Genomic DNA, 144,179 nt, shown 5'->3' with positions numbered 1-144,179 from the left:
GTTGAATATGAATGTAACCCATTCTGAATTAAACACAAATAGTGTACTGCTTAGTATTAATTTTAACAATTGTACAAGTGATCGACAAACTGAATTAAATTAGTTATATAAACACGCTGAAATATTTACTGGTACAATTTGTAAAATGCAATAAATATCTGATTTGTTAAATCTCCTTAAACTTTCAGGAAAAAAGTACTTAAATAATTGCAAAATAAATAGTTTTCACTAACAAACTTGTATTTTGTAAATATTAATAAATGTAAAATGTAATGCCTGCAACAAACTCAAAAATTTGGGATGTTTAGCACTCAGCTTTCTTATTACTGACACTTTTTAATCAAACACACACTGAACAGCAGACAGACAAAACTTTTTCGGTGTGTGTATGTTACCTTGCTCTACTGCTTTCTCGTAGCTGCTAAACAAAGTGTGAAGTCTTGCACAATTATACATAACGAATACTCCACCTCTGGGTCCCTTTGTGGACACCCCCCCTTCACGCTGCGTATCCAGAGTCACCTGAAACCAGATTCATTCATGATAAAAATGTTTACACATGTACAGGCAACTACAAACATACACACATACATAAACACAGCATGAATTTAAAAAAGTGATTCATACAATCAGAACTGACTTAAAGCGGGTGTGTATGCCATATGCAGGGCACCAGTAGCAACTAAATGGGTGCTTAAGCTGTAGAAATTAATCAAAAAATAAAACCAATACTAAGCAACAAAACCAATTTGCTCAAATAAAAATGTTGCTTACCAGCTGACTCACTAGCAGCACTTGACCACTACATGCCACACTAATTGTATCCCAAGCCCCTACTACGAAAATTCAATCCAAATTAGGAGACAGGATTGAAAATTGATAAGCTTGTGCAGCAACAGCAAGCTAAACACACATAGCAGGGAGGTCAGGGAATACCCAGTTAATGAACCATGAATACACGCTTGAACAAACTCACGGGGCTTGTGTGTGCAGTCGACAGCAGATCAAATCGAACCGTAGCACAGGTCATGATTCTGATGATGTCGTCCCATGTCTGTCCTACATAGTAATAATAACAGTTCAATTAAAGTGCTTTACAGAAAAAAAGAAAAAATATAAGAATCAGATAAAATATTGATAGATTAATACAAATAGATAAACATATACAGTGTATCACAAAAGTGAGTACACCCCTCTCATTTCTGCAGATATTTAAGTATATCTTTTCATGGGACAACACTGACAAAATGACACTTTGACACAATGAAAAGTAGTCTGTGTGCAGCTTATATAACAGTGTAAATTTATTCTTCCCTCAAAATAACTCAATATACAGCCATTAATGTCTAAACCACCGGCAACAAAAGTGAGTACACCCCTAAGAGACTACACCCCTAAATGTCCAAATTGAGCACTGCTTGTCATTTTCCCTCCAAAATGTCATGTGATTTGTTAGTGTTACTAGGTCTCAGGTGTGCATAGGGAGCAGGTGTGTTCAATTTAGTAGTACAGCTCTCACACTCTCTCATACTGGTCACTGAAAGTTCCAACATGGCACCTCATGGCAAAGAACTCTCTGAGGATCTTAAAAGACGAATTGTTGCGCTACATGAAGATGGCCAAGGCTACAAGAAGATTGCCAACACCCTGAAACTGAGCTGCAGCACAGTGACCAAGATCATCCAGCGTTTTAAAAGAGCAGGGTCCACTCAGAACAGACCTCGCGTTGGTCGTCCAAAGAAGCTGAGTGCACGTGCTCAGCGTCACATCCAACTGCTGTCTTTGAAAGATAGGCGCAGGAGTGCTGTCAGCATTGCTGCAGAGATTGAAAAGGTGGGGGGTCAGCCTGTCAGTGCTCAGACCATACGCCGCACACTACATCAAATTGGTCTGCATGGCTGTCACCCCAGAAGGAAGCCTCTTCTGAAGTCTCTACACAAGAAAGCCCGCAAACAGTTTGCTGAAGACATGTCAACAAAGGACATGGATTACTGGAACCATGTCCTATGGTCTGATGAGACCAAGATTAATTTGTTTGGTTCAGATGGTCTCAAGCATGTGTGGCGGCAATCAGGTGAGGAGTACAAAGATAAGTGTGTCATGCCTACAGTCAAGCATGGTGGTGGGAATGCCATGGTCTGGGGCTGCATGAGTGCAGCAGGTGTTGGGGAGTTACATTTCATTGAGGGACACATTAACTCCAATATGTACTGTGAAATACTGAAGCAGAGCATGATCCCCTCCCTCCGGAAACTGGGTCGCAGGGCAGTGTTCCAGCATGATAATGACCCCAAACACACCTCTAAGACGACCACTGCTTTATTGAAGAGGCTGAGGGTAAAGGTGATGGACTGGCCAAGCATGTCTCCAGACCTAAACCCAATAGAACATCTTTGGGGCATCCTCAAGCGGAAGGTGGAGGAGCGCAAAGTCTCGAATATCCGCCAGCTCCGTGATGTCGTCATGGAGGAGTGGAAAAGCATTCCAGTGGCAACCTGTGAAGCTCTGGTAAACTCCATGCCCAGGAGTGTTAAGGCAGTTCTGGGAAATAATTGTGGCCACACAAAATATTGACACTTCAGGAACTTTCACTAAGGGGTGTACTCACTTTTGTTGCCGGTGGTTTAGACATTAATGGCTGTATATTGAGTTATTTTGAGGGAAGAACAAATTTACACTGTTATATAAGCTGCACACAGACTACTTTTCATTGTGTCAAAGTGTCATTTTGTCAGTGTTGTCCCATGAAAAGATATACTTAAATATCTGCAGAAATGTGAGGGGTGTACTCACTTTTGTGATACACTGTATATCAAAACATCGGCATGTCACTGACTGCCCTAGGACTTGATTTTATTCATGTCATTCTAGGATTGAAACCTTTAGGTATATGTCAGAAAAATGCTAACTTCAAATAAAAAAAAATAAAAAAAAATAAAAAGTAGAACACATGGCGCTTGGATGGTGCAGCAGTAAAACACGTTGGCACACCAGAGCTGACAACTCAAATTGAAACGAGTTTGAATCTCAGCTCTGCTACCAACAGACTGGAAGTGCTGGAAGGAAAATCCTCCTAAGTGCTGCAATTATGACCTTTGCTGGCTGGTCAATGGCGCTTGCACAGAAATAATGAATAATGGCGATTGGTGCCTGGGACATGTGTTAAGTCATGACTCTCCTCAGTCAGAAGTGGAGGTCAGCAGCAGTAGAAGAAGTAAAATATGATTGGATAGGTAATGCAAAATGCAATAAGTAATTAGATACAAGTAGGTTAAGAGGTAAAGTTCGAGGGGGGTGAATTGTGAATGCTAATTAAAAATTATGAAAATGTTCATTTAAAAAGGTAGGTACAGTGTATCACAAAAGTGAGTACACCCCTCACATTTCTGCAGATATTTAAGTATATCTTTTCATGGGACAACACTGACAAAATGACACTTTGACACAATGAAAAGTAGTCTGTGTGCAGCTTATATAACAGTGTAAATTTATTCTTCCCTCAAAATAACTCAATATACAGCCATTAATGTCTAAACCACCGGCAACAAAAGTGAGTACACCCCTTAGTGAAAGTTTCTGAAGTGTCAATATTTTGTGTGGCCACCATTATTTCCCAGAACTGCCTTAACTCTCCTGGTCATGGAGTTTACCAGAGCTTCACAGGTTGCCACTGGAATGCTTTTCCACTCCTCCATGACGACATCACGGAGCATATTCATATTCGAGACTTTGCGCTCCTCCACCTTCCGCTTGAGGATGCCCCAAAGATGTTCTATTGGGTTTAGGTCTGGAGACATGCTTGGCCAGTCCATCACCTTTACCCTCAGCCTCTTCAATAAAGCAGTGGTCGTCTTAGAGGTGTGTTTGAGGTCATTATCATGCTGGAACACTGCCCTGCGACCCAGTTTCCGGAGGGAGGGGATCATGCTCTGCTCAGTATTTCACAGTACATATTGGAGTTCATGTGTCCCTCAATGAAATGTAACTCCCCAACACCTGCTGCACTCATGCAGCCCCAGACCATGGCATTCCCACCACCATGCTTGACTGTAGGCATGACACACTTATCTTTGTACTCCTCACCTGATTGCCGCCACACATGCTTGAGACCATCTGAACCAAACAAATTAATCTTGGTCTCATCAGACCATAGGACATGGTTCCAGTAATCCATGTCCTTTGTTGACATGTCTTTAGCAAACTGTTTGCGGGCTTTCTTGTGTAGAGACTTCAGAAGAGGCTTCCTTCTGGGGTGACAGCCATGCAGACCAATTTGATGTAGTGTGCGGCGTATGGTCTGAGCACTGACAGGCTGACCCCCCACCTTTTCAATCTCTGCAGCAATGCTGACAGCACTCCTGCGCCTATCTTTCAAAGACAGCAGTTGGATGTGACGCTGAGCACGTGCACTCAGCTTCTTTGGACGACCAACGCGAGGTCTGTTCTGAGTGGACCCTGCTCTTTTAAAACGCTGGATGATCTTGGCCACTGTGCTGCAGCTCAGTTTCAGGGTGTTGGCAATCTTCTTGTAGCCTTGGCCATCTTCATGTAGCGCAACAATTCGTCTTTTAAGATCCTCAGAGAGTTCTTTGCCATGAGGTGCCATGTTGGAACTTTCAGTGACCAGTATGAGAGAGTGTGAGAGCTGTACTACTAAATTGAACACACCTGCTCCCTATGCACACCTGAGACCTAGTAACACTAACAAATCACATGACATTTTGGAGGGAAAATGACAAGCAGTGCTCAATTTGGACATTTAGGGGTGTAGTCTCTTAGGGGTGTACTCACTTTTGTTGCCGGTGGTTTAGACATTAATGGCTGTATATTGAGTTATTTTAAGGGAAGAATAAATTTACACTGTTATATAAGCTGCACACAGACTACTTTTCATTGTGTCAATGTGTCATTTTGTCAGTGTTGTCCCATGAAAAGATATACTTAAATATCTGCAGAAATGTGAGGGGTGTACTCACTTTTGTGATACACTGTATGTACAGGCATGTACAAGTTTCTCACTATCAGCAGGAGATAAAATGTCCCACAGATTTGAGATATTGTGAAATTGAAAATATGTAGTTTTGCAGATCTCTCATCAAAAAAACACCCAGATTTTTTGACACATTGTTTGGCCTCCAAATTTCTAGGTTCTAGATAAGTCTGTATGACCTTCCATTGTTCCTCACTTCCAATAATAAGAACCTCAGTCTTTTCTCTGTTTAACTGCAGAAGATTGTTATACATCCACATTTCGATATCACCTATGTAGTTTAACAGTGAGCTGATAGAATTGCAAGCATTTGGTGCTAGGTATATAAAAAAGCTGCATATCATCTGCATTGGTGATAACCAAATGGTATGCAGCAGGAAGCGTGTACAGCAGGAAGTGGAAGCATTTACAGGTTAAAAACCAAAGGTTCCAAAATTAATCAAAACCTGTTTAATACTTTGCCTGTGAGGCCCACCCAGTTTTACAGCTGCACAAGTAAAATTTTATGATCAACTGTACCAAAGGCAGCACTTAAATCTATCAGAACTAAAACTGAGATTACCCATGATGAGCTTAAAACCTATTTGAATTAGTGAGTAGGTAAAATATCAAAAATACAAGTTAAAGGCTTTAGTGAAGAAACTACATCTAAAAGTGTTTTCAGACCAACAGATTTGAACCAGGACATACTGCAATTATTAGAGCTGTTATTTGGAGAATATCAAAACAATTTAAATAATAGCACATCACAGATTTGCTTCCTAATGTACACATACACTGGAAAAAGTGTAATGTCTTTACACGAACCTTCCACCTGATCCCCATATTTCATTTCTGAAGCTTCTTTCATCTGAGCTCTTCTTAACCTAAAAAAACACAATCACAACCTGTACAAGGTTGACCTGTACATGACCTGTACAAGTCATGCACAAATCCTGTACAAGTCATGCACAAATCCTATAATATTTGTGCTTATATATTTGTATACAATAGAAAAGTATATTTACATGAAATATAAAAGATGTGTTATGTATATTTGAACAGTGTGAGCTTGTATACAAGACTGTCTAACTTACTGAAGATACTGAGCCGAGCTTATCTGAGTGCCAGGCGTCTTTACTGGACCACATACAACCACCCTCTGTAATAGAAAAATAGACAAATAGACAGTAACAAAAAAATGAACATTGTGATCAGTACAAATCTCAGCAATCTGACATATTCATTTTCGATCTGGACCATTTTACTCAAATCAAATCATTACTAATCTACAGAAATCACCTAAAAGATTCAGTGTTTTACTGCTCTGAATATTACAAGTGCCTGTGATTTTACAGTAGCACCAGCATTGCGAGCAACTTCAAAAGAAGAATGTTGGAAATATGTTACTTTATTTAACTACTTTACTCAGAACTCTCAAAAGGCTTCATATCACTGGGCAGATCAGTGCCTTGGAAACCAGACACTTTTCCAAAGCTCATGTTTGTTTGTTTGTAGTGATATTCACGGCACGTGCAGTATTTTATATTTTACTAGGGTGTGTCTTATATTTGTGTGTTTAGTCTTATATTAGGAAGAAATCTGGAAATCCTGATTGAGGGTAAATGTAATGTAATGTTTGTCTTTCTCTGTTATATGATGTGCATTAATGAGAATATGCTTTATAGTAATGGGTATCTGACAGGCTTCACATAGTGTAGGATTTTCCAAAGCTCATGAGATCAATGGCTGGTGTAGCATGATTAATGAAAAGACAAGAATGCAACTGTTTCCCATTAACAAATATCCAAATAGTATATATAGAAATAGCTGCCTAAGTAGAGAGGGTTCTAATAAGACATTGACTTATTAAGACTCAGACAGCGATTACCACGATTATGTCACCACAGTTTTCACTTACTGAGTTCAAACCAATGGGCTGAGGCGGCACAACCTGCTAGCATGCCAGCTAACATCTCCCTCCATGTACCAAAAATGGTTAAACTGTCACTGACGATCCAGAATTTGCAAATAAGTGACACTTGTAAACCTTTAAACAAATTAAAAATCAATGAGAATTTATTATTACTTTGTTCGTTCCTCCGCATTCGTTAATTTGTTATTTTTTGTGAGAAAAGTAGTGCCCCACTGAATGCTGGAATTGCCTTCACCACTAAGGAAGCAACAGATGCTCCCTCATTATTCAGGCAATTTATCGCTTCAAAATAAGGCACCTCATAAGGCAGCATTTTAAGGAATCTAAGAATTCAGACAGCCTTCTTCTCGGGAGTGTGCGTAGGATGACAAAGTACTGTCTTTGTAAAGAGCTCAAACAGACCCTTAAATATTTATTTTATTTCTAAAAATGCTTACGAGAAATTTTTTGTGATTTCCCACTGGGATTAAATCTCAAGTGCACATAGACACTGATTAATCTAGGACAGTGTTTCTCAACCTTTTTTCAGTCATGGCACCCTTTAAAAGTATGCAAAATCTCAAGTCACCCCAGTCTAAAATGTATTAAAAAACTTACACTCTGCATCCCTCGGACTGCTAACACACACGCACACACACCATAAGGTGTCATTTAGGGAGGGAGGGGTAAATGTGACTTATTTTTAATGGGAAACCTGAGCCTGGGATGATGCACACAATCGCCCTATTCTGGCAGGGATGGATGAGAGGCAGACCTCCAGAGCCCTCAGTCACTCCCTGTACTTGTTCTTGATGTAAGTTACGCTCGAAAAGCTCAGTTCGCGCCATGAACGAATCAGATTTAACATAATTAAACAAGTTTATAGTTTATTTCTCAATTATTTGTCATTATACTAAGAGCACTGCTTCTTTTCTGCATGTTCTCTCTGTAGCTCGGTTACAGCTCTCTCAACTCAAACTCAAAAGAAGCTTTATTGGCATGACAAATAAGGACATTCGTATTGCCAAAGCAAGTTAGAGAGAAATAATAAGAAATAACACTAGGAAAGAACAAATATATACAAAACAGTTACATGTGCAAAAAAATATAAAATAGAATAAAATATTAATAAAAACCGTGCAAAATGTGTGTGTGTGTGTGTTTGGCTTGCTCGCCGCTCTCCGTTTTCGGATTTGAATTTCGACAATAAACAGCTCTTATTATGACTCATTGATTCCCTCTACTGATGGAAGCGGAATGGGTGGATTACAGTCTGAACTGCGCAGAAATAAAAATATACATAGCGGCTCCCAGAGGCGCGACTCGGTTCCTTTTGTTTATTTTAAAGAGCCGTTCAATAGAATCGTGTGAACACAGCTAAATTTGTGAGAGACCAGATTACCAAGCTTATGAGTGTGTGTGAGTGTTATAGAGAAACCAGTTGTGTGGAAAGTGACTGGTGATATTAGGTCGGTAGGGCAGCACCACTTCCTCTTTGCTTAATTGCCCTTCACTGTGACTGTGTGTGTCTGTGTCAGAAACCTGTGTTGCCATAGCACCGCTGGCTCTCCACAGCATGACTGTCTGCTGTTGGCGGAACTCGTCCTGACAGGAAGTGACATGCAACACTGTCAGTGTAGACGCCTGCAGGACAAACAAACACACGTGTATCATTAATAAATTAGCTAAGCAACAATAATAATAATAAAATAATAATACATTTTATTTATAGGCGCCTTTCAGGACTCTCAAGGTCACCGTACATAAATGAATAAACATACAAACAGCATAAAACAGCAATAAAAACAGGGAAAGAATTTTAAATATATATATAGTCAAGAGAACAGGCTAAAGACTGTATGCTGTCCTAAACAGGTGAGTTTTGAGGCGTGATTTAAAAATGTCTAGAGAGTCAATATTACGAATGTCTTGTGGGAGGGAGTTCCAGAGACGGGGGGCCGAACGGCTAAAAGCTCTAGACCCCATGGTAATCAAACGGGCTGGAGGGACAGTAAGACTAATGGATAAGGAAGATCTAAGGGTCCGGCTGGGTCTATTTATGTGATGGAGCTTGGTGAGATATGGAGGAGCAAGATGATGGATAGCCTTAAAAGTAAGCAGTATAAGTTCATAGTCGATGCGAAATTTAACAGGGAGCCAGTGGAGCTGTTGAAGAACGGGGGTGATGTGATGAATGGATGGGGTTCTAGAAATGATACGGGCAGCAGCATTCTGAACTAGTTGTAGCTTATGGAGGGACTTGAGGGGGAGACCAAACAGAAGAGAATTGCAATAGTCCAAACGGGATGTGACCAGAAGTGAGGGGAGATGGTTGGGATGTAAATGTCTTTAATTGAATAAACTGAGTGAGGTCAGAGAGATATGAGGTGAACCAGTCCAGAGGTATGTTGGAAAAACCAATGGCTGATAGTCTATGGAGGAGAATAGAATGGGAGATGGTATCAAATGCTGCACTCAGATCAAGGAGAATGAGTATGGATAAAAAACCTGAGTCTGCTGCAGTCAAGAGGTCATTTGTTATTTTGAGGAGAGCTGTTTCTGTACTATGATAGGGACGAAAACCAGATTGAAACTGCTCGTAAAGGTGATTATTGGAGAGGTGAGAATATACCTGAGAAGCAACTGTCTTCTCAAGGATTTTTGAAAGAAAAGGCAGATTGGAGATGGGACAAAGGTTATTAAAGTTGTTAGGATCTAGACCGGGTTTCTTTAAAATAGGGGTGACTGAGGCAGACTTTAATGACAAAGGGACAGATCCAGAGGTGAGGGAGGAGTGAATAATGGCAGTTATCAGAGGCAATATAGCGGGTAAACTTGCTTTGACCAGGGGTGTTGGGAGAGGATCAAGTTGAGAAGTGGAAGATTTTGATTTCTGGATGAGATTAGATATATCAGAGATAGTGGGAAGGTGAAAAGTAGTAAATGGATGAATAAGAGGGACCGACACTGGGGAAAATACGGTACAAGAAGTAACAGGAAGCAATTGCTGGTGTATCAAAACAATAATAATAAGAGAGCACAGATGAGATAAAACATTAGGATCAGTCCTCACAAATGTGCATGGCGATGGCTATTGTGTAACAATTGTGCATGTGATGATCAGGAATAAATTAAATCTTGGGCTAATGGTAGTTACTGTAGTACATGTGTAGAATGCAGCAGATTTGGGCAGCATGAAGACCTGAGAGACTTTCATAAGGGCCAAACTGTTATGACCAAAGACTGGGTTGAAGTATTTTCAAAAAAGCAAGGGGTGCTTACAAGTGGCCAAGGCGAGCACTCACCAGTGGTGGTTCGAGGAGAGACGAACCAAAACCCAGTTACATCAGTTTTAATACTGAAGATGAGGTGAATGTGTCACAACACACAGTGCATTCACACAAACACAACTGGCCATGTTTGAGAAAGGAAATATCAGACAGGCTCTTTCAGCCACAATATGTGATCTCTGGGACTGATCTGTGTGCCTATGTGAGGGAGGTGTTGGATGACATGGAGCCTACCGCGGCTCTCTGTATGCAATACAGCTCTGTGTGATAAGAAGCGCTTTGACACGTGTCAGATAGGACGGGTGGTGATCCGACTATCCTTGATCAGATCAGGGTTGTGCCAGCAACAGCGGATTCACAATCAAGAACTAGAAATGACTAGAGATAAAGTGAAAAATCCAATAAAAATTGCATGTTCTCTGGTAGTGTACTGTCATGACCCTGACCAGAATAAAGCAGTTAGTATAAATAAATAAACAGGTTTGGTTTGGCAACAATTTATCACATGAATTGTTATACCTAATGGTTAGCCTGTCTTTATTACTTTTTAAATTTAAAAATTATCTACAAAAATGAGTCAAAAAATAAGTGGTGCACATTTTTATCTGAGAATTAGCACTAGATCTGAATTCTAAATATCTGAAGAAATAATCCTGACGTGACACTTACTGGATACTCTTCTGCTGCTCTGTCCAGCTGAACTAGATGACACAAAGCCTCTCTGTGCACTACAGAAGAAAAAAAGACGGTTTAAGAGAGAAAAAAATAAAAAGTGAGAGATTTTTTACACAAAAACATTTATAGTAGCTAACATAACGGATCCACAGTATAACAGTTGTCCCCAACCACCGGGCCACGGACTGGGTCATTTATTACCGGGCCGCACAGGAAGATATAAATCATTTGTTTTTTTCTGTTTTATTGACAATTACACCCTGAAAGATGTTTTATTTTGAAAAAACGGATTCTCTTTTAATAGCATCTGTCTGTTCCTCTTCGACATGGGATGTTCTGCAGTGATGGCAACCAAAACAAAGTTACGGAGTAGACTGGACATAAGGAACACACTTCAGGTGGGTTTCCACTGATTTTCCATCCCAGACTGCTCCTCCCAGGACTTGACCCAGGACCTTCTTGCTGTGAGGCGAGAGTGCTACCCATCAAGCCACTGTGCCGCCCTCATTACAAAGGTGTTTGATAGGGTTTAGGTCAGGGTTCTTTGCTACTGTAGTTCCTTAACCCTACACCATAATCCAACCATGTCTTTATATCTAAAACATGTTTTGTAGAGGCACAAGACAGTCACACTTTGTGCACAAGGGCACAGACATGCTGGAAAAACTAGGGTTCTTTTCCAAAATGTTACCACAAACTTGGAGGCCCACACATACACACACATATATTAGCATTGTGAGGAACTGAATCACTTGACTCAATCATTAAAAACAGTGTTCACATACTTCATGCCATATAGTGCACCATGCCTACCAGTGCCTCACCTGTGCAGATACCAAGAGTGGGGTCAAACCCCTGCAGTTGTGCATCCTCCATCACTTGTTTAAGATTTATCCTGATCTCCTCGGTCCTCCCTGCATCACATTCATCCATCCCCTCTTCTTTATTTTGCCTCTTTCCGCTCTCCTCATCTTTCTCCTGGTAGGTACTGTTCTTCAGAGTGTTTTTCAGCTTTTCCTCTCTCTCCTCACTGGTCCAACTAGCAGAAGTCGTCGGCCAATCAATGCATAGAGTTCGGAGGAATTGGATGATGTCACTCTCCACAGGCAGAGTAGGACAGAAGGACACTGTGTAACTGGGAAATGGATTAGTACACACACAAATTACACACTAGAGTCGGTAATAATTAGTCACTTAATAATTCTACTTTATTTTTATTCAGGGATGTCAATGTACAGCTTTTTGAGAATTCTTTATAATCTCAAAGAATTCACATTATTATTTTTCTACGTAGTTTTTATTTTCAGCATAACACTTTCCAGACACAGCATGGGCTTAATCTATCAACATGTGATCTTCTGTATTCATATTAAAACATCAAATTCATTCACATAAAACATCAAATAGAATTATATATAAATCTAAACATTATACCCACCCTTGTCTCATGAGCAGTGCTCTTAAATGATCAGCAATAAGAACAGCGCGAAGCTGCCCCAAAGCCAAACTGTCCGGATTAAGAGGGGCTGATTTGGCATGCAGGGCAGGACAGTTGATTAGGACATGTTCCTGTCTCTGAGCGACGGGCCTCAAGTAGGTGTTCTCTGCAGAAAGTACAGTTCGAAATGCTGCACAGCGGTCCACTGTTACACGGAGCCCTTCTGCCGTGACATCACATCCTGCTACTGGTAACACCCCGTCCCCACGAAGAGACTGGATACGGCTTAGAATGTCTGGAGGAACCTGGACACATTCACACATCATGTATAATGTGGAAAACTTAGTATCATTAAATATACATATTTACTATACAATAAAATGTCACTGTTTATATGCACTTTTTACACATAAAGCATTGTGACTTCGTAATTAGAAATATAAAAACCAACAAAATACACCAGAAAAAAAAGGATTCACACACCACAAAATAACAGTTGAATAAATTCATACTGAGTTGCAAAATCAATGTTAAAAATTACAACCTTAAGTTTTTCTTTAGTTTTAGGGTTTTCTTAATCTCCAGATTTGGTTTCTTGACTAAAAACAATAAACTGTCCTCCAGTATGTCCCATGACTCTATATTCATATTTTTTTTATTATATGTATTGCCCCAGTACTGTTTACAAAGAAGATGCCCCATATAATGATGCTCTCACTTACATACTTGACTGCCATACTTCATTCTTGGAATCATAGGTACTACTCTACTGTTCACAAACATGAACAGCTGACATATTGCCAAAAAGTGTTTAGTATTTGTAGAAATCTCTGTTAAATGAGTTAATTTGCTGCATGACAGACACTGGCTTCTGGAAAATAACGACTTTTCATTAGCCATAAATCAAATGTATTTTGTAAACATGCTCACCAACTTTAAGCAGAGAGAGATGTGGTGTTATGTTTCCAGAAAAAATACAAGAAACAACACAAGCATGAGGGAGATCCCTGAATAATTAGCCCAAGATAATGGTATGCTTTAAGAAACTACAAATTATTATTTCATAAATATTTATGTGCCAAAAATCCCATAGTATTGTTTTTTTTTTCCAAAATATCCCACAATTTCAGCGAGCTGCTGGGCAATGTTGGCCTGGATCTATAAACAGTCAATAGAGACTAACATCCCCTCTGGAACCAAATGCTTGGTCAATAACAGTAATGTCAACTGTCTAGTGTAATTACTCTCCCCACAACAGCTTATTTTGTGACATTAATTCAATGTCAGATACAATGTACACTCACTGAGTCTGGTATTTACATTCATTATTTTATAAGGTACACCTACCATACAGTTAAACTTGTGGGTATACAATTACTGACTGTAGCTGAACTGTTGCTCTGAACAGTCTGCCCCCCACACCCCAGTTGTCAATTAAAAGGGACCCCTATAGGACCCCCACTGACCTGACAGCAAAAACATTAATTCATTCATACCACAGCTTTATTCTATTTATGGTGGTGGTCGGTGCAGTTCACTGGGCGAAAGGTAGGAAACACCCCAAACAGGTCGCCAGTGCATTACAGGGCACACACTCACATTCACCCACACACACATTCACACCTAAGGGCAATTTTAACTAGCTCCAATTAACCTAAGAATATTCTGGAGCAGTGACCTGGAGCAGTGACGTGGAGCATTTCTTGTCTCTCAGTCGTAAACGAATGCTGAATATTACATTAGCGTTACAAAAGTGAACTGATATAAATAATCCCAGTGCAGTTCTGACATACTGTTTAGTACGCTAGACTAGTACGCAATATAGTATGCGTACGCTAGTATGCAGTATAGAACTGAACACCACATGCCTGTACAAACCTACCTGTGAGTCCGGGTACAGTGTAGCCAGAACTGTGTTCGGCACCAGGAAATCTCTGTTCCTCAGGTTTTTAACGCTGCTTTCCTTAAACCAGAGCTTCTCTCTGTCACAGCAGCTCCTTTTACCGCTGTTGGTTTGTACAGACTCGACTTCATGCTCGACTTCTCCCCGCAGAGCACAGCGCAGCGCCCGCACAGTCGAGTCGATGCGGAACGGTGCAGTTTCCTCAGCCTCCATCCTTCAACTCTTTACATTATAAACATTATAACCGATCAGCTAAACCCGTGCCGAAATAAAATATAAATCTACCACGTTTAATAGACGGGTGTGCGCTTTCCTTTACTCAGACATCCATGGTGTGCTGGTGTTACTGACGGACTCGGAATTTCGGTGTGTAGAAAACGTTTCTGGAACGACACATTTCGCTGTTACACAAATGCTTCGGAAAGACGCCATCTTGAGTGTGTCATTTTCAGGTTGAACCCATTAACTACACACACTAACGGTGGAGTAGCAATTTGGCAAATGGATAATTCTTTAAAAAGTGTTAATTAATTAATTCCAAACACATTTGACAGTTGGGTTAAATTTCACTGGCCACAGCCGCTCAGGTGGCGCAGCGGTAAAGTACGCTAGCTCACCAGAGTTGGGGATTCGAATACATCGTATCGAATCTCAGCTCTGTCTTTCCGACTGGGCTGGGCGGCTGCATGAACAACGATTGGCTGTTGTTCAAGGTTAGAGGGTAAGAAAGTCGGATCATGGGTCCTCATAACTGGTGCGACTGCGGCCCCTGCTGGCTGACTGATGGCGCCTGCACAGGGCTGAGGAATAATGCTGATGGGGGTGTGGCCCTCCGTACACAGTGCTCGTCAAGTGTATGAACTCGACTCGTGCAGGTGAAAAATGCACTATCTGTACTGACTGTGCGTACCGGAGGGGGCGCATGTCAGTTGAGAGGCGTCCTCAGTCAGCGTTGAAGGGTTGAATCAGTATAGAGGAAGCAATCAGGGTAATTGGACACGACTAGACTGAGGGATCAAAATTTGGGAAAAAAGAGGGGGAAAATATAAATAAAAAAATAAAAAAAATTCACTTGCCACACTCAGGCGTGATTATTGCCAGACCTGTTGAATCTAAACATCACCTAGATGACGATGATGATTGTTATTATTATTACTATACATACCTAGCTATTACAATTCCTATGCTTATTATTATTATTTATTATTATGTATATATTACTATGTACTGTATATAGACCTACTACCATATATGTAAATAGTTAAACTTATAATTATAATATTAAACATAGATATATAAGTTTACTGATACTGTCTGTTTTTTGCACAGTGCTACTATTTGTGCTTCTGGTACATGCTAACTGCATTTTGTTGCCTTGTACCTGTACTGAGCAATGACAATAAATCTGTTTGTCTGTCTATCTATCTAAACAAATAGAACTAGTCTGGCAATATGAAGCAGACTAAAATGGCTTAAAAAGCAGCACATGATGCCACACTCTAAAGAGTAGCAAATACGGATGCCAAACAAAGTCACTGCCATTGCTAAGGCTTTTGGACTCCAGCGAACCTTGGTGAGACTAATTTTTAAAGTAGAAGATGAAAGTGCTTGCATGGCCTCACCAAATCTGAAATGACTTGAGAATTTATGAATGGTTTTGAAATTGCAAGTCCATCAGAAAACCCATTCCAATGTTATGAAATTGAATACAAGTTGCTAGGAGGAATGGGTGAAGATTTAACCACAATGCATCAATAAGCAAAATGTTCCCAACCACAGACGTCTCAAAGCTGTAACTGCTTTCTGATGCCCTAATTCTTCCCCATTAAGTTGATTTTTTACTTAAGTTTATGAATGCTTACACAATTTTGTATATGTATATGTATTAGGACAAAGTTGAGAGACATTATGTGTATAAATACCAAATACATGCTTTCAGATCAAACTCATTTAATTGAACTTCAAGGGTAAAACATTTGACATTCATCCACTGTCAAAAAAACAAAAAAAATTAACCAAAAGTATTAATCCCTGCTGGTGATAATTGTTCTTGCGCAACAGATGAATGAATGATTGGAATAACAAATACTCCAACGGTTTTCAATTTAAGCTCTATCAGTCACATCTGTTATGCATGGCCAGTTATCACCGGTGATAACTGGCATGCATAACAGCATGTGACCTGACTAGAGCTTAAATCTGAAAAAACCGTTGGACGTACTTTGTATATTCAATCATTCATTATCTCTTGCCATTTTTGCAATTATCACTGAGGGGGTTGTTGGCTATTTTTGCTGTGGGGAGCATTTAGCTGACATGGTATGTGTCCATTTTTGAGCTAATTATCAATATCATGGAACTGTGGAACTAATTTTGATAATAGAAATCTCTATTAAGATAACATGAAGGGTAAGAGCTCTAATGAGCTGTTTTTTTTTAAAGCTGGGACATTTTGCAAACTTCAGTCAAAAAGAGAAGCATTTTTTGATTTAACTTGAAAAAGTACCAAGAAAACATTTCTAATGTTTACCTTATCAGTTACCTTTTAGTGATAACAGTCTGGATTGTCTTATTCATCTTTGGTGTATAGAAGTCACCTTTTTTTCCCCCCAAAATCAAGCTAAAACTCAGGACAACAGTAAACGTTTCCACTTTTGGTCTTTTGGTCCATCTGAGATGAGCCCAAAATACTTGGCAGTGTACAGAATTGATGTATGGATTACTCTTTGTGTAACAGAGTTTCAGGTTATATTTCCTGATGCAGTGACAGACTGTGTTAAGTGACAATGGTTTTCTGAAGCAATCCTTGAGCCATGTATGCGATATGAATCACAGTAGCATGAAGGTTTCTCATGTAATGTCATCTAATGTTCTCAAAAGTCACACATATTTAACATTAGCTTCTGGCCTTGCCCTACACTGTCTAAGATCTCTCCAGATTCCCTGAATTATTACATGATATTATGTACAGTAGATGGTACAAGATTTAAATTATTTGCTATTTTAAATTAAGAAATATCCTTTCTCACTCTCTCTTGATAAATTTACAGTTCTGGCACAACACTCACTGACCAACATAATACACGTGACTTCCCTTAACCATATTTTCTAAAGGGATTTTAAATATCACATTTCTGTTGATTATAGTGTACAATTTACATTTGTGTTGAATAAACTTGTCCAATATGTAAAATCACATATGTTAAATATTTAAACATTAAAAACCTTAGAAGTTTGTTTTTGCACACATATTTTCTGTTCAATGTGTCACTGCTATGTACAGTTGCAATCTTGTTGACACAGTTGAACTCTACTGTTTATTATTTAAACATTTAAAGAGAAAGTGATGGCACAACATGATATGACATTACAGAACTTTTAATACTAAATTAGTAATCATTATTGCTGTATATTATTATTTTTAGAAAACCACAGTACACTTATGTTTCATTCAGACACACAAGAACTGTTGCAAAATCGGTGAAATATTTCACACTATGTTGACATAATTGTTCTTTACAAGTGTAGTGTGGTTCCCAGTCTCTGTTTTTAAGCTATATTCTGATCAGATGGTTATTGCTAGAGCAATGATACATGTGTTTATGACAGGAAGAGACACAAAGAACAAATTGTTTTTGAATATTTATTGAATAACAAAAGTATAATAAATAACAGGTTGGTGTTGTCAGAGACTTGACATTTTTGCGAAAGGTGAAAGTAGTGCATAGAAGGTCAAATACATAACCACACACACACACACACACACACACACACACACACACACACACAATGCAAATGCATAATTACATTTTTGTCATGATCCCAAGTAAAACTGCAAACTCAAGTGACTGCTCATGCTTAAACTCCAAGACGTACACCTCTACTGAACCAAAAGTTGGCTCTAGTATGCTCAAAACTATATAAATAAGCCACAGCAGTCTTGGGACTCTGGAACTTTTCAGGCCTATGAATCAGCAGTATGTTTGAAAGAGGAAGAGACCCTACACTGAAAAGAGCACCCTGCCTACAGTAAAGCATGGCGGTGGTTCAGTGATGCTCTGGGGCTGCTTTGCTTCCTCTGGCATTGGAAACTTGCAGCGTGTGGAGGGCAAGATGAATTTAATCAAGTATCAGAAAATCCTAGAATAAAATGTCATGCCTTCTGTGAGGAAGCTGAAGCTTTGGCATCATTTGACTTTCTAACAGGACAATGATCCCAAGCATACTTTAAAATGCAGCAAGGCTTGGTTTTAGAAGATGTCCTGAAGGATTATAGAGTGGCCATCACAGTCACTTGAAAAAGGCGGTTGCAGCACGCAAACTCAAGAATATTGGTGAACTGGAGGTCATTGCCCATGAGAAATGAGCTAAGATTCCTCAGGAACGCTGCCAAAAAGTGGTGTTTGGCTATGCATCACGTTTGCAGCAGCTCATAACAGCAAAAGTGTACTCTACTAAGTACTAAAGATGCCTGACATGAAGTGGTTGAATATTTCTAAGACTAAAAGTGGCATTATTTTGTTAAATTTGGTGAAACCACTTGCTATATTAGTTGTGATGAGCTATTTAAATTGTTTATTGCAAACCGCTGAAAATGTGTACATTTTGCTAATACACAAGTTGCAATGGGGTTGAATACTTTTAATTGCAACTGTATGCGGTTTAGGATACAGCGAGAAAAGTTTAATAGAATTATTATCAACTGCAGTATTTTTTTCAGTTGCAGCTAAATTAACCTGTTTGTCTTTTTGCTAGAAGATAACTATTTCACTCTTTTAATTTATAAAACTAATAGGGATAAACTTGTTACCTGACTCTTCTCCTGTCGATTCCTTACTGTTCACATTATTTTGGCAACAGTGAGGCTGTTCTACTGCAAACTAGTTTACAATTTACATTTAATTTTAATTGACAGTATCCACTTTCCCCAGTGTACAATATTATCAAACGGTAGCATGAAGGAAGGCAGTTGTCAAAGACAAATTGTCAAGGTCAAATGATCTTTAAATCAAACTTAAAGCCATGAGAACAAAGTGTTTCTTTTTTTTAAAAGTACACTTATACAGTGTCAAGCTAAAGAGTGCTCAAATGAAGTACTGCATTTAAGTATGATAAAAAAGGACTTTGCCATTTCTAATGAACAAGGTAGATACAGTCTTTCCACTACTTCAGTGTACTTTAATTCATTCGACAACAGATACTGTAAGTTTGGCTGGTTAAAGATTTGAGTTGGTTGATTTGATGTCACTTTTGGCTGACACGAAGTTCCCGGTGGCGATAATCATGTCTGGCAATCCGGGAGAAAACGTGTCATTCTGCAGCAACATCACAAAACTTTCTTCTTATTAGAGTATCATTATAAATATCAATATCAATAGTAAAAGACAGTATCGAATTAAATTAAAGGTACAGTAAGTAACCTTGGCTTGTACTGGCTTGTTGTGAATATTTAAATAGATAGAAATCTGGCCAGTGACTGCACTTTATCCTATGTTACTTCTGACATTGTCTTGTATTAATGGTACTTTAATGACAATTACTACAATTACTGCTAGACAATTACTACTAGTAGTAAACTAGTGGTTACTCATTTCACCTATTCCGTTCATCTTAACCTAATCCTTTACCCCTTTGGAGAAGGGTGACGTAATTGCAAGATAGGTGGGAAACGGAATCCACATGAAGCTGTTGAGCAAACCATCAGCTGCATTATGGGTTCCGTTATTCACCTAGCCGCTGCATGAAATTCACAGTCAGCAAAGATTGATGTAACATTCACATGATTGTGACTGGTACATAAATGTGTTAGTATGCACATCTTATTAATTAATTGAATGTTTTACAACCACTTTATCCTGGTTTACTGGGTGAAAGGTAAGAAACAGACAGGTCCCTCACAAAGCAGACACGCACACATTCAGGAAAATTTTTAGTAGCTCTAAATGGCCTGACTTCATGTACTTGGATTTTTGTGAGGAAACCAGAGCAACCGGATGAAACCCACATATACACAGGGAAAACATGCAAACGTCACACTGTGCATGCCCAAGCCCTTCTAGCTGTGATGAAACAGTGTTACTACCAACAGTGCCACCGTGCTGCCCTGATGTACATTTCTTTAGTATTATTAATAAACTACAGCACCCCATATAACACATATTAACTATTGATGAAACTAAACAAAATAATAAAATATAATAATAACAGATAATACATACAGCTTCAAAAAGTACTAATTCTACTAAGATTTAATGTTTTGGAAACATTATCATTTTCATATTTAAGTTCAGTTAGTTTTGTCAGCTAGCTTATATATAAACCAACAGCAGATTTAAAATACTGCCAATACTTATTATGGAACATAAAAACTACATCTTAAAAATATGAATAGCTATCTGTAAAATGAAACCTTCATAGATAATACAGTGAAATACAACATCATGTTAGTGATTCACTAAATTATAAAGCTGTGGACACTAGATATAAAAATAAATGAAGACAAAACATTGACAGTAATCCAGACATTTGATTGTGATGCTCACAAACTATTCAGACAGTTTTATCAGTGACTGGCGTCATGTCTTGCTGGAAGAAGCATAAACCTGTTTTTTATCTTGTTTTATCTAAAGTCAGGTGGCTTGAAAAACCTGTTTCACTATCAAAAGACTGTGGCCACACACACACACACACACACACACACACACACACACTCACACAGACAGGCTGTTTACCACACAGATTCAAAAAAAATAGGGAAGAAGGAAATTCAAGAAAAAGTCAGGAGTTTCATTTGTTGCAATCTGCATCGTCTGCTATATCATATGTATATGCTATACTATATATCATGTATATATCATATACTATAGCATCTTATACTGTAAGTATGTGATTTTCTGCACATTTTAAATAAAAATCACTCATTGTCAGTAAACCTTTCTAACTTTTTCAACAACATATATTGTCTGTGTTGCTTTTGAAATGAAAAAAGCAGAAGAGCGAAAAATTATACAGCAACGAGCGTAGGCGTGAAGAACTGAAAGAGAAACACTCACCCTTGCAGAACCAAAAAAGCAGCAGGACAAAACCCTTAAAGCAAACAAAAAAATCAAGAATGAACTGTTGAGCAAATTTCTATACAGTATATGTATGTATTAAATATGCAAGGATGAAAATAAAGGCAGGAGACAGCTTACATGATCTAATGCCAACCATACCTGTCCTGACATTCTTACTTCTCTCTCTGACCTGTGCTGCTGAGCTCTGTGTGTGCATGTGATTAAATACGAGAATTTATAAGTGGTTACTTCCTCTTAAGAAATCTGAGACACATTTTCACTTTCACTTCTTCAATAGGCTGCCCACAGACACTCCCACCATATCTCCTCCCCTCCCTCTGTCCCCCAGCCCCTCTGCTCCTTTGTCATCCTTCATATCATGTCACAGAAGTGTCCAGCAATACTGACATATTATAATGTAAGACTAGCTTTGACCTTGTGCAATACATTACTGGTCAGGTCACTTGGTTTGTGGATCAGTGGTTGTCATTTAGAGTGCCATGAAAATAGTTTGCTTATTTGTCAATTAGATGGTTTTAGGTCAGTGTGTAAAATGCAATATAAAACAAACAACATGTTAAATTATCAATTCATTTATTGAAGTGAAAATGTTATGCAACACATACTGTATATCACTTTATGTAAAAAAAGGAATTGTCCTCTGAACACTTGTCCTAGCAAAAATAGCAACCTTTAGCATCAACAGCTACAATTATATCATTCTAAAAACTGGAAATCAGTTTCTTCTCTGCAGAATTGCTTTAATTTAGCCACATGAGCATGAAGGTCCGGCAATGGTGTTTTAATTTAATCTTAATCAAGACTTGTAAACTTACTCTTGAACATCAGTTTGTGGTCTTGTTGTGCTTTTTCTTTAGATCCCTGATGACTGAACATTCCCCTTCCCTTCCCCTTTCCTGTATGGATTTTACAAACAATTGTAGTATTCTGGTAAGGGTCACAAATCCTTTCAAATATTTCTAAGACTGATCAGTCTTTTTGTGTAATAAGGTCTTTGAGTTTTAGGTTTTATTTCTTGATGCAGCAGCGGACTGTGTTAAGTGACAATGGTTTAGCGAAGTACTCCCAAGCCCAACTGGCTATATTTATCACAGTAGCATGATGGTTTCTCTTAAAAATAGGTCACGCATTCAAAGTGGTTTCTGGCTTTGCCGTACACTGACTCAGATCTCTCCAGTAATATTATGATGGTGAAAAGACAAAATGATTTGCAATCGTGCATTGAGAAATGTTCTTTTTAAACTGATTGGCAATTCTCTCCTGAAGTCTGGCATGAGCCACGACCCATTATCGCTTGTACTGATCTTTTGGTGGATCTTTCTTTTATACTAAGATACAGTATTTGGAGCATGTAGAAAGCATCAAATTCTAAATGTGTCTCTATTTACAAAATAAAACAAAGGTGATCAGTGAAAACATGGGAAATCGTTTCTTTCTACATTCGTCAGTTAAAAAAAGATTAAAGAAAATCAATAAATTTTATATTCTTTTTTACTGCTTTTTTCAGAAATGGGAATGGTATATGTGTAATTTAAATGCTGCATAAATCTTTTTGTCTGGTATTTATGTTTCCACATGTTCTCCTTGACTTAAATTTTGTATGAGGATCTGAAACCATTTAGTGACAAATGCAAAAATTCAGGAAATCAGATGAAGGCAAATACTTTCTATGACACTGAACCACAGGTAGAGTGCAAACAGGAATGTGTAAAAAATGTTAGCCAGACAAACTTGTGGTTATTTTACATTTCTGTATTAAGAGTGTTCCATTCACACTAGTGCTTGTAATTAATGGCACTATAGTCTCTTTCCCCGTGTCTGCGTGGGTTTCCTCCGGGAGCTCCGGTTTCCAAAACATGCAAGTGAGGTGAATTGGAGACATAAATTGTCCATGACTGTGTTCGATATAACCTTGTGAACTGATGAACCTTGTGTAATGTGTAACTACCATTCCTGTCATGAATGTAACCAAAGTGTAAAACATGACGTTAAAATCCTAATAAACAAACAAACAAATAGTCTTTTTTTACAGAATAGGTTATCAAATTGCTCAAATTCTGCAGTAAATACTTAATTTACATGTACATTTAGATGTGAAACTTAATAACCTAATTGTTCTGCTGTTGTAAAAATCTAGTGACACCAGTAATAAGTTAAATGGGATAAAAATAACTTGTATTCACAAAATTATATTAAATTTATACATAACCAGTAATGGCTATTGAAATAAGTGACAGAAAAAAATGCAGTTGTTTCCTTAACACCTTTGCCAACAGTATAAAAAATTGGGAAATTAAAGGACTGCACCCCTGTGCACAAAAGCAATCAGACAATAATGATTATAATAATTGCACATAAAAAACATTGGTTTGGTGTGGAGGTGTTTTACTGATTTGCACAGAACAGTCACTTCATTTCCACTAAACACATTTGAGCTGGAACACTGTAAGACAAGCTTTCTTGTCCAACATTAGTGCCCGGCCATAGAAATAACTATTTGACTGAATGGGCACAAATTTCTCTCAGACACCAACATACCAACACCAACAAGTTATTTTTTCCCATATACAGTGGGGCCAAAAAGTATTTAGTCAGCCACTGATTGTGCAGGTTCTCCTACTTAGAAAGATGAGAGAGGTCTGTAATTTTCATCATAGGTACACTTCAACTTATTTTGAATTTATTTGTAAATTATGGTGGAAAATAAGTATTTGGTCACCCACAAACAAGCAAGATTTCTGGCTCTCACAGACCTGTAACTTCTTCTTTAAGAAGCTCTTCTGTCCTCCACTCGTTACCTGTATTAATGGCACCTGTTTGACCTCGTTATCTGTATAAAAGACACCTGTCCACAGCCTCAAACAGTCAGACTCCAAACTCAACCATGGCCAAGACCAAAGAGCTGTCGAAGGACACCAGGAAGAAAATTGTAGACCTGCACCAGGCTGGGAAGAGATAATCTACAGTACAATAGGCAAGCAGGTTGGAGTGAATAAATCAACTGTGGGAGCAATTGTAAGAAAATGGAAGACATACAAGACCATTGATAATCTCCCTCGATCTGGGGCCCCACGCAAGATCTCATCCGTGGGGTCAAAATGATCATGAGAACGGTGAGCAAAAATCCCAGAACTACACAGAGGGACCTGATGAATGACCTGCAGAGAGCTGGGACCAAAGTAACAAAGGCTACCATCAGTAACACACTACGCCGAGAGGGACTCAAATCCTGCAGTGCCAGGCGTGTCCCCCTGCTTAAGCCAGTACATGTCCAGGCCCGTCTGAAGTTTGCCAGAGAGCATATGGATGATCCAGAAGAGGATTGGGAGAATTTCATGTGGTCAGATGAAACCAAAATGGAACTTTTTGGTAAAAACTCAACTCGTCGTGTTTGGAGGAAGAAGAATGCTGAGTTGCATCCCAAGAACACCATACCTACTGTGAAGCATGTGGGTGGAAACATCATGCTTTGGGGCTGTTTTTCTGCAAAGGGGACAGGACGACTGATCCGTGTTAAGAGAAGAATGAACAGGGCCATGTATCATGAGATTTTAAGCCAAAACCTGCTTCCATCAGTGAGAGCATTGAAGATGGAACGTGGCTGGGTCTTCCAGCATGACAATGATCCCAAACACACCGCTCGGGCAACGAAGGAGTGGCTCCGTAAAAAGCATTTCAAGGTCCTGGAGTGGCCTAGCCAGTCTCCAGACCTCAACCCCATAGAAAATTTGTGGAGGGAGTTGAAAGTCCGTGTTGCCCAGCGACAGCCCCAAAACATCACTGCTCTAGAGGAGATCTGCATGGAGGAATGGGCCAAAATACCAGCTACAGTGTGTGCAAACCTGGTGAAGACTTACAGGAAACGTTTGACCTCTGTCATTGCCAACAAAAGTTATGTTACAAAGTATTGAGTTGAACTTTTGTTATTGACCAAATACTTATTTTCCACCATAATTTACAAATAAATTCTTTAAAAATCCTACAATGTGATTTCCTGGATTTTGTTTTCTCATTTTGTCTCTCATAGTTGAAGTGTACCTATGATGAAAATTACAGACCTCTCTCATCTTTCTAAGTAGGAGAACTTGCACAATCAGTGGCTGACTAAATACTTTTTGGCCCCACTGTAGTCTGTGTTAAGATAGGATTAATGTATCCCAGACCACACACAAGGTAATAAATGTGTATTTACTAGTGTATAACCATGTTGATCGATGTATTAGTGCGAAACTTTCTTGAAATAAACCAAAACATTCATCCTGGCCTTCAAAACAGCATACAGCTGTACTGAAAATACAGTATACAACACTATGCATTACAGAGTATGCAATTTAATATTTTAACATCATGTCTTACAAACTTTTGTTACATTCATGACAGGACTTGCATGACTTTGGACTGTGGAAGGTAACCCACGCAAACACGGGGAGAACATGCAAACACAGAAAGAACCCGGAGTGCTCTACTTGGGAATCAAACCCAGGACCTTCTTGTTGTAAGGTGACAGTGCTACCCACTGAACCACCACCCATGCAGTTTAAAAAATAACCAAATTAGCTACTAGTTGCTAGTACACAGTAGACAATAGTTTTAAAAATGTTTTGATTAATTTATTTTTACCAACAACTTGAGCCTATACATGATTGAGGTGTATCTGCCATCACCTGAAAACCGTCCATGTATTAACTGTTCCCAGCTGATGTCAAAAGCTGTTATAGTAGGAACAAATACAGGACAGACAACACACTGCCATTAACACAGTAAAGATCTTAGTATGCAATTTGGTGTAGCTATTTCATCATCTGCATGTTTTTGGAAATGGGAGGAAAACAGAGTAGTACAGTGACCAAAGAAAGAATTAAACCTAAAACTCTGTGTGCTGTGTGGCACCCACTTTACCAGTAACACCATTTCAGCCAGGGGAAATTAAGACAAAAATTTTTAAAATTGATCGTCAGTTGCACGGCACAAAAATATGAGTGTTTGTGTTTACCAAACCACTCTTTAAAGACCATGTGCTCAGATCTTCCTGCTGCTCGACTTAGAACTTGATTCTACCTTTAAAAAAGACTTGACCCTTTAAAGGTGACATAAACCCTTTTAGTCTAAATTCTTGGGTAAAACTAAACTGTATTTATATAATCTTGTTTGGGCCGTATCTACTCATTGGTTTACGTGTTAAACTCTTCTAATCTATATGTCAACTTGAAGCTAGCAGCTGAAAAATTATCTATGACAGTTGCATCATTTTTGTGATCATCTCAACTGTTATGTAGAGGCTCATTAAAAAAATACATGTGCACTAGTAAAAAATATTATTTGCTGTTGTTGGTATAGTCCCAAGAAACTAGGAAATGCAAATAAATAATTTTTAAACATTATTTTCTTGGTGAGACCAAGGTTAATGTTTTTAATACATTTATTTTCACCAATCGCTTCTGCCTGGTCAGGGTTTCAGAAGATCTAGTGCCACCTAAACACACTAGGCCTACTCAGGGTGTCAATTTATTGCAGGGGGGCACACAGCAAACCATATAATCACTCCCTGCATGTATTGCAGAGGTAGTTTGTTAGGATTTTAACATCATGTTTTACACTTTGGTTTATTCATGACAGGAACGGTAGTTACTCATTACACAAGATTCATCAGTATATCGAACACAGTCTTGGACAATTTAGTATCTCCAATTTACCTCACTTGCATGTCTTTGGACTGTGGGAGGAAACCAGAGCTCCCGGAGCAAACCCACGCAGACATGGGAAGAACATGCAAACTCCACACAGAAAGGACCCGGACCGCCCCACCTGGGGATCGAACCCAGGACCTTCTTGCTGTGAGGTGACAGTGCTACCCACTTAGCCACCGTGCCGCCCTATTGCAGAGGTAGAACCAAAAATATTGTTGCCTGTTTGCTGTGTGGCACTTTGCCAGCTGCACCACCATGATGCCTAAAAATCCCATTTTAACGGAACACAAAATGAACAGGACATAATTATCCATCACTTTTCCCAAAGGCTTGTGAGATCTGCTGGTTAATTGGTCATGTCCAAAATCAGTTAAATATTCGATTTCACTAAATAACACCTGAGGTGCTTGACACAACCTGTCCAGGGCTGTCTGTGTCCTTCCAAAGGAGAGAGTGTGTGTAAATGTGTGCGTGTGGAGCTTGGATCTGGAAAGTCCGGTAGTTTTGGAGGTGCAGACCGGTTCCCTTGAGACTTAGTAGGGAAATGAGGAAGAGTGCACTGCCAAAAAAATCCAGCATGGTTGAAATCTAAAATGTAAAGATTTAGTATGTGGATTCATTTACACTTATTGTACCAGAACAAACTGTATTACAGAAATGTTTAGAAACGGCTTTAAATAATGTATTCGAGCGATTTTATTCAGGTTTAACAAATATGAGAAGTGCCAGCTTCTCTGAATGGTGCTGCAGCGAAGATCAACCACAGAAGCTACTTCCTGTTTTCCGACTGTAGAATTCCTCAAATTAAGGTTCTCAGGCTTTCATGATTTCTAGTAGTTAAAGATTTATAGGTGTATTTGAGAGGAATATGGTTTGTTAGGACATGTATTTAAAAAAAATCCAGGAACAAAACATTTAGTTGAGAAAAATGTATTTAAAAATGAACACTTTTAAATGTAAGTAATCACAATACATTTCCAGCAGTTTAAGTTTCGGACAAACATTCACCATCTTTCATAATATAACATACAGACACATGCACAGTTGCTTTCCTTATGCTAGGAGGCCTGGAAGACGAGAAAGGGGAAGCAGAGGTTTCGAATCGGGCATGCTGCATCGACGTGTCTGCTTCTGCGTAAACAAGCTTGTGCGTCCGTGTTTGTGTTCGATTCGGTGGTGGGTTTGCATACGGGCATTAGTCTGATTGTGTATATGATTGAGACAGTGTTAGTTCTACTGTGTACAGCTTGTAGGCATTAGTAGTCGTCTTTAGAAGAGCCGCTTCTCATAGCTGGAAGACAGAATAAAAACTCAGTGTAAATAATAGAATTGTGCACTTCTGTAAACAAATGAAAACGTTATTATCGCTAAGCACCAATCTGCATGACAGACACAAACTACTACAGTCATTTTTTTATTTAGGAGGGCCAGAGAGCCACAGTCGAATCATTGCAATGCTCCTTTACACCCTCTATCTTCAATATACAGTGAGAGGAAGGTCCGTGTACCTTTGGTAATTCGTTTTTCACTTTAAATCCCAAAGTTGAAAAACAAGAAAAGGGGTCGTTTTTCGTTTCAAAAACCAATAATGAAAAACGGGGCGTTATTCGTTTTAAGATAAAAAATCAAATAACAAATAAGCAGAAATTGAAAAACGGGTCATATTTTAATTTTCCAAAATCAACATTTTTTATCAGTTCAACCAGAAATAAAAGTGCGAGCGCGTGCACGTGCTGACGTGCGTATACATGCTTCATATAAACTGTAAATCAGGTACAAGTGTTGAGAAGACGGAACGAAAAGTTATAATAACGTTACGACGCGTCCCCTGTTCTGACTTTTGTGTCTGCCGTACTTTTTTCTGCCCTTGTAATTCACACAAGAACTATTTGTTCTAATAAAAAATAGGGGGCTATTCTAAGAAAAAAGAATGCTGCATTATTTTTTACATTATTATTATTACCGTATAGGACTCAATTCTGTAATACAGGCATAACTAATCGTACGTGTCACATAGTGGTGGTAAATTCGGTTCATTTAATGGACTCGGGTTAGTCTGAGTCACTCAGTGATGTGATTCGGTTCACTTGAGTCACTTGTACTGACATCTTGATTGCGATTGATTTACTGCATGAAAATGCATCCAAATATCACCTGTCTTCCATGCACTCAGAGCCAGTGCCAATCAGAGGACTCGTAGGATCCGGGTTAATTGAGCTCTCGGACTCGTGATTCCTGATTCAGTACGAAGATTCGAATGTTCTCAGCCAATAAACATCCAAAAATTAATAAAATTGCACGAACTAACTCTGCAGTAAACAAAGAGCAACAACAATCAAACATACAGTGCCTTGCAAAAGTATTCAGCCCCCTTAAACTTTTTCAACCTTTTGCCACATTTCAGGCTTCAAACATAACGATATGAAATTGTAATTTTTTGTGAAGAATCAACAACAAGTGGGACACAATCGTGAAGTGGAACGAAATTTATTGGATATTTTAAACTTTTTTTAGAAATAAAAAACTGAAAAGTGGGGCGTGCAATATTATTCAGCCCCCTTGCGTTAATACTTTGTAGCGCCTCCTTTTGCTGCGATTACAGCTGCAAGTCGCTTGGGGTATGTCTCTATCAGTTTTGCACATCGAGAGACAGAAATTTTTGCCCATTCTTCCTTGCAAAACAGCTCGAGCTCAGTGAGGTTGGATGGAGAGCGTTTGTGAACAGCAGTTTTCAGCTCTTTCCACAGATTCTCGATGGGATTCAGGTCTGGACTTTGACTTGGCCATTCTAACACCTGGATACGTTTATTTGTGAACCATTCCATTGTAGATTTTGCTTTATGTTTTGGATCATTGTCTTGTTGGAAGATAAATCTCCGTCCCAGTCTCAGGTCTTTTGCAGACTGCAACAGGTTTTCTTCCAGAATGGTCCTGTATTTGGCTCCATCCATCTTCCCATCAATTTTAACCATCTTCCCTGTCCCTGCTGAAGAAAAGCAGGCCCAAACCATGATGCTGCCACCACCATGTTTGACAGTGGGGATGGTGTGTTCAGGGTGATGAGCTGTGTTGCTTTTACGCCAAACATAACGTTTTGCATTGTGGCCAAAAAGTTCGATTTTGGTTTCATCTGACCAGAGCACCTTCTTCCACATGTTTGGTGTGTCTCCCAGGTGGCTTGTGGCAAACTTTAAACGAGACTTTTTATGGATATCTTTGAGAAATGGCTTTCTTCTTGCCACTCTTCCATAAAGGCCAGATTTGTGCAGTGTACGACTGATTGTGTCCTATGGACAGAGTCTCCCACCTCAGCTGTAGATCTCTGCAGTTCATTCAGAGTGATCATGGGCCTCTTGGCTGCATCTCTGATCAGTCTTCTCCTTGTTTGAGCTGAAAGTTTAGAGGGACGGCCGGGTCTTGGTAGATTTGCAGTGGTCTGATACTCCTTCCATTTCAATATGATCGCTTGCACAGTGCTCCTTGAGATGTTTAAAGCTTGGGAAATATTTTTGTATCCAAATCCGGCTTTAAACTTCTCCACAACAGTATCTCGGACCTGCCTGGTGTGTTCCTTGGTCTTCATGATGCTCTCTGCGCTTTAAACAGAACTCTGAGACTGTCACAGAGCAGGTGCATTTATACGGAGACTTGATTACACACAGGTGGATTCTATTTATCACCATCAGTCATTTAGGTCAACATTGGATCATTCAGAGATCCTCACTGAACTTCTGGAGTGAGTTGGGCTGAATAATATTGCACGCCCCACTTTTTAGTTTTTTATTTCTAAAAAAAGTTTAAAATATCCAATAAATTTCGTTCCACTTCACGATTGTGTCCCACTTGTTGTTGATTCTTCACAAAAAATTACAATTTCATATCGTTATGTTTGAAGCCTGAAATGTGGCAAAAGGTTGAAAAGTTCAAGGGGGCTGAATACTTTTGCAAGGCACTGTATTTTAAAAAGTTATTTGGTAAATAATAAGCAGAACACTGATTAAAAAGAAGCATTAGATGTTGTAATAGTTTCACCGTGACATGTACGATTAGTTATGCCTGTATTACAATATTGAGTTCTATAGGGTAATATAACAGGGGACGCGGCGTAACGTTATTATAACTTTTTGTTCCATCTTCTCAACACTTGTACCTGATTTACAGTTTATATGAAGCATGTATACGCACGTCAGCACGTGCACGCACTTTTATTTCTGGTTGAACTGATAAAAAATGTTGATTTTGGAAAATTAAAATACGACCCGTTTTTCAATTTCTGCTTATTTGTTATTTGATTTTTGATCTTAAAACGAAAAACTAATAACGCCCCGTTTTCCCATTTTTCAATATTGGTTTTTGAAACGAAAAACGAAAAACGACTCGTTTTCTTGTATTTACTTTGTGATTTAAAGTGAAAAACGAATTACCAAAGGTACACGGACCGAGGAAGTCTTCAACCACTTCTGTTTATTTAATATCCTAGCAGTAAAAATACACACTTTAAATATACAAACACTGCCTAGTAACTTCATCCTTAAATAACAAAGAATATACATTTATTTAGGATTTTAAATACTGTACATTAATAAAATGAATAATCAGACATTAAAAACTGACCCATTATTTTCTAGCAATTTTTTAATTGCCCAAGGTTATGAGGGGATTTTCATGTGCACTCGCAAATTTAAAATCCTTTTTAATTAATAAATTAAATAGAAATCAGGTCCATTAAAGGTGAGTTTTTTTTGGCATTATGTTTGATGTTGTCTGGTTAAAACAGTCAGCTCTGTGACGTTATAAACTTTCTACTTGTAGTTTATGCATTTTCCCCAAATTTTCCTCCCAATCTAGTCATATCCAATTACCCAATTATATTTCGCCTCTACTGCTGCAGACCGCCACTCCTGATTGAAAAGACCCATGATTATCACATGCCCCATGAACATGTGTGTAGTAGCCAACTGCTTCTCATCACCCGCTTAAGGCGGGTTCATATGGAGACTCATATTGCGGACGGAGAGTCACGCAGCAATCTCCAATATCCCCCATCTCTGTTCAGACACCATCGATTAGCCAGAAGAGGTCGAACTGAAGCAGTTATGAGGAATTCCTCATATGCACCCGTCGAGCTAAGAGGCTTCCTTACTTTTACCATTATTATAAAACAGGTGTAATGAGCACATTTTTAAAATAAAATCGTTGTAAAGTGTATTTTTACAATGTAATATGCATTGGAATATTTTACCAATGTTTATGCTTAAAAATACATGCTTGTATTCATTACTTTTTATATATGCAAGTCTTATTGCATATGTGCACTCGAATTATATGAAGTAAAGTGGTTGAATAATTGTTTCTCCACCCCTGCATCAGATGTGAAAATTATCAACTAAATATTTGCTTGCAATGTTTGAGGTTTTTGTAAATCATTAAATTATTTTAGGTACTTGGGTGGTGCAGCAGTGTCTATTACACTATCCTACCACCACTGAGACTCTAGTACCAAGCCAAATTGTTCGGTCATAAATTAAACTGTGTTTCTAAAAAGCTGTTTTCTAATCTAAAGCCTCAATAACTTAGGTACAATAAGGTTTCCTAGCCCAAAAAATGGTCAGTTAGAGTGTGTGAGTACCTGTGTAGACCATGCACTCCTCCCTCCACTTGAGCAGATATGGTCCTTTTCTCAAATTTCAAATCCCCAGAGTACATCATCGCCCTGAGAGCATGAGAAAGATGGAGAGGAAGACAAAGAAAAGCAATAAAAACGTTCATGTCATCTAAGCATGTATGTGTTTTTATTAGTGCATGTGTATCAGGGATGAACATGAGTAAGCGAACACCAGAATTACATAGAGGTGCCATCAACGATTAATCATGGCAACAAATAAAGTACATTGAACATTAAACACTACATACTTTATACATAAACACCACATACGTTTTGGATGGCGCAGCAGTAAATTAAATTAGCTCACTACTGCTGGAATCAAAGGGTTTAAATACACAGCAGTGCTATCTGCCTTCTGGATGTCTACATATAGACATGATTGGCAAGTTAGAAGTTGAGTGATTGGGCCCCCCATTAGTGGATTGGTGTCCTCTTCAGGGTGTTACCGCATTGCTGCAATGTTATATTGCTTTCCAGCAGCTAATGCTTGATCTGTAAGTCATACTGAGACCAAAGCTGTGTTCATTTCCGACTCACTCAGTGCTCAGCGCTAAGACTCCAATTGTGTTTACAGTCGTACATGGAGTGCTGCATTACAACCCAAACAGGGGAACCTTTTGTATTTGTAGATAAATAATGATAAGAAATGATAAGAGCAATAAAAACAAAAAACAAAGAGACCAATCAAATGTTACACTTATATATACCATATGGATACTAATCATAAAATAAATGTATATAATACACTGATGTTAAGAAAAGCTTTTAGATAACGGCTGCATCTCTATTATTTGATGAGAATGTTTTGTTAACACTTCAAATAAACATTCACAATTGAATGAGCAGAACCAGTTCAACCTTCAGAATGTGGATTTTGAACAGTGTTTATGTTCATCTTACTGTTCTATATTACTGCCACTTTTGCTTTGTAACACTTTTTTTTAAATAAACGCACAGTTGTTGTGTTTAAATTTGGATGGGATGCTTGATGCTTGTCGGTTAACTGTTATGCAATGACTAATCCCTAGTTAAAACCTCTCTAAATGAATGTTCTCAATACTTCCCCAAATTTACCACCATTACCCCCAACTTCAACTCCCTCTCAGACCTCGACAAACAGACAGAGCTGCACACTAGCAACACTATTCCTGCCACTAGGTGAGGGACAGTGGGTGACAATGTCTCTCTCACACACACACTTACTTTTACTCTTATTACTGATTACATTTACAGTTATTACTGTCACTATTAATATATATATATATATATCTGTATATTACTACTTAATATTCAAATATTTTTCTTAAAATTGTCTATGTATATCTGTAACTTTTTTCTTATACTGTATATTTTCAATTGTTATTGTTTTCTTTTAATGATTTATTAATTAAAAATTCAATATAATGATTTATTAATTCCTAAATATGCAACTAAACTTTGGTAATACGAATGTCCAATACAACTACGCTTAAGTCTAAGTTGAGTTCCACTGATGTGTACCTAACAAACAGTAACGTACTGTGTGTTGCAGGGTGATAATCTTACAAAGTGTGCCAAACATTTAAGCTCACTTTGCAACTGATTTTCAAATGCTTGCCATTAATTGCCACATATATGCGCACACCCTTGTAAACATCAGTTGGCAATAAAATAGCACCTTAAAAGTTCTATTTTAAAAAGTAAAATGTGTGTGTGTGTTGTGTGTACCCATGTTATGGGTACGCCTAAGGTGAGTGTACTATGTTCATATCTAAACTGATTGTACTGTGTGTATACTCAGCCTCAGTGTGTTGAGCGTGGACCTGAATTGTTTGTTTATTGTGTGCGTGTACCTGAGTTGTGTGAGGCTTTTGGCTCCTATATCCTGGCAGGAGTGCTGGATTCCAGCATGAAGGTAAGGAACAAACTTATGGATGGTTCCTTTGTCCTGTACTGCTCCGGATACACCCTGAGCTACCTTGATCTTATCACACTCACTGAAATAGGGGGAAAAAAGAGTAAGAATCATTAATGGCATACAAGTGAAAAGTTTACATATACTTATAAGTAGGGCTGTCGTTAATCGTGTTAATTAACGCGATTAACGCGTTAAAACTTTAATCGCGATAAAAAAAAAAAATTTGAGATAATTTTTAATCGAACTATTTTTATTTGGCTGTTTGTGCCACATACATGTGTGTCTCTGTGGTAATTAACTGTATTTCAGATGAATTAGGATGTAAAGCGCATGAACTGTCCGATAAACTACTTTTAGCGGTTTTCACTTTTTTATGTGTTGCTGAAAAGATGAATAAAATCACACAAGCTTTGTAACGAGTATTTCCATTGGCTGCTAGAGCTGTCCATCAAAACAGTGTAGCTCCGCCTCCTTCCCTCCGGTAAAAAGTGAAACTGCGTGATGTTTCATCTCTACAGCTTATTCTATCACATGGTTATATACATGATTTATATTTGTGATGTTTGTAGGTTTTTAAAAACACATTTGTATCTGAAATTTATATGGACTAAGCGTTTACATGGACTGTTTTAATTAACACTTTTTTTATAGCTACAGTCAAATACTTATAGATAATGTCTGCTAACTTGACTGTTTCAGGTATTTATAGATGTTTGAATGGTAATTTAGAACAGTATTTCCCAGTATTCTTTCTGCACAAACACAGTATTAAAGGGTTTCCTTAATAGATCTATGAAATAATCATATCTGTGTTTTGATGCTTTATTGATGCCTTATATTAGATCAAAACATTATGGTTGGTGCACCTGTTTTCAGTGTCAGGGCCATGAACAGGAAAAAGATCCTCACTTTTGTCCGATAATGTGCTTTCTAAAATGAATTTAGATTTAATAATTCTATCATATTTTATGAATGTTTTATTGGTAAACACGTTCTTGCAATAACAATGTGCATAACTGTTAAAATTTTGCTTAATTATTAGTTTGCGATTAATTGAGATTAATCACGATTAATTTTGTTCTTTAATCGCGAATAATCTCGATTAAAAAAATGTATTGCGTGACAGCCCTACTTATAAGTCATTTATTCTAAAATATGTATGATATTTATGAAATATTTCTGCCTGATTAGCTGTGTAGCAATAAACATGGAGTCAGATTCCATACTGACGCTAAAAAGCTTTCGTTTGTGATTTAATGTTTAACAGTTCCAGGGGTTATTACTTAAATAAACTAAGTGCAGGAAAAAAGGTTTTCTGTTTGAATTAAAAATGTACAAATGATCTGTAGACAGAGCTGACACTGAGCACCGAGAATAAATCCGGGTGTGTTTCAAATTTCTCTGTACAGGCTGTAACTGTACTCTTTAACTAAAATACATTTCAATGACACTGATGACATTTTAACCTGCCAGTTTTTACCGCAGTTGCTTTTATGTAATGTGTTTCATTTAATGATAGTGTGCCAAAAAAAAAAGAGGCCACTGGAGAAGTCTAGTACTTTCACACCACTGTAAACACTCCACACATATTTCAGTGAATGTGTTTGTTACCTAAAGTATCTGGTCTGAGAACCCAAATTCTTGTCCATGGCATCAAGTGAGCCCATTCCTCTGTATTTCTTCAGTCTGATGCCGTCTGAGAAGAAATATTCACCCGGAGCCTCACTGGTGGCTGCCAGCAATGAGCCCATCATCACTAAAAGAGGAAGAAAGTGAGAAGCAGAATTAAATAACTACATTTTTTACGTAAATAAATGACTCAGTAATTTTTTTTAATAAAAAGTTTTCATTTTTATAAAAATAAATAATTAAATAAATAACCCAAAAACATTTCATTTCCTTTCCCAGTCAACGAGTTGAGACATTTTCAGGGTCCAACTTAAGACTTGTACTGATGTAGGAAATAATTAATGCAAATCTAACCTACCAAAATCTTTTATGGACAGCACAATGGCTCTTTTTGACTAAATACACAACAGTCTAGGTTGATCTGTTTGGGCTGTAGAACATTTGCGAATTGAGAGTATATACTGCTTGCTGGATAAGGTGCCTAGTGCAGAAATGTTAGTTATGAGTAGAATTTTGCACTATGTTATGGACTATTCCACCACTGTACACACATATTACACCAGATCATTAGAATTTTGGGTGAATCAGGACAAATAGTATATAGGGAAGGATGATCTAGCCAAAATCCCAAGAACAGAACTCTCTCATTTTTGAATCAGCGCTCATGTTATCTGCCCTTTTTAAAGTATTCTATTTATGCATATTCCCCCAATTTACTCTCTGTCTGGTCGTAGCTAATTACCCAATCTCAACTTATCTCTACTGCTCTAGACCTCCACTCATAACCGTCACACACCCCCTCTGACATGTGTGCAGTACCCATCGTTTCACCTGCACAAGGTGGGTTCATATGGGGATCCGTTTCACAGACGAAGAGCCAAACACAGATCCCCATTAACCCTGGTTTCATTGCGCAGATGCCATTGATCAGCCAACAGAGGTTATAATTGCAGCAGTTATGACGGGAACCCTGTTTGGTCGCTGTCCCGGCCTTTAAAGACACACAACCAATCGTGTGTAAGCACCGCGCCGTCTGATAGCATAGCTGAGATTTAAACTCGAGAGCTTGAGATCTCAGTACTGGTGGGATAGCATGTTTTACCACTGCGCCACCTGAGCGCTCCTTTATTATTTAATCCTAATTATATATAAAAAAAGATAAAAATCTTATGCTTACCTGTGGATGCCCCCAGTGCCAGGGCTTTAGCAACGTGGCCCACAGTCTGAATGCCTCCGTCTGCGATGACCGGCACTCCAAAACGTCGTGCGTACTCGGACACCTTGTACACAGCTGTAGCCTGCGGCCGACCACATGCCAGCACTGACGGAGAGAGTAAAAAAAAAAGTCATTAATGCTGTTCATAAAACTCACTTACACACTCACCTTCAAAACTGTACTACACAAGTGCACATGCTCAGTAAAAGAAAACTGAACACAGTGGCTGTTTTCCCAGCATGCACTCAGGATCAAAATGTATTCAGTGCAGATTAATCACTCGCTAGTGATCAGTTCACTCATTTACATTTTCACTCTCTGGTATTAAATAAGCAGGAGGCTGGAATTGGGTATTTAGTTATGGATTATGTAAGTACAGAGAGTTTGTGACATCACACCCTGGTTGGTCCTATATACAGTTAGTACAGAAATAAATGTGTTATCAAATACCCAAGCTGAGCTTACGTCACTGTGGCATCAACAAAGTTAAGATTTACAACACGCATTAACACAAGTATATTTATTTATTCACCTGGCATCTTTCATCTAATCTATTAACATGACCCCACTGCAACATTCATTTCCAAACCCTCCCAGCGACATAGATAGTCTCTGGTAACCATTTAAAATGCTGTTACCCATGCGGCGCAGGAGGATAATCCGCTAGCATCAGCGCTGGGATTCTGATTTCTCAAGCTTGAACCTCAGCTCTGCTTTAGCAGGCACAATTGACAATGCCTGCAGCAGACAGAATAGGCCATTAAAGTCTGCTGGGTGGGAAAAGACCAGACTGAAAAGGGGACGGGGTCTTCGATGCTGTGTGAGGACTCTGGTTAGCAGCCTGAGGCGCGTGTACAGAAAGTGGAGGAGCACGGAGATCAAGACTTATGCGCGAATTCACCAAATGTGCAGGCGAATAAAAAGGGGTCGGTAAACTGCGCACGCAAAATTATTTGACAACCGTCCACTTTAAATGTGAACTGGATTCACAAATGTAATTTAAAATCACACTAATATAATGATTTATGAGTTATGTAAGGAAGGTTGCCAAAGACCCTGACCAACAGGTTAGTCCGACACCAGTTCCAGAGGGCAGCAGCACTACAGAATTGGTCATCTGATTAACATAAAACAAAATTATAATAATGTCCTAACCAGCTAACTGTGACAACTGTGGTGCAGAGTCCCTCCAGAGCTGCAATCTGACAACCCTGAAAGTCATCAAGCATCCAAAACCCCAAAACCTCCAACACAGCAACATCTACTATTACTACTACTACTGATGCAGAGCAATTAGCCAATCAGTGCAGCAGGCTGTGAAAGGTGGTAGGTGTGCAAGGGTAGTAATGAGCCCTATGTAGGGGTCTAGCGAGGGACTTACTGCAGTATCCCTTTACAGTGGATGGGGCTTTGGGGCTGTGGAGCTTTATATCAGGAGGAATACTAAGAGGAGCTAGAAAAACATAAGCACATAAAGAAAGTAGAAAAAAACACAGGCAGATAAATAAGAAAAATAAGGCGTAGGGTAAAGAGACGAATTGTATGGAAAAGTTGAACATAGCAGGTGAGAACAATAAAAACACAGTTGAGTGGAACAAAAAAACATTAAACAAGAAGACAACAGGTTGAAACAAATGTGAGGGTAATAAAGCAGAAGTAAAAAAGAGATGCCCAAGGAACTCATGAAAGGCAAATTCCGAAATTTACACACTAATCTTTTGTCTCAGAGAGGTCAGTGCAACTGCAACCAATAAACTGTAATAAACAGAATGTCTAATTAGTGCACTAGCAAGTCTTTAGACGTGATGTGAAAGTCTCTGGCCGGTAAAACAAAGTGGTCGGTGGGTACACAAAGATTCGGGATGACATTTAATAATTTTATTAGGATTTTAATGTCATGTTTTACACACTTTGGTTACATTCGTGACAGGACAGGTAGTAACTCGGTACAGGTAGAACAAGATTCATCAGTTCATGTTTAATGTCAAACAGTCAGGGACAATTTTGTATCTCCAATTCACCTCACTTGCATGTCTTTGGACTGTGGGAGGAAACCAGAGCTCCTGGAGGAAACCCACACAGACACGGGGAGAACACGTAAACGCCACTTAGAAAGGACCTGGACTTCTCCACCTAGGAATCAGACCCAGAACCTTCTTGCTGTGACGTGACAGTGCTACCCACCGAGCCACTGTGCCACCCTTGATGGAGTATAAATGAAGTCACACACAGATCACAATTTCCCTAGTCATTAATCACCATTTGAAGAATTAAAGAACACACACAAATAAAAGAACAGACAGCAGTCTGATGTTCTATCCCACCAATTCAGAACCCAAGTTCAAGCCTCATTGTTGTCACCTGTCTGTTTGGCAGCTTAGACACTATTGTCCATGTCTTAGAGAGAAAAGTCGGGAATGGGACAGAAGTTTGCTTGTGTTTGAGGAATACAGAGGAAAAAGCATGTTTCTCCATACAGGTAAAGGCTTGAAACAATCTACCACTGGCTTTGGGAATATAAATGGTCGGTGGCTTCATGCGTTGGAAGAAAGCTTTGCCCTTCACACAGCATGAGCATAGTGTGCATAGCAAAAAAATTGCAACAGCACACTGAAAATGACTAGGACATTGGGGTCATTCAGAGTGAACTGACTTTTAAAAAAAAATTATTATACACCTGAGCGTTATATTCACTGGTAAAGCTGTGACCTGCTACCTCAGACGTGCACCTGAGAGCAGCCTAGAAGGAACGTTGGAAAGCACCGAGCTTTCAGAGTAGGAGGTTTTTAGCAGTTCGTTAAACAAGAGGGCAGGTAGTAAAAAGTAAAAACAATAGTATGTAAAAGCACACCTTCTGTGAGATATTTCACAAAATCATAATGACCCTGCTGTACCAAAACCATGAGCTATAGATAACTTACAGAATTTCACACAAACGTTTTTAATCGTTCGCATCAAACAGCCATAATGGGATGCTAAAATGCATATGAAGAGAATCCTGTTGCAGCATTAGCAGATTACTAGATTGGGAGAAAAATGGAGCTGCTAGGGTGATCATTAAAATTTACAGAAAGTTACAGCATTTGAGGTAGCTAGTCTAGTTTCTATAGGCAGAACTCAATGTGAGTTTGGCATAAAAGGTTTGCTTGTGCACTAAAAAACTACCACTATTAAGTATACGGATCTGGGGTGCTTTGTTCGGCTGCATAGCATCAAGGACTCCCTGAGGTACCTGGAGATTTTAAATGAATCTACTGCCTTTGCCAAAAAACCTAAACTGAAATAGTGGCTGGATCTTTTAGCAAAACAATGACCAACCAAACAAAAGAAAATAAAGAAATACAAATGTACTTTTTTCCCTATTCTTAACCAAAGGGCACCAATAATTATGGAGCTGACTTTATACTTTAGAGATGATTTTCTAAAAGAGCTAGGAAGGTTTATGCTATTTAAAGATATAAATAATATGCAGCTTATCATTTAAGACAATGTTTTTTCTGCCTTAGTTTACATAATTAATAATTAAGCTTCGACTCTATCAACCCTTAATGTAAACTAATCAGTCATAATATGCAGGCTGTTATATAGCACACTGCTGCACTCGACACTCTGTGCTTTAAAACAGAAAGTTAAATACAGAACCCAGTAACACAGTTACTACACGAAGAGTATTTATTTTGTAATTTTAGTACTTTAATGATGCAGTGCAGACACATATTCTACACAAGCGCTATCTTTCATTCAAACCCCATACAAATCCAGCAATCACCTCAAACTGAGCGGCCGAATGGCCGAATAACAGATGGACAAATTGATACCACACTGATAAATAAAAGACGTTTACCCAGGTAGATCTTGGTAGGCTAGACACTGCTGATTGGTCAATGGCTGGGATTTCAGGACTTGGCTGAAAGAAATGCAGTAATGTGCATGATAGGTGAACTCACCTTCTTGAGTGATACAGATGGAGCCACTGCCCATGCCTACTCTCAGAGCATCAACACCAGCATCGATCAGATTCTTCGCCTGTGCTGCTGTCACCACTATGACAAACAAAGAACAAATTAGTTTAAAAGGAGAGATGCTATACTTTCTAAAGTTCATAAATTTGAGCTTTGTTTAAATGAACCACTTATTTATATGTTCTTAGTATTAATCTCTTAACTTTCAGGTCTATTTTGTATATTTTCCAACTGAAGGACATTCATAAAGCACATATAATAGAAGAAAATAACAGTTTACCCAAAACCCCTTAACGCACCTCCAGGGCAAAATAATCTGGATTTTCTGAAATTAAAACTTAAAATTTGACTCTATAAAACCTTGATAGAAAGGACTTGAGGTAAACACACACACTGCTGTATTATTACAGTTTCAGAAAATCTCTTAACATGGTAATATATTACCATGCTCAAATAATAAAAAATTCCCCAAATCTTAAGCGATTTGTAGGTGATACATGTTTATGGTGAAGTCTGTACCATCTGTACCTCATTTCTGACCTCTAGTAGTTCGCCTATGAAATTGCACATAGAAAAATCTCCCTCAGGATTTAAATTCAAGTACCACATTGACAGTGGGAAATTTGTGGAACTGTAAAATCATTGTGGAATCCTGGATACTTAATCAACAATGTCAACCTGCACCGTATACTGCAAAAAAGTCATAAGCCACTGGTTCAAATCTTTCGAAATGGTTAATTCACTGTGTAAAGCAAAACTGCGAATAAAAATAAGAGCAAAATATTGACACTGAACGTGTTTGATATTACACTGAAGCAAAAATAATTTAGCACAATTACACGCCTATTTTGCTAATTGGGTTATTTGGACTGTTTAAGTTCAGTGTCAAACACAGTCATGGGCAATTTTGAATCTCCAATTCACCCAGAGGAAACTAACGCAGACACGGGGAGAACATGCAAAGACCACACAGAAAGGACCCAAATTGCTCTACCTGGGAATCAAACCCCGGACTTTCTCTCTGTGCATTATTATTTTTCTCTGTAACTGAGCTTTGGCAATACAAATGTCCTTATTTGTCATGCCAATAAAGCTTTTTTTCAGTTTGAGTTATTGTACAAGTGCGACCTCTGCTGTCTGGTTGGACACCTGCACTAGGGATGAGTTCATAGCATGTCTCTCTGTGCATGGTAGGACACTCCGCCACTGGCATGTAAAAAGATGTGGCTGATGACATGTGATAGCCTAAGCCAGTACTGGGTGGTACAAGCAATAATAGAATTGCACTAAAATTGGAATGGCCAGTGATAAAACTGGGAGAAAATATACATTTAGTTTTTACTCTGTATGTAACACCTGGGCATTGTACGGCCCCTGGGCCACATTTGGCCCTTTAGCTGTATCCAACCAGCCCGCATGAGGTCAGTGGTAATTAGAAATAATTAGAAATTTATTTACGTTTGTGCGTGTGAGTGTACCCAGCTTTACTGTAATGTGTTGGTTAACAGAAATGTGAGTGCGATTGATACTAAGTGGAGTAAAGTTTTTAACAAGATATAGACATCTACGTATGAAGTCGGATGTAAAGCTATGTGTTTAATCTGTGGAGAACAAACTGCTGCGTTCAAGAACTTAAACGATGCAGAGCGCTCACATCTGATGTTTTGCTAGTTAAACGGCGAAAGCAACAAGGAAGTTTTACACATGCAGCTTTGTGATATCCAAAAAGAATATCCAACAAGAACAAAGGACCTAAAAACAAAATAGCAATAGCAGTTTGTGATAAGTTAATTCAAAACCTGCACATTTTGTTTAGTCATTTGTCATTTTGCTTACCTGATTGTAACATATACTCTTATACACAATAACAGCTTATCAGAACTGTACAATGTACTACTTTTTATAAAGAGATACAACTAATATTGAGCAGAATTAATTTCACCCTACTGGTCCGGCCCTCCACAACAGTCCCAATTTTTCATGTGGCCCCTTGCTAAATGTAATTACCCGCCTATGCTGTATGTAGGATTTTTAACCTAAATCTGGAATTAAACATAAAGACGCGTGACGCAGAAAACTATTACATACTAAGCATGCTGCATAGCAGAGTAAGTGAGTGTGTGTGTGCTGAAGATACACCCACCGTTGCCTCCTATGACCTGTAGGTTGGGGTGTTTCTCTTTTATGTACTTGATCATGTTGATCTGGAAGATTGAGTTTCCCTGGGAGGAGTCCTATTGCAGTCCAGAAAAGAAAAAGCAAATTAGATCAATAATACACGAGGACGCGCACATGAGCGTTTGAATGTGGATCCACTCACCAGTACAACCACGTCCACTCCAGCCTGCACGAGCAGGTCCAGTCTGTATTTGTCGTCGTTGTGCGTTCCTATTGCAGCGCCACACAGCAGCTGTTTGCGAGAGTCTTTGGAGGCCAGAGGAAAATCTCGGTTCTTTTTTAGATCTGTGCGAGCAATTATGGACACCAGGCAGCCCTCTTCATTCACAATGGGCAGCTTACCTGAGAAACAAACCAAGTAAATGTGTTAATCCAGACAACCCTGCTGCACCACTCTTCCCTATGAGTAAGGCACTTCCTAATTCCCTACATAATTGCTCTACATAAGGTGGTGAAGACTGATCAATGCATCATTCGTACACAGCTCCCTACCATTGGAAACCGCAGAGCAGAGCACACAGCATAATCAGGGACCCCTACCACCCCAGCCACACATTTATTATCATTCGCACCTGCACTTTATACAAACTGTCATACATATCTGCACAATCATTTATCCACATATGTATAGTCATTTAGCAGTATCTTTATATACTTTTGGTTGTATAGTTATTTATTTTACACATCTTTATTGTTACTATTATTATTATTATAATACATACCTAGCTAATTCCATTCCTATTCTTATACTTGTTATTATTGTTGTTACTATTATGTATATAGTACTATTTATATAGACCTAATACCATATATGTAAATAGCTATAGTTATAATTATTATATTAATCATAGATATATAAATGTACTGATATCTCTGTTTTCTTGCACAGTGCTACTATTTGCACTTCTGGTAGATGCTAACTGCATTTCGCTCCCTTGTGCTGGTACTAAGCAATGACAAGCAAAGTGTAAAGCAGCTAAAACACTACTCAGGTACCTGAGTTTTGAAAACTCCCAACCAATTCTGTGGACGCAGAAAGGGGGTGTCAAAACACGGACGAGTATTTTCTCGCACCATCGCTGGACGTTCTAGGTTTTCATTCAACCATTAAAATAAGCTACACTATGACTCGTGAAATGTGGCACTTTTTTTCAAAACTCTGTGAAATCTGTGATTTTTAAGAAAACGAGGTCTGTGAAACTAAGCACATTTTCCCCATGAATTTAGGAGGGCCCTACCTATAAGATCTCAGCATTTTCTGAACACTCAGCATAATGATTCGTTCTGCGGTCCTAATAAAGTGTTACGTCTTATTATTAGCACTTTTCCAATCTTAACTGTTTCCTCAGCTGTAATAGTCACGAAAATGATCTGGCTACCTTTTTTACTTCTCTGAAGGATTTCATTAGCCTCCTTTAGCGTCACACCAGCAGGAGCTACAACAAGATCCTCCCTTTTAGTCATCACCTGAAAAAGAAACAAAGCAAATCGGATCATTAAAAAATGTGTGTGACTGAAGCTTTACTGGAATGCTCTGTAGCTGACCTGCAGAAAAAAAAACAGTTATTCCATTTCCTGGGACCCAACTTTCCCAAAAAGTGCCTGTAAAATCATACATAGTTTAGATTCCATTAGTTCTCTCATTTTCATTGGAGGAGTTCCTCCTACCTCACTGAGTAGCAGGTCGTGCTCCTCTTCTTTCAAGAAGTCGATGTCTCGAGATGAGATGATGCCCACGAGACGGCCTCCCATCTGACCGTTGTCTGTGATGGGAATGCCGCAGAAGCCGTGACGCGCTTTGGCCTGGAACACGTCTCGTACGTGCTCGTTGGGGCTCATTACTACAGGATCTGTAATAAACCCCTGTTCGTACCTCTACACAGATGAATTTGGGACCCGGTTGGAGAGTGGATTATAGGGAAACAGGAACAGGAATAGGATACATTAAGGGAGGGGAATGACTACATGGAATCACTAAGTCTACACGTTCGTGCATAAAATCTAGGGTAGGTGGTCACTACAGATAAAAAAAAAAAACGAAATTAAAAAAGCATAAACAGCAGCATACCTAGCAGTGTAAAATTAGGTATAAAAATAGTGAATTACCTTGACCTTCCTCACTTCGTTTGCCTGGAATTCTGGTGTGCAGTTATGGTGAATGAAGCCGATCCCACCAGTCAGCTAAACAAGACCACCATTGACATGGTTATTATATCACGGTAAGATCATTCCCTCATCACACTTTTAATTTCAATTACTTAAAAGTATCTAGTCTGATATTTATTTATTTATTAGGATTTTAACGTCATGTTTTATACACGTTGGTTACATTCAAGACAGAAATGGTAGTTACTCGTTACAAAAGATTTATCAGTTAGTCAAACACAGTCATGGACAATTTTCTATCTCCAATTCACCTCACTTGCATGTCTTTGGACTGTGGAAGAAACCCACGTGTGCCACTGAGCCACCGTGCCGCCCCTCTAGTCTGATATCATTTGTACTTGGTGTCAATAAGCATGCAAATACGCCATCATGTCACATCAACCAGTGCTTTGGGGAAGTTGACACAAAATCAGGCCCTCTGCTAAAAGGTTTGTTAGTTTAATTCTTAACACCATGTCAGCTGCTATGGCTATTATCATGGCTAGCTAATAGATTAAAGTGGTGAGCCAATTTACGTTCTTTACTTGTGCTTATGGTGGTTAGTGTTTGTGTAACTATGAGGGTGTAGAGCTTTAATAGTTTTTTCCTAACTTATACGGCGTTTATAAGTGCAATTGCTTCCAAGAATTTAAGCAGTTTTTTGGGAGATACTGAGGTAAAAATTTCCTTGTAGCTGTTCATATTGAAGAATTTTGTTCTGATGGTGTTCATCTGTTGGCATGAATAGAGGATGTGTTTAATAGAATTCTTGGTCCACAGAGGGGGCACGTGGGGGCCTGGTCTCCTTTTAGCAAGTAGGTATGGGTCAATTTGGTGTGTTCTATGCGACAACTTGTGTATACACATTGTTCCGATCATTTTATGGGGTATTGAACTCTATCTGTTTTTATGGTAGAGTGGATCTCGTACAGTTTGCTGGTGGTACAAGTTTCCCCATTCTTTTTGCCAAATTGCTGTGATGATCGGATGGCGGGTAGGGGCATTGTTGGATCAGGGATGTTACGAATTGCTTTGCTGTCATGTCTGCTTGTTAATTTCCTTTAAGGCCACAGTGTCCTGGGATCCAGCAGAACTTTATGTCATGGCCATGGCTTTTTAGTTGCTTTAGTTTTGTGGGTTATGATTGCTATTGAGTGTCTGCTAAAAGGTGGCAACAAGAAGATGCTTAAATAAGACAATTTGAAAAGCAAAAAAGATCTGTCTGTCTATCTATCTATCTTTTAACGTTGTGTTTACTCTTGTGAGTTACATTCATGGCAGGAAAGGTTTATGTGGGTGTTTTGTATCCGTTAGGTAGTCTCTGATATTATATGTGTATTCCTAATTTAGTGATTGTAATGAAGTTTAAAAGTTTTGTTGCTTTTCCAAGGTTAAAAATGTATTTTATTGTTCCAGCTATTGAGAATGTATTTCCCTTTGTCTTTCCCTTTGGTATTTAGGGCATTTAGTTAGTATGTGTTTAATCGTGATGGGTAATTGGCAGAATTCACATTGCGGGGCATCCTCCCCCTTTATCAAGAAGGAATGTGTAAGTCTGGTGTGTCCAATGCGAGTAGATAACCTGATCTTTATGTTTTCCTGGGTATATTTCATAAAGCTTGTTCTGTGTTAATGTGTTCCATTCTGTTTGCATTTTGGTTGCAAACTGTCCCGTAAAATACGGAATCGTTCCTATGTTGCGTTCCGTATTAAACTGAAACGGGGCTGCATGTCAGTGTGAAGATGTATTATGTAAAAATATTGTTTGCACTATTGAGAAAAAATGTTACATGATGTTCTTTATGTTGTTTTGCCTAAAATATGGTTTTGATGTATTATTATAAAGAATGAAAATAATAAATGTTAAACAGCCTAAATAAAACATTTTGACAATGTTCCTCTGGCGGTGTAAGACCCGTTATATTTTTTATAGGTGCAACCCTAACTGCTAATTAGTCCTAATCTAAATCATAACAATCTAGCTCAGGGATGTCCAAACTACTACCCGAGGGTCATTTGCGGCCTGTTACCATTTTTGAAACGGCTTGTGAGGTATTTTACAAATAAAATAAAAGTTGGCCCGCTGTTAAGAAGGTTTAAAAACTGCTTAAACTGTTTAAACTCTGGGTGTCGCTATCGCATAAAACAAACCTAAAACGAGCCCCAAATTTTCCCCAACGACAACTTACATTAATGTTCTCGAGTTTTCTGATAAACATGGCGGCTCCAAAAAAACGAAGACTAGACAGCTAACTCTAAATTTTTATACTCGCTGGCAAAATGAACACTTATAGAGGAAAGAGTACATTTAATTTAAATAAGGATAATAATCTACCTATTAGGATTATAAACTGTTGAGTGAAATTGGCAAAACCTTAGCTTACACAACACTGTCAGAGATAATTAGCCACTTAAATAAAAAAACAGTGTAATTGTTAGTAATCAAGTAAGTCTATTATATTTTCATTTAGCCTGTGGCCTGTGTTTGCATATTTTTCCTCCATCTAGCCCCCAACAAGAAGTTTGGGTACCCTTGATCTAGGCAATTTTACACCCTGTTGTATTTGAATTTTTGTGTGGTATGCAGTCTCTCAGGTTTTACGTACAGCCATGGCGATTGCCATTCCTGACTCTGTGACTGTGTCCATGGGTGAGGAGACAAGCGGAGTCTTCAAGGTGATCTGTTTGGTCAGGGCTGAGGTCAGGTCCTGCAGAGAGAATCAAACCCTGTTACTACACAAGCACAAACTACTGACTGACCTAATAAGTCTACCAGGGAAAAACAGCCTGTCGTGTTATGACGACAGTAAATACAATTTATAAACTCATTATCTAAAATGGGTAGTGGTATCTGAAGGTTGCCAGATAAAGCTTTACCACTGACAAGTTGCCACTGTTGGGCCCCTGAGCAAGGCCATTAACCTTTAAATTGTATTAACAATTGTACTTCTCTTTGGATAAAAAAAACAGTTATCCAGGGCGCCCAGGTGGCACAGCGGAAAAGCACGCTAGCCCACAAGTGCTAACTTTCAGCTTACGAGTTCAAATCTCAGCTCTGCTAATGGCAGGTCTACACAGACAATAACTGGCTGGTCTGAGGGAGGTAAGCTGTACTAATTCTTCATAATTGTTGCAATTAAGACATCTGATGGCTACACAATGAGATGTGGGATAAGGGGGATCGGTGTGCGACTCTCCGTACACTATATGGATCCCCATATAAACTTGCTTCATGCAGGTGAAAAGAAGCGGTCAACTACTGTACACGTAGCGGAGGGGGCATGTGTTAGTTACAGCCCTTCTCGGTCAGGAGTGGAGGTCTGCAACAGTGGAGTCAAAAGAGAACCATCCAAGAACAATTGTGTCCTTCCTATATTTTCATGAAACACATTTTACTCTAGTCTATTATGAGGTGTATACATGAACTCTTTATTTAGCTGAGGTTACATATATCAGCTATTCTTTAACTTACAGGATGAGTTGGTTCTGCAGAATGGAAACTCTTGGATGGAATTACCATTGCTCCAAGTTTTCTTAACTTAAATATTACTCTCAGTTTGGTTCAATGGAGTCCTTGAGTCTTAGACACTTTCTTTTTTACACTTACTGTAATACCTTCTTTTCTCAGCTTTTCTGAAATGCTGTAGTTTATGAATTGTGTTAGTTTACCGACACCAGTAAAACCCTGGCCTGCAGCAGACTGATTATATAACAAAGATTCTCAGGAAAAAAAGGCCTGCGATGCCAAAAAATGGCATCCTTCATGCATGATGAGTCAATATGTTCCAAGCTTGTAAAAAAAAACTTCAACACGCCTTTGAGATTATAGAGGCAGTGTTATGGCATTAAAAAAACGTGTTCATGGTCTGGATTGTCCATGGCTGGGTAAAAGAATGTGGTGTTCAAAGTAAGCGCAAGGTAATATATTAAGTACAGGATGTATACTAACTGCTATTTCAGGTGAATGAAAAGGTACGTGTTGTCTTTTAGTGGATTGGCACCTTGTCCAGGGTTTTTCTTTAATGTTGTGTGCTGTCAGAGCCATCTTAACTAAGTCCAGGATTTAGCAGTTAGAAAAAATAAAAGTTAAATAAAAAGAATGTCAGAAGTCAGAAAGAGAGTCAGGTAATTGCTTACTATCGTGAGCAGGTACAGTCTTGTGTAAAAATTCAGACACCACTGGGCAAATTCCGAATTTTGTTGATTTTCTTAATAAAAATAATAAGAATACACCCTTTACATTAAACAAACCTAGAATTACTAAATTACTTGCTACATTTAAATATGAGAAAAATACAACACATTACATGTGCCATTAATTCTGCACATGCTACATTTTATGCTGATTCCACCCACCATGTGCATTAACATCAGCAGACAAATACTCCCTTACATGAAAAAACAAAACATAGGAAATTAAAAGGGGTGTCACACATCACTATTTAAGATGTGTATTTGTTCAGATATCAATGGGCGTGATCTGCAGTGCGTCTATTGGCCAAGTTTACATAACTTTTTTACATTTTGCAATCATAACCAAATAATTTTAGGCACTGCAACAGTAGTACTCACGTTGTATTATCTGGTTGCACTGACTTGTGCACATCTCTTGAAAAACCCATGAACAAACCAATTCATTATCTACTTACCACTTGGTCTGATGTGAAGTCAATATAGCCTGGGAGAATCAGGAAGTCACTGAGGAGAAAAGGAATTGGAGGAAGGGTTTAACAGCTACACAGGGGGCATCTCGCAGTCAAGCAATTCATCCAAAATACTTTTTATATGAAGCTTTACTACAACTCACAGAAATTCTGACCATTTGTTAAAACAAAAGCATGCACCCTGTACATAACTGTTAAATAAAGCTGGCTTTTATTTTATATTTATTCATTTATTTATTAGGATTTTAACTTCATTTTTACACTCTTTCGTTACATTCATGACAGTACAAGTACAGTAGTTACTGGTTACACAAGATTCATCAGTTCTAGTAAAACAGTCATGGACAATTTAGTATCTCCAATTAACCTGACTGCATGTCTTTGGACTGTGGGAGGAAACCGAAGCTCTCGGAGGAAACACATGCAAACTTTCCACAGAAAGGACCCGGATTGCTCCACCTGGGAATCTAACCCAGGACTTCTTGCTGTGAGGCGACAGTGTTGCCCTTTGAGAAACTTTCCACATAAAAGTGTTATTGTGAATATTTCATTGGATCGCTATAAACTTGGTTACCTGTTTAAAAAAGTGGCAAAATTTGAATCCCCTCATATAATAATGCCCAAGGTGTTGAAATGGGATGTCCAACAAGCATACAGCCATGTGTCCACCTTCTGTCTATATAGTAATCTAAAGTTTTAGGGATCAACAATTTCAAATGGTTTTTAATTTAATAAGGGGGATCGGTGTGTGACTCTCCGTACACGATATGGATCCCCATATGAACCCGCTTAATGCAGGTGAATAGAAGCGGTCAACTACTGCACACAGGGGGATCATGTGTTAGTTACAGCCCTTCTCGGTCAGGAGTGGAGGTCTGCAACAGTGGAGTCAAATAAGAACCATCCAAGAACAATTGTCTCCTTCGCATATTATCATGATTGGTCATGAGTCCTTGAGTCTTAGACACTTTCTTTTTTACACTAATCTTCTTTTGCTGTAGTTTGTGAATAGTGTTAGTTTACCGACACCAGTAAAACTCTGGCCTGCAGCAGACTAATTCTATAACAAAGATTCTCCGATAATAGGCCTGCGATGCCAAAAATGACATCATTCAAGCATGATAAGTCAATATGTTCCAGTCTTGTGAAAAAAACTACAACACGCCTTTGAGATTATAGAGGCAGTGTTATGGCATTAAAAAACGTGTTCATGGTCTGGATTGTCCATGGCTGAGTAAAAGAATGTGGTGTTCAAAGTAAGTGCAAGGTAATATATTAAGTACAGGATGTATACTAACTGCTATTTCAGGTGAATGAAAAGGTACGTGTTGTCTTTTAGTGAACTGGCACAATTTAGTTGATCAACAATTTCAAATGGTTTTTAATTTAATAAAAGTAACAAACTTTAAGAATGTCTATCAATGTCCAAAGCGCCACATAAATCATATATGTGGGGACAGCGGTAGCCTAGTGGGTAGAGCCTTGGGTTTTCAATTGAAAGGTTGACAGTTTGAATCCCAGCTCTGCATTGCAGCCACGGTTGGGCCCTTGAGCAAGTCCCTTAACCCTCTCTGCTACAGGGGTGCTGTGCAATGGCTGACACTGCGCTCTGACCACAGCTTCCAAACAAGCTGGGATATGCGAAGAAAAAATTGTATTGTATTGTACACCTGTATATGTAAATATGACAAATAACAGCATTTTAATTCTAATATAGTAATTTAAATCTAGCTAAAAAATAAATCTGGGACTTACAAATTAGCAACATTTATTTTTTCTCTTCATGAATACCAAATAGGATTTTTAGACATGACCCAACACTGAAGCTCCAGATCTCCTGCTTGAATTTAAAACCTCTCCCTATGTTTGTGGATATGAGACAAATACATGCCAGTATGTTCTCCATTATAGGACCTAGCCATCCTAAACTGTAAATTGTAAACATAAGTAAATACTGCGTCATGACTGACAACACTATTCTAGTTCCAAGTGTCAGGGTTGTAAAATTCCAGTCTACTGTCAGCCTAAGACAGACGACACTGTTTGTTGCTCTTACTGGAATGAACCGACCACTGCTGGAATGTGTAACATAAACCAGTAGTGTTGCTCTGCAGTGAAGTAACTTACTATTTTGACAAACAAGCAGTTCCGCTGAAACATGTCTTCTGTGTAACTAACTAACTGCTTAACCTGTTTTATCATGACTATCCTTATAGTAAACGAGTTGAAATTACTAATTACTAACATGAACCCAAATCAAAATAAAGATGATTAACTATTAATAAAGTTTGGATAAGGTGTCTGTCATACTGCCAAACATACAGTACTTAATAACAGGTTTATATCAGGAGAGTCCAACAAAAAACAGATTCTCCTTATAGCTCTTTTCAAATAAATAAACTCTGGCTTTCTTTTAAGTGCATTAGTAAGATATTTGGGTGAGAGTGAATGAGAAGACATTGATGATGACACAAAGTGGAAGTTTTTGTCTTAAAGTAATTAGTTTTACAACATATTGCATGGACGGGGCGCCCAGGTGTCACAGCGGAATATTCTGCTAGCACACCAGCGCTGGTGTTCTGAATTCGAATCTCAGCTCTGCTACTGGTCAGTTGGGCGGGGCGCCCAACTGACCAGTAGCAGAGCTGAGATTCGAAGTTTAGACTTTAGTGGCCAATTTTTGTCGGCTTCAGGCACTGCCAGTTGTGCCTGCTAGGGGGCCTAGCAGGCACAACTGGCAGTGCCTGAAGCCGACAAAAATTGGCCACTAAAGTCTGCTAGGTGAGAGAAGAGCGAACTAAAAAAAGGGGTTGGGTCTTAATAGCCAAGGCGCTTGTACAGAAGCATAGAAAATGAAAGCAAAAAGTGATAGTTGATAAAGCCCCACCCAATCGAGGGTGCAACTAAAGTTTGTACAGAGAAACGGCGCCAATTTGAAACACATCTGACCCACTTTCAGTTGCGCATGTGCCAGCTATGTGTACAGCTATGCCGGAGATGATTTGAAGTTCGTGTATTTATACAAGTGAAATAATGAACGACGAAACTATTACGCAATAAAATAACAGAGCTGTTTAGGGTCAGTACAGAATCTGACTACATGCTGCACATGCTGATCTGTGTGTCACTATTTGGCCAGTTAAAATTGAAGTTGATTTGAAAAATTGAAGTTGATTTGAAAAATTGAAGATGATTTGAAGTTCGTCTATTTATACCATTGAAATAATGAACAAAAACTATCACGCAATAAAATAACCGAGCTGTTTAGGGTCAGTACAGAATCTGACTGCATGTTGCACATGCTGATCTGTGTGAAACTTCTTTTAAAACAAAAATGATTTGAATATTTGGCATATGTGCCTTCTAATAATGCACTACACTGATAATGTCAAAAACGTTTTAAATACCGACTGCATCATTATTAATTATGATAAACATGTTTAGTTAGTGCTTGTAATGACCTGTTCGCTACAGACTATAATATTTACACTTGTGATGTTGAAATAGTTTTACTCTTGGTCTCTTGGTTTATGTTCATCTTAATGTTCTACATTACTGCCATGTTCAATATTTATGTTAATATGAAAATTGATTGAGTTTCATACTTTGATTGGACATATGAAAAAAAAGAATAAAGGAATTTGGTGCAAGATTTACATACCTTACCATTGATTTGCATACTATTGTAGAGGTGGCAAATTTGAACAGAGACAGCATATACATATATATACGTATATACACACACATATATTTATACATATATACACACACACACACACACACACACACACACACACACATATATATATATACACATACTCACACAGTCTGTTTCTGTTCAAATCCCATATTTGGCAGTGGAAAATTTGCATCCTCCACAAAAGTCTAATTTCTTAACATGACGATGGAAAATGACTTAACTTATTGAATGTACATCTTGTATTATATATTTGCATATTGAGATATAATGCGACATGTGCAACAGTTAAGGCAAATTTCTATTTTTCGCATTGCTTTGTGTAAGATATTGGGCTGTATAAAGTCTTGGACAAAATATCTGAAATCGTTATTCGTTTATTTATTAGGATTTTAACGTCATGTTTACACACTTACATGACATTACGTTACACTCATGACAGGACAGGTAGAGTTCCACGTTACATAAGATTAATCAGTTCACAAGTTTAATGTCAAACACAGTCATGGACAATTTAGTATCTCCAGTTCACCTCACTCGCATGTCTCACTCGCATGTCTCACTCGCATGTCTCACTCGCATGTCTTGTGCTACCCACAGAGCCGCCCTATTCTTGTTTGAAATATTCTGATACAATCAATACCACTCACACTGCATGTACTTAATAAGCTGATCAGACAACATACTTGTAAGTGAGGCCGTCTCCACAGCCGAACAGCTGCTGACCGGTCAGTCCATCTTCAGGAACATAGCCGGTCTGTCCGCTGATAAGGTAATCGGCCATGTCGCTGGAGTAGCAGGTAAACTCTGGTAGCTTTAGCGGGAAATGTGAGTGTGAGACAGTATAGGTTATCAGTGTTGCTGCAGTCCCACACACGGGTCTTGCTTAGTCGTTGTTGTTGTTTTCGTCCGAACCACCCGGTTAGATAACTTAAAGCTCCCCCGTGCCCCGGTTTGTATTCCGGCCCGGCTCCGTATCGGCAACTACAACAACACGTGTCTGTCTGAAGAACGACCTTGCCAGAGCGGTAGAGGGAACCGTTGGAAAGGGGGCGGGACATATTTTCTGTGCAGCTTCCGGGTTGTGGAGCTCTGAATAGTTCCAAATGTCCCATAGAGCCCCATTCATTTTTAGCTGTTTGTTGCTTTGTTTTAAAAAAATAATGAATTTAATGTCATTAATATACTTAATACTGTTATTGTTTAGCATTTGCTCAGCACTAAATGTTACATGTTTATCTTAATTAATAGGTATAAATGAATTTAGCTTAGTCAGCTAAGCTAAATTATTGACACGAGTCTTTTCACCTAAAATTGATTAATTAAAAGTTGATTAATCAAGAGTCTTGTTACAGAAATGATAATAAAACATAAGAGCCATAATAAATCATGCTACTTTTACTTTCATACTTAAGTACATTTGAAGGTAAATTTAGTTTAGTACTTTAGTGGAGGTATTTTTACTTTTACTACTACTTTTACTGGAGTAATATTTTACCTTGGATATCTCTACTTCAACTCAGCTACATGGTTTGTGTACCTTGTCCACCACATACATTATGAAACAAAATGAACTAGTGCATATTAATTATGAATTAATTCATGTATTACATGTAGAAATAAATTATTACTTACTCATGAAATAAGAGATGAATGAAGCTATTTCATGTACCTGCACTATAATGTTAAAGGTGCGGTAGTGTGTTTATGAACCTGTTCATTTAGTGCAGGTAAACCTTATGAATCCAGCCACATGGCTTAGTGTTTAGCCAAAATGATTATTATTATGAATCCTCAGGAAAGTGAAGGGAGATTAGTTTATGTAAAAAACAAAACATAAAAAACTGTTTAAACTACTTAATGATATCGCATTATGTAATGTATGCTAATATAATGTAGTGTGTTAACAAGAACGACCTATTAAGTCATTATAAACATCAATCTTCCACTTCATATACCAAATTGACATTAAAGCAGATGCAGTAAATGTAAAGGCAGGTGAAAATACCCAGAAATTGTACAAATGTTTATTATTTACTGTTTAATATTTCATTTACTGCTGCCTGTCCCATATGAGAACATGACAGCGCGGGTTTGTTTGGAACTATCGGAGGGTTACATGAACCACGTGACCGCGTGGCGGCGAGATCAAGGAGTGTCGCAACTCTCTCTATCTACGGCTCTGGACCTGCGTTCCTAAATAAACTACTGCTCTGCGTCACTTCTGGTTCAGACCACGCTGCGATTTCGAAACACTGGCTTTGTTCTAAATTACGCTCTTCGTCTATTTCCCTACCTTTTCCTTACAAAGAACAAAATGCTTCATATACATTTACCTACGTAAAACTGAAATTAATGTACATATGCATTATTATGGGATACTATAAATGGTCAACATTCGGCTTTTTTATATGACTTAAAATGGACAAATCTCCCTAGCTAGTGCACTAAATAGGGAACACGAAGTGGTTTTGGACGTACAGCAAGCCTGTATACTAAATGGGCTACCACGTACTAAACCAGTAAGTGTATTGCAGTACGTACTGTTCCTAAAGATAGTGTGCAGTGTACCACTATTTGGCCAGTTAAAATGTTCATATTCTTATTTTTTATTTATAGACAGTTCTATTAGTTTACAGTAAAAATAAGAAAAACTTCAATTTTAAAATATAAGTGCAACATACAATATGAAGTGAACAGCTTTATCAGCATTAAAGCTGCAGTATTTATTTTACAAATTAGGGTAGTATTGCAGGACTCATATGGGTCGTGATCCTTATTTCAGTGGTAAGAAGTAACCACTTCTTGGGTCCATGTGGAAGGCTTTCTACAAGATTTTAGAGTGTGTCTGTGGGAATTTTTGCTTAATTATCCAGAAGAGCATTTGTAAGGTCAGACAGTGATGTTGGATAAGAGGGTCTGGGTCGCAATCTACATTCTAGTTCATCCCAAAAGTGTTTGATGGTGGTGTGTTCAGGGCTCTCACCTCTCAAGTTCTTCCACACCAAATTCACCTAACCATGACTTTATGGACCTTGCATTGTGCACTGGGGCACAGACATGCTGGAACAGAAAGCGCCTCCCCCAAACCGTTCCCACAAAGCATATAATTGTCCAAAATGTTTTGTTATGCTGAAGCAATAAGATTTTCCTTCACCTGGACTAAGGGGTCTAGGATAACCCCAGAAAAACAATCCCACACTTTTATCCAAAGCAACTTACAGTTATGACCGAATAGCATGCAAGTGATGATGGTGGGGATTGAACAAGCAACCTTCTGATTGCTAGTCCAGTACCCTTAACCACAGTTAATCCGATGCCTAACAGGACAGCTACCTTAATTTCTGAAACACAAGTTTTCTCTACTAATTTAAGTATCTGATGTCTGGCTCAATTGGCTCTACGACTCATTTACAGTCATTAAAATCCATCAAGAAGAAACTTTACTTTTGCTATAGTTTCACTGATAACAGATCCATAAAGACTACTGAATACTTTTTGAAGATGTGTTGACTTTACAACTGCAACGTTCATATTAATCCACACTTTCGTTACGATTTAACGAACAAGATAAGTGTCCACACCCCTAAAATTACATTCTGCAGCTTTAAAAAAGGTAGTTTTTGGTAGTCTACAACAACTGCTGCTACTGTTGTTTTTTTCAGCACTTTACTGGGTTTTACTGTAAAAAAAATATCTGCAATTAATTATGGGACTTAAAAATAGCTGGGAATGGCACGGGTAATATTTCTTCTGAACAGGGGCAACAGTAAAAACATTGGTCACTGAGTTTATGGCACTGCCTAGTCACCCTTTTTCTGGACAAAATCCATTCTAGCACTCACTTGTCAATGCTGCATGTAAATATTGCAAATGAAATATTTTTGGCACAGAACTAACTCGATATCAATGATTCACTATGTATAGTATATATAGTTATGTAGTGCTGGGCGTAGTCAATGTCTGTCTATCTTTTGGATGCACATGTAACACGCCCATCTCGTGAGTTAATTTTATCTTGTGTACTCAGCTCTGGCTATATTTGGTGTGACCTGAAAGTACAGTGTGACCCAGTGCTGCTCTCTGTGTAGTCCCCCTCTTGCAAAAAAACAAACATGTGAATACACTATACCGAAAGTAAAAGAAAGGGACGGACATGTATGGGCTAAAAGCTGCAACATTTAACAACTCTATTTACAACTATATATGTTTAGGTTTACATTAAATACCTAAACTCAGTAATTAGAGTTGGGTGCCCCATAGTTTTATTAAAAATACAAGTAGAAGAGTCTTAAATAAGAATTCGTGGGCATAACAATTACTAGGCATAGGAACAAGGTTTATAATTAATCCCATTTTACTCTTGAAACATAGAACATCAAACGTATACAAGCCCCTTTTCAATAAAACTTAATATTTAAAACTATATGTACATACACTGATCAGCCATAACATTATAAACCACCTCCTTGTTTCTACACACACTGTCCATTTTATCAGCTCCACTTACCATATAAAAACAGTTTGTACTTTTACAAGTACTGACTGTAGTCCATCAGTTTCTCTACATACTTTTCACCCTGTTCAGGACTCTCCCAAGACCACTACAGAGCAGGTATTATTTAGGTGGTGGATCATTCTCAGCACTGCTGTGACACTGACATGGTGGTGGTGTGTTAGTGTGTGTTGTGCTGGTATGAGTGGATCAGACACCTCACTGTCACTGCTAGACTGAGAATAGTCCACCAACCAAAATATCCAGCCAACAGCGCCCTGTGACCACTAATGAAGGTCTAGAAGATAACTAACTCAAACAGCAGCAATAGATGAGCGATCGTCTCTGACTTTACATTTACAAGCTGGACCAACTAGGTAGGAGTGTCTAATAGAGTGGACAGTGAGTGAAGACGATATTTAAAAACTCAGCAACACTGCTGTGTATGATCCACTCATACCAGCACACTAACACACCACCACGTCATTGTCACTGCAGTGCTGAGAAAACTCCACCACCTAAATAACACCTGCTTTGTGGTGGCCCTTGCCATTGAAGAACAGGACGAAAGCAGACTAAAAAAAAGCATGCAGAGAAACAGATGGACTACAATCAGTAATTGTAGAACTACAAAGTGCTTCTATATGGTAAGTGGAGCTGATAAAATGGACAATGTGTGTAGAAACAAGGAGGTGGTTTTAATGTTATGGCTGATCGGTGTATGTATTAAGAGCCACATGTGTCTAACAACACTTAAATCTGATCAAACTTTACCAATTCTGTCCAGCAGAGTGGTTTTCAGTTTAGCAGTTGTTGATGGCTATTTCAAGGGGCTAATAAAGACTGAAACATAAAGCCAAATTGTAAGTGTGCTACTTCTATATTTTTAAACCATCAGATGTTTTATCTTATTAAAAAAGAAAACTCTGAATAAACTTATGTGAAGTTTTTGTACAAGTATTAAGGATTTCTATCATTGAGTCACTCAAAATACACAGTTACTTAACAAAAGTGGGTTAACATTGTTTTGACTTTATTTGTAAATGATTAAAAACTATCACGTGGAACGTGCATGTGTAAGGAACACAGGACCCAGCATTTGGTTTAAAAATCTTCTCAGTAACTCTATTTCTGTATTAATGTACAACCATTGAAAATTACAGCATTTTTAGTTTTAAACAAGCTAACTATCAACAGCAATTTTCCAGAAAAAAGAATTCAAAGTAGAGACAAATGAAAGAAAGAAAAGAAAGAAATAGAATGATTACTGGGGAAGAAAAAGCAGCAGTTAATCCTAGTTTCAAAGGAGTGTTTTTAAACTGCATGTGTAAAGCCCCTTTCACAATCAAAATATGTTTAAATACCAAGTTACGTTTACCAGTAATGACATAACTGTGCCAGTTATACAACCCAAATTCACTGAGACGTATAACCATCCTACACACACTGGATTGGGTGAAAATGTTTAAAATGCTTTCATTAGTTATCAGATGTGTCTTTACCCTGCATAACAGCACACTAACAAACTGACTCAATCCTGATTTATTTATTAATGACTTATCACTAGCACTGTCACCTCACAGCAAGAAGGTCCTGGGTTCGATCCCCAGGCAGGGCGGTCCGGGTCCTTTCTGTGCGGAGTTTGCATGTTCTCCCCATGTCTGCATGGGTTTCCTCCCACTGTCTAAAAACATGCAGTCAGAATAAGTGGAAACATTAAATTGCCCTATAGGTGAATGGGTGTGTGTATGTGTGTGTCTGCCCTGCTATGGACTGGCGCCCGTCCAGGGTGTTACTGTGTGCCTTGCGCCCATTGAAAAGCTGCGATAGGTTCCAGCAGCCCCCCGCGACCCTAATTGGATAAGCAGTTAAGAAAGTGAGTGAGTGAGTGATTTATCACTACAAATCCTTACTGAGTCGCTGCCAACTTTATATTTCCTAATCATTTTAATTTAGAGATATTTCTCCTGTTCAGGATTTGTTTATGAGTGGGTAAACATATTATTAGAGTAACTTCATGATTTTAATTTTATTTCATACATAGATTAAGAAAAAGTGTTTGACATATCTGAGAGGATTACCATTACTGCATCGTTTTGTTAAACAAGCTGTAAAATAAATCACAGGTAAGACATAAGGACATAGTGTAATGTCTTCAACAAACAAAACCTGGCTGATTTTAAAACAGGGGATTAAAATTAAAAAGCCATTTCAGGAGTAAATTCTGTTTCTACAAAGTTAAGTTGTAACTGCATGTCGTGTCTGTATTGTCCAGCTTAACGTGGTGCAGTGTCATAATTATTACAAACACCCAGCTGTAACAATACTGTAAAAATAATAAGCAGATACACATCAGTGAAACTTACTCCTCCCAAAAAATGATTTTAATATGTCATCCTGCTGTCTCATTACTGTGTTTCAATCAATCCTGTTAGTATTTATTCTACCTGGTGATCTACTGACGGTATTTATCCGGCAATTGTATTTAATATCTTAGATTCAGGGTGCTTTCACACAAATATCATACAGAATACACTGCCTGCTAATACCAGTAGCTGTGCATTTGTGAAAGAGGCTTGTGGTGTGTGTGATGTCAGCTGAAATGAAGATTTAAGAGTCATGTGTGAGCCAGGATTTGATAGTGCTACTCTGAAATCCTGCAGCTGAGAAACAGATAAGGAAAAAAAAGAATGCAAAGTAATCGGATAAGCAAAAAGGGGGCAAACACTGGTGAAAATGCATCTGACTGATGCAGAAAAAGAGATAGATGTGAAGAGATAAGAAACAGCACAAAAGAACCAGTCAGTGAAGGGTGGGGCAAGGGGATCTTTGGATAGAGGGACGGATGCAGAGAGACTTAGGGATGACGAGAGAGAAAAGAAACTGCTGCCGATGAGTCGGATGGATGTTCAGGTGTCGTGAAAATCCTTCAGCAGTGTGCGTCTCTTCTGCTCAGCGATGTGCATTTGATTTTCCAAATCCTGAAAAACAGAGTCAAAGTTATTTCTAACACAAAAGCAAAGAAATCTAAATAAAAACTACTAAAAACAGGAAAAAAAACAAACAAAATAAAAAAAACACTGAAGCGATTTATATTTGACACAGATTGTCTTGCACTGGCACCACTGATTACTCCCAGTACATACTCAGAACAAGGCATGTCCAAAACAAACAAGGGATGTTTAGGACATTTCAGCTGTGGACAGGAGTACAGCAACACATTCAACCAGAAAAAAGATTGAGACCAGGCATTTCCCAATAACAAATGTTTAGCTAACAAGTGTTATACGAATAACTGGGATGAACAATTTGTCTCTGGTTCTTGAACTGGTTCCGTTCAGGCTTCTTCTAACCTTGGAGCTTTTTAGAGAACCGGCCTGCATTTCCACCAGTTTTTGGGAGCTGAGCATGCGTCATCAACGTTGGGCACTGCACAACGGAAGTAAAGAGTAGTAACAAGGTGACGGAGCGATAGATTGTGCTTTTGTTACAGATGTTCGTTTTTATGCAAAAAGCATTGATCAAATACTGGTTATAAGAAGCCGTAGAAGGCGACTCCGATCCTTGGGTTTGTCGCCACTCTTACTTTCTCTTGTGCATTCACATGAGAAGCATTTTGCGCTTTGCTCACTGAGAGCCTCGACACAAATTATCGCTTTGCTCAGTGCTCATCACCGCACGAACAATCATTAGTGTAAAATAGTCATCAATAACAAATCCACTCTAAACACATTCACATGTATCTGTGTTTAGTGTATTTTCCTTACTGTGTGGTGGTTTTATTTTTAAACTTTTGTTATGCAGCTCGAGGTTCTGAGAAACGCTGAGAACCGGCTTTACTGTGTTACAGTTACTTCATTTATTATAAACACAAGATACAAACAAGACATTCTGCACCTCAGACATGTTAAAAATGACATTTTCTTAAACACACAAAACCTATTATTAAAATACAAGTCGTAATATACTGTACTTTGATGAGGTGGTCCAATATTGCATCAAAAGAAGCCTAGCACTAATCAATAACCAGTGTTTTATGCATGTGATGTACATGGGCCTGACATGACAAATATTCTCACACTTCCTCTGCTTTATGTGATCTTACCCCTCTGTCGGTGGCATTGAGCTCTCCCTCGCCTCTTTCATAGCTGTCTGCCCTTTCCACCTTCCATGATAGGTTCTCGATCTCTGCTTCCAGCTGTGCTTGCTGGTACTCAAACTGCACACACATTGACAAAGAGACTGCATGTTAAAACACTGCCTATTTGCCTTGTCATGGTCACAGTAAATTTAAATGAACTATTTGTTTAAGTGATGAATACTAAGCCTGTGGATAGTTATCTCACTGACCAGTTTTTTGCGGGGTCCAGACTCCATGTAGTAGGCGTAGGGGTAAGTATACTGCAGTGTGTAGCGGCACTAAGGAGAGAAAAATCACAAAAACACAGTTATAGTGTGCGTATGGAAATGTAGACACGTGTATGTTCCAAAGACCTTGTCTTTTTTAATACAAGCGATTTGACATATATTGTTTGTGTACGTCACACGTGGACTGAATGCCTTACAGAGAGAAAATCAATGTGAAGAGCCCTCAGGTGGTGCAATGGTAAAACACACTAGCCCACCAGTGCTAAAGGGGCGGCACGGTGGCTTAGTGGGTAGCACTGTCGCCTCACAGCAAGAAGGTCCTGGGTTCGATCCCCAGGTGGGGCGGTCCGGGTCCTTTCTGTGTGGAGTTTGCATGTTCTCCCTGTGTCTGCGTGGGTTTACTCCGGATGCTCCGGTTTCCTCCCACAGTCCAAAGACATGCAAGTGAGGTGAATTGAAGATACTAAATTGTACAAGACTGTGCTTGATATAAACTTGTGAATTGATAAACCTTGTGTAATGAATAACTACCGTTCCTGTCATGAATGTAACCAAAAGTGTAAAAACATGACGTTAAAATCCTAATAAACAAACAACAAACAAACCAGTGCTTAAGCTCGAGTTCGAATCTCGGAGCCTACACACAGACTCATGATTGGCTATGGTTCTGTAGGGGGAGGGACAATGGCTGAAACAGGGATTCTGATCGCTGGTACAAGTGCAGCCTCTGCTGTCCGGTCAAGGCACCAGCACAAGGGCAGCTGACCATGTGGGGGGGGTGTGACATCATCGGTCCCCTCTATCTGAGGTAGGGGTGGCAGAAGCAACGAGAGAGGGTCCAATTGGCCACGACTAGATTAGGGTGCAAAAAGAGGAAAAAAGAAAATCACAGTGAGTGTACCTTGGCCAGTAGCTTGGCAGCATTCTGCATGTACTGCCAGTCGATCCATGTACCCAGGTTGTTCATTACTCTCTCGTGAATCTTCTCCTGGATGCGCTGATACGTCTGAGCCTCCAGCTGCAAACTCTTATTGTGGTTTTCCCACTAAGAACAGTAACACACAGACACATCAACAATTTAGTGGCTGTTCTCTTGCAGGTTGCAACAACTAGACTGCTAAAGGCCTTTAAACTCATGTGAACTGTGCCTCTGTGTAAAATAACACAGGTAAGAGATGAGCTTCCAGAAGCTCCAGCTTCTGACCCTTAGCTATATGCCATTGAAATTTATATTGTGTGAAAAGGGGTTCTTAACTGCATATATCCAGGTTAGACAAACACATCTGTGCATATCCAATTGCGTGACAGGTCTCATTCATGGTTGGAATACTCAAGTCTGTCCCTGGATCAGTTCAGGGCTCGTTTGTGTAATGTATGATCTTCCAAAAATCATTATAACAGTATATGCTGTATGGCATTTTGCAATTAGTTTAATGCCACTGAATGAATCGGCCTACTTCTTTAGTGACTATTTATTCTTTATTCCCTTTTCACCCAGTCCAATTGGAGCTTATCTCTCTATGTTGGGTATATAATGCCCAGCCCCAAGGCAGCTCTATAGTTCCAGCATTTATGAACCAAGACCTGCTCATGAACACCCAGTTTAAGAGCATGGCATTTAAACCTGACTAATACTGTTTGAGTTTGCCTTATTCGAGGTCACATCCTTAGTGAGACAGTCAGTAAATATTCAGGTTCGGAAAAAAAATGCTGAAAAATAAATAATAATAAAAAAAATATTTACAGTGCTCATTAAAAAGTTTCAGTTGGACGCTTGGGTGGCACAGTGGTCCAATACGTTATCCAACCACTTTCAGTGTTAGCACTCTCAAGCTGGAGTATAGGCCGGACACTGAGCAGACATAATTGGCCATTACTGCAAGGTGGCAAGCATGAGCAGTGGGTGTACACAGATGCCATAGCATGATTCTCTGTTTGCGATACAGCTCTTTGTGAGAATTCACCACTGGCTGAAGAAAAAAAAAAAATATATAAAATAAATAAAATAAAAAGCAGCCGTCAATTTTGCACCCGTCAATTTTGCACCCGTCATGAGGGACAGGTACTAGTCTGCAGCTCTACTCGGCTAGTGCCAGGGTGGTGTAAACAGCAGAGAAACTGCAAAAGGAAATTAGTATTAGCTAGACTGATAAAAAAAAAGGACATTGATTTTCAAGATCCACTCTACCCGGTGCATCAGCATTTGTACTTAATGTGTGTATGAATTTGTACGTCTCACCCTTTCAAAGTAGAAGAGGTATTTTTTCAGGGCCTCTCGAGCCTGCGCTTGTTGGCTCTGGTTGACGATGTCGGGATTCTCTTTATAGCGACTGCATTCGTAATACTCGCTGCCGTGTGTTTTCCAGTCTCCCAAACACATCCAACAGAAATCTATACACATATACAGACATGCATTTTATTCAGAGTAGGTAGAGAACTGCTGATGTGAATTAGTGCTGTATTTATTTGATTACGTAATCTTGCATGGCCAGCAGTAAGCCAGCTCTTACCGTGTTTACACTTGGAACATTGCTGTGAAAAGTTAAGGAAGAAAAAAGAAAGTCAAAAACACTGTAAAACATACTTAATTTATTTTAGAGTTCAAAATTAAAGCTTTATATACAAAACTTAATACATTATTTGAACTGTTTCTAAATTTGTCATTTAATCCCATTAAAAAGTCTACAATTCCAGATTTAAATTCTGTAAATTCGGCATTTGGATTAATTCCAAGAGACAATTCCATTGGTTTAGAGGATTTAAAACAACAGCTACAATGAAAAAGCTTCCTTAGATTCTCAGGTACTCAAAAATACTGAACAAAGCAAAAACCTTAAATTTCCCTCTTCGTACAACTGGTTTTCTGCCAGCATAAGCAATTAATCTGCACAACAATCCTCTTTGCTCCTAAAGCACATGTGGACCACTGTTTCATAGGTTTGTTTGTTTGATTCTTAATGCCATGTCAGCTGCTATGGATATTTTAAAAAGTCAATGTGGGGGAAAATATATTTCTTCATAGCAATTCATGAAGAGACTTTATATGGATTAGGGTGTTGTTTGACTAACTGTTAGGGTTTAGTGATTTTTTTCCACTGGGGGGGCTGGTGTTATTCAATCGATGGTATGCATATAGAATTGCTCCACAGACCCAGTTTGGTGTGATAAATGACTTTGTCTGTCTGTTTTTAGAGTAAGAAGGATCTGTAGAGTTTGTTGGTGGTAAACGTTTCACATACTTTTTCTGTTTCATAAGTAAAAGCAGTAAAATGCATGTCTACAATTTGGAAAGAAGCATTTAGAAAAGTATAGCTTGCCAAATTGTACCAGGACATTAGAGTCATATAGAAAAACATCTTAAAAAACATTTTAATCTCATCTTTAAAAAAAACCTTGGCTTTCCTATGTTTGATGTTTTCACTTGCTAAGAGAAGGTTTGATCCGGATGCTGTGTTGGAAGTTTGAAGTCATCAGTGCTACTGTTATATACGTTTTTGAGCCATCTTGGATGGCTTGGGTAACTATTCTTAATATAAAGGTATTTTAGCTGATAATACACTGGGTGGGTTTGTGTTATTAGGTTTTCTGTCAGTTTGCGATTGATCTTTGATTTTCTAAGGTCCAATTGAGGGATGGCATAGTGGTGGGTTTTGGTTAAAATGACTTGCTGGATGAACAGGTTCTCAAGTAGTTGGAGGGTCCTTTGTCTAAAGGGTCTAATATGTTTGGTCTTGGCTTCATATAAGAGTGCATACTGTGGGTTGAATACACAGGAGTAAACTGGGCTTTGGGTATTTGCTTCAAGTTTGATAAAGTATTGCAGGGCAAGCTTTTGATGTCTAATGTTTAATGGTGGTTAATTGACTTCTACATATAGGTTTTGGTCTGGGGATGTTCTAAAAACATGTTCTCTGGCTGTTATCAGTCCTTGGTGATGTATGGTGTTTGTACATAGGACTTTCTAGCCACACCACAGAACAGCCAATATGTCTAATTTAAACACTGCAGAATTATTTAAATCAAACAGATGGACGGCACAAGACGTACCATGTGGTTGCAGCCCCCATTTTTCTCAATGCAGATATTGCATTTTGGACACTGCAAAACAACAAGAATAGAGAGAGGATAAAAAGTCAACAACAAGCTTTGATAAACATTCCTTTTGCTCTAAATAACTGGTTAAAAGATCAATCGGTGCATCAAAAGCTGCTGGCGTTAAGTGTACTCACATCTTTAGTGTGTGCGCTGATGTAGTTGGCTGTTTCTGAATCATCGGCACATTTAGTGAGCCACTTGCGTATGGTAGCGCAGTCTGTGGGGGCGTGGTACATCTGTCTGCATTTAAAACTAAATAAACAAACAAAGAATAAATTATTGCAATATAACATATAATGACTTACTGAAACAGAATTGAACAAATGAGTACTTTAAACAAGTATATAATGTATCTGACAAATATCTTTTGGTTTATTTATAACTGATTATAATTGACCATTTAGTTCTAACACATGTAGCACAGCAAAGCTGGCAAAAAGGGCTGCAGACTAGCACATGCATGGCATATGTAAATCCACTGGCTGTATCTTTTTTACCAGCAATAGTCCGGTGGAAAAAACAAATATTTTATTGACTCAAAATACCTTTTGAGTAGACACTCTTACCAACATCATATTATACCTTATTCCAGAGTGCTACAAAATACATAAGTTTATAAAGGCAAACACATAAATTATTCACATAATGAAAGACAAATGATACAGCATATGATTGGCTACAATTAAACATAGCAACACCTACTATACTTTAGCTAATTTGGTTTGCATCATGTATCAGTTTTTGTCCTTCCATTATGGCCACTATCACCCAAGTTTTATCATACCCATACAGCCCTGACCACCCAAATCATGGCCTCGGCCACCGAACAGATACTTAGTGAGTGGGAGTTAAGAGAACGTGCAAACCTTGACTCTTTACCTATGCACGTAAATCGTTGGCTACACTGTTCTTTGTACACCATGAGCTCTGACAGATTTCTCTAAAATGTAAATGACATTCATGCACACACACACATCTCTTTTTAACTCTGTGGAAAGCAATATTACAAGTTTGATTATTAATAATGGTAATATGTGCACGTTTGTGTGTTTGTGAACGGCTTCATTTCACTAGTCATTCAATATTCCATAGACACTTGTTTTTAACAAACTCAGAAATCTTGCCACAGTGGATCATTAGTCTGCTTATTCGATTTGGCACAGATTTTAATGCCAGATGCCCTTCCTGACGCAACCCTGCTAATGATCTGAACTTGGAACCAGCACCATATTAGTGTTGTAGCTGCAGGAACCTCAGTGACATGTATGATTCATTACCTGCAAAAGTGTGTGTGACCTTCAGTGTGCTTAATGATGGATTCAAAAGCTTTTATGTAAAAAGATATGCGTTGACAGAGTAACAATCAAAGTGGCATAATAAAAATAGTATAGTAAAGTGTAATGTGTATTTACCAAAATACTTCATTGCAGCGACTGCATTTAACTCTGCGAGCTCGGGGCTCTTGCACCTTTATCACTATGGGACAATCTGCACCAGGACACAGCTGCAGCTGGAAGTGACTCTACACACAAAAACAGAAAGAAAAATAACTGATGAGCAAAAACAACCAAAATCAAAACTGTACATGATAATTCCTGTTCAGCAGTGTCAGCGTTATAACTGGACATAACTGGACAGCTAAAAGCAATAAGGACAGCTGGGCATATCTGCGCCATGTCCTTGGGCAAGAGATGTATAATAGGACAATATACACTTCGCAACATACATTGTATTCAGACCCCTTGAACTTTTGCTCACTTGTGTTGTGGATTAGATTTGGAAATTATATAATCAGCATTTTTACCCACCAATTTACACAAATCACCCGTAATGAAGTGAAAACACATTTTTAGAGTAGATTAAAAACTAAAATCTCTTATTTACAAAGTTATTCAGACTCTTTGCTGTGGCACTTCACATTAACATCAAGTTTATCCTGTTTACTTTAATTGTCCTTGAGATGTTTCTAGAACACCTGTTGATTGACTGGACACTGCTTAAAAAGGTACACACCAGGGCCTGTACGAGTCTACAACTTAGTGCTCTATAAGAACAAAACCCAGGTCATAACAAGAAGCTTGATACAACACGCATCCTTCCTTTTAATTGGCCTTTCAGCCAAGCTGGACTCTGGGCACTGCACATCTCTTGGTTACTAGCATCCACTGATGTCAGTAACACGTTACTTAGTAACGCGTTACTCTAATCTGACCACATTTTTTCAGTAACAAGTAATCTAACGAGTTACTATTTCCAATCCAGTAATCAGATTAAAGTTACTTATCCAAGTTACTGTGCGTTACTATTTTTGTCATTTTCCTTAGTAAAATTTTCCTTCTTCTTGCGTCTCGGAGAGTGACGTCTGGCCTATGCGACAATTAAGTCACGAGCTGCGTCCGAAATCGCATACTTACAGAGTACGTACTAGATTGGAGGAAGTATGCACTACTCGGCCAGTAAAAAAGTACATACTTTCAGTACAAAAGTATGCAGTATGCACACAACACCGCTACGTACTACATCCGCCATCTTACCAACGTGAAGTGATGACGTAAGGACGTGATGACGTAATATCACCATAGTTACAGACTCATTACAAACCCCACTCACCAAAATGTTGGATATTTATCGTCTTTTTGTTATTTATTTGTCTTTAAAAATTTTTATTTTATTTATCTTACTTATACTTGTGAACAGAGGATGCCGTTTTCCACTATCTTTCTTGTTTCTTATTATTTTATTTTTTATAAAAACAATTATTTATGTTAAGTTAATTCAAGAGAAACTGTCTATTTTATTTTTATAAAAACATGTATTTTTTTCAGGAAATAGTTTTTCAGTTCAACTTTAAATGTCAGGAGATACATTGTTACTGTTAAAAATGCACTTCCAATAAAGTGAGTATTGGCAAAACTGGTTGTCATTTTTATGTTGAGGCGGTGGGGGGTGTTGTCGGCAGCTGCTGAATGTAACTAATAAAGTAACTTGGAATCTAACTTAGTTACTTTTAAAATCAAATAATTAATAAAGTAACTAAGTTACTTTTTAAAGGAGTAATCAGTATCAGAAATCAGATTACCTTTTCAAGGTAACTATGCCATCACTGCTAGCATCCCTACCCTGAAACATGGAGGTGTCTGCCTCATGCTATGGGTATGCTTCACAGTGGCAGGGCAAACTCAGTTCACCTTTCGACACAAGTTTTTGTATCATACTTTAACAACATTACCAAGGCCTGAATGTTCCCTGAATCTGTACTGACTTGCCACCGATTAGACTAATCCATGCAGAGGGAGGTGTGCACAGACTTTTCAATATGCATTTTTTTCCCCGATTTGGTTAAAGGGACCAGTACCCTGAAAGCTGCATCCTGCAGTTTTTTACATTTTATTAATACAATATGCATGCCATGTTTTATTATAAATCATAATAACCCCCCCCCCCCCCACACACACACACACACCCACACACACCCACAAATACCTCTACATAGTCCCTGAAGAGGTAGCGTCTGTATTTATCCTTCAGTTCCTCACTGGTAAGCAGAGGCAGAACAAAATCTTCAGGCACCTGAAGAGAACAGTCCTGTGCCATGCATGAGATACCTAAACACATACACACACATGCATTTGCAAAACAACTTTCTAAAATGTTGGGACAGTAGGTAAAATGATAATACAAATTAAAAGCAGTCTTGCTGTTACACAAGTATTTAACCCTATAATGCCAAGTGTATCATATTTGATACATCATCACTATGTATAATGTTTTTTCTGAAAAACTTGATCAAATATGATACAAAACAAAACTTTATGGAGATCAAATATGATACAAAACTTATAAATGCAAAACTTATTTATTTATTTGTATTTTACAGAAGGTCAAATAAACACTACATTATTACTTCATTCAGATCACAAGTTTCCATCTATTAAGCTCTACAATAAAGTAATAATTGGCATGATTGGCATAATTACTGTTGTTAATAAACTAATGTTCAAAGATCAAAGATTTTGTGCTTTTGTCCTACTGTTACTGTTTACACCCTATACATAAATCAATCGTTCCATGTGGTGTGAAAGTAAGACTTTACATTAAGCTTTTATTTTATGGGTGAGTGTTTAGTATGTCTGGAAATTAGCACTTGTAATTATAAAATCTTTTTGTGCTGCTGGAGCAAACAAAATAACTAAAAATACAATACAAATCCAGAGAGCAACCTCATACAAACACACTACAAATACAAACTTTATGGCCTTCGTATTCCTAAAGCACAGAAATCCAGGTCAGCTTGTTCTTTTTTTTTTTTTTTTTTTAGTTTTACGACACTTTTTTCCTTGTTTGTATTTGTACATTTATATTCCTGCCAGGAAGTTTAGGATCGCTCTTGTGTTTTCTTGGTTGAGGGTTTGTTCAGCTTGTTAGCTGCATCATTATACCCAAACTAACTGCTTCCTGTCCACCCCTTTTCCTAAAATACTTGTTTTTCTTACTACACACTTTTCATTTCAGCTGTGTGTTTGGTCACTTTTCACCCTATTCCATTCCCATTTTTTCCCCCACACTAACTAGCCTACATGCTGCCACATCTGACCTGGCTGAGGTACCACACACCTTTTATCACTCCTTGAACATGAGTATATGCTCACTTACCCACTCCTGTGCCATCTTTGACTAGCACAGTGCAGTGCTGCTCCCAGCAAGATTTGCAGAAGGAGTGCTGACATGCTAGGGAAAGCAACGCATCTCTTCGAACAAACTGCAGACACACACCGCACTGCAACGATGTTCCAACCTAAATATTAAACACATGGTAAGAGACGATCAGGCAACACACAAGCTATGCTTGTAATAATGACTTTTGCTGTAAGATGCAAAGTAAATGTCAGGAAACTTCTAATGGAACAGCTAAACTTTTTATGGGGTTAATCAGTCACTTCAATTTATATGTATTTATTTATTAGGATTTTAATGTTATGTTTTACACACTTTGGTTACATTCATGACAGAAACGGTAGTTACTCGTTACACAAGATTCATCAGTTCACAAGTTTAATGTCAAACAGTCATGGACAATTTTGTGTCTCCAATTCACCTCACTTGCGAAAACTGGAGCTCCCAGGGGAAACTCCACACAGAAAGGACCCGAACCGTTCCACCTGGGAATCGAACCTAGAACCTTCTTGCTGTGAGGTGACAGTGCTACCCACTGAGCCATTATGCTGCCCAATTGATGGTAGGCACTGACTTCTATTTAACATGAGTTTGAATGTGATTGGTTAATTTTGAACGACAACGATAAAAAATGCCTATGTGACAAGTGGGATATCCAACAAGCTAATGGTCAAACCATATAGTGTATAATGTTAGTTTTATTTACCAAATTTAATTATTTATTTTATTAGGATTTTACATCATGTTATACACACTTTGGTTGGTTACATTCATGACTGAAACGGTAGTTCCTTGTTACACAAGATTCATCAGTGCACAAATTTAATGTCAAACACAGTCATGGACAATTTTATATCTCCAATTCACCTCACTTGCATGTCTTTGGACTGTGGGAGGAAATATGAGCTCCCGGAGGAAACCCATGCAGACAAGGGGAGAACATGCAAACTCCACACAGAAAGGACCCGGACCGCCCCACCTGGGGATCGAACCCAGGACCTTCTTGCAGTGAGACGTCAGTGCTTCCCACCGAGCCACTGTGCCACACTGAAAATTCAAAGAAACACAAACATTATAAAACTGACACTTACTGTATTAGATCGGCAGGTGCTTGTAGGCTGGACATGGGCCTCACAAAGCAACTGAGTAGAGTTGGATTTATGTCTGCAGCAAACAGAAGAGATCAAAACAACATTTTAATTACAGCTTAAAAGTTTTCCAAACGTCGCTTGCTTTAATGAATTAAAATTTGTGTTTCAGCTCACCTGTCCAGTATTTGTGAGACTTGCCAGTGAAAATGTACAAGGACCAGCTTGGCTACAGCCGGTGACAACTAGAGACAAGGAGAGAGCAAAAAAGAAGAAAAAAAGATTGTTTTAATGTTATGCCTCCTAGTACAAATCTGTACTCAATCAGGTTTGTTACTTAGAAATATTCAAGACACATTTTAAACATTGCAATACTTATTGTTAACAGACAGAATAAAAAGTGCCCTGATTTATGCTTTCATTTAAACAGGCTCAAGGAGTATTTAGGCAGTTGAAAAATCCATCTAAAAGCATGCAAAGACATTTAAAAAAAATCTCTTTTTAAATCAGATGCCTCAAAACCAGCTGTTCTAAATTGCAATGTCTGGCTGATCATAATCAAATTTTCTTTACATAATGCAAATGGGATTTCTAACCACTTCTATTCCATTTTGAAGAAGTGGATAAACTTCAGATTTTTATTCTCAGCAGGGGTGAAAAGGTTTAAACCTCCATAAAACCGAATGTTTCAATGCTGTTTTTTTTTTATCTCCCAATGTAGTCGTTTCCAATTCCTGATTGTAAATCCGCTGCCACTTGCACAGCCAATCAAGGAGAGTCGGATCACCACACGCCCCTCCGACATGTCCAATCAGACAGCTTCTTATCACCTTCCAGTGTTGGGTTTCCACACAGAGCTGTATCACATACACTGAGCCATGCTAAGCTCCGTGTGACTCACCAGTCCTAGAGATCACATATCACAGCAGCAGCAGCAGGAGGAGAAAGAGACTCCGTCTGACCTTCCCTCCCTCAAACACGACCACACGTGTTTGTGTGGATGCCCGGGTAGATCTGTGGTTCTGCTATGGTTCGAACTTGAGTTTGAACACTCTAGCATGACAGACTGCTGAGCACCCTGAGCTCCCAAAAAAGGGTTTTTAAATGAGCAATGTATGGAGATGTTGGATGAATTAGCAGCCCAGAATCTGTAGTGCAGTAAATAGGCATTATTTTTAGTTTGTAGGGTCCCAATGTGAAAGAGATTTGACTGGTTAAGGTCTGCACAGGACTGATCTGGGTCCTATAGCTCAGTGGTCTCCACTGTCAGTGGTCATTTATTACCGGGCCGCACAGAAAGAATAAATAATTAGAGAACGCTACAAAAGCAATTATAACACTGCTTCCATTTCAAACACACTTCAGGTGTTATTGTCTCCTATAACCCCTAGGTGGTAGTGTCTCATTATAGCAAAAAAAAAAAAAAAAATCTCAGGGTTCCCATTGATTTTCCATTATTTGTGAGTAGTATTGTTATTCTACAGTATTTTAAATCCCTCGCGGGTCCGTGAAATTATATCTTATATAAAACCGGTCAGTGGTGCAAAAGTAGTTTGGGGATCGCTGCTATAGTATTACATTTCCAGCAGATTTTGCCATTATCATCATCATTTTCATGTTTTACAACCGCTTTATCCTGGTCAGGTTTGCGGTGGGTCTGGATTTGAACCTTGTTCCCAGTGGTAGAGAGCTTACATAATTTACTGCTGCATCACCTGAGTGTCTGCAATTTTGCTAGTTTATCACTCATTTCACTTTAAAAGCGAATGAGAATTAAAGTTCTTGCAACAGTTAACTGCTGTTTATTCGCCAGAGCTTTTATTTACCAGAATTACTCCAGGCTGTGTAAAGTCACCAGAAAAGCAGCTTAATTAACATTTTCTTTTGGCTGCAAAAATACATTTAAAAATTATTGGATAAAAATCAAGCTATTCACATGGGCTAGCTTAATTTTTGGATGCCATGATTTCAGTTTCAAATGACAATACTGGCAATATAGTTAAACATTACAATGGCTTTAACTCATATTACTGTGCATCAAAAATCCCCTAACACCCACCCTCCCAAAATGCATTGAAACACAATTAACCTGTGGCTTCACATGGGCACATAGCAGCTGCTAATGTTGTTGCCCATAGCTATATACTATTCAGCATTTCCTAAACCCCTTGTGGTAGCACAAACTTGGTAGCAGCCAAACAGTATACACATAACTGAAGAGTTTATACACATGAATGTGTTGCAAACTATTTTAGGCTAAGTAATGCGTACATTGGGCAAACTGTGCACTTTGGCAAGCTGGAAACAACTGCATACTAAACCTGATACACAAATCTTCTCTGGGTGGGGATTAAGAACGTCCTACATTATAGTTCTTACACTGTAACCTGCAGTCATGTCAGTACATGTACAAAATTACATGTCGTCGTCTTTTGTGACAGTAATCTCTGACATACAAAACCACCACACCCCCTCCTATTGCCTTTTTTACCAAGCAAGATGGCCCCCAAAGTCAGTTAAAACCTCCCACAGTACAGACATGTTGTCTGGTGATTTTTACTCATGTCTTCCTGGTTAGGTCCCAAACCATATCTACAGGGGTTGGACAAAATAACTGAAACACCTGTCATTTTATTGTGGGAGGTTTCATGGCTAAATTGGACCAGTCTGGTGGCCAATCTTCATTAATTGCACATTGCACCAGTAAGAGCAGAGTGTGAAGGTTCAATTAGCAGGGTAAGAGCACAGTTTTGCTCAAAATATTGCAATGCACACAACATTATGGGTGACATACCAGAGTTCAAAAGAGGACAAATTGTTGGTGCACGTCTTGCTGGCGCATCTGTGACCAAGACAGCAAGTCTTTGTGATGTATCAAGAGCCACGGTATCCAGGGTAATGTCAGCATACCACCAAGAAGGACAAACCACATCCAACAGGATTAACTGTGGACGCAAGAGGAAGCTGTCTGAAAGGGATGTTCGGGTGCTAACCCGGATTGTATCCAAAAAACATAAAACCACGGCTGCCCAAATCACGGCAGAATTAAATGTGCACCTCAACTCTCCTGTTTCCACCAGAACTGTCCGTCGGGAGCTCCACAGGGTCAATATACACGGCCGGGCTGCTATAGCCAAACCTTTGGTCACTCGTGCCAATGCCAAACGTCGGTTTCAATGGTGCAAGGAGCGCAAATCTTGGGCTGTGGACAATGTGAAACATGTATTGTTCTCTGATGAGTCCACCTTTACTGTTTTCCCCACATCCGGGAGAGTTACGGTGTGGAGAAGCCCCAAAGAAGCGTACCACCCAGACTGTTGCATGCCCAGAGTGAAGCATGGGGGTGGATCAGTGATGGTTTGGGCTGCCATATCATGGCATTCCCTTGGCCCAATACTTGTGCTAGATGGGCGCGTCACTGCCAAGGACTACCGAACCATTCTGGAGGAACATGTGCATCCAATGGCGGTGCCGTGTATCAGGATGACAATGCACCAATACACACAGCAAGACTGGTGAAAGATTGGTTTGATGAACATGAAAGTAAAGTTGAACATCTCCCATGGCCTGCACAGTCACCAGATCTAAATATTATTGAGCCACTTTGGGGTGTTTTGGAGAAGCGAGTCAGGAAACGTTTTCCTCCACCAGCATCACGTAGTGACCTGGCCACTATCCTGCAAGAAGAATGGCTTAAAATCCTTTTGACCACTGTGCAGGACTTGTATATGTCATTTCCAAGACGAATTGACGCTGTATTGGCCGCAAAAGGAGGCCCTACACCATACTAATAAATTATTGTGGTCTAAAACCAGGTGTTTCAGTTATTTTGTCCAACCCCTGTATGTCCTACATCAACTGTAGCCGTTTGAAGCGTACCAGTTCAACATATTATTTAATATTATAATATTATTTAACAGATATCAATGATAACCAACCAAGAACTTAATGTTCGATCAATGCTGTCATTTCAACAAGGGACAATGAAACTGTCACATTAAAATCACAAAATGTGAAGCTGTTGTGTCAATAGGGATATCTGACTGCAGGTTAAACTTAAGCACATGTAGATCTGTGTGCAACGTTTTTTACTAGAATGATGTTTTGCATTGTGTCCCAGTATAAATCATAAATACACTATGTCAGGAAGCATGTTTAGTTAGTGCTTGTAATGACCTGTTGGCTACCAACTTAGTACAAAATTTACATTCTGTTTTGTTCAGTATTATGTTCAGTTATTGCACATCGCTTCTTTGCTATTTTGCACATTTGTTTCCTTTTATCTACTTTAAATTGCTTCTATTTTTTTTATTATAATTTACATTTCTATTTTAATTTTAAATTTTCTATTGTGCAGTAATATTTTTTGTCCAATTTTGTGGCCGAGCTGTCAAAAAAGCATTTTACTGCCAGTTGTACTGTGTATGACTATGTAAATGACAATCTTTGATTTGAACTGTTTTGCTCAGTGTTTATGTTCATCCTACTGTTCTGTATTAATGCCACATTCATTAAATTACACTGTTTTTAACCAATAATGCATAATGAGCAACAGTAAGAACATCTAGACTTGGTATTGATATACTGACTTGATATTTAGCTTAGCAATGTTTTATATTTAAATGTCCGCTAAAGGCGGTTTGTATCCCTGCTATTTAGAACAATAGTGTGCAAAGACTAATTACTTTTGTATACTCATCTTACAGGCATTCCAACATTGAACTAGAAATAAGTATTTTAACTGTTTTTAAACACTGGAAGACTTTTTATTGAACTACTAGTATGTGAATATCCGAGGGAGAAAGTACAGTTCTGTAAATAGGTAAGATTTCAGATCATTAAATAAAACAATACTCCAAACAGGGCTGTTTCTTCAAACTAAGAAAATATTTAGACAACCACAATGAGTTGAATAATGAAGAGCATAGTTATAGTGTGTGCTTGTGTGCAGGTATCCATCAGACTTTCCTGTGCGCATCAGAAACAAAAACAGATGCAACTAAAGACGTTCTATTAAGAAACAAAAATAGAATGACTCCTAGTTAAATAACCTAGTAGTGTATTTGAATTCTACACCTCCACTCCCAACAACCTGCAGGGGTTTTTAGTTATCAGAGCAAAAAACCCCTCACCAATTTCTATAGGTTTTAGGTTTTAATTTATAGTTTTTCTTTAAGTAAAAAAAACATTCAAAACCAGATAGGGAAAATATAAGCACACCACAAAGTTTAGTAACATGCAGATGAATCATTAGCAACAATAAACAGAAAATATACAAAGTCTACACACCCCTGTTAAAAAATTAAACCAAGATTAATCATTTCAGAGCTTTTTTTTTACTCTTAATGTGACCTACAATAATATGATTGCATAAATATGAACACCCTCAAATCAATACTTTGTTGAAGCACCTTATGACAGTATTTAGTCTATTTGGGGTAGGAGTACATTAGCATGGCACATCTTAACTTGGCAATCTTTGCCCACTCTTCCTTGCAAAAGTGCTCAGAATCTGTCACATTATGAGTGCATTTCATATGCAAAGTCCTCTTCGGGTCACCTTACAGATTTAGGTTTAAGTCTGGGCTCTGTGCCAAGAAGTTGGTCTCATTAAACCATAACAGATTTTCCCACAAGCTTTTGGCAGACTTGATGTAGATTATTTGCAAAATGTAACTTAGATGGGTTTGTACGTTTTACTTTATAAGAAAAGGCTTCTGTCTTGTCACTCTACACCACAGCCCAGACATACTAAGAATAAGGCAGATTGCGTCACATGTAATACACAACCAGTACTTGCCAGAAATTCAGCTCCTTTAATGTTGCTGTAGGCCTCCTGGCAGCCTCTGGAACCAGTTTTCTTCTTGTCTTTTCATTAAATTGGGAGGAAATCTACTCATTGATGACCGTCTTCACGTTGTTCCATGGTAAATGTAGCGCCTTTTTGTACTCTTCTTCTAAGTTTGAATGTGATGTAGCCTAGCAGTTAAGGTACTGGACTAGGTACTGGACACTGCCAGGTTGCTGCTGTTGGGCCCTTGAGCAAGGCCCTTAACCCTCAACTGCTCAGACTGTATACTGTCACAGTACTGTTAGTCGCTTTGGATAAAGGCGTCTGCTAAATGCAGAAAATGTAAATGTATGTGGTTAATTCTGAACATAGCCACATCTCAAATTTTAAGAGGGTGTGCACACTTATACAACCACTTTTTTATTTCCTCTAAACAATTTGTTCGTTTTTTAACAAAATTGCACAGACGACATTTAAGGTGGAAATAAAGCTAAAATTATTCATCTTGGTCTGATTTTTCATCACAAAAAAACTAAAATTAACAAGGGTGTGTAAGTAAAGATGTTTTGTAAGACTTTATTAGAGAAGTAGTTTTGGCCCACTCATCATCACAACATTAAAGACATTCCTTAATGTGCAGCTCTTTTATGATTGTGCCACAGCATCAATCCAGAGTTGAGGTCTGGCGGCCACTAATTTTTTTTTATTTTTTTTTTATTATACATAAGGCCCTACCTAAATCACGGTCATAGAAATCCCGTCACGGACCGTGAAATGAGCCTTTGGGAATTCAATAATCAATGGAAAAGTATGCTTCTCTACACACGTGATCATCTCTCTAGTCAGTGCTGCACCTCAAAAGAACAGGCCAGTAAAGTATTATGCTCTGGATAATTTGTCTATGTACAGTTTCGTTCTTTATTCAGTTAGACAAAATTTCCAAAATGTCAAAGTCTAAAGCAGCTAAAAACACTACTCAGATAACTCCCAACTGATTCTGTGGACGCGGGGGGTTGGGGGGATGGGGTATGATAATTTTTGTCTTTCAACTATTAAGGTGGGCTGTGCTGTGTATTGTAGCTTCCATTTATTTTAGCATTCAATTTATGTTATTTAATGACTGCCGTGAAATGTGGCACTTTACTTTAAAAAAATCCATGAAATTTGTAATTTTAGAAAAACAAGGTCCAACAAAACAAAGCACATTTTCCTGTGAATTTATTAGGTCCCAAATTATACGTGAATAAAACCTTTGAATAAAAATGTACAAATATGCCAAAAAATACACACCTTCAGGGAACTGGATACAAGGTTGACCTCTTCTGTCAGCAGTCTCTGGCTGTCTCTATAGCTCAAACATGTGAATTGGTATTCTTCTGGATCAAAAGCTTCAGCCTCCTGTTGTTCCACATCGTTAGCTACATCGTCGTAATAATAAGCCATGTCACCCTGATCCTCCTCTTCTGCACCCTCATTCTCCTCTTCCTCAATATCCTCCTCATTACTGTCGGAAGCTTGGCTGCTCATGTCCACAGACATAGCCCTCAGGGCCTACTCGCGCACCCACTCAAACGCTGTGCTCTGCCTACAAGCCGCCCTATCTGCCCCAGACTGGACTGTGTATCCCAGAGGGGAATCGCAATGCTCAGCAGCAGCGGAAGAAGCAGAAGAAGTCACACTCCCCGTCACTCATGAGGAATCAGAGAGGGGCTGAGTGAAGAGAAACCAAAAACCCTAGAAGGAAACACAAGAATAATAGAGGATAAAAAAGTGATCGTGCACATTACTGCTAAGCAGTTAGTTAATTTGTTATCATAATATATAATTCAAGTGCTTGGGTGACACAGCGATACATTTCGCTAGCTCACTACTGCTGGGATTCAGAGTTTCAAATCCACAGCTGTGTTCTTGGCCAGTCAGATGTTTAGATACAGACATGATTGGCCATGTCATCTCGGATACTGTCTGAAGTGTGTTACTGCATTGTGCTCAGTGATTCTGGGGAAACAGGACCCACCGCAACCTGGACTATGATAAAGTGGTGGTAAAACACAAAAATGAAATTAAATATATTAGAGATGGGACGATCGATCGGCTATGAATCGGTATCGGCCGATTTTTAATCAAAATATGCTATTGGCGATCGGCCGATATTTCCTAAAAGTAGCCGATCCGATCGTGTGATATATAAAGATCACGTTAAGTTAACAGCTCAGTGGATTGATCCAGACTTTGAGCTACGAAGCGCCAACCATCACCATTCATCAACCATCGTACAGAAACCACAGTGAAAGCTCTTCATGACCTAAAATAACATCATTAACGTTGTGCATCATACATACGATGTAATTTTGCTGATTGTAATATTTACTTTAAAAAGATAATTCAATCCGGTCACATCTGAGTCGATTCTATCAGCACGTTATATAAACTCCTGGTTCACTTTGGTAAATCGTAAGCGGTTCTTACTTGTGATGTACTAGATGAGAACAGAAGACGTTAGAGAGCCAATCCGAGGCAAAAGTTTATTCATTAGCAAATTCGTTAGTTCAGGATCATCTGCTGAACTTTTAGCTCCTTAGATTAGATAGGTTACAGATCTGTGGTAATAGCAGTTGAATTAAGCTTTTTAATGAAGCTTTTTAATGTAAGAGAGTCACACAGAATGTTCTGTAGTAGCTGGTGTTTATTTAAAACCAAGACATTTAATTAATAACAGTAAACACGGAGAGATAACTGAGAAGAGAAACTTACGCTTCGCGAAAAATGAATCGACTCGTGAATCAATGAATCACTTATAGCGATACTGTGAACAAAGCGTATCTTCTAAAGACACACACACGCTGCTGCTCCGGTTTATCTTCACTGTGAGGCTCTTTTTAAGTTTATTTATTTTATTTACTGCTAAACCCCCCCCCCCCCCCCCCCCCCCCCCCCCCCCACCGGAATCGGCTATCGGCCGATGTCCCTGAAAGGAGATCGGAGATTGGAGCCAAAAACCCTGATCGGTACATCTCTAAAATATATTATTCATAACACATGTGTAAGTGCACAGTGTAAGTTTTGGATTTTTGTTTATTAGCATGTCCCATTCCTTGTACCAAGTGCATTACACTTGCTAAAGAGTCACCTGGAATGAACTTAACAATGACATATAAAGGGGCTTTAGTACAGACAGAAAAACAGAAAGCTATGACCATAGATTATGATTGTAAAATGTTGGAATAAACCTTCAAAGCCTTCGGTTTGGCTTATCTTCATGTGAGGTCAATGACAATAATACTCCACAGCTTCATCTCCCAAAACACAGGCCTTGCCCACTTCTCAGTTTAGGGTTAAGGTTGAATCATTTTTGAGACTGTTTCCACCATGTGGGATCATTTTCTAGACAGTCTAGACTGTCCACACAAAACCAATGAAGAGGAAGATTAAATGACAATGTATAAGCCAACAACCACACCTAAATAGGGCAGATGATCATCAGATAAACAATAAAGTTGGTAAGCTCACCCAGGTCTTAAAACAGACTGATACTTAATCTGAGCTGAAAGAATACACATGAAGAATGAGATCTAAAAAGCATCCAAATGCATATTCAAAGTTTTTCTGAATAAGACTGGGGTCTGCATTTCTCTTGCTGCTATTAATAACAACATGCACACCATGACACATACAGGGTTGGATAGTAACAGACTACAAGTATTTATAGTACTTCATCAGAAAGTTTCCATCTAAACACATTAAAAAGAGCAATATTTAATGAAGACCATTACATAAGAGTGATTTTAAAGAATACTTGAATACTAATGCTTTATTAGATTTTTTTTGTTTCTGGATTAAAGGTTGGCCATTTTGCCACTTAATAATCTAATTTTATGTACATATGTACTTGAAATGTGGGCAAAGTTGTGATGTAGTAACCATAGGAAAATGTCTGTTCAAAGATTGGGCCTAGAATGGAAAATCTTGGTGTAAAGGTTTGAAGGTTAGGATAAACTAAGTACTTGATGGTACCCCAAATATTGATGAATGATTTATTGTTTTATGAAACTTCTGCAAAGATTGTGTTTGTGTTTTCCCGTTAAAAAAAATAAACCCTTTTTGCAGGCATTAAATTCTACATCTGTTTACACTTAAATAAAATACAATACTGTAAACATTCCATATTAATATATAACCCCTTTAAGATGACCTTAACAACTCTCTCATCCACTAAACTTCTAAGTCTATGCATAGTTTCTGCTTGTATTTCATTTGAAGATGCCAGTATTGCCTCCCAGAGATGTTGTTTTGAGGTATACCGATGGCCACTATCATACATCTTGCTTTTAATAATGCTCCACAAATTCTCAATAGGACTGAGGCCAGAAGATTGTGGCAGCCAAACCACAATTGTTTCTCCTTTTTTGCTTATAGCAACCAAGGAGTCAGTGTTATTTTATGCAGCATGGGATGGTGTGTTGTCCTGCATTAAAATGATTTTATTTCGGAAGGTACCATTTTTTAATACAATGGCAAAAAGGTTGGTTATTACATCCACATATCTTGGAAAGGTGATTTTAACACCCTCAGGGACCCTAAAGGGACCTACCATCTCACTTCACAATAATCCAGCCCAAATAATCACTCTGCCACCTACTTGCTGAAGCTGCAGTTATGTTGGACAGCGTGGTCGTTCACAAATCATTCAGAACTCTATCCATCTGGACCATCCAATGCAGCACAGCATTCATTAGTGAATAATACTGTTTGAAAATTAGTCTTTATGTATTCTGAAGTAGGCTGACATACAGGTTTATGCATAACTGCCAGCCGTGAAGGATCCAGCATTGAGAGGTTCCTGCTACTCAGGAGACAACATCAGCTTTAAATACCAATAGTGTTGTTTTTATAGCTGCCCTTTTAATCCGAATAATTTGTCTGAGAGAAACTTTCCTTAATAAGCCTTTATCTGACAGTATTTGCTTGTGCTCTAAATCAATCACATAATTTTCCCTTTAATCAAGATTACATGGCAATCTAATTCACAAACCTGTCTGGGATTGATACCAGTTATCTAAAAAGATATGACAAATAAAACAAACACATAGTTTATTTTAAAAACTAAAACCTAAATGCTCATTTTAGTGAAATCCTACCATCACTTGCATGGTAATTTGAAACACGATGTATAAGTGCCCATTGTCAGTACAAAACTGACTAAGGAACTGACTGCGAATCTCTACAGTTAATTTCTGACAAGACACAGATCAGGGCAAGAATATAACCAATATCTAAGACTTTGAGTGTTACCAGGACCACATTAGTCTCAATAATATTACTATGGGGGTGCATGTAGAGCACATGCAAAGTGGGCAACATTTAACCTTTCAACACATTAATGACCCACAGCATAAGACAAAAAACACTTGGCAAGGATTTGGAGCAAATCCCTGAATTGTTGAGTAGCCCAACCAAAGCCTACATCTAAAATCCATCAAACGTGTGAGGAGAGATGGTTGACAGACGCAAACCATTCAGAGCTTGAGAGGGTCTTAAGAATGAGATAAACTGACCAAATCCAGGTGTGCAAAGCTTGTATTTAAAAAGACATGCAGAGGAATTGCTACCAAATGGGCCTCTACAGGATACTGATTAAAGGACTATTGTGAATAAGAGATTTCAGTATTCAGTTATTAACTAATTTCGAAAAATAGTAAGCTTCAACCAACCTGGCTATTTTTCTATGACCTCTGCCATCAACAAGGTGTTTCGCTTTCAAAACTGTTATTCACTGAATGTTTTCACACTACACAATTGTGTGTGAACTGCAGAGACTGTTGTTAATTACATTAACTGTTTAATAAAATAACACTCACATAGAACACTCTGTTCTGCTGTTCAAGTTCACTGTGGCTTTGCTATGACTGGCTACTAATATAAAACATACAAAATATGCAATCAGTTGAGCCATTAGCAAGGCACATTTTCAATTATAGTAACATGTGGGTTTGCAGCCACAGCCAGAATACAACTGGTGTTGACAATAGTGCAGCCTAGTCGATAAAATAATCTTTATAAAATTATGGAATAATGGAAACGGCGATTTCGGACTGACAGTAAATCTAGATGTTACAAATAATCAGATTATGAATGCATAGGAACCCGGTCATTAGATTACTACATCACCTGATTTGTTACAGCGGTTTGACTATCATGTGCATGTAAAGAGTCAGACAGCGACGTTCTGATACAACAAAACCTGCGCAGTCAGTAAAGATCTTCAAAATGCAGTCATGTTACATTACTGAATATATTCAGACAAAAGTGCTGGTATTTAGTAATGAAGTATTCCTGCACAAACAACAGCATGGGCAGATTGGTTAGATGTTTATTTGGTTTAATAGTGAGAATGGGCTTGCATTACAAATACACACTGTGTTTAGAGTGTTTATATTAGTTAGCTGTGGATTCTTCGTTGGTTTGCTAACAAGGTTCAACTGCGCAGTATTATCTGGCTGGGTTTCAACTCGCATACTTATACTACTGTACTTGATAGTATATGTTCATCGTTACCGAACAAAGACCTTTACATACTATTTAGTATGCAAAGTACAAGTATGCTTTTAGAAACGTAGCATTTAAATAACTTTAATGTAATAACCAACACAAATGTGCAATAAATATATTTTTATATTTATCAAAGACAAATAAGACAAAGTCGTTCTGTTCTTATTATTTATTTCCACACCATGAGCTAGGTCTATATTTAGGGTAAAATAAAAGCTAATCCAGCCCAGGTAGACGGAGCCACTCGCCGCCCTGTGTCCACACTTCAGTCCGGGGACTAACATGTAAACAAGGCCCTTCTACAACCTGTGTATAAAGTCCTTTAAATAACAACTCAAAATCCGTTTTTCTCAGAAACACACAGACTTTACTCACCCGGCGGACTGGAGCAGAAAACCTTACTGGACTTAAACGTGTGAGAGAAAAATCAGACGTTACAAGTAGACGTTTTTTCTGCACCGCTAAGCGAGCCGCAGCATTCTACATACAAGAGGGATTTGGTGGTCTCGTCACTTCCGGGTTTAACCGGCCGCATTCTAAATAGATCACTGAATAGTGTACTAGGTAGGGTGTGAAGTAATAATGCTACAAATAAAGCAAAATACTCGATACACAGTAATCGTCTGGTACAGGCCAACAAAAGGGCTACCGAGGCTTATATACACACCTGTTAAAATGCCAGGTTTTTGTGAGGTAAAATAAAAGTAGACCATTATAAATAATTTCAGATTTACTTACACCTTTGTGATCTTTAATCTCTACAGTTCAACTGAAACTGAGGGGAAATATAAAATAGTAAAATAATGTGGTTGCATCAGTGTGCACACCCTCTTATAATTAAAACTATATAAACTTAATTTAATTTAAACTGATTGAGGAAGCTGCACAGAGCCAGACAGCAACAATAAGAGAGCTGCAGGAATTTCTGATTGTGCACTACATGTGATGACAATTCCCCATATTCTTCATATGCCTGGGCTGTAGGTTAGGGTGGCAAGACGGAAGCCTTTTCTGTCAAATAAAACCATCCAAGTCTGGCTACATTTAGCAAAAATCAGGTCTGCCAAAAATGTGAGAACATTTGTTATGGTCTGGTGAGACCAAGCTTGAACCTTTTAACCATAATTCCAAAAAATATGTTTAGTGAAGGTGGATAGAATTATCAACATTTCCAAATATTAGTTCACTTTTGGCACAAAATCTTCAGTCCTCTGCAAAAAAACTGAAGCTTAGGATTTTCACCTTTCAGCACAACAACCCAAAGCATACCTTCACATCAATAAAATAATAAAAGTTTTGGAATGGCCCAGCTAGAGTCTAGTCCTCAATCCAATTAATAATCTTTGGGGTGACCTGAAGAGGGCTGTGCACTATGTGATGCCCTTAAAATACCTTTGTAGATACCTTTGAAGCAATTTTGCAAGAGTGTCTTGGTGTGCCATGCTGATACGACTCCTACCCCAAATGACTGAATGCTGTCATGAAATCATAAAATGATTCAGCAAAGTATTAGTTCCAAGGTGTGCATATTTTAGCAAACACATTATTAAAAAAAAAAGATTATAGGTCATGTTAAAGTTTTAATATGATTCACCTTGGTCTGATTTTTCACAAAAACCTGGCATTGTAACATGGGTGCGTAGACTTTATGTATCTACTGTACATTGATTTTAAATCAGAATCAAAAAACTTTGCCAAATTTTACTAAATGTGTTTGCACTTTAAAACCACTTACCACACTTTTAAATCGCATAAAATGTAACAAAAAAAATTTGGCAAAGATTTTTTTTATTAAAATGTTTTAGTCATTTATATATTCATGTCTGGATGAATATTAATCTTACACACTATTAGGCAAAAGCATGTGGCCACAACAGCCTTCATTTGTCTGAGACAGCAATCTACAAATTGTTAGAGGTTGGAAGTTGTGTGGAATTTCACATTCATTTACTTAAAAAAGACTAAATAAAAACACCTGGCTTAAAAATAATGTTACAAGAATGTTACAAGCTTTTACATTACTGGTTTTTTACACATGAACTTTAGACAGAATGTGCAAATACTTTTGACTATACACCAATGAGGCATAACATTATGACCACTGACAGGTGAAGTGAATAACACTGATTATTACTTCATCATGGCACCTGTTAGTGGGTGGGATGAATTAGGCAGCAAGTGAACATTTTATCCTCAAAGTTGATGTGTTAGAAGCAGGAAAAATGGGCAAGCGTAAGGATTTAAGAGAGTTTGACAAGGGCCAAATAATTGTGATGGCTAGATGACTGGATCAGAGCCCTGTCCACTGCCAAAAGCACCAACATGAATAAAGAGAGAATCGGAACTGGACCACAGAGCAGTGGAAGAAGGTGGCCACAAAGCAAAAATGGTTCAAGAATGGTTTGAGGAGCACAACAACGAGTTTGAGGTGTTGACTTGGCCTCCAAATTCCCCAGATCTCAATCAATCTGTGGGATGTGCTGGATAAACAAGTGCGATCCATTGAGGCCCCACCTCGCAACTTACAGGAGTTAAAAGATCTGCTGCTAACATCTTGGTGCCAGATACCACAGCACACCTTCAGGAGTCTAGTGAAGTCCATGCCTCAGTGGGTCAGGGCTGTTTTCGCAGCAAAAAAGGGGACCAACACAATATTAGGAAGGTGGCCGTAATGTTATGCCTGATCGGTGTATAGTGTATTAGCGGTGTGACTTGAAAGTGACAGTAAATTGAGATCAGTAAACAAATGTACTGTAAATTTATTGTTTACAAAAGATGTATAACAGTGTATGAAAAAAACATTTGGTATAAAAAGTTACATTAGGTTTGAATAAATGTAATATGATTAGAAACTGGAAATGTAAAACTTGTATTAACTGTAGTAGAGAACTAATACTGGAATTATTTTTTAGAAACAAAAAAATTATGTACACAACTGCCATAAGAACAATGCACTTTCAAGTAGTACATACACATGGCAACATTGTTTCGACAGACAGCTCACTGGGTTTGGTAGGAATCAAAGATTATTCACTTTTATTAAATGCTTTATCTTGATCAGGGTTGCTGTTGGTTTAGAGCTTACCCAATCCCTCACTTATCTATGGGCAATCTGGAGTAGCCAATCGGCATGCTGTATGTTTTTAAGATTTAAGAGAAAATCAGAATACTCAGAGAAAAAAACACACACGCTTTCTGTTGCTCATTTTCTAAAATACCTCTTAAACAAAAAAAGGCCAATTCCGCATTCTTGACTTTCAGCCATGGATAGTTTGTGCATCATTAGGTCTTAAATTGTAGAATTACTAATGAAAGAGAAAATGATTTGCTGTTCTTGACTCAGGAGCCCTCAGAGCCCTGATTTTAATCTTTTACACAGAGTACCCATACACATCTGTTTTTGTCAGTCATATTTGTTAGTATAAAAAGAGGACACAAAGCAGATAGAAAGAGTTAAAAAAGTTCAGAGACCAAGAGAGTTCAAATTCATGTACTTTTTTCAAAGGGAAAGAGATGTTTCTGTGCTCCACGCTTCTCTCTCTTACTGAGAGCTTTTTTAGGTTTTCCCTTTTCAGGCTCTTCCTGCCTGTTTTGTGGCCAAGACACAGCCAGAGAGGGTGGAGCAGTTTTAGATTCATCTTCATCCTCCTCTTCAGATGAAAGCACCTCAGTGCCTGCGTTATCCGCCTGTGCGATGCCAGTGTCTTTGGCTTTGCCCTGCTGTCCATAGCGCTGCTTGAGCCTCTCCTTGATAAGAAGACTTTTTACTAGCAGCTTCCAGTTACCCAATGCCCGTTTCTCTCGTTTCTGTTGACAAATAAAAACATTACCATAAACAACAATAAACACACATTTCTTTGATTTTATTTGCTTTACTGGCTTAAAAGAGAAACTACCAGTTGGGTCAAGTCTTGGGACAGTGGTAGCCTATTGGGTAGAGCTTTGGGCTATGAACTAAAAGGTTAAGAGTTTGAATCCCAGTTCTGCCGTGCAGCCACTGTTGGGCCCTTGAGCAAGGCCCTTAAACCCTCTCTGCTCCACAATGGCTGACCCTGTGCTCTGACCCCAGCTTCCAAACAAGCTGGGATATGCGAAGAAAGAATTTCATTGTACTGTACGACTGTATGTGTATAAATGACAAAGGCATTCTATTCTATTCTAAGTCCACACTTACATTAGGAACCAACTGTTCACTGGACCGAAAGACTTTACATTTATGCACTTCCCATGTCTGTTCAAACAGTATTTTAGTAAAAACTAAACTTGCACTTACCAGTGTTTAAGAAAAGAGTGGGGTGGACCACCACCCACCCAAAAAACAACCCTAACTTCTGTTTTCCTTACCTATATACAAACCCAAATCAGAAAAAGTTAGGACTGTATGGAAAATGCAGAAAAAAATGCAGTGTTTCTTATATTCGTAAAGATGACTCTAAGGATGCATATTACCAAATAAAAAGAAGTTAACATGAAAACCTGTGGGTTCATACAGTCTGCAATAAAATAAAAGTAAATGTAAGAAACACTTTTCAAATTGCATTTTCCATACCCCCAACTTTTTCTAATTTGGTGTTGTAACAGGAATTCATCAGATTTGAACTCTTCACTGTCTGTATGAACTGATGTAAGGAAATGCGTACTGAGGGAAAACATAAAATCCTTCTGTAAATCGCTCTGGATAAGAGCGTCAAAAAAATCAACACACAAAGATCACAACACTCTTTACGCCACTTCAGTTGGTTTATGTTTGTTAAATATCAAGCTAACTACTTAAGAGTTTATCACAGTTAATTACCTCGGTTAATCAGGTGGATTTTGTTCTGTCTAAAAGCTTAACCAACACAGCAGATTATTTGTATATTAGCCAACATGCTAAGATTTAATACACTATATGTTATAAATGTAGTTCAGATATTACTAAAACGTTCAATACAATGCATTTTCCTTAGTTATTTCAAGTATATATTATTATTATGATTTTAACGTGTTTTTAACATGTTTTACACACTTTGGTTACATTCATGACAGGAACGGTAGTTACTCATTTCACAAGATTCATCAGTTCACAAATTTAATGTCAAACACATTTTTTGTATCTCCAATTAACCTCACTTGCATGTCTTTGGACTGTAGGAGGCAGAAACCCACACAGACACAGGGAGAACATGCAAACTCCACACAGAAAGGAACTGTGCCGCCTTTCCCACCCAAAGTAAATCAATACCCAAAGAACACAACACTCCTTACTCCACTTCAGTTGGATTTAGTCATGTTGGTTTATTGTGGGTTTTATATCAAGCTAGCTACTTACTTAAGAGTTTACCACAGTTATTTACCTCAGTTCATCAAGCTGATTTTGTTCTGTTTAAAAGTTTAACATACAGATTATTTGAATATTAGGTAGCTTGCTAAGTTTTAATACACTATACGTAATAGAAGTAGTATTTCTAGAAGGTTCCATGAAATGCAATTCCTTAGTTATTCTGAAGTGTATGCATTACTTTATAGCCTGCCAGCCTATATACACCAGAACCCATCACACCAACCATTAAATGAAGATGAATCGGATGTTCATTTTCTAATATGCCGTTCTGAACAGCATACAGATTCCATCATGTAAAGATTATAATACATCACAGACTCTGCTTGGTATGTGACAATTAATCACAGCTGCATAATAAAACCTATAATGAATATTTGAATTGCATTGTTTTTAATATTAGTCATTTGTATTTTTCTATTTCAACAATTTCACTTCATAAAGAATGATGGCCCCACACTTTTGTGATGGAAATATATTACAGAGGGAGAAGCCATTTTTCATTACAACTAAATTTAATACACAAGTAAACTCGTACACACACCTCTTGTTCCTTTTTCCGCTGTATCTCCTGCTCTTCCTCCCATGCAGCTCTTAGGATTTCTGCATTTTCCTCACACACAATGTAGCCATCAGTGCTGAAACACAAGCAAACTGATCGGTAAGATTACTGATAAGAAATAGTCTTAAGATAAATAGGTGATCAATTTTAAACATATAAACAGATTTTAATACTTTTAAAGTGCCGCTTTACATGTGCATCCCTTTATGGCTACAATTTATACATTTTAGAAAGGCGATACATTTGTTAGATGGTACACATTGCCCCCTTGGAAAGTTGGATGCCTATTCTGAATTTGCCGGGTCTGTTGTACTTTAACATTTTTATTCTGCCTGGGTTTCCTCTGGGTACACCGGTTTACCTTCCAAAAACATGCAGAAAATGAATTGCCCCTAGATGTGAGTAAGTAAATGTGTGTTGCCCTGCAATGGATTGCCAGGATGCAGGGTAGACTGTCCAGAGCGTACTCTCATTTTATGCTCAGTATTTTTGGATATTTTTAGACTCACCACAACCCTGACTAGAATAAGCAGTTCAGGGAAAAAGTAAACAAATTAATACAAACTCTGGTACATGTTTTTTTTAATAGATTGCAATTGCAATCAGGTTGATTTTAAATGGGGATCCCAGGTAGCCCATGAACAAGCACATGGAACCATTATTGTATGTAAAATATTACAATACTAAAAACCCTAGAGCAGTACAACCTATAAAATTATACGAACTGTTCTGTATGTTTTATGTTGATGATTGACAGCAATGTCATGCTAACATGACATTAAATCAGACACGATGGATTGCCGTCCGGTCTGGGCTGTGTTACTGCACTGAACCCAGGGATTACACAGAACCTGGACCGACTGCAACCCCTGACCAGGATCAAGGGGTGGTAAAACATGAAAATGAATGAATGAATCTCTAGAATATACAAACATAAGCACACACTTACATAGGGTGTGAGTGTCCTTTATGGAAATCGAAGCCTGTCACAGCAGCAACACAGTCCATTTGAAGTTTATTAGCCACTTTGTTCAGGTTGGGTAGACGCAGGTGCGCACACCCCACTGGTAACATGCACGGTTGATACAGGTACACGTTTCCAAAGTCATTGCGTGGAATCTGCAGCACACGTGACCAACACGTTAGCATTTAAAATGAATCTAATACATAGCAAAAAAAATGTAAGCCTACAGGGACAAATACACACACACACACACACACACACACACACACACACACACACACACACACTCTCACCCTGCCATTAATAGCTGCAGGAGGTTTGTATTTCTCAGTTTGCCAGAGGCCGAACAGTGGCAGGTCGTTGTCGTCCTTCAGCTGAGCCATCATTCTTAGTTTGCGTGAGCGGTTTGAAGCTCCCCTCACCATCTGCTCCAACAAAGGGTGCAAACATTTTCATTAAAACATTCCCATATGTCCAAATGACATACAGAGGTACCATCCATGCTGACATGTAATGCAACAATAAAATGGCTTATATCGGAAATTAGAACATTATTACAATATTATATTTAACATTAATATGGACCACATTTGAATTTAAAATAAACCATGCAAAGATTAGCTTAATTATGTGTCATCATGCAGTATATTATCCTGCACCATAAAAATAAAATATTATAAAGAAATAACAAAAAAAAAACAGCTAAGCTAAAACACAAGTGAAGATAAATCATGTTTCCAGTGGTACGCTGTCTCTGATTTACTTTGCTGTTTTTATTCTCACTTCTGAGTGTGACAAGAAGCATAAACACTGCTTGAGAATGCAGCCTATCTAACCAGACTCCTAACAAAAACTACAATAGTTATATCTTGTCATCACTGAAACATTGAGAGAATATAAACGATAAGGCTGAATCGTAACTAAAATGATAAACAAATTAATTTCGGTAAATGTTGTAATCACTTGGTAATCAAGGTAATTTATCATCATTATTAATTTGAATGAGGTCTTTGCCTACATTTTTGTTTGAACATGGGTTCTGCATATTTGAGTTCTTAGACTGCCGTCTACTTGTACTGGAGTAACAAAATGTTTACTGAAAAAAATGGATTCTGTATGTCACTTTGGATAAAAACGCCTACTAAATGCTGTAAATGTGAATGTGCACATCTGCTTCTATATAATTTTAATTATTTTAGTCAAGGTGTACCAATGCCAATTCTGTATTAACAATGGAAATGGCACTCAGTAACAGTATTAGTTCCAGAAAAAAAGAAAAATATTATCATTATCATAGATTACTGCTGTTACTACCCAAGATGTTGGTGATTAACCAATACCTGACAAAGAGGTCAATGCTCATTTACATTTACAGGTAACAGAAGGCACTTTTATCCAAAGCAACATACAATGCGAAGTAATACAACACAAGCAATTGAGGGACTACTAGGACCCTACTAGGACTAAATGTCACTGGTTAAACAGGTCATTTCAATTGTTTTCCCAACAGTTGATTGTTCACATTTGAATTAAGAGCAAAGCTGATCTTACACGCATATCAGTGCCACTGAGAGAAAAATCCAGTTCTCAGCTGAAATCTGACAATGAAATTCCCTACTCTTTGCATGCATATTAAAATCTGCACAGCTGCCTCCCACCTCCAGAGAGCTACCTGTAGTTGTGACAGTAATAATGTTAAGCAATGCACATGTGGATGTGCGTAATGTTATTTTTCAACAAACAGGATTAGGCTTTGCTGCCAGATGCTTTAATATGACAGTAGGAGTCTACTGGCGCTGTTATGTGAACTGAAGCTGTCGAGAGTAACTCTGCAACAACAGCTGCATATTTATGTCTCCTGGACTGCAGTCTATAATTGACTTGAATAAGTTTAGATATGAAATCTAACATAAGCTAATAATCACAGCCTTTGTATTATATTAAGGAAGCCAAATTACATTCATATAATTCATCAGCTTTTGAAATTCCAGAAATAATCAAACAGAGAGAAGAATCAGACAGGTTGAACCTTTTTTCCCCACCTTGTAAGGCTCTTCCCCAAGTTGAACAGTGCGAGCTTGTTTCAACCAGGTGTCTCTGGAATGCAGCGTGTGGACACAATCCCTAAAAAGTAGTTAAAACACAATAAAATATCCTGTCTTTAACTTCTTACTGATTACATGTATTGAAAGTGCACATGTTCATTTAATTTAAAGCTTTTTTTAAAAACGGTGACAGGACCAGATCTGCTGGGGCGATCCCTAATATAAATTCGGGAGCAGCCGAAAGAAAAAGAATTGCTTGGTCAAATCTTATTAGGAACTCGTGTTCACCCACTGTGACACTATGTACAGTGGGGCCAAAAAGTATTTAGTCAGCCACTGATGGTGCAGCTTCTCCTACTTAGAAAGATATGAGATGTCTGTAATTTTTATCATAGGTACACTTCAACTATGAGAGACAAAATAAATAAAAAAATCCAGGACATCACATTGTAGGATTTTTAAAGAATTTATTTGTAAATTATGGTGGAAAATAAGTATTTGGTCAATAACAAACAAGCAAGATTTCTGGCTCTCACAGACCTGTAACTTCTTCATTAAGAAGCTCTTCTGTCCTCCACTCGTTACCTGTATTAATGGCACCTGTTTGACCTCGTTACCTGTATAAAGGACAACTGTCCACAGCCTCAAACAGTCAACCATGGCCAAGACCAAAGAGCTGTCGAAGGACACCAGGAAAAAAATTGTAGACCTGCACCAGGCTGGGAAGAGTGAATATACAATAGGCAAGCAGGTTGGTGTGAATAAATCAACTGTGGGAGCAATTGTAAGAAAATGGAAGACATACAAGACCATTGATAATCTCCCTTGGGGTCAAGATCTCATCCCGTGGGGTCAAAATGATCATGAGAACGGTGAGCAAAAATCCCAGAACTACACGGAGGGACCTGATGAATGACCTGCAGAGAGCTGGGACCAAAGTAACAAAGGGACCATCAGTAACACACTACGCCGAGAGGGACTCAAATCCTGCAGTGCCAGGCGTGTCCCCCTGCTTAAGCCAGTACATGTCCAGGCCCGTCTGAAGTTTGCCAGAGAGCATATGGATGATCCAGAAGAGGATTGGGAGAATATCATGTGGTCAGATGAAACCAAAATGGAACTTTTTGGTAAAAACTCAACTCGTCGTGTTTGGAGGAAGAAGAATGCTGAGTTGCACACCATACCTACTGTGAAGCATGGGGGTGGAAACATCATGCTTTGGGGCTGTTTTTCTGCAAAGGGGACAGGACGACTGATCCGTGTTAAGGGAAGAATGAACGGGGCCATGTATCGTGAGATTTTAAGCCAAAACCTCCTTCCATCAGTGAGAGCATTGAAGATGGAACGTGGCTGGGTCTTCCAGCATGACAATGATCCCAAACACACCGCTCGGGCAACGAAGGAGTGGCTCCGTAAAAAGCATTTCAAGGTCCTGGAGTGGCCTAGTCAGTCTCCAGACCTCAACCCCATAGAAAATTTGTGGAGTCCGTGTTGCCCAGCGACAGCCCCAAAACATCACTGCTCTAGAGGAGATCTGCATGGAGGAATGGGCCAAAATACCAGCTACAGTGTGTGCAAACCTGGTGAAGACTTACAGGAAACGTTTCACCTCTGTCATTGCCAACAAAGATTATGTTACAAAGTATTGAGTTGAACTTTTGTTATTGACCAAAAACTTATTTTCCACCATAATTTACAAAAAAATTCTTTAAAAATCCTACAGTGTGATTTCCTGGATTTTTTTTTTTTCATTTTGTCTCTCATAGTTGAAGTGTACCTATGATGAAAATTACAGACCTCTGTCATCTTTCTAAGTAGGAGAACCTGCACAATCAGTGGCTGACTAAATACTTTTTGGCCCCACTGTACATCTACACTGCTCAAAAAGTTAAGGAAACACTTAAATCACACAACAGATATCGATGAACGGAAGACTAAAGTTGAAAATCTACTGATATAAATTGTGCAGTTTATTCAGTGATTAAAAATGATGTAATAGAAACCCAAAATAATCAATGTGTTAAAGCCTGGATTCAAAATCACATCGAAATAAAAAAAATTAAAATCACAGGCTCCAATTTGTGTGAATTTCATCACGTCAACTAATAATGTGTATGGCCCCCGTGTGCCTGTGTGCACTCCTGGCAATGTCTGGGCTCCTGATGAGCTGGCGGTTGGTGTCCTGAGGAATCTACTCCAAGACATGTATCAGGGCATAAGTGAGCATGCTCTCATCTGTAAAGAAAATGGGGCACTCTGAACTTTATTTTTTGAGCAGTGTATTATAATTAGCCACTAGCAAGACCACAATGGTGGAGTTCAAAATGAAGAAAACTGATGCTTATGTGTGGCCAGTCAGTTCAGGTCCTGACATAATCATGTGACATAATCACTCAGATTTTAAGCAGTGGACTAAAGCTGCTTAGTAAGGTCTTGTAAACGAACAAACAACAGCAACAAAAAACCTACTGGTTGTAGCAGAGCAGTAGTAGCTCAGCGGTTAGATACTAGCACGCTAATCAGAAGGTTGTTGGTTTAAGCCCCACATCTCAAGTTGCCACTGTTGAGCAAGGCCCTTAACCCTATATTGCTTAGATTGTATTCATCACAATTGTAGGTCATATTTAAGGTCTTACCTAATTCACAGCTGTGAAAATTGCATCACGGACCGTGAAATGAGTCTTTTACTGTGTAATATCCAGTGTTTAGTGATTTACCATTTTTCATTAACGTGTCTCATTGTGCACCTTACCGTGAGTACACGGGTTCTCCTCTGCAATACCCCAATATAGCCACGGTGGGAGGGTACAGTGCCTCGTACTTCAGTATGTGCCTCTCCAGTGCATACAAAGGGTGGTTTTTGTACGCTGCTACTGACGTTGGAAGTGGTTTTTCTATCAGATTTTCCTGCAGCTGGAGTGGAGAGAGAAATGTGTGGAGTTGAGAAGTGATGATAAAAGAAAACAGCAGAAAAAATGGGTGTGTAAGAGAGAAGGATAGAATTTCAGACAAATGAATGGATAATAATGGGTATAAAAAATGGCTGTAGACAGAAATGAGCAAAGCAACTGTACCTTACTTGTCATGTTGGTAGAACTAACCAGAAACAATTGTTTTGGGTAACATGAGTGCATCATGAAAATGAAATCTAAACTGTGACAGAAAGCTTGAATTCTGTCACATGTACTTTTGTACTCACATCACTATCTGTAATGAGTTTTGTATGGTCTTCTTATTCTGTGTGGGTTCCCTAGAGGTACTTAGGTTTTTTTTCATACCCCCCTTCTGGTCTAATTATACCAAATTCCCCTATTTAATGCCAAATGCCACTTGCACCATGCCCTTCGTTAGCTGAGGAAATCTGGGACTATCACATGCCTTTTCACCTGCCAGTGGTAAAGTCTTAGGGCACATTCACATGAGAAGCGTTTTGTGCTTTGCTCACTGAGAGTCTTAGCACAAACTGCGTCTTTGCAGAGTGCTTGGCTTAAGTGGTGTGGTAAAACGTCATCAAAGTGTGCATATGAGACGAATATACATTTGTGTGGAATAACCATCAAATGAAAGCTCTACATGTATCTGTGTTTAGCTGTATTTTCCTCACTGTTTCACTTTTAAACTTGTGTTACAGCTCAAGGTGCTGAGAAATTGTGGGAACCAGCTTTTCCAAGAGTCTAAAATGCTTATCATGATTTAATGTACTAAAAGAATGACATACAAACACTAAACTTCTCTTAATTTAATTCTTCAGTTGTTGTTTTAATATGTCACGTTAAGCTTTGTTCACGTTAAGCGTTGTTCGCACTGCCTGAGTCACTTTTACCGCATCATATTAAACAACTCGTCTCATTAGAGGTGCTTCGAAAAAGTCAGCGGCAAACTGGGTCAATAGCACAGGTTTTGCTGCTTCTCATGTGAATGCGCCTTAACAGAGGCGCATTGCATATAGGGAGCCCCGCCATGCATTCCGCAAATCCTCCATCACTGGTGCAGGCAAACTAGACCATACAGTGACAAAACAACCCTTTCGCTTCCTTACTCAGGCGCAGCCAGTTGTGCCCTTTGAATGCCTTGCTAGGTCGATAACACCACCTCAAATTCAAACTCAAGAGCTTGAGATTTTAGATAGAGTAGAGTAGAGTTGGGTAGAGTATTAGACCTGAGCTGTACCAGCCAAGGGCCCTGGGTGTCATATGTTAGGTAAGTGTTTATGTGTTGCTCTAAGATGGACTGGTGCCCTGTCCAGGGTTAATTCCTCCAAAGCCCAGTGTTTCTTGGTGGCCTCAGACTGGGAATAGTCTGCATATCCATACACATGCAATAACGCAATACTCAAGTTACTTGGATGTTTTTTTTGCTGGCTATGAAATGGGTGCCAGAGTATGTGCATGAAATGTGCATCCATCTTCCTTCATGTGCATCCTTACCTCTTTGTCCTCTTGCTTTTTGCGTTCGGAATCTGGACCATCATAGAATTTTAACGTTTCCTCCCACCACTCGGGGTCGATTCGGCGCTTTCGTGACACAGTGAGCCAGGTGGGGTCATATCTTCTGCTTAGGTCCTTTAGGTAACTGTCTTTGTCCATGCCCACTACGTAGGTGATGGGCTGAGTTGCGTGACCGGTGCAAAGCTCTGGTCTTCCCACTCCGTGAACAACATCCACACACACCCATTTCTTTGCGCCCTCCAGATACACCTCTATCCACTCGTCATCACCTTTTATTGCCCTTCTTTTCATTCGCTCCTGCTTCCTCTTCCTTTCAACTTCTTCCTTATCCTCTTTTTTGGGAGGCAGTTTTGTTACGCTTGACACCCAAGAAGCCCAATATTTGGCTTTTGCTTTAGGGTTTGAGCTGCTTTTTAACTTTCTGCTTTTTAAATCAACCTTAAAGTCACTACTCTTTGCTTCACTTTCAGCCTCACTCTCCTCCTCGCTCTCAACCTCACTATCTTCTGCAAAGTTTGGCTTATACTCGTCTTCGCTAAGCCCCTCATCCCCCTCGCTGCTGTCGTCTTTATACGACACTTTGGAAGCAGTACTTCTTCTGCTTCTTCTCTCTTCTGCTTTGTTCTTTCTGTCTTGCGCATCTGCCTCATTACTCTTTTTTTGTTTCTTTCCTCCCCTCTCTTGCTTTACATTAGCGCTGGCCGATGGTGGCCGCTTGGAGCCAGTGGACACTTTCAATTTTGGTGGCTTTTCATCAGGTTCATCAGGCTCCTCTTCTTTGTCCTCTGCTTTAATCGGGTGCTTCTTATTCCCACTTAGCTGGCTCCGAGCTTGAGATTTGTCCTTTGCTTTAGCTTTGGAGTTCTTGTTGAACTTCTTTACATCCACGTCGTCACTCTCATCCTCACTTTTAATCTGAAACTCCTCCTCATCACTGCTCTCTTCTTCATTCAACTTTTTGGATGTGTTGCCCTTTTTTCTGGTGTTTTTTGGATTTTGTTTCTTCTGTGGTTCCTTCTTTTTGTCTTCTTCCTCATTATTCTTTTTCCTCCTCTTCCCTCCACTCTCTGGCTTTTTCGCGCTGTCAGTTTGTGGGCGCTTGGAACCGGGGGAGACTTTAGGTTCATTCACCTTGGCTTCAGGTTCGGATTTGACTTTAGAAGGAGGGCTGCTGGAAGCTTGAGCCTTATCAGGAAAACACAGAACCACTGTTAACTATGACATTATTGCTGCTAGAATAATTAGAAATGATCATTTATGATTGTAGGCTTTTCTATGTAACCTGGGGGCACATTATTACATGTAAATCAAAATCCATATACAATACATTTGGTGAAATTTTAATATTGAGTCTGTTAATTAAGTAATTCATTGGTAATTAGCTTGTAATTAATTCTGCTTTATGACTGTAAAATGTGCTGTTTTAACTTCAGCTCTTGTGCAATAATGATTTAATGATGTAAAATTACCACTAAAAATAATATAATCCTTGAGAGGCTTTTTTCCATCTGAAATGAGACTTTCAAACCTTTTGGGTTCCTCAAAAGCTTTAAAAATAGGTGAATTGACTGATAATCATAACTAGCATTTATTTAGGCCAAATCAGAAATTTAGTGCTTTACTGCTCCTCATGTGGCCTAGCTTTAGAAAGTTTAATGAGTTAAATTTGTAATTCCATTTCAAATTTTTGGAAAATCATCTATCTAATAACAAACAAAAATAAAAACATTTCAGTTTGTGCCAAGTTACAGCTGCTAAGATACAACTGGTCAATCAGGGTTACATTTTACAATATTACTCTTGTATGTATGACAAATGTCCCACTCTCCCAAACATAAACCATGCAGATCTCACAAAAAATTAGCATTAATGCTGCCTGTCTGCTACTAAACTATATCTATAGAAATTGGATGGATAAAGACCTACCATTGCAGTAGGTGCCTTTAGGGGTAGAGGCTGTAACGAGAGCACCAACCGACAGAAGACCTGCAACGACCTCAACACCAGCAAGAACAGCTAGAGAAAATAACACCAATCAAATGTGGGTGAGATAAAGCACTTTGTACTAAATGACTGAATCCTTACAATATCTTCAACATTCATATTATTACACTAGTTTACCAGAAGTGTAAGTTGAGAGAAAAATACACACAAAGTGTGTTTGTAAGCATGGAGCTGGATAGCTAGATACAGCTAAGCATAAAATGAATGTCCAAAACATCTCAATTTACTTTTACACTATGAAAAGTAGTAATTACAGTTACCTGCCCTGATGGGACAGTTATTCGTAAGGTCTTTATAATACCTGCAGTTACTTTCAACTGGAAATACAAAACTCTAAAGTAAAAGATCACTCACATAGGTCATTTCCTGATGATTTCGTGCTGAGAGACTCCCTAAGCGCCTCTCCAGCAACGACAACAGGGTCACATTATTCTCTTCAGGGAGGGCAGGGTTCAGTGAGAATGTCTCCTTAAACCTGAAAGCAGCCAGTACAAAATAATTATATGCACACATACACAATTTAAGTCAGTACATGTACATACACTTGTGAGGGACATGTACAGGGGTTGGACAAAATAACTGAAACACCTGTCATTTTAGTGTGGGAGGTTTCATGGCTAAATTGGACCAGTCTGGTGGCCAATCTTCATTAATTGCACATTGCACCAGTAAGAGCAGAGTGTGAAGGTTCAATTAGCAGGGTAAGAGCACAGTTTTGCTCAAAATATTGCAATGCACACAACATTATGGGTGACATACCAGAGTTCAAAAGAGGACAAATTGTTGGTGCACGTCTTGCTGGCGCATCTGTGACCAAGACAGCAAGTCTTTGTGATGTATCAAGAGCCACGGTATCCAGGGTAATGTCAGCATACCACCAAGAAGGACAAACCACATCCAACAGGATTAACTGTGGACGCAAGAGGAAGCTGTCTGAAAGGGATGTTCGGGTGCTAACCCGGATTGTATCCAAAAAACATAAAACCACGGCTGCCCAAATCACGGCAGAATTAAATGTGCACCTCAACTCTCCTGTTTCCACCAGAACTGTCCGTCGGGAGCTCCACAGGGTCAATATACATGGCCGGGCTGCTATAGCCAAACCTTTGGTTACTCGTGCCAATGCCAAACGTCGGTTTCAATGGTGCAAGGAGCGCAAATCTTGGGCTGTGGACAATGTGAAACATGTATTGTTCTCTGATGAGTCCACCTTTACTGTTTTCCCCACATCCGGGAGAGTTACGGTGTGGAGAAGCCCCAAAGAAGCGTACCACCCAGACTGTTGCATGCCCAGAGTGAAGCATGGGGGTGGATCAGTGATGGTTTGGGCTGCCATATCATGGCATTCCCTTGGCCCAATACTTGTGCTAGATGGGAGCGTCACTGCCAAGGACTACCGAACCATTCTGGAGGACCATGTGCATCCAATGGCGGTGCCGTGTATCAGGATGACAATGCACCAATACACACAGCAAAACTGGTGAAAGATTGGTTTGATGAACATGAAAGTGAAGTTGAACATCTCCCATGGCCTGCACAGTCACCAGATCTAAATATTATTGAGCCACTTTGGGGTGTTTTGGAGAAGCGAGTCAGGAAACGTTTTCCTCCACCAGCATCACGTAGTGACCTGGCCACTATCCTGCAAGAAGAATGGCTTAAAATCCCTCTGACCACTGTGCAGGACTTGTATATGTCATTTCCAAGACGAATTGACGCTGTATTGGCCGCAAAAGGAGGCCCTACACCATACTAATAAATTATTGTGGTCTAAAACCAGGTGTTTCAGTTATTTTGTCCAACCCCTGTATGTCATGGCAGTCTTATTATTATAAGATTATTTCTGCAATTGTTCTTTAATTGTGACTGATTAACTGAAACACGTACTTAAAAAAAAGCTTTTCAGGTTTGAACTCATAAATCCAAACAGAAAAGTATGTATTAAAGAGCAAAACACAAAGATATGGTTAAATAACAAGCTGATAGGGAAAAACGGTATAAAGTCACCATTGTTTTATAAGCTACTGTTGGCAGTTTAGGCTCTTAGACATTAGGGGTGGGCTTATAAAATCGATTTTTCGATTCGAATCGATCTTTATTTGTACGATCCGATATCGATTCATATAAACGCGAGATCGATCTTTTAAATACGCCCCTTTTTAGGGTGTACACGGAAATCTGTTACCCCTTTAATTTCGTGTGACCAGCCACTGTTTTTTTGCGCAACGAGATCTGACCTGCACATCAGTTCAGCATGGCAGAAGCTCAAGTTATGCCTGGTTCACACTACACGATTTTTGCCCTGATTTTCGCTCGGCGACGGGTCAGCAGTAGGTTCGGGAGGAACTCAGTGTTCGCTCTGCGATCAAAACTCAGCTCTCAATCAATGTGAGAAACAGCGAGGGGAAACACAGGGGCGAGGTTGTAAACAGGTGGTTCAGGGGCGTAATATCGTTTCTATCAGAATACATCAGCACATGAGTTTTACAGTATTTCTGACCTGATCATTCTCTACAAAACAAAATATTTATTAACCTCCAACTCACTACAGAACAATCCATGCTGCTCGCGTTGCCAAATCCACTCAGATTCCTTTATTTTTCTCCTTTTTTCTACATCAGCGCACAAACTTTGATCTCTCGCTACTTGTTGATGTGCATGTTTGGACGTGGTATCATTAAACCTTTCATCACTTCTCACGTTTGTTTTCGTGACAAAACGTAGTTTTGGAGACCAGAGAAGCTCGCCTGTGATTCCAGTTGGAGATAGATGGTGTAGTGTAAAACCCACCATCACCTGTGAGTCGTGCGGTGTGAACTGTACAGCGACCCGGCAAATCAGAAAGTCGTGTAGTGTGAACTTGGCATAAGCTGTTCAACAGCCAGGTGTATGTTTACATTACATTTACAATGTTGTAGTGTGTCAGACATATAAAATAATAATAAAAAATGAATGTTACTGTTTTCTGTTTTGGATTAATAATTTATGTAAACAAAATAACAAAATACACAAATATTTTTAATAATGAGTGTTCTTTGTACAATTATCACATCCGTTCTCTGAACATCTTTACATATTTAAACAAAATCTGTTAATGTAACTCAAATATGCCTAACTGTGTTGAATCGAAATCGAATCGAATCGAAAACCGAATCAAATCGGGACCTTGTGAATCGAATCGAATCGATCCAGGAAATTAGTGGCGATACCCAGCCCTATTAGACATCTACAGTAAAAACATAATGCGATGTTTGAGGCATTATGATTCAGTTGTGACCTGGTTTTTAGATCTGAAGAATAATCTTAATCTTTGGAGATTTAGTTACTGGACGATTAAGCATGAAGCTAAGTGTGGCTATTGAGCTCTGTGTGGGAACTGAACACTGACAGGTAATAAGACGCACCAGCAGATTGGACAACAATCGGAAGGGGCGTGTGGTGATCCATGTCACTTTGAACAGATTGAGGGTTATGCAGGCAGCAAGAGATTCACAATAGTTAATTGGAAATAAATAGATTGGGATGTAAAGGGGGGATCCTTATCTATGTGTAATGTACCAGTATTGTTTGCAGAGAAGCAGCACCACATGATGATGCTCCCTTTACCATACTTTACATTTTGGCATTTAGCAGACGCTTTTATCCAAAGCAACTTACAGTATACAGTCTGAGCAATTCAATGTTAAGGGGTTTAAACCAGCAACCTTCTGCTTACTAGTCCAGTTCCTTAACCGCTAGGCTACAATGCCATTTTATCATGGGTATGGTGTTCTTAAGGCAATCAAGCAAATCAAACATAATGAGCTAAATTATTGCCAAAGAGGTCATGTCTTATGCATACAACCTGCCCACAGCCTCTCCCTCTCGCTAGATGTGCAGTTGTTGTTCCTGCTGTTTTCGGTTTAATCTGAAACACTTTTTTCTGGACTGGTTTTTGTCTTATCATTAGTCTAACTAAAGTCTGACTTTGGTTAATTTGTTAAACAGTGGCAGAAATGACTGGAATCTAGAGACCGTTAGAGTATACATGTATACAACTGTATGTGACCTCTTCACTTCAGCTGTATATGAAATAACATTTGACGTGCAGTTGAGCATAAATCTCAAGGCAATTAATAAAATCCTTACCACTTTAGAAGATCCTCCAAATAGCTGATGTTGACTTTCTTTTTAACAACCGTTGTGAAGTTTGTGGGTATTAAAGACATGGTAATGGCCAGTAGGTTAGGCTCGCAGCATATCTGGTTCCGAAACAGTCCGCTGGCCAATAGACACAGCAGGTGAACCTAAGTGACAAAGTGACAATAATATGAATAAAATATCAGATCAACATCTTACTACCATCTTTTAGCTATCCCCTCTCATCACTGTTATAAACCTCTATGCTAATGCCAAAGGTAATGACTCCACTACAGTATCCCAGGATGTAAAGTGTAAATTAACATCATTGTAAACAAACAATTAATAAAACAAAATCTTTTTTTAATGAATCCACAATAGGATGAAAAATAGGATTGAATATACAGTAACAGTACAGTACTTTGATTTAACCTACTAATTATTATAGATGTTAAGACAAAGTCTAACTTTTCGACCTAGTGGTTATGTGATGTTCCCTGCTAATTTGCATCTTCCAGATGCACAAAAGGTGTGTGGACGAATGATGCTTGGGCACAGGCACGAAGCAAGTATAATCCCAGCCTTACAGTCAGAGAGCAACTAAACACAAATGCACATACAGTGTATCACAAAAGTGAGTACACCCCTCACATTTCTGCAAATATTTCATTATATCTTTTCATGGGACAACACTATAGACATGAAACTTGGATATAACTTAGAGTAGTCAGTGTACAGCTTGTATAGCAGTGTAGATTTACTGTCTTCTGAAAATAACTCAACACACAGCCATTAATGTCTAAATAGCTGGCAACATAAGTGAGTACACCCCACAGTGAACATGTCCAAATTGTGCCCAAATGTGTCGTTGTCCCTCCCTGGTGTCATGTGTCAAGGTCCCAGGTGTAAATGGGGAGCAGGGCTGTTAAATTTGGTGTTTTGGGTACAATTCTCTCATACTGGCCACTGGATATTCAACATGGCACCTCATGGCAAAGAACTCTCTGAGGATGTGAGAAATAGAATTGTTGCTCTCCACAAAGATGGCCTGGGCTATAAGAAGATTGCTAACACCCTGAAACTGAGCTACAGCATGGTGGCCAAGGTCATACAGCGGTTTTCCAGGACAGGTTCCACTCGGAACAGGCTTCGCCAGGGTCGACCAAAGAAGTTGAGTCCACGTGTTCGGCGTCATATCCAGAGGTTGGCTTTAAAAAATAGACACATGAGTGCTGCCAGCATTGCTGCAGAGGTTGAAGATGTGGGAGGTCAGCCTGTCAGTGCTCAGACCATACGCCGCACACTGCATCAACTCGGTCTGCATGGTCGTCATCCCAGAAGGAAGCTGACGCACAAGAAAGCCCGCAAACAGTTTGCTGAAGACAAGCAGTCCAAGAACATGGATTACTGGAATGCCCTGTGGTCTGACGAGACCAAGATAAACTTGTTTGGCTCAGATGGTGTCCAGCATGTGTGGCGGCGCCCTGGTGAGAAGTACCAAGACAACTGTATCTTGCCTACAGTCAAGCATGGTGGTGGTAGCATCATGGTCTTGGGCTGCATGAGTGTTGCTGACACTGGGGAGCTGCAGTTCATTGAGGGAAACATGAATTCCAACATGTACTGTGACATTCTGAAACAGAGCATGATCCCCTCCCTTCGAAAACTCATGGCAGTTTTCCAACAGGATAACGACCCCAAACACAACCTCCAAGATGACAACTGCCTTGCTGAGGAAGCTGAAGGTAAAGGTGATGGACTAAACCCAATTGAGCACCTGTGGCGCATCCTCAAGTGGAAGGTGGAGGAGTTCAAGGTGTCTAACATCCACCAGCTCCGTGATGTCATCATGGAGGAGTGGAAGAGGATTCCAGTAGCAACCTGTGCAGCTCTGGTGAATTCCATGCCCAGGAGGGTTAAGGCAGTGCTGGATAATAATGGTGGTCACACCATAGTTTTATTTCTATAGTGTTGTCCCATGAAAAGATATAATAAAATATTTGCAGAAATGTGAGGGGTGTACTCACTTTTGTGATACACTGTATACATACCTTGTGTGTATCCTCCTGCACCTCCTTATTGAAGCGGTTCATCACTCGCCGCAAGTACATCTCAAATTCCTTTTCTTTGTTCTCCCTGGAAACAGCAAAAGAGTGATGATTGCTTTTCACCTGTTTGTGACTGACACCAACTCATCTACTGGCTGACATTTTGACAGGTGATGGGATCTAAAATGCGTCATTTTGTATTTGAACTTACTGATCCTCACTTTAGACAAGTTTAAACTTTAAACTTTAATTCCTTCAGAATGTTGAGGTTAGTGACATGACTGTGCCTAATTCTGTGTCGTTTTTCCTGCACGAAAATAACAATGTACGTGAAACATTTATAAAATTATAAATGTACACATCTACATAGAACAGGTTTTGCACAAATGAATGCACAATTACTGTATATTTTATGGTTTGGATGCAGTGGCACTGACAAAAAGACAAGAGAGAGAGCTTGAGTTGGCAGAGATAGTGATGTGCGATTCTTGTTGGGAATGACAAAGATGGACAAGATTATTAGAGGGACAGTGCAGGTAGGATGTTCTGGAGATAAGGTGAAGGAGAAGAGGTTGACATGGTTTGGGCATGTGCAGAGGAGGGATGAAAGGTGCTGAGAATGGAGCTACCAAACTACATTTATGAATGTAGTAGGGAGGACTACTGTTTACTAAAATAAAATGTGGCAAGCATTTAAAATAAATAATTTTTAATAATTATGTTAAGTTCTGATACATTTAATCCATTAAAAATAGAACATGAACAATAAAATGTCATGTTTAAGTATATTTAATGAAAAAAATGTGTTTTATTTTTAATGTACTGTATTTTCACTTTGAAAATCAACCAAATCACACCTGGGATGCTCAAACTTTTGCAGTGCACTGTACACACACACCTACACACACACACTTACTTTTTTATTCTCTTGTGCAATACATCAGCCATTTCAATCTCAATCTCCACACGCTCGGAGGGAATCTCAGGTTCTGCCTCAGTCTCCCCTGTCCCGGACGGGCCTGCAAGTTCTGAGAAAATACAGAATCATACATACACACTGACACAATTCAGAATGTTTTAACTTCCATGTAAACCCCCCAAACACCAGAGTGTGTTCATACATACATCATTCTATTTAACACCAACACTCTTACCTTCCACTTCTTCCCACTCATCATCGTCACTCTCATCACTTTCATCATCCTTTTCCACTTTCTTTCCCCCATCTTTTTCTTCTTTTATCTTTACATCTTTGTTCTGCAGCACAGTCGTCTCTGAAACCGTCATGTTTACTTCCTCACTGCCATCACTTTCATCATCAGAGCCTTCCTTTGCATCCTTGCTAAAGTATTTGCTCTTTTGTCCATCTTTAGTTTTTTTTGGTGCTTGACGTCTGGTGGTGGATTTCTTTAGCTTGTGTGGTATTGCTTCAATACCGTTTTCTGAGTAAGAAACAGAGAGAGTTGGATGTGTTATTATTGAGACAGAATATGTCAAAACACACTTAACTAAGAGTTTAAAGGGATCATATTTTCAAACTCAATAAAAAAAACATTGGTAGGTAAGGTGCAAATGAAATGAGAAACAGTTATTTGTCTTTTACAGCACAAATAATAAGTGTTTTAACTTAACGGTATCTACAACACGTTTCAAAAAAAGTTGGGACAGGGCAATGTGGTCATGATATCATGACTGGGTGTAAATGCAGCATTAATAATCCAAATAAATCTTTGTACATACAGGGCTGAACCAAAACACTATTCTGAATGCCCATGATCTTTGATTTCTCAGACAGGAATTAGACACACTTTGGAAACCCCTACAAATTTAAGTAAAGACTATGCAAGGCAAAAGCCGTACATCAACCACATCTAGAAATGATGCTCATGTTCAGTGCACAGAAACAAAATTCATTAGAAATGGACTGATGCAAAGTGGAAATTAGTACTGTGGTCAGACAAATCCAGCTTTCACATGTTTATGTTTTTGGAAATAATGGGCAAAGTGTTCTCAGGTCTTGAAAGTAAAGGGATCATCCCAACTGTTACCAATGCATAGTTTAAAAGTTATAGTATATGGGTGTGTTAGTGATTATAGCATGGGTAACTATACTATGCATTTATGAGCAACATATGCAGCCATCTACAGAAGGTCTTTTTAGGGACATCCCTGCCTGTTTCATTCTTATTTCATTCTGTCAAACACCTTGGATGAATGTGATGGATGGATGGATGGATACTTTATTAATCCCGAAAGAAATTAAGTAAATTAAATCACCTTACACCCTTCACCTTTGTGGTTAAATGTTATTTATGGTCATATATACACATATATAAATATATTAGGGTATATGTATACATAAACAATGAGGTTTATAAGGTATCAGATGAAATATTATTTTTGTACTTATTTCCAATGTAATACAGGCCGCAGTTTAGAAATCACTGCTTTTTGTTTGTCATCTGATGTCTGGCATATTAAATCTGTGTATAGAAAACACTGCTTATACAAGACTACTTTCTACAAGTTTTCATGGTATTTACACCTCTCAAAGTAATAAATACCTTACCGTTATACTGATAGTTATACAAGACTGTTAGGAAGCTCGATGGTTAAATAACTAGCACCCCACAGCCTCTCCACCCCCTCCCCAAAGTTAAGTAAGCTCTCACAGAGACACTCCCACTTTCTCACCAGTGAAAGGAAATAGATTTATATGCAGACAATATGCACCAGTTATTTAGTACATAAACAGATGCATAAGAGCAGTCATGCAATGTAAACGTGCACAGCTGTGTATTGCAATAACTGAAATTCACAACAAGACAAGGGCGCATTTGAACATTCACTAAGAGTTCCTCAACAATAAATAGCAATATAGCAATGCATATAAAAAATAAAAGCAAAATTAAACTACATTCTGCATATAAAAGATAAAGCAGCTACAAAATTACATTACAATCTGCAAAATGATTTTTTATTTAATACATTTATAATTCGTACCTTTGATCTTCGATGTTTTTGCAGCAGCTTTCCCCTTCTTCACAACCTGACTTAGTTTCTTCGTGGTGTCCTTAGAAACCACTTTTGCAGGTTGTTTATGTTTACCCATGTCTGCAGCACGTTGTAGAGTGAAGCAGTACAAGTTTAATGCAGTACCGTATCTGCACAGAGCTGCACCGCGTGTGTGGCTACTTATGTAACTTCATTCACACATCCCGGATTATTTAACATAGCGTGTTTAGTGCTTTCATAACACAGAAACGAGTCACAACACATCACTTCCCTTTCCACAGCGGAGGTTACAAATAACCTTCCATAAAATAAAGAGTGCCCTAGATAGGATACGTATGCCATTAACTCACACTCAATGTAGGTCACTTATATAGGGGACATGGTAGTGTTTGAATTACAACCAAACTCAAGTAGGCTTCATAACTGCCTTTAACGCTAGATGGCAGTATATTGTTTTCCAAACATAACAGAAACGTGCCATACCATATAGAAGCACTCTGAGGTTCTACAATTACTGACTGTAGTCCATCTATTTCTCTACATACCTTTTTAGCCTGCTGTCACCCTGTTCTTCAATGATCAAAACCCCCACAGGACCACCACAGAGCAGGTATTATATGGCTGTTGGATCATTCTCAGCACTGCAGTGACACTGACATGGTGGTGGTGTGTTAGTGTGTGTTGTGCTGGTATGAGTGGATCAGACACAGCAGCGCTGCTGAAGTTTTTAAATACCGTGTCCACTCACTGTCCACTCTATTAGACACTCCTACCTACTTGGTCCACCTTGTAGATGTAAAGTCAGGGACGATCGCTCATCTATTGCTGCTGTTTGAGTTGGTCATCTTCTAAACCTTCATCAGTGGGCACGGCGCTGTTGGCTGGATATTTTTGGTTGGTGGACTATTCTCAGTCCAGCAGTGACAGTGAGGTGTTTAAAAACTTCATCAGCACTGCTGTGTCAGATCCACTCATACCAGCACAACACACACTAACACACCACCACCATGTCAGTGTCACTGCAGTGCTGAGAATGATCCACCACCCAGATAATACCTGCTCTGTGGTGGTCCTGTGGGGGTCTTGACCATTGAAGAACAGGGTGAAAGTAGGCTAAAAAGGTATCCAGAGAAACAGATGGACTACAGTCAGTAATTGTAGAACTACAAAGTGCTTCTATATGGTAAGTGGAGCTGATAAAATGGACAGTGAGTGTAGAAACAAGGAGGTGGTTTTAATGTTATGGCTTATAGGTGTATATACATATGCTGTGTATGTTTAAGTCTACATAAATGTGTGTGTGTGTATTTTTATATACTATATTTACATTTTTATAAATATTACCCAACCACCCTCACTGTAAACGTATTGTGATAATAAATGCGTTTAGAATTGAATGAAAATATAGACTTATATATAAATATATATTTATTGATTTTTAAGTACTAGCAATAATTTTAAGATTTAATTATTTACACCATAGAACTGTCCCAGAACTATGCAGATCTATCTAAATTTATTCTGGTGCATCCCAGTCGAACCTTCCTGAGCTTCTTGGTAAACTGTGATGTACTTTTTTGCTATCCTGATGGATAAAATTTGGGGCTTTGTCCCACAGCCAGGCAGATTTGCTGCTGCACCATTGGTTAGGAATTTCTGGATAATATTCAGCATCTCTAGGAACATTCATTGTCTTCTTACCCATGACCCCTTTGGGGCAATAAAAGTATCCCCTCTGTCATCTTTTGTGTCAGCTCCCTAGTTTTTACCATAATTACAACACACATAAACACATCTCAGGGTAATGTTTTATATAACACATCACTAATCAATATAACACATCATCCTAATTTGGCATGTTCTCCTTGGGACTCTAAGTGCTTTAGTTTTCCTCCACCACCAATAGGATTAGTGGTTTGCTAAATTGCCATTATGAGTTGGGAGGAGCACATTCTGGACAGGGGACAGAGCAATACACACTCATATAGGTACTTATATATATTACATGTGATCAAAGAAAACGTAAATGCTGTGATATACCAGGGCAGTGAAAAAAAACAAATCTGGATGGATGATGGATGTTTTATCAAGACAACAACCCCAAATGTGCAAAATACCAGGATGCTAGACAAACCTATTCTGGACAAAAAGAAGACCCAAATGCATTATAAATGTATTTTATTTATATTATTAAGAAAATAAATAGATATACTTTATCACAAAAAAGCAATTAAATACTTGTTTGCTCTCACTGTAAATGTGTCTATCAGTAGAGATTTTACTATATAATTTATACCATAATATACCTCAGATATATCATAATAGCTGTGATGTAGACTTTCAAGAAGCAGAACTGGATATGTGAAATTGACAGGGCAGGACTTATATAATGTGAAAAAAATGAAAATGCTTTGTGCAACATACTTTATTCATACAGGACTCCACATGAACATGATCTATGAACACCAGATTTTGCCTGCAAACACAGCTCAGTTTGTAAAGTCTTGTTTTTAATTGAAATAATATACACATCATTACAATGATATATGTTATTGTATATAGTGTAATATATAGCATATAATGTATATGTGGCTGTGCGTCTGTGCCACAGTACAGTACAGAAGCTGCTACAACATGATCCATCTTTATAGCTGAGCAATATGACATTGTAATATATCATTAAAATTGGCTCGGATGTGTAGCAGGAAATGTTGGTGCTGTACCGCATCAGGGTTCTAAGGACCTGGGTTTGATCCTCTTCTTTGTTCACTGTACAGTTCCCAACCTGGGGTCCGAGCTCCCCTCAAGGGGGCGCCAAACATCACAGGAGTGCACGAGGCTTTGTCTGCTCTGAGGTGCTCAGAGTTTGTCAAAATTCAATTTGTACACAACAGTCACTGAATAAAAAACCTGTATATAAAATATTTAAACAACATATTTTTACTTAAAAAGAGTAGGCACACCTCTATAAACTGCACTCTGAGTTTTATCAGATCAGCCAGCTAACAAGATAACTCCAGCTCATCCTTGTTCTTCCTGCAGTCAGAGACTCACTTTTTTGATAAAAAAACATGTCTGAGATACATAAAAGTGCTGATGATTCATCAGTATAAAAATGGCTTTATTAGCCGCTCAGGTGGCGCAGCGGTAAAGTACGCTAGTGCACCAGAGTTGGGGTTCTGAATGCATCGCATCGAATCTCGACTTTACCTCTCCGACTGGGTTGGGCGGCAGCGTGAACAACGATTGACTGTTGTTCAGGGTTAGAGGGTATAGAGTCGGATCATAGGTCCTCATAACTGGTACAACTGCGGCCCCTGCTGGCTGACTGATGGCGCCTGCACAGGGCTGAGGAATAATGCTGACGGGGGTGTGACCCTCCGTACACAGCGTCCATTAATGTATGAACTCGACTCGTGCAGGTGAAAAATGCAGTCTGTACTGATTGCGTACCGGAGGGGGCGCAAGTCAGTTGAGAGGCGTCTTCAGTCAGCGGTGAAGGGTCGAACCAGTATAGAGGACGCAATCAGGGTAATTGGACACGACTAGAATAGGGGAGAAAATCTGGGGGGAAAAAAGTGGGGAAAAATAGATAATAATAAAAAAAAGGCTTTATTTTGAGAGTTACCTTAACTTTGGCTTTATTGAACGACAACAGAACTCAGCCAGAAAGTGTTATGTGTGGCGAAAAGCTAGCTATTGACAACATAAAGCAAAGCAAAGTGAAACGACACCAGACAAAAGCTAAATGTTCAGGTATCTTAAAAAAAAAAGAAAAGAAAATGAAGTGAAAAGGGAAAACTGGTATAAAAGGAACTCAAGAGAAATAGGAATCACTTTATTCTTTTGGTCTGTGAGTGTGGGTTGGGAACCGCTGCTGTAAAGAGTAAACATAAAGGCATATTCTCTATGTTTACCTCAGAATTGTGTTCTCTTTTTCACCTCAGAAAAGTATGAACTGAGTTTAATCTTGGTTTACTTTCTGACTGAAATTTGGTATGTTCTCTTCATGACTCTTTCACCACAACTAGGTTTAGTGGCTTGCTGAATTGCCACTAGGTGTTGAAAGGAATACATTCTGAACAGGATACTAATCCTCTGCAGAGCACTACACACTAATATAGGTACATACTCTCTCACACTTAGGGGGAATGAAAGAGCAGCAAATCCACCAGCTGGCATGTTTTTGCAGGGTGGGTGGAAACATTTATATTTACAGTTAGCAAATGCTCCTATCCAGATCAACTTGCAGAAGTTCTTCCTCAGTTTAGTCTAAGAACACAAATCTGCTGAAAAAGAGGTAGAACAGTTTTTCTTCCACCATCTGGGTGCTGGTACAGAATAAAGCCTTGATGTCTGTCTTTAAGTTCTCATATGTGGTTTAAGATAAGCCAGACTTGTGGCTTGAGGGAAACATGTTACATAACTGGGTTGATAAGTTCCTAAGTTTGTTGGCTTTGTAGGCAAGCATTGGTTTTAAATAGGAAGCCAGTGTAGAAAGCACAGCAGTGAGGTGATATGGCAGCGCTTGGGTTGATAATAAATTAGGTGGGTGGTTGCATTTCGAATCATTTGCAGAGAGAGGTCTGATGGTGGACATAGTAAGACCTGCTATGAGGGAGCTGCAGTTGTCCAACCTCAAAATGATGAGACTGGACAAGAATATGGGTGGCCTGTATAGAGAAGAATGGTTGAATGTTTCTGATGTTGTAGAGGAACTGGCATGATCTAGTTGGGTTAGCAACATTCAAAGTGTTCAAGGGAAACCCACACAAACACAGGTACAACAATCCAGACTCCTCACAGACAGTGATTGTGGTTGAAGTTTGAACCCAAACACCACGGTTCTGGCACTGTGTGGCACTCTTACACTCTTTGGCAATATTATGCCGCCTCTAAATTATCTGTGAAAAAAATGTTTTAGAAATCACAGGTTGTGGCTTTGATGCCATGACTGATGGCTTTCTGTCTGGGTTAAACGGTGTCTCTCCCAGTGGGTCCTCATTAAAAAGCCCCAGGCTGGACTTTCACTCATTAAAGTTCAGCAGTAGTGATTGAAGTCTGTTCAAATTAAAATGTGTGTGTGTGTGTGTGTGTGTGTTTACTTCTACCTCACACCATTGATGCAAATGAACATCTGTCTGTGCGGCTCTCTGCAACAGATGTCCAGCTCCGGAGTGTGCATGCGCGAGCGTTACTTCAGAGAGCTGTCTGTAAACTCGACTGGCAGCACAGTTTCACACAATCTCCCTGCAGCAAGAGGAGCCCACTAGGCATCTGTGCCCAGCCTGGTGCCAGGAGGAGTGTGTGTGTTTTATATGACAGGTAAGCACAGCTGTTTGGCACCAGGCTCAATCCTGACCAGTCTCCATGACGACGTGGGCTCCCAGCCCTGCATGGCTTCCATCCCTATATGAAACTCAGGTCAGTCAGATAGGAATAAAAAGCCATACAGGACAATGAGCAGAACTTGAAGGATCAGAGAGAGAGGGGCAGATATACAAATTCAAGTACAAAATCACAAAGATATTTTTAAATAAACCTTAAAAGGAGGATTAGGCATTTAGGCACTTTCTCCACATGATCTCAGCCACAAAGACTCACCCATTTACTTAATCACTCACACATAGGGGCAATTCAGAGCAGTCAGTCCACCTACAAGCATGTTTTAGAGAGGTGTAAAGAAATTAGAAGAGAAAAAACTCAAGCAGAAATATGAAAAACATGGAAGAACATGCTAACAAATACTTCTCACAGGTTCCTCAGATATAGGATGTTTTCTGTATTTCTGCTTGGGTTGGTCAAGAAATGATGTTGGTCAATTGATGTTCCAAAGCTGTTCAGTGGGTCAGAGGTCAGGGCTGTGTGCAGACCACTGGAGTTTCTTTAAATCATGCTTTTCTTCATGTACTTATAGACTTTCTGCACAGGGGCACAGTCGTGCTAAAACAGGAAAGGGCCTTCTCTAAACCTTTATATAATTAATAACTCCTGAAAGCATTTTTGTGGCTGAAACACACACACATACACACACACATACACTCAGGAAAGGGAATAAACCCAAGCCCTTCTTGCCACCCACTTCCCTATTACCACACAGTCAAAATACCCCATCAATACCTCGTCAATAATAACCCATCATACTTGTGGGTGTGTTTTACTAGATGTTGACCTGTCCTGGGATTCATAAGTAGCCTTAATGTAATATGATGTATAAATATAGGATATACATTCTTAAAAAGGCTGCTGTTATATAGGAGATACAATCTTAAATTGGCTGCTAATTAGATTATATCTGACCAACTGGTAACGTTTCTGCTTAGCTTAAAGTGAAAGTTTGGGTTTCCTTTCCAACCTTGACCAAAGACCACGGTTCTACTTCTAAATAGGTTCAGTAAAACTAGTCCTATTTATATAGGCAGAGACATTGACAGCTGTAGGCAATCATAATTACTAGCAATGAAATATAAGACAATGGTTGAACAGTGGTTGAGGATCGAACCCAAGACACCACAATTCTGGCACTGTGTGGCAAGCCTACACTCTGTGGCAATATTATGCCCCCTTTTAATTATCTGTGGAAAAAACTTAGTGGTATATAAACGGCGGCTCGATGACTCACCTGGTAGAGTATTTTACAGGGCTGGAGCGCCTCTTGCTACAGAGAGCGTAAGGCAGATCCCCACACACCTGCAAGAGTGGGAACAGAACCCAGTTTGCAAATATCTAATCAAGGAAGAACAATACTGTGACTAAAAAGCCATTAACAAAAAGTCTGACAATTGCAAATGAATAAGCGTATCAAATAAAAAAAACTAAAACACCCACAACCTGCAATAGAGAAGGTGAATAAAAAATGGATAGTGCTGAAATATGAACTGGGTGTCACAATATCATGTTACTGCCACTGTCTACGACAAGACCAACTCTCGGAAAAAGGAAAGACAGGCTACTGTCCAAACCTGCTGGTTCAGGCAACACACGGGCGGAACCCCTACCTTATCTTTCCGTGTCCACATGGGTTTCCTCTTACCTTTCCAAAACATACAAAAGATGTATGGACAACTATTAACTGTCCCACAGCTTTAGTCAAAAGTTTACATAAACTTATAGGAGATATTAATGCTTTTTGCAACTTCTTTTTCTGTCCTGGGTCAAAAATATGCATACAAAAATTTTACTAATGATTGGAGTGGCTCAGTGGGTAGCACTTAAAATTCTAATAAAGTCAAAGTCTTTTATTGAAGTGCTTTATTGTCAATACTGCAATATGTACAGGACATACAGAGGAGGAACGTAGAAATTACGTAACTCTCAGACCCATGGTGCAACAATAAACATTAAATCTACCTAAAACCTAAAATATATGAAAAATATAAGAATTGAATAAACACTAAAGCGCAATTAGATTACATCTGACCAACTGGAAACATTTCTGCTCAGCATAAAGTGACAGTTTGGGTTTTCTTTCCAATCTTTCCAAACCTATAACCACAGTTTTAAGTAGATTCAGTCAAACTAGCCCTATTTATATAGGCAGAGACATTGCCAGCTGTAGTCAATCATAATGAAAATTGTAATCATAATTAAATATAAGGCCATGCCACAAAAACAAAATTGTAGAAATGTCTTCACTATTAAATTACCAATCTTAGTTGCAAATCTTCAGATGTTTAAAAAAGAAAGTACAGTTGCAAAAAGGGTTGAAAATACATTCCATTACAAGTGTATGTAAACTTTTGACTTTAACAAGTATGTGTGCGTGCGTGTGTGTGTAATGCCCCGCGATGGATTGGCGCCCTGTCCAGGGTGTGTGTCTGCCTTGCGCCCAGTGTTTACAGGTGGCTCCGGACCCACCAAGAAACAGCGATTAGTGAAAAAGAAAGACGAACGGTGCAATATGCGCTTTTAGACGCACAGTTCCTCTATCATGTGATTGAGCATGTTCTCTCATTCATGAACATTCGGAACGTGTCTACGCACCTGTTGTCTATCCAGAGTGCTCTGCTTGGGTGAATAAAAAGGATAAAAATAGTTAAAAACAATAAAAAGAAATGAATATGACAAATATTTGTAAATAGGGACCACATGCCCGGTGTGCCCAAACGCAAAACGAGCGTGCATATGTAATAGTCTACCTTGTTAATAAATAGAAGGTACCCTATTTTAGACAAAATTACGCCTTTAAAATGATCTATTGTATGTTTTCATATTTGCATATTATAATATAGATTATAAACCCATTATATTCCCCGATATCCACTGTTTACAAACGCTGCGTAAAATGAGAGTAATATGGCAACCTCAAGAAACCCTCGTACACATACTACAAGCCCTAGATTCATTATTTATACCACATTCCATATTTTTTACTAAAAGCTTAATTCTGATCAGGGTCGTGGTTGGTCCGGCGCCTCCCGAATTCACCCTGGACTTCAGCTATCAGTCTATCGTTGGGCATGAAACAAACGTACACTCAGTTACTCACCCATCACTCACACCACTGGGCAATTTAAAGCTGCCAATCCACCCTCTGCTTGTTTTGTAAGGTGGGAGTAAACCCACGGACACGGAAAGAACAAGGGGAGATCCTTACACAATGTGACCTGAGACTGGGCTCGAACTCAAGTCCTCGGGAACCATGGTATTGCGCGGCACCCACTCTTCCAGCTGTGCCAGCAGGCATCCACTCGCTTCATTTAATAAAAGCAGTCCGTGCTGAAATGCTGGAGGAAAGTGGCGAATTCCTGTCATGATCCACCATGCGCACAAGGTAAGAAGTCTAGGAACGTGGATAAAGTCAAAGTACCGGCTCAAGTCTCCTCCCAGTGTTCGCAAGAGGGTGGCTGCAGTTTTTTTTTTTTAATGGTGTTCCAGCAGAAAAGAGTTCTAGTTTAACTGGGATTGATGCTACTCAGTCCTGGTGATGCACACTCCTGTGTGCAGCTGCATGCGCCTCTACTCAGACAGCGGTGAGGGGTACAGAGCAGGAGAAGAGGGGGAAAGCAGGTCTAAACCCCCATCCCCGCCCTCTCTGGTACAGCCAATAGCAACTAGGCATAGTCTTTGTTCCAAATCACACACTTAAAAAGTGAGTCAGAATTGTAGCAAAAATGGTAGAGACCAACAACAGTCTAGGAACAGACGATCGACAATGAATCCTAAATACTCCAGCATTTCTCTTTTTTTCTCTGTTAATGCACGACAGTGGCGTAACTAGATGCTTATGGGCCCCAGTGCAAAAAAAATTTGGGGCCCCCTCAACAAATTTCATATATATATATATATATATATATATATATATATATACAGTGTATCACAAAAGTGAGTACACCCCTCACATTTCTGCAGATATTTAAGTATATCTTTTCATGGGACATCACTGACAAAATGACACTTTGACACAATGAAAAGTAGTCTGTGTGCAGCTTATATAACAGTGTAAATTTATTCTTCCCTCAAAATAACTCAATATACAGCCATTAATGTCTAAACCACCGGCAACAAAAGTGAGTACACCCCTAAGAGACTACACCCCTAAATGTCCAAATTGAGCACTGCTTGTCATTTTCCCTCCAAAATGTCATGTGATTTGTTAGTGTTACTAGGTCTCAGGTGTGCATAGGGAGCAGTTGTGTTCAATTTAGTAGTACAGCTCTCACACTCTCTCATACTGGTCACTGAAAGTTCCAACATGGCACCTCATGGCAAAGAACTCTCTGAGGATCTTAAGAGACGAATTGTTGCGCTACATGAAGATGGCCAAGGCTACATAAAGATTGCCAACACCCTGAAACTGAGCTGCAGCACAGTGGCCAAGATCATCCAGCGTTTTAAAAGAGCAGGGTCCACTCAGAACAGACCTCGCGTTGGTCGTCCAAAGAAGCGGAGTGCACGTGCTCAGCGTCACATCCAACTGCTGTCTTTGAAAGATAGGCGCAGGAGTGCTGTCAGCATTGCTGCAGAGATTGAAAAGGTGGGGGGTCAGCCTGTCAGGGCTCAGACCATACGCCGCACACTACATCAAATTGGTCTGCATGGCTGTCACCCCAGAAGGAAGCCTCTTCTGAAGTCTCTACACAAGAAAGCCCGCAAACAGTTTGCTGAAGACATGTCAACAAAGGACATGGATTACTCGAACCATGTCCTATGGTCTGATGAGACCAAGATTAACTTGTTTGGTTCAGATGGTCTCAAGCATGTGTGGCGGCAATCAGGTGAGGAGTACAAAGATAAGTGTGTCATGCCTACAGTCAAGCATGGTGGTGGGAATGCCATGGTCTGGGGCTGCATGAGTGCAGCAGGTGTTGGGGAGTTACATTTCATTGAGGGACACATGAACTCCAATATGTACTGTGAAATACTGAAGCAGAGCATGATCCCCTCCCTCCGGAAACTGGGTCGCAGGGCAGTGTTCCAGCATGATAATGACCCCAAACACACCTCTAAGACGACCACTGCTTTATTGAAGAGGCTGAGGGTAAAGGTGATGGACTGGCCAAGCATGTCTCCAGACCTAAACCCAATAGAACATCTTTGGGGCATCCTCAAGCGGAAGGTGGAGGAGCGCAAAGTCTCGAATATCCGCCAGCTCCGTGATGTCGTCATGGAGGAGTGGAAAAGCATTCCAGTGGCAACCTGTGAAGCTCTGGTAAACTCCATGCCCAGGAGAGTTAAGGCAGTTCTGGGAAATAATGGTGGCCACACAAAATATTGACACTTCAGGAACTTTCACTAAGGGGTGTACTCACTTTTGTTGCCGGTGGTTTAGACATTAATGGCTGTATATTGAGTTATTTTGAGGGAAGAATAAATTTACACTGTTATATAAGCTGCACACAGACTACTTTTCATTGTGTCAAAGTGTCATTTTGTCAGTGTTGTCCCATGAAAAGATATACTTACATATCTGCAGAAATGTGAGGGGTGTACTCACTTTTGTGATACACTGTATATATATATATATATATATATATACACTGCCTGGCCAAAAAAAAGGTCACCACCTGGATTTAACTAAGCAAATAGGTAAGAGCCTCCCATTGGATAATTACTGCATGGGTGATTATGTTTCAGCTGGCAACAAGTTATTTAACCCTAACTGATGCAGTGAGTAGCTTCTCATTTGTTAAACAACCATGTCGAAAGACTCCTGTGGTCATGGAAAGATGTTAATCTGTTTCAGAAGGGTCACATTATTGGCATCGTCAAGCAGAGAAAACATCTAAGGAGATTGCTGAAACTACTAAAATCGGATTAAGAACTGTCCAACGTATTATTAAAAAGTGGAAGGACAGTGGGGAAACATCATCTTCGAGGAAGGAATATGGTCGGAAAAAAATCTTGAATGATCGTGATCGGCGATCTCTTAAACGTTTGGTGAAATCAAATGGTAGAAAGACTACAGTAGAACTCAGGAATATGTTTAATAGTGAAAGTAAGAGCATTTCCACAAGCACAATGCGAAGGGAACTCAAGGGATTGAGACTAAACAGCTGTGTAACCTTAAGAAAACCACTTGTCAGTCAGGCTAATCGGCAAAAACGTCTTCAATTTGCTAGGGAGCATAAAGATTGGACTCTGGAGCAATGGAAGAAGGTCATGTGGTCTGATGAGTCCAGATTTACCGTGTTCCAGAGTGATGGGTGCATCAGGGTAAGAAGAGAGGCGGCTGAACCCATCATGCCTAGTGCCTACCGTACAAACCTGTGGGGGTAGTGCTATGATCTGGGGTCGCTGCAGTTGGTCAGGTCTAGGGTCAGCAACGTTATGTGCCCAAAGAATGAGGTCAGCTGACTACCTGAATATACTGAACAACCAGGTTATTCCATCAATGGATTTTTTCTTCCCTGATGGCACGGGCATATTCCAAGATGACAATGCCAGGATTCATCTGGCTCAAATTGTGAAAGAGTGGTTCAGGGAGCATGAGACATTATTTTCACACATGGATTGGCCACCACAGAGTCCAGACCTGAACCCCGTTGAGAATCTTTGGGATGTGCTGGAGAAGACTTTGCGCAGTGGTCCAAATCTCCCATCATCAATACAAGATCTTGGGGAAAAATTAATGCAACTCTGGACAGAAATAAATGTTGTGACATTGCAGAAGCTTGTGGAACCGATGCCACAGCGAATGCGTGCCATAATCAAAGCTAAAGGCGGTCCAACGAAAAATTAGAGTGTGTGACCTTTTATTATATATACAGTATATGCTGCATGCTGATAGCTGAATTAAAGGTAGGTGAAATTAAATTAAAGTGAAGTGAGTTCATGTCGTGGAGTCAGTGACTGTCAGTGAGGTCATTAATTATAGTTTACCTGTGGTCAGATGATACTGTTTGCACGAAAGAAAGAAAAGCCAGGTATGCTTTGTTGCATGCCGCACAGTGGTACAGCTGGTAAAGCATTATGGGATATAAGTTTGAGCCTTGCCTCCAGTCACTGTCTGTGAAAGTTAATCCCTATATCATTGTGAGGTTCCACCAGGTACTCTGGTGTTCCAAAAAATAGCAAAAAGTGGATTTCTCTACTGCCAACAAACACGTTTAGTAGTGTCTGACAGAGGAAACGCCAAATCTAAAAGCGGCTTTTTCTGCTCTCACTATCTTGACCATTGTTAAGGTTTGGTGTTAAGGCTGTCTGTAGGAATCCACCACAGACCAGTGTAAAGAAGAAGCTGGCGATCTCTTTCCTAAACTGCCTTGGGTGACATTCAACCCGCCAGAGTGCAATATGCCAATTAAAACTACATTACATTTATGGCATTTAGCAGACACTTTCATCCAAAGCGACTTACATTACAGTTACAGTATACAGTCTGAGCAATTAAGGTTAAGGGCCTTGCTCAAGGGCCCAACAGCAGCAAGCTGGCAATGGTGGGGCTTGAACCAGCAACCCTCTGATTACTAGTCCAGTACCTTAACCACCAGTACCACAAGGCTACAGCTTGCCTAGACATTAGAACAGACACTAGACTAATGACTAGATGTTTTAATTGAGGATTTTAAAAAGTGTATTTTTGCTCAGGCTGTCTTGGTCGTATATGCAATTTTAAGATCTCTAAAAAAAAGAAAATGTGACAAACATAGAAAAATAGAAGGTGTTGTTTATATTTACAAAATAAAAGTATTTAGGTTACTATATATAAAGCAGATTGGCTGGCACTTGCTTATTTCCCCACACTCTTACCCCACACATTGAAAGCTACAGTGAAAAAAAAACTATTTGGAGGGCAGTTGGAAGAATTACCCACTCACCCCCCACCCGCTTTGGCACATTCCTTTGGGTTCCCTTGCAACCTCTGTCTTAGCGTGCTCAGAGTTGCTGGAAACAGCATAGAAAAGTATCACAAGAGACCTCAAAATGAACTGTATTTCAGCTTAACCTTTTATGTATCAATTTTTTTAAACTTATCTTCAACATTAGTATTGTCAAATTTTAAATCAGTGCCACAATCACTAAATCAGTCCTTTTTAATAATACATTCTGTTGAGGTTTTAATAACCTACTTCATTTTTAGAGTTGCACAGCAGTCTAATAAGCTATTGAGTTCAAGTCAAGGTGGCACCAAAGGTCAGTTCACTGTGACTGAGGGAGGCAAGGTTGTATCGTATGAATCGTATTTCTGTATCAGTGACACATACTGTCCAGTTAAGGTGCTGACATACAGCAACAGAATGTGATTAGTGTGTTCCTCCATATGTGTGGAGGCTTTCTGTAAGAATCCACTGGTGGCCTGTATAAAAATGCAACCAACAGCTTTAGGTGTGTCAGAGGAGGCATACACAAGACTTCTGCCCTCGTTGACCCTTGTGGGCTCACCAAATGCACAGGAAAATTAAGTGTAAAAATAACAAAAAAATAGTTATAGCGATATGTATACATTTATGTGTGTGTTATGCCCTGAAATAGATTGTCCAGGGTGTCATTCCACTTTAAGCCCATTGTTTCCAGTTGATCCACTTGTCAGAACTGTGTCAGTGCTGGTCCCAGGCCCAGATAAAAAATAGGAAGGTTGCGTCAGGAAAGGCTTTATACATGTGTATAACTGACAATAGTAAAAGAAAACATTTATAATGTTTCACTGATAAATTTAATTGTATGTTGGAGATATAAACAAATATACAATTTAATACCTTCAACACATTATAAAAGTTGGGACAGAAGCTGTCACCTTTCCTATTAATCCCACTTTTTAATGGTTTGGGAACTAAGCACACTAAATTGTTGCAGTTTTGCAATTTTTGTTTCTTGCTTGATATGAGACTTCAGCTGCTCAACAGTCTGTGGTTGTTGTTGTCAGATTCTTCTCTTCGTGATGCACCATACATTTTCAATAAGAGACAGATCTGTCAAGCACATGCACCCTACACGATAAGGAAAAGCATTATCTTGCTAAAATAAGATATGCAGCATATGTCTCTGTAAAATCCTAATATATGCGTCCATGTCAGTGATACTTTCACACATATGTTTGTCACCCATGCTGTGTGCACTGATGCACCCTCATACCATGACGGATGTTTCTTTCCCTAATAACAGTCTGGATGGTTCTGTTTGTCTCCAGCACAGATAACCTGACATCTGTTTTTTTCTGAAAACAGTCTGGCACATGGACTCTAGTTTTGGGTAGAGGTGGAAAGAGTACTAAAATATTGTACTCAAGTAAAAGTACTATTACTCTGATGAATTTTTACTTAAGTATGAGTAAAAATAACGTCTAAAAATCTACTCAAGTAAAAAGTAACTCATTTAAAATACTTAGAGTAAACGTTACTTAGTTACTTTTTTAACAGAAGGAGGGGGTGTCTCTCTTGTGTAATGCACACAATAGTTGTTTTTAATTAAAATATAATAGAAAAAAAAACATGTTGATACAACATTTGAAACATTTAGGGATGTGTAATGTGTCATTTTAGTACAGACCATCCCATAAAACATTACTGTATAACAAACTGTATAACCACTGAACTTGGCATAAATTGTGGATTCTATAGACCAGCCTTCTTTTTTATCACCAACAAATACCAGTCATACTGCAAATCCATAACTCAAAACAAGTCAAGGTTGTGACTTTCACTAAATGCGACTTTTCACTAGACGCAATTTTTTAGCGTTTATTTTACTCAGTAACGGATGTTATTTAAAATGTAGTGAATTACAATTCTTAATACAAAACATACTTAAGTAAAAGTAAAGTTACAGGTTGTAATCTACTTTAAAAAGTACAAGTACACAAAAAACTACTCAATTACAGTAACGCGAGTAAATGTAATTCGTTACTTTTCACCTCTGGTTTTAGGTTGCATATCTTGATGCAGACTACATTAACTGTGTGGGTTTCCTCCGGGAGCTCCGGTTTCCTCCCACAGTCCACATACATGCAAGTGAAGTGAACTGGAGATACAAAATCGTCTTGACTTGAACTGGCACCCAGGTGGCACAGCGGGATATTCAGCTAGCACACCAGCAGACACCACTCCTCGGTTCGAAACTCAGCAGTGCCACCGGTCGGCTGGGAGTCATCTAGCTGGCATAATTGGCAGTGCCTGCAGCAGACACTGTGTGGGTGGGGTCTTCAAACGCTAAGTAAGGACCCTGATTGGCACCTGTGCAGAATGCATTGGTGAAAAGGGGTTCCGCTAAGGGCTGCTCGTGGGTCAAAGGAGGCATGAGCAGCAATATACCCACCTCGACTGCAATCAGGGATCCCCCAGCAGCGGAAGACAAATTGACTACACTTAATTGGGAGCAAATAGGAGAAAATGCATAAATAAAATAGAAAAAAAAGACTTGAACTGATGAATCTTGTGTAACCAGTAACTACCTGTCCTGTCATGACTGTAACCAAAGTGTGTAAAACATGACATTAAAATCCTAATAAATAATAAATAAAATAAATAACATTGAAGTATACTGTAATTTATTATGAGTTTATGTGAGTATACTGTAATTTTTATTTTATAGTACACAGTAGTCTCTTAAGTATTTTATACTGTATTTACAAAGTTGTACCTCATACAGTACCATACTACTAAGTCACTGCAATGTTAAAGATTCCATTCATAAGCAAGCCAGGCCCAAGCATTCCAATACAAAGTCTACACAAGGACACTGAGATAATTAAACCTTTTTATTTATGTAAAAGTAGGAGGTTAAAATTTTTTATTATTTCTAAAGATGCTCTAAGCAAATGTCAAATGATGTCACCCTTCTATCTGCCTCATTCTCCATAGGGTGGCTTGGTTAGGTGCCAACTTAACAAGTAATTGTCTAGATTAATAAGGGGAGCAAAATAATGTTGTCTTTGTTAGTCATGTTTAGAGCTAAGAGAAAAAGCTGATTGAAGCTTGATGGGCCTGAATAGGATTTTAGCCTGTTTCACAGGATTGGTATGTCGCTTAAACTGGCATAATTGTATCCTTCTACACCCTGTTGATTTTAGGTGAAAACCTTGGCCATGTCTCTTCTGTTTGAATGAGTCAGGTAGAAATCATTATTATGGGTAGAGTGTGACCACTGGGCTGCCCTGAGGCTGGAGGAATGAGATAGTGTGGGCTCGTCTCGGTCTATGTATCAGGATTTCAGACACACATACCCACACACTCTCTAAGGAGCTCTCTGGGGGCTGGTGTCAAGATGGTCAGCGACTTTGGCTGACCAGCGCATAGAATTCAGAACTGTTACTTGACAACAAAGTGACCTGTTCTTCCTTCCTTAAAGGTAACTACTGGAGCGTGCTCAAGCAGTAGCTTGGATGTTTGTCTACATCTTTTACTTTACTGACAGTGCACTGGCCAAATAATAAAAGATAAAGAAAGAAATAAGCATACAAAACCATACCCAGAAACAAAACCTAATTTATTATTGGCACAGTTTAGTATACTGTCATAATGAGATACTGGAAAGTTGTATCTTGTTTCCTAAGAAAACAAGTGTACCACCAAGGTCTATTTAATTGCAATAACTAAGCTTTCAGCTGTATATTTTCAATGGAAAACGTTTTGAAGAACCCTCGTATATATCAGGTCAAAAGATACATACAATTTAGATTAGTAATTTTGTGGTACACAGTTTTACAGTGTCATTTAAGTTAAGAGCATGGCCTTCTACTAGTGATTATTAATTGAATTTAGTTGGTGAATTTATTATGCCCAAATAAACAGGGCTACTTTGACTACACTATCAAAAAGTACACAATACACTGGGTCTTCATGGCTAAACCACCACATATAACCTATGTTTGTTAAGTATAAACACTTGCTTTAGTTGTACTGGTGTAAAGCAACATGCTGCTGGATTCCAAAGCAGTTGCAATGCTTCTTTTGGTTCAAGACAGATGGTACTGGGTCTAAGTAATGCCATGGAAACATTAGCTATCTTGTGCACATTGTGAAGTATGGTGAAAAAAAGAGTTATGTTTTAGGACTGTCATAATTAGGGCTGGGCCACTTAAACCTAACCATGGGTTATAGTGCTATAGAATATAGCATTTTAAAGTGCCTCTAATGCTAAGTTCACACTACATGACTTTCAAAGTGTTCAGATCGCTGTACAGTTCACACTACACAACTTGATCTTTTGGAATCAGGAGTCTTTTAGGTTGTTGTGGTTTTCACACTACACAATTGATTCACAAGGACACATTCAAGAAAGGACAATGGCATGGTATAATGATACCATGTGTGAGACATTTTTTTTTCTTCCAAAAATGCACGTCAGCAAGATGCAAATGATCCGAGTTGTTTGTGCGCTGATATGCATCAAAAAAAGCAAAGAGGAAATAGAAAAGAATCTGGGTGAAGGAGTGGATTGGGCTACGTGACCAGCAGGGTTTGTCTGTTTTGCAGAGAGAGTTAGAGGGAAATAAATATTTTTGCAATGCAGCGTTCATATTATGATGTGGCCTGGACGATAAGGTCACACATACTGTAAAGCTTGTGTGTGTGCTGATGTATTCTGATAGAAACTATATTATGCCTCTGCCCACAATTACAACTCCTCCGGCGGATTTCCCCTCACCCCGTATCTTGCATTCTCATTGGCTTGAGTTCGACACAGCACTCACTGCCAGTCACAACCTGATCACAACAGTTTTCACACTACATGATTTTGAGTGGCCAACTGGTCCAGACATTTGGAATGCAAGATATTTTTCTTGAGTCTTCAAGCAATCAGTGAGCCGCTCGAATTGGGTCGTCGAACAGTTCACACATAGCAATTGAGAGTCAATTTCCTGTAGTGTCAACTAGGTAGAACTCTCCCTTAGATTAGAGGAATTTGCTCCATATTTATAGCCACTGTTTGAGATATGAAGTTCACATGATAGGTCTTCACAAAGGGTGGTGGTGCAGAAGTCTCAGGTTAAGTAAAATAAAAACTATATGAAATCTATATGAAACATTTATAATGCTTCCCCCCACATAAGGGCAGTTTAGCCTAGCGGTCAAGGTACTGAACTAGTAAGCAGAAGGTTGCTGGTTCAAACCCCACCATTGCCAGGTTGCCACTGTTGGGCTCTTGAGCAAGGCCCTTAACCCTCAATTGCTCAGACTGTATACTGTAAGTCGCTTTGGATAAAAGCATCTGCTAAATGCTAAAAATGTAAAATTTATAGGCAGATCTTAAAAAAGCACATTATTTTTTCCACAAACCCATCAATCAGAAAAAAGCCAGTGAAAACTAGACCTATGATTATTATTATAGTTGATTGATACTTAGGAGCTGCTATGGAAAGTTCTTTTCTTGTTTTTGCTCATTGCTCAACATTTTCTGCAAAAATAGCCAAACTGGTTTCCCTTTAACAATAAACAAATATATTGTAATAAGTAAATAATTTCAGTCAGTCAATAGAGTTAAACATGGTTAAAGTGCTAGATTTGGAGCATTTTCTTTTGAGTCTATGTGTATGTAGCAGGGGGATTGAGTGTAGGGCAAATACAATATTTAGAACAAAAAGACAGCGGAGAAAAATGTACACGTCATCTGGTCTATAGTAAAGCACCATGGCAGAATTCAGCACTCAGCTCTCTGGCTGGCGCTCCAGCACAAGGCCACAAAGAGACGTGGTATCAACGGGATTTAGACAACAAAATGCTTGCAGCCAACATGCTGCCACACTAGCACACACAGGTAGTGTAACACACACACATACACACATTTCAGAACTACTGAATCAGCAGCTGGATGAATTCTGTTGTATGCATGCTCACAGACACACAAACACACATCTGGGATGGACCATCAGACAGTGGAAACTTGTATTGTTGTTAGAAAAATCAGTGCTGTCAGCAACTAGTCCAAAATTCAGGGTCTGTCATGGTATGGGGTTGTGTCGAAGAATGGCAGCATTCATGCAGAAAAGTACCAAGCACCAAATGTTACCCTTTTTAAACACGTCCAAGCATTTTTTTCCCCTCCCAATCTAGTAATATCCAATTACCCGATTGCATTACGCTTCCTCTCTACTAATTCTGATCTCCACTTCTGATTAAGGAGAGCAAGACTGACACACACCCCCTCCAACACGTGTGCAGTAGCCTGCTTTTTTTTTGCCTGTATGAGGCGAGTTCATATGTGGATCAGCTTTGTGTATGGAGAGCTGCACCCTGATCACATTATCCCTCGACTCATCAACCATCAACCAGCCAGTAGAGGTCAGAATTGCATCAGTTATGAGGTCCCTATACGGCTCCCCACCCTGTATGAACAACAGCCAATCGTAGTTCATGTAGCTGCCCAGCCCAGCCCGATGGCCCAGCCAGACAAGTTCAAAATGTCTGCACTGGTGTGCTAGCATGTTTTACCACTGCACCACTTAAGTGGCGTCCAAGCATTTTTCAACAAGAAAACGCAAAACCACATGCTGCACTGGATTGCCTGCAGTCCTGACCTGTACACGATAGAGAATGTGTGAAGAATTAAAAACAGTGTACATGGAATGTAAAATGTAAAAAAAGTGTTATTAGCATCAGTGGAGAGACATTTTCACAAACTAGTGTCCATGGTTTTGGAAATTCACAAACATTTGCTATATAGTGTATGTGTTTGCCTCATCTCATGCTGAGCAGACAGTATGATTTTGCTGATGCTGTACATTTGGAGTATAAAAGCACTTAGGGCAAATGTTGATGACTTTGAGTGCTTGTGGCAGTACATGGTATGCTGTGGGTAAAACAACATTAAACTTTTTTGCTCACAGAGTTCTGTGTGTGTGTGTGTGTGTGTGTGTGTGTGTGTGTATGTCATTTTGCTGTAGATAGATTTTCTGTAGATGGATTTGCTGTAGATGAGAGGAGCTGTGGTAGGGGGTCCAGAAATGCTTTGATCATTACCGCCTGTGGAAGAAGTGTTCTGACAGAGAAACTACCCGCTTTCACACACATACACACACACACACACACACACACACACACACACACACACCCTAGAGTAGGTCAATAGACAAATGAGTGTATGGCAGAAGAAAGGTGGGGGTATCTGTAAGTCGGTAATTATGTTGGACAGCAGTAAAGTGAAATATATATATATATATAAGAGCTATAATGACTGTGGGATAATAGGATATGGTGAATGGTAGTTGGCTAAACAATAATGAACTGATAAAAGTACAAATAAAACATTTTAAGTGTTTATAACTAAAAAACTGGATATTGTACTAACCCTATTTCTAGAAAAGCTGGGACGTTTTGTAATACACATGCACATGCATTTTGTGTCTACAAAGCCACACTGTTGCAGCACATGCAGAATGAGACCTGGCAAGACATCACCTTGATAGAAGCATACACAAACGTAGATCTTTCCTGATTCCCCGAATCTTTTCACAATATTATGAACAGTAGATGGCGAAAAACTAAATTATTTGCAATCTTGCTTTGAGAAATGTTCTTTTTAAAATGATTGACAATTCTCTCTTGAAGTAAAGACTGATTCTTTTATACCCAATCGTAACCAGTTACCATTCACCTGCTTATTGTGGAATTGTGTAACTTGAATATTCTGTTGCTATTTACAAAAAAAAATAAAAAATTAAGTGCAGGTGACTGGCCTGCCTGCAGTCCAGATCTGTCTCCTATTATAAATGTATGTTTCATCATGAAAAGGAGAATTTGACAACAGCAACCACAGACTTTTGAGTCTCGTATCAAACAAGAATGGGCAAAAATTCTACTTGTAAATCTTCGTAATTGGTTAAAAAGAAAAGTTGATGTGACCCAGTGGTAATCATCCCTCTGTCTAAGCAGTGTACTGCAGGTATTAATTTTAAAATTTGTTCAGTTTTTTTAATGCATTTTCTCCCAATTTTTAGCACGTCCAATTTTTGTATGCAATTGCGTTATGCTTCCTCTCCACTGGAGCTACCCCCGCCCCGATTAAGGAGAGCGAGACTGACACACACCCCCTCTGACACGTGTGCAGTAGCCGACTCCATCTTTTCACCTGCACGAGGCGAGTTCATATGCGGATCAGCTTAATTAATTAAATGAATTAAATTCGTTGTTGAAAAATCTGATTTGTCTTTTACATCTTTATTTATAAACGAACAAACTACAAATGTCACTTTTTATTGAATTTTTAGAAATTGTCCCAACTTTTCCGGGTTTGTACATAAAAGTTATGAAAACAGCTACTATCTGTCAAATTTAGGTTTGATTAGAGGGTGTGAGATCAGGAAATTCATTTTTATACTTAGTGAAATACCTTGTTGAATGCAATAGTAACAACCTGGAAAGTTGTTAATTGAAGTGAAAATGAATTAACACTCCAGTGGGTCCTCCAGTGGGCTATGATAGTTCTGCAGAGGGTGAAACTCCGTAAGCCATAATTTATTTTAAAAAGTTGCAAAATCATCATCATTCATACTCATACCAATATTAAATAATTTTAAATATATTTATGAAAAAAAAAATTATACTTGTGTATTAGCCTGTACTAAAATTTGATTGTTTTATTATTTTTCAAGTGTGGCAAACAAAAAGCAGAGCTTTAGTGTAAAACATGTTGGATTAAATATTTAAATAAATGTTGGTGAAGTCAGTTGGTTGATGTCTTGCAATTTAAATGCATTACAGAAAGACTTTTCTAGCTTCATGTTTGACTATCCTGATCTATCATTTCCAACAATTACATTTAGTAGCCAATAAACAACAATAGTGCTAAAATAAGGAATGTATGTATGTTTAAATAGTTTTACTTTAGTTTTTGATTAAAAAACCTGCTTTAACACTGATTTTAAAGTATTACCGCTACTTTTAAAGTGAAAGACATTTCCAGTGGAGAATTACATTACTGTTAATAGTGTAATTTAGTAAAGGACTAGAGTTAATCTGCACCCTAATCCATTGAACCTTAACTCCCAACCGTTTACATCCGACTGATGCACATAAGTGTGTGTGGAGATGGAGCTGTGCCCACAGAGAGGTTGTCATGACTACAGAAAGGAAATGGAATGCAGTAAATATCTCAATTTGCCAATCAACCCCCTTCCACTGTCATCAAACACACGCGCACGCACACACACACACACACACACACACACACACACACACACACTTAAGTGCATGTCTTTTGAAAAAAGGATTACCTCATCACCAAGACACACAGTAAGACCCAAAACTGAAAAAGGTGACCTAAATAATACTACTGCTACTACTACTAATAATAAGAATAAACCCATTGATATAGAAATAGCTGCTAAAAGTGCTAACATTTCTGAAAGATTTTCAGCAACCCGTTTTTCCACTCCTATCTCAGGAATGAGGCCTAAACTTGTAAGAAGATACAGGGCAATTAACAATTACTACAAGTAAAAAAAGGTGTGGATAGAAGAGTATGGGGTCACAGACACTACACTTTAAGAAACACACACACACACAGACACAAGAAGCTGATCTGGTGAAGGAGACAAAGCAAGAAACAAAGTAAATATGAGAAAGAACACAAGAAGTGGAGAGAAGGAAGAAGGCGATCACCTGGAGATGTTGGCCTGGTCTGGGCCGAGCTCCGCCAAAGGGGAAAGGGGGAGCCGTTACCATGGAGTGAGGCAACGGTCACCATGGCAACCGCTGAGCCGAGGGTCAGTGGCCATTGGAATGTGTTTGCACACAGAGGTGCATGCTGGGAGGAGAGTAATGCTGTGTGAGTGTGAGTCACTATGTTGAGGTAAAGCGAGGATCAGGAGAGTGAGGTAGTAGTTTAAAAAGTTTGTAAACTTTCTTTCCTTTTTCTTTAAAACGCTCATGTTAATTTTAATTGTTTTAAAATATCCCAATATGCACCTCTGCATCAATGGTACCATCACACATATGCAAGTCACCCATGCCATGGGCACTGGTGCTTCACCATACCATGACAGATGTTGGGTGGCCTTTTCATCTTGGGCAAAAAGAGTTAAATGTGAGTTTCATTGCTAAAACAAGCTGAACTGTGGATTCCTCAAACCACAGCACACGTTCCCATTGTCTTTTTGTTTATTTCAGATGAGCTTGTTTTTGGGTGTTTCTGTACAGAACTGATGTATGGCTTTCTCTTTGTGTAACAGAGTTTTAGGTTGCATTTCTCTATGCAGTGTGGAGTGTTTTCTTGATGGAGTGTTTTGCAAACATAAAATTCTAAATGTGTTGCAATTTACAAAATACAACGTTAATCAGTGAAAAGACTGGAAATCTTTTCTTTCTACATTTGTCAGTAAAATAAAAGTTCAAGAGAATAACAAATCACAGATTCTTCTTCCTTTTACTGCATTTTACTAGACCCAAATACAACAGTACATATTTTATGTGGACAAAAAGTTTGATTAATGTTACAATAAAAACAACAAAACAGAATATACATATAAAATACCGTTATTGACCTTAAAATTAATGTCTATCAGACACAATACACTTTTGACAACGTTTGTGCATCTTCTGAAAACTGTTTTAAAAGTATTTCTTTGGAATCACTTTCAGAGTTGCCGTCACACGGGTCTGAACCTCTGAGACATCAGCAAACCTTGATCCCTTCATGACCTCCTTAAGACGAGGAAACAAAAAAAGGTGCTTTCATCACTTTCATCAGCTTTTTATGCATGTTTGCCACTATTTTTCCTAATTTGAAACAAAATGTAATGCCTCCATTCCTGTTCGATGGCACCTTTTCAACAGACAACCCGATATGCCACACCTACCACAAGCTAGGTGTTGCTTTTAGACATATCCCACAATGTCTGTGTGCATTCTCAAACTTTTTGTCCACACCTCGTATATATGTGTACGGTGGTACAGTGGGTAGCGCTGTCACTTCACTATAAGAAGGGTCTGGGATCAATTCCACAGCCAGGAGGCCACGGTCCTTTCTGTGTGGACTTTGCATGTTCTCCCTGTGTTTGTGATGGTTTCTCTGGGCGCTCCAGTTTTGTCTCACAACTTTGACGACATGCAGTCAGGCCAAATGGAGCTACTAAAAATGTTCTTAAGTGTGAGTGTGTGTATGTGTTTGCTTTGTGATGGACTGGCAATCTGTTCAGGGTATTTCCTGCCTTATGCCCAATAAATCAGACCCCCCACAACCTTTATCAGGATAAAACCGTGGTAAAACATTTAATGAATGAATAAATAAATAAATTAATTAATTAATGTATTAGATTAAACTGTTTCCTCTATCAGAAATGTAGTTCAGTAGTTTGCATGTCTCTGTGCCTTAAAATAACTTATAAACCATTGATGTTGATGCAATTGTGGATTGTTGGTTTATCTTCTATTTTGATCTTTCCTTTGTTAAATTCAAATTATTTATGTAGTTCTAGTCTACAAGTTTAACCTTAAAAACAATAATATTTAAATGGCTAATTAAATATAAAATAAGGTTTTGAATTAGCCTTGTCAAAGTTTTAACTTAAACACTATTGGATGCTGTTGCAGGCCGTAAATTGGCAGTTCATACTAAAAAGTTTGCAAAGAAGAGTGGTCCAGTATTCCCCAACAGCAATGTCATGAGATTGCTCTGTACTTATTGAAAGAGTTTGGTTGCAGTTGTTGTGCTAAAAGTGACACAACCAGTAGTTACGCTTAGGCAGGGACGATATACAGCATGTGTTGCATAAAATTGCATGGCTCTATTTATCATTAGTAAATGGAATAATGATTTGTAAACTATTTCCTCATGCATGTCTTGACTTGTATTACAAACAAACATCTAAATGAGAAACAAACATCCAACAGAAATCCCAAACAACAGAAGTGATAAATTTACCAAAAAGTGTCTTCTGGACGGTAATATTTAAATGGTTAAGATACAAACAAGAATGGACCAGAAAGAATGTGCTAATATTAAAGACAATAGTAAGATATTTTAGAGGAATTGAAGGAAGATTTAAAAATATATTCTTGACATAATTACATATTGATAGGTATCAGAGCAAGTGGGTTGTAAGAAGTGGAACACCCACTTCGAGCCAAGACAGGAACAATTCTTCCTTTTTCCTAATAGTTCAAAATAAAATGTTCATGTGTACCTTTGTATCTTTATTCACTGTTAAGCATTTATACCAGGGTAAAAAAAATCCTACTTTTAAATTGCAGGCACCAAACACAAAAATCCACTTTATGTAAATACAATATATTATTCTGCTTTAAAAGCATTCTCACAAATTTGTGCCAGTTCAACAAGTTCAAATCACTCTTCCACACACACACACACTTTTCTTCTAGAATTCAGAGTCGGATTGTCCGAAAGAGATGCAGTGAGATGGAAAACTTTAATCGCATTAAAGTGAAAAAGCTCCTTTCATTTGGAAATTCCACAGATTTCTCCTCCTCTCTTCACCTTTACCTCTCTCTCTCTCACTCCCTCTCTCTCTCCTTTCACCATGTATGGTGCTTACAGACCCCACCGAATCGCTCGTCCACACCATCTATCAGGCACAGGAAGAAATCACAAGTTGCCCCCCTCACTCTTCACCCCGTGATCCTGCTCCACCTCTTCCAGTAAGGGACAGATGAAAGACTCCTCACTGCACCTCCTTCAGACGCCACGGTTCTCTTCACTCTGTCACCCATGCTTTGTGTAACCCTTTCCGGTTTCATTCCATTGCCAACTCACAGACAGACACACACAGCCAGGATGAGCATTAGCAGAAGTTTGTCAGTTTTGTCAGTTCACTTCCAGTTTGGTAGATTTTATACAGGTTACATTGAGTTTACATAAACACTGTTGATTAATGTTATCTGAATTAAGATGTACAATGTGTTGAGATTGTTCTGTAAGAACCCTACATTATAAAGTATGTTATATTATAATCATAGAAATTAATCCATTTACATTTTCGGCATTTAACAGACACTTTAATCCAAACTTCCAGTTGTGACAGTATACAATCTAAGCAATTGAGGGTTAGGGGCCTTGCTCAAGGGCCCAACAGTAGCAACCTGGCAGTGGTGGGGCTTAAAACGGCTTCAGATAACTGGTCCAGTACCCTAACTACTAGGCTACAGCTGCCTTATACTGTACATGATAATACATGATTTGTGCTATAATACATGATTTGTTACCCATTCATGATTTTTTTTATTACAGTAATAATACGTTCCTTATAGGTTACACTCATTTTCTAACCAACGCAGACATCCTCAACAGAGTATTCACCAAATCACTAGCTCAATCAGACACACCTAGGGGTTATAACTCTTCTCTATATATAGACTCTGTGTAGACGCTCGCTGTAACGTCTTGTCAATTTCCTTAGTAAGTCCAAGCTGTTTGATTACCACTATTGATGTTTGTACTATGTTTGACCTTGCCTCACTTTAAATTAACCTTGTTCTCAATTCACCAACTTGTCTCTATGCACCTCTGCCCTGATTGGGTGAATTACTGCTACAAACCTGTTTTAACTGTTCGTTTTTTTTATTTCATGATTTATAGTGAACTTAAGTAGTTTAAGGCTAAGACCACACTAGGCAACATAGTCTTTAGTCTATCATTTAATGGTTCATTTATTTTTTGTCAACTGGTTCCACTGGAAAACAATAGGTGCAGAGCAAGAATACCCAGGAAAGGCCAATCTATTACAGAGCTTCGGCCATTACCCAGACATAGCCAATTAAGTCTGTGTAGATGTCTGGCTGGCCATAGGCTGCTAATACTCTGCTGCAGGCCTTGCTTGCCTCATATAAGGTCAGTGTTTATGATTCTACTATTAGGAAATGACAAGGCAAAAGTTGGATCCATGAGAGAGTTGCAAGGTGAAAACCACTGCAAACAACAGGAATGTAAAAACTCATATTCCCCCCTAAGCCATTTGGGATAATTGGGTGGAACTTTTTAGAAACTGGTCCTGTTAGATGTACCATGAAGCTAATATAGCTGCCACAAAATGACCATTGTGGTAATAGTAGGATAGTGTATGGATGCTTTGCTGCTTTAGGCAACTTGGCAACATGCAGTCTACCCGATAACAGCAGATCTTAAATGCAAAATGCCTAGTCATCCATAAATGATCTGATGCTAAAATGCAACTGGGTTACGTAACTGGGTTATGTAACAAGTTTAGCCCGCTATTACATGGCTCATGATAAATAAAAAGTTTTAGAGTGGCTTGGTTAAAGTCTTGATTTGAAACCTCAAATCTCCCATAGCAATGAGAAAGACTGATCTTCAGTTATCTGAAGTGTTTGACTGCAGCTGTTGCTACTTAAGAAAGAAAAACCATTCAGCCTTTTACTTTCTGTGTTTAATACTGTGATCATTGTACTAGAGTATGTGCGATACCTCTTACAATGTGATTACTGTACTACACTAATATGCGACACCTTTTAAAACTGTGAAATATTTGTTGATTTTTTAAAAACTGTTATTTTTTGAAATTTTTAACATATCTTTTAATATAGCTCACTCACTTTCTTAACTGCTTATCCAATTAGGGTCATAGGGGGGTGCAGGAGCCTATCCCAACTTTTCAATGGGCGCAAGGTACACAGTAACACCCTGTGCGGGGTGCCAGTCCATCGCAGGGCAGATACACATACACACACACGACGCCTTGGGATTGACGCCCGAGGACCTTCTTGCTGTGAGGTGACAGTGCTACCCATTGTAAAAGGCTATCTTATCTTTAATAAATAAGTAAATACATGTAAAAGTAAGCAACTAATGTTACATTTTCTGAATGGATCTAATACCATTAAGTGTTACAAATATGCAAAAATAGAGGAAACTCAAAAGGGCAAATACTTTTTACAGTAGTATACATGAGAGTTTAATTTAAGGACCAACCAGCTTGCAAACCTACTGGTGTGGAAATTGATGCCACGATCCACAAGAGGGTAGTGCTGTGCTTTTTATTCACCCAGGCTTATATTAAATGGATACTGGGTCACAGAATAACAACCATTTTTGGAGTCTAGCTTGACTGGTGACACATCAAAAGAAAACAGACTGAAATCTTATTTTAAAGCAGTTTGGTTTGTTAACAGGATGGAAGTCACATTCTGAGTTGGAATTCACAGTGCTATAAAACTAATGCAGAAGCCTAGAATCATCTACAGATTGAGAACTAAAATAGTAGAAGCAGGACCACTGACAGCATCCATTCCATACTCTACTACTTCAACAAAGACAAAACTAGCTGTTTGAGACTGCCATTCTCTCATCATTAGAGATAAAATTACACTTTTAATCACACATTTAATACTGACCTCACATTTTGAACACAATGAACAATCTTAAATCTTAGTAAGTCGCTCAAACAATAAAGTTGGTTAGATTAATGGTTCTCAAAAACACCAAAAAACAAGGGTCTTGGTTTCACTTCAACTGAGCTCAAGTGCAGACTGTGTCTAGTTCAAGAACCTTACACAAGTAACAGTGATCAACGTGTGATCTTTGTTAAAATAAAATAGGTTTCTGATCCATATAAAGTAAAACTCTAATTTGCAATAACTGCAAAAAAGACATGTTGCACACTCTTGCCAGGGTGCAGAGAGACCAGGCTATGTGAAAACAAACCTGTGACTGACAAACCTGACAAAAGACTGCAGAATTAATTTACATTTACGACATTTAGCAGACACATTTATTCAATTTACAATTATGACTGAATACTTCCTTGTGCCATTAATTAATACCAGGTAAAACAAGATAATTTGGACCAAATGTACCAATGACCTTAGAAAACATGGTACTTCTGAGGACCTTTATTAGTCACTGAGGTGGTAGCTTCAGGGGAAATTTTTTTTTTTTTCTTTAGCTTATTTCTCCTGAAAATGTGAATGCAGTGTACTTTTAAAATTCTTTAGTATACATACACTTATTCATTTTTTTTCTTTTGCATTTTCCCCAATTTTCCTACCAATATAGTCGTATCCAATTACCCGATTGCATTTTGCTTTCTTTCTACTGATGTTGATCTCCACCCTGGTTGAGGAGACCCGAGACTGACACACACAACACCTGAACGCCGTACAGTAATTCATTCTTAAGGACCACTAATGTACAGATTATTGTAGGACTGAATGATTAAAACATGAACCTGTAATCCTTTTTGCCAAGGTCAGAAAAAATACACCAAATCTCACCTTATGCTGACAGGAAATTTGTCCAGATGGTCTGATGTATTTCAACACCCCTGTTGGAACATGATTGACAGTCCATGCTCAAGTAGACTTTACATTTCCATGGGCTTAGGGGCTGTTTTATTTGTGTAAGCAGAAATAAACATCTGGTAAATGTTAAGATAAAGCTTTTAAACCAAGTATGTAAGCTTTTGTACATTTTAATACCTTTCAAAACATGTAAGTTCAGCTTTATATGATGATTTACTGGTAAATCGAGTGACATGCCTATCTAATACACATTTATTTCTCCTCTATGTAAGTGAAAGTAGTGAATGACTTTATTCTTAAACACTTACAGTTCTTTTCACCAACAAATGGGTCAGTTGCAAGAAAATGGTTCTAGTTTGATGACTTTACAATGCAACAAAGAGTCACATTTACCTTCACTGTACACATTTTCTTTTATCTGGTGTTTTATCTCCTAAAATTCCTCTTATCTGGGGTGTCAGTCAGTACGGGTCCAATCTGCCCTCACATAAGTCAGAGATGTGAAACCGCACGTCCATCACCCGCACTATGCCACACACACATAAACAATCCAGGTGACCACATCCTGTATTCATGCATAATGCTACATTACTGAGGGTTCTTACACACAATGAAACACAAGCTAACCACTCCACAATTTAAAGTATGAACACAACACACAACACACACAGTGTTTCCTAATGGCATGTGGGCAAGGCTCACTAAGCTGTTTCCATGACGACAAGACAGGAAGAGCAGGCATCACCTCAGATGCCTTATCAATTCTATTTCTATTTAAAGTTGATTTATTCCTCTTCAGTAACCGCGTCATCCTGAACAGTGTCTTGGTGGGTCCAAGACTATCTGAAAACAAAACGTACAAGAAACAGGTAGCACACCCAAAATAGGGAAAGTACACTCATCCATTTTCCTTGCACCTGGAGACAATTTTAGCATAGCCTATGAAAAAATTGACTGTATGATTGGACCACATACAGTATGTTCTTTTAGCATAGCCTATGGCTAAAATTGACTGTATGATTGGACCACATACAGTATGTTCTAAAAACCTAAAAACATGTTAAATATGCACATACAGAAACGTAGCATACCCAAAATAGGGAAAGTACACTCATCCATTTTCCTTGCACCTGGAGACAATTTTAGCATAGCCTATGACTAAAATTGACTGTATGATTATCTGACTGATGTGAGGGCAGATTGGACCCGTACTGACTGACACCTCAGATAAGAGGAACATACTGCCATGTTTTTGATGCTGGAACAATATTAACATGCGTAGAGGAGACCCACATGAACAGGAAGAAACTATGGCATGTATTAAAAAGGGATCATGGTGCTGTGTGGCCTGCGCAATACCAACTGTTCCACCCTGTAGATGGTTTGCATTTATAAATACAATGCAAAATACATGTATTTGTTGCAGCCCAAACACAAAAATATTAGATCATGTAATTGAGCTTACAGTTAAGTTTAAAAGATTGTACACACTTGTATTGTAAGGTTAAAGGAAAACAAAAACTGTAATGAGGAAATTCGTCCAAGAACCGCTTAAAACAGATCTGTTCTATAGTAGAACATTATTCAGCATAACATTATTTACAGTCGAGTGAGCTTTACATAGTTGTACATGGGTACAAAGAAGTCACCAGCTTGATTATCTTATTTATTATTTATTAGGATTTTAATGCCATGTTTTACACACTTTGGTTACATTCATGACAGGACAGGTAATTACTGGTCACACAAGATTTATTAGTTCAAGAATTTAATGTCAAACACAGTCAAGAACAATTTCTCCAATTCACCTCACTTGCATGTTTTTGAACTGTGGGAGGAAACCGGAGCTCCCAGAGGAAACCCACACGGACACAGCTGTAGTTGATTAAAATCCCTAATGAAAATGAGGAACCTGTGCCACAAACTTAAATGACATTATAAAACTTTGTGTGGCACCAAATTACAATCTACGTTTCTGTATGTGCATATTTAACATGTTTTTAGGTTTTTAGAACATACTGTATGTGGTCCAATCATACAGTCACAGAAAAAGAAAAGTTGCAGAAATTATTAAAATCCAGAAACTGCCATGACACACATGTTCCTTACAAGTGTATGTTAAGGTTTTACTTCTACAAGAAGTGTTGTAAATGTAAGATTTAACTCTTTTTTTGTAGTTTGCATCACAATATTTTTCAGTAATCATTTGTTCTGCAGTGATATAAAGTACAAAAATGCAGCTATTTTTAGCAAGATGAGTTATTATTAACGCTTCTAATGATAGTTTGCCTAGATCAAGCTATTGAGGTTCCTCTAAAGGAAAAATCTGAAGAATTTTTTAGGATGCAAGACTGAACATTTTTTCCTACAGCATATGTTTGAGGACAAAAAAATGTCCTCTGACAATACTCATCATGATGTACAGAGTCATTTACATCATGATGTGTTTTTTTTTTTGTTTAAACTTAGACTTGGTAAAATAGATCTAACTGTTGTGCAAGTGACTTCTTAAAATGCAGGATTGTGGAGATGTAAAGCAAATCAAGATGACAGTAGATGGCAACAGATGGTGAAATGATGCGTGTAGAGAGAAACATGTAAATCAAAATGACATGTCTTTTTTAAAAAGAGATTCTGGGTAAATAAAGAGACAGAAATACAGTGATTTGAGCAAATACTGAAATGAAAAAGATTTGGAAGATACTCAAAATAATAAACTGTACACTATATTTTAAAGTATGTGGACCTTCGAATATCACATTGAAAACCACACTCATTATTGAGTTGGTCTTCGTTTGATAATTAACATTATTTAACAGACATTTTTATTCAAAGTGACTTACAGTTCTGACTTGATACAAGTCAAGAAATTCAGGGTTAAGGGCCTTGCTCAGGGGTCCAACAGTGGCAACTTGGCACTAGTCCAGTACCTTAACCACTTAGCCAACACTGCTTGAATTGCATGAATGTTTCTCTATTCTCCTAAAAGTTAATTACTGAGACTGGAAACAAATAGGGGCAATAAGTTCTGGCTTATCTAGGTTTTGGTTTATTTAGAGTTTTCCATACAAAACCTAGTAACTTTCTTTGTGCACAGGTACACTATATGGACAAAAGTATTTGGACACTCGACCATGAGTTTGTTGGACATCCCATTTTAAAAACAAACAAATTGTGCCAATTCAGTCAAAGAGCATTTGTATGGCTGGGCACTGATGTTGGTCAGGAAAGCCTCAATTAATATTTCAGTTCATTCAAAAGCTGTTCAGTGTGGTCAGGGCACTGTGCAGGACACTGGAGTTTCTTTAAACCAAGCTTTTCTTCATGTCTTTATATACCTTGCTCTGTGCACAGGGGCACAGTCATGCTGGAACAGGAAAGGGCCTTCCCTAATTTGTTGCTGCAGGTTGGAAGCATATAGTTTCCTTTATACAACTGATTTATTACATTTATTTATTACATGATTTTTACATTCAAAAATTCGAATACTTTGGTCCAAACTGTTGGCACATAGTTGCAAAGCTGGAACTATGTTTTAGCACTTTAGTGCTCATGTTCCTCATTGGCATGTGTGCAGCGTCTATGCAACAAAAATCCAATCAAATTGTGAACTGTTGGTTACATGTATTTATGTTACATTGTGTTTTAATAGAAACAGATGTATGTTTATGTGTTGCCAGCTGACAGATTATCGGATTATGTTCAGGCAGGTCATGTGACATGCCGTGACCCTGCTTATAGCCAGATTACACTGGTGTAAACTTCCTTCCAGCTTTCCATATGTGAGCTACACACGCCTTTCTTGAGGTCAAGTTTAGTTTTCTTACCTCTGAAAGATTGGCACAGCTAGAAACACCTAGATACAAAGTTTCTTCGATTCAAAACCTCTTTGGCAAACACTTTTGTTTGAGCTCAGGCCGTAGAGATGCTCTAAGACTGAGGTAAGCTTGACCTTTCACCAAATGTTGTTATTCTCTGTTTACCTCCCTACAGCTACTATTAAATATGAAATTCATGGTGCACAGATTTAAACGTGTAAAAGTCATCCTGCAATGAAAATGAAGAATTTTTAATATATTAAGGAGTTATGACTTCATGTGACAGAAAAAACACTGTTTTTTTAACGTGCACTGTGTACAAAAGAAATTCTTCAGTTATTCTTTCAACCGTAAAAGAAAAGGTCCTTTTCTACACTGTTACCACAAAACTGAAAAAAATTTATTTCATTTATTTTACATACATCTGTTAGCAATTGGTGTTGCTGAAGGATCTATATACAGATAAGCAGCAATTTCAAACCATGATCCACATTTATTTACATTCCTCGTTTATGTATATTTACAGCTAGATCTGTGAAAATAAGAGAACAAATTTCTTTAAGTTACTTCTTTTTTTGACAATTTTTGTATTTTCAGACCGCTGTAATCTGACATAGTCAAAAAATTCGCATTTGAGTCACATTTAGCCAGGCCTCAGTGTTGATTAACCGATCTTTCAAATGTCAAAACCACTTAATATGGATGTACTTAATCCCACTTCGAAAGAAAGAGAGAGAAAGAAATTAAGAAAGGAGTGGATTTGTTTCATACCTAAACCTCTTAAAGCCTTTTTTCTCTCTTTTCTATTTTCAGCTCGCTGTCTGAAACCATGAAACATTGTTAAATTTGGCGCACAGGATTGATCCTCTGTTTTTTACGCTGAAGTAAGTCTGTTGTTATGCTTACGTATGCATGTGGGACTAAATCCTCTGGGAAAGCAGTTTTTGAGCCAAGACCTTCATGTGGCAGTAGAATTTATGATCCATATGTAAATTGTAAAATAGAAAGATTTTGGATTTAGGCTAAACTTTGTCTCTGTGAGCCAGGCTGTCCAGTACTGCATTGTGCATTCGTTGATACTTTACTTTTCTGCCATAAAGATATAATTTTACTCCTAAAACATAACATTTTTAAATGTTTGGACCCGTCGACAGGAACAATTTTATAATATTTTTGTATTAAACG

The 144,179-nt window shown here is 38.7% G+C and overlaps 5 protein-coding genes across 6 annotated transcripts in view; all 5 read right to left on the bottom strand.

Annotated features, from left to right (window-relative positions):
• Positions 1-14,525, bottom strand: part of dalrd3 (DALR anticodon binding domain containing 3) — a 17,120-nt gene extending 2,595 nt beyond the window's left edge. Inside the window, exons 1-9 of the mRNA XM_062998456.1 lie at positions 14,170-14,525; positions 12,288-12,592; positions 11,674-11,984; positions 10,844-10,902; positions 8,427-8,528; positions 6,067-6,131; positions 5,798-5,856; positions 977-1,059; positions 396-522 (exon numbers count right to left, since the gene is read on the bottom strand). Of these exons, the coding sequence (XP_062854526.1) occupies positions 396-522; positions 977-1,059; positions 5,798-5,856; positions 6,067-6,131; positions 8,427-8,528; positions 10,844-10,902; positions 11,674-11,984; positions 12,288-12,592; positions 14,170-14,403 (1,345 nt within the window). The 5' untranslated portion in view covers positions 14,404-14,525. The remainder of the gene's footprint in view (positions 1-395; positions 523-976; positions 1,060-5,797; positions 5,857-6,066; positions 6,132-8,426; positions 8,529-10,843; positions 10,903-11,673; positions 11,985-12,287; positions 12,593-14,169) is intronic.
• Positions 14,526-27,867: 13,342 nt separating this feature from the next.
• impdh2 (IMP (inosine 5'-monophosphate) dehydrogenase 2) lies at positions 27,868-55,011 on the bottom strand. Of its 2 annotated transcripts, XM_062999079.1 has the most exons (15): positions 54,693-55,011; positions 50,295-50,343; positions 48,252-48,353; positions 45,607-45,681; positions 45,169-45,375; positions 44,880-44,967; positions 43,643-43,842; positions 43,466-43,556; positions 41,308-41,403; positions 38,742-38,813; positions 37,322-37,465; positions 36,127-36,271; positions 34,451-34,594; positions 32,583-32,666; positions 27,868-28,244 (listed from the first exon to the last, which is right to left on the bottom strand). In XM_062999079.1, exons 1-15 carry the CDS (start codon positions 54,788-54,790, stop codon positions 28,223-28,225), a joined length of 1,617 nt encoding a protein of 538 aa, XP_062855149.1. In that variant the 5' UTR covers positions 54,791-55,011; the 3' UTR covers positions 27,868-28,222. The 2 variants fall into 2 exon arrangements, with proteins under 2 accessions (XP_062855149.1, XP_062855148.1); XM_062999078.1 differs by lacking the exon at positions 38,742-38,813.
• A 4,502-nt stretch (positions 55,012-59,513) lies between these two features.
• On the bottom strand, positions 59,514-85,542 carry arih2 (ariadne homolog 2 (Drosophila)). Its single transcript, XM_062999077.1, has 15 exons — positions 85,442-85,542; positions 79,808-80,251; positions 72,904-72,971; positions 72,730-72,802; positions 71,618-71,759; positions 70,448-70,569; positions 68,377-68,486; positions 67,099-67,216; positions 66,917-66,967; positions 65,380-65,401; positions 65,109-65,260; positions 63,771-63,914; positions 62,852-62,920; positions 62,607-62,720; positions 59,514-61,482 (listed from the first exon to the last, which is right to left on the bottom strand). Exons 2-15 carry the CDS (start codon positions 80,054-80,056, stop codon positions 61,411-61,413), a joined length of 1,506 nt encoding a protein of 501 aa, XP_062855147.1. The 5' UTR covers positions 80,057-80,251; positions 85,442-85,542; the 3' UTR covers positions 59,514-61,410.
• Positions 85,543-88,545: 3,003 nt separating this feature from the next.
• xpc (xeroderma pigmentosum, complementation group C) lies at positions 88,546-109,777 on the bottom strand. The gene is made up of 14 exons (XM_062998455.1): positions 109,580-109,777; positions 107,731-108,018; positions 107,493-107,604; positions 106,580-106,664; positions 104,538-104,695; positions 100,764-100,884; positions 100,332-100,421; positions 98,385-99,590; positions 96,710-96,870; positions 93,955-94,036; positions 92,206-92,337; positions 91,898-92,067; positions 90,931-91,024; positions 88,546-88,873 (listed from the first exon to the last, which is right to left on the bottom strand). The coding sequence occupies exons 1-14, from the start codon at positions 109,686-109,688 to the stop codon at positions 88,553-88,555; spliced, it is 3,129 nt and encodes a 1,042-aa protein (XP_062854525.1). The 5' UTR covers positions 109,689-109,777; the 3' UTR covers positions 88,546-88,552.
• A 30,185-nt stretch (positions 109,778-139,962) lies between these two features.
• borcs6 (BLOC-1 related complex subunit 6) overlaps positions 139,963-144,179 on the bottom strand; it is a 17,326-nt gene continuing 13,109 nt past the window's right edge. Inside the window, exon 7 of the transcript XR_010013359.1 lies at positions 139,963-140,019. The gene's annotated coding sequence lies outside the window, so the exon portion shown is untranslated. The remainder of the gene's footprint in view (positions 140,020-144,179) is intronic.

Source organism: Trichomycterus rosablanca, chromosome 7 (genome assembly GCF_030014385.1).
Source record: "Trichomycterus rosablanca isolate fTriRos1 chromosome 7, fTriRos1.hap1, whole genome shotgun sequence".
Classification (NCBI taxonomy): Eukaryota; Metazoa; Chordata; class Actinopteri; order Siluriformes; family Trichomycteridae; genus Trichomycterus; species Trichomycterus rosablanca.
Note: the sequence above shows the minus strand (reverse complement) of the source record. Positions and strands in the feature narration are given on the sequence as shown.

Coding starts and splice junctions, on each gene's coding strand:
- arih2 (XM_062999077.1), bottom strand. CDS start 80,056: ATGTCTGTGGACATGAGCAGCCAAGCTTCCGACAGTAATGAGGAGGAT. Junction 72,972..79,807: donor TTGTATCCAGTTCCCTGAAG/GTGTGTATTTTT, acceptor CCTTGTCTCTAG/TTGTCACCGGCTGTAGCCAA. Junction 65,402..66,916: donor ATGGGGGCTGCAACCACATG/GTACGTCTTGTG, acceptor AACTTTTCACAG/CAATGTTCCAAGTGTAAACA.
- impdh2 (XM_062999079.1), bottom strand. CDS start 54,790: ATGGCCGATTACCTTATCAGCGGACAGACCGGCTATGTTCCTGAAGAT. Junction 45,376..45,606: donor ACGAAGTGAGGAAGGTCAAG/GTAATTCACTAT, acceptor TCATCTGTGTAG/AGGTACGAACAGGGGTTTAT. Junction 38,814..41,307: donor CATCTGTATCACTCAAGAAG/GTGAGTTCACCT, acceptor ATGTTTTTCTAG/CTCCTCTTAGTATTCCTCCT.
- xpc (XM_062998455.1), bottom strand. CDS start 109,688: ATGGGTAAACATAAACAACCTGCAAAAGTGGTTTCTAAGGACACCACG. Junction 99,591..100,331: donor TAAAGGCACCTACTGCAATG/GTAGGTCTTTAT, acceptor TTTCCTGATAAG/GCTCAAGCTTCCAGCAGCCC. Junction 91,025..91,897: donor AAAGGACACTCACACCCTAT/GTAAGTGTGTGC, acceptor CTTGTGTTTCAG/CACTGATGGCTACATTGTGT.